The following is a 144,179-nucleotide window of genomic DNA, read 5'->3' on the forward strand; positions in this document are numbered from 1 at the left end:
GGAGGACTCCACCTTTGGGAGACTGTGCCAGTCTGGGGGTAGGGCCATCTCCTACCTCGCCCACCAGACGGCAAACCTGTGGGCAAACCTGGTCCTGAAGTGGAGGGACGCCATTCTCTCTTGCTTCTCCAGGTCTGTAGGACCCGAGTCGGCAATGACCCCGCAGAATGGACCGTTGCTGAGTTCTGCCTCTCTCTTCCCTAGGGAGTTGGTGGACGCCGCGGTGGACAAGCGACGGGCCGATGACAGCGACCGGCTTGTCCACCAGGCAGTGGCCAAGACCTCTGGGTCTTTGCGTTCCACTGCGGCCAGGTTGGTACTTCCTCAGCCCCAGTCTTTGAAGGGGTCCCGTGGAAACACCCAGCCTTCTTCTTCCTCTAGAAAGAGCAGGTCTTCCTGCCCCTTTCAGCCCATTTTCCAATCCGGTAAAGGGGGCAAGGGGAAGAAGAAGAAGAAGAAGGGGAAACGCTAGGGGTGGTGTTCCCCCCCAAAAGCTGCCGAAGGTGGGGCGGTGCCTGTTGAGCCACTGTGCAACATGGCAGCGACACGGAGCCGAGACCTGCATAGTGGATGTCCTTCAAGAGGGATATCTACTACCCTTCAAGCCTCGGCCTCTCCTCACCTACTCTCCGGTCCATCTCCACACGCACGTCCAAGGAACTCCGAAGGACACTGCACTACAGCAAGAAGTGCAAGCCATTCTCGTAGAGAAAGCCTCAGGGGGATGGAGACCAGTCATAGACTTCTCTCCCTTGAACCGATTCGTTCGCCAGACTCGGTTCACGATGGAAACGGTGCAATCCATGCTTGCTTCCATCAGGGAGAACGACTTCATGCTTACGGTGGACTTCAAGGATGCATATTTCCAAATACCCATTCATCCGTCCTCTCGCAAGTACCTCCGCTTTGTCCTCATGGAAATGGTCTTCCAATTCAGGGCACTCCCCAGGTGTTCACAAGAGTCTTCTCGCTCGTGTCAGCTTGGGCCCACTAGCACGGGATATGTCTGCTGAGGTATCTCGACAACTGGCTGGTCCTGGCGAGCTCCCACTCGCAGTTGCTACAGGACAGGGATCGGCTCCTCGAGTTTTGCCGCGATCTTGGGATCCTGGTGAACCTCAAGAAGTCAGATCTCATCCCCAAGCAGAGGATAAAGTACCTGGGCATGCTGATAGACTCGGTGGCAGCAAAAGTCTTTCCCTCAGACTCTCGTATCAGCAGTTCCAGGCAGGCAGCACAGCTGTTCTTGTTATGACAGGAGCAGCCAGCCTGGCAATGGCAAGTCGTCATTGGTCACCTGTCGTTGCTGGAGAAGCTAGTACCTCATAGGCATCTTCACCTGCGGTCTCTACAGTGGAGACTAAAGGAGTATTGGTCCCAGTCCTGAGACCCCCAGTCCTTCCTCATTCCTCTTTCCGAGGAAGTGAGGGAGGACCTTCGTTGGTGGATGGATGACAGGAACCTCTTGATAGGAGCATCCCTGCATACTCCCCCTCTGGACATGCTGCTGTTCTCAGATGCATCAACCAAGGGATGGGGTGCACACCTGGAGGAGTTGCTGACTTCGGGAATGTGGCACTGAGACAACAAGTGCCTTCACATCAACACCCTTCAACTCAAAGCAGCCTTCCTGGCTCTCCAAGAGTTCTGGGATCGGGTGATGGGACACTCTGTGGTACTGATGAGCGACAATACCACAGTAGTGGCATATGCCAACAAGCGGGGGGCCTAGTATCCCTCCCGCTCCACCAGTTGACAATGCAGGTGTACAAGTGGGCCGTGGCTCACCTGGCAGAGCTGTCAGCCAGGTACATTCCAGACAAGAGGAATGTCGTGGCAGACAAGCTCAGCCACCAGAATCAAGTGATAGGAACCAATTGGTCCCTTCACTCGGAAGTGATGGAAAGGCTATTCGACCTGTGGGGGCGTCAAGCCATCGACCTGTTTGCCACCCAGCACAACAGAAAACTCCAGGTCTTCTGCTCGGTCATGCCGGACCCATGGGCTGCTGCGGAGGACACGTTCCAGCACCTTGGGACAACCTCAACGTTTACGCCTTTCCTCCGTTTTGTCTGATTCGCCGAGTGATGATCACTCCGAATCTCAGAATGATTCTGGTGGCACCCGGCCATTTGGTATCCCGACCTGCTAGCTCTCCTCTCCGAGGCGCCGAGAGAGATTCCCCACTGGCCCAACCTGCTGTGTCAACCCCACGTAGAGCGGTACCACCAGGCAGTGCAGTCCCTGTCTCTTCACGGCTGGAGGTTATCCACCATCTCCTGCGAGCGAGAGGCTTTTCGCGTTGCGCAGCAACAGAGATGGCAGGGTACCTCAGACGATCCTCTGCAGCGGTATACCAGGGAAAGTGGTCCATCTTCTGTGGTTGGTGTCGTCGACGGGGTATCTCTCCGGTCGGAACTACTATTCAGTAGGTTGTGGACTTCCTCGTCTTCCTTCGCCGAGAGAAGCTTCTCTCCGTTTCAGCTGTAAAAGGCTACCACGCCGCACTCGGCCTAGTCTTGCGGCTGAAAGGAGTAGACATCTCTTCTTCTTTCAAGATTTCCCTACTAATGAGAAGCTTTGAAAGGTCTTGCCCACCCAGGGATCTCAGGCCCCCTGCGTGGGATGTGACTCTTGTTCTAAGGAGCCTGACTCATACACTGTACGAGCCTTTACGAGAGTTGTCAGACAGGGATCTGACCCTCAAGACCGTCTTCCTGCTGGCCCTGGCATCGGCGAAGAGAGTTGGCGAACTACACAGACTTTCCTTTGATGTTAAACATTCGAGGGGATGGGGACCAGTTACGCTCGATTTCGTAGCAAAGACTCAGAATCCTTCGGTCCCTGATGCACTGTTCAAGTCCTTCACGATCCCCTCCCTAGAGGACTTTGTAGGTAATGAACCAGATGAGATGCTACTGTGTCCTGTTAGAGTGCTGCAGCGCTATCTGAAGAGGACTCGACGTCTCTGGCCTGAGTTTTGACGACTCTTCGTTAGTACTGGCTCAACCAAGAAAGAAGTGTCCAAGAACACCATCTCCTTCTGGCTTTGTGAGACGATAAGGAGAGCGTATTCTGCTGCAGGAGAAGACGACACCAGTATGCTTCGTGTGAGAGCTCACGAAGTCTGCAGCATTGGTCTGTCCCTCGCATTCTGGAAGAACATGTCGGTTGTGCAGGTGCTGAAGGCAGGCGTGTGGTCCCAACAGACTACTTTCACCTCCTTCTACCTCCGGGATGTTGCTCACAAGTCCTTGGACACATTTTCCTTGGGTCCTGTGGTGGCTGCTCAACAAGTTGTGTAGCTTACCCGGCTCCTGTAACAGGATAGGTTGCATCTTGCCTTAAGATGTACGGTTGTGATTGGGAGCATGAATGTAGATGACTGGCCTCTCTTCTTTCTCCCCATCCTGGCTCTCTTCCCAAGGGCAGGGAGTGGATGTGCCGTTACATGCTGGAACTGGCAGTCGATGCAGATAAGCACCCAATGGGAGCTCCCGTTCTATTTTCCGTTCAGGTTGATAGAAGCAACCCCACTTCTTCCCCTTGCAAGGGGGGGAGGGAGACCATGACTATAAGACAAACCCAATGCTTGTGATTGCCTTTATGTCATCCGACTCCAAGTTCTTCCTAGCCTACTTTGCATGAACTGACGTTTCCTCTTTCATGCAAAGGGACCCAGAAGTCTGACAATTGATCCCGCGTTTCTTACAACCCGATCATTTTGTCAGAGGCAGTTTTTCCCTTCCCTTCCTCGACCAGGAAGGGAAGACAAGGTGGTGAACTCCAGTCAGTTCAGGAGACTCAGATTCCTCCCTCCAACCGGTAAGTCTCCTAATGTAAAGGACCGAGGGTTTGTATATTGCGTTGGAACAAATCACAATTTTTTAAAGTAAATTGTATTTTTCCTAACTATACAAACCTGAGGTCCTTTACATTTTGTGCCCACCTCATGCCACCCCTCAATCTGATACCTGGCCCGAAAGGCAAATTGGAATGTTTACATCCGGGCAGGCAGTACTCCCGCCTCCCGGATGTTAGTTAACTGCCTAACCACCTTGTTTGAAGTTTAACGGCCGTTTCCAGCCTACGCCTGAAAGTAATCCCTAATGTAAAGGACCTCGGGTTTGTATAGTTAGGAAAAATACAATTTACTTTTAAAAATTGTGATTTCATTAAGTGTTTCATTATATTTTTCTTCATTACCCTTTCATATACTTTCATAATATGAGATGTTAGACTCAGAGGCCTATAATTACTTGCCTCTAGTCTTGATCCACTTTTGAAAATAGGGGTAATATATGCTAATTTATGTTCATCATAAATCTTGCCTGTATCTACACTTTGTCTTAATAATATTGCAAGCGGCTTTGCGATAGAATGAACTACTTTTTTTAACAAAATGGCAAGGACGCCATCTGCTCCGCCTGCTGATCCATTTTTAATTTCATTAATAGCCTGCACAATATCGGCTTCATTAATATCTTATTTCTGTATCATTATCTTCATTATCAATTCTAGGTGTAAATTCTCTCTTATATCTTTCTGCTAATATGTTGCATATTTCCTTTTTTTCATTTGTTAATTGCCCTTCAATTCTTAGAGGGCCTATTCCTACTCTTCTTGTATTCATCTTTTTTGCATATGAGTAAAATATTTTGGGGTTTTGCTTGATATTTTTTAATGTCTTTTCTTCTAAGTCCCGTTTTTAATTTTCTTTTGACTGTATAATCTTTTGTTCTGCATTTTCTATTTTACTTTTTAGTTCCATCACTTTCCATGCATTCTTTTCTTTTGCAAGACCTTTTTTCCACTTTCTGATTTTCTGGAACAAGATCCTTCTGTCTCTTGGTATGCGTGACTGATGTTTACTTTTCTTCTTCGGTATATATTTTTCCACTATTTTCTTTAATGTTTTATAAAATAATATCTGTATTTACCTGTATATTATCACTTATGAATATGTCTTCCCAGTCTTTGTTTAATTCTTCATTTATTTCTGACCATTTTATACTCTTGCTATAGAAATTGTATTTTCCATATCCTTCCCATTTTTTCATCTCTTGCTTATCTCTGTTTTCATGTGCTTTGGAATGGACTGTTAATTCTATGACATTATGGTCTGAAATACTCGTATTATACACTATTATTTCGTTAACATAGTTCGCCTCGTTCACAAATACTAGGTCTAATCCTTTCTTGTTGGCAGGTGATTTATTTACTGAATGTTATGTTCTAGTAGCATATCTAATAGCTTTTCAAATTGCCTCTTATCTTCTGCACTACTATTACTCTCTTTTTTATATGTATAAATACAGCCACAGTCTCCTATTCGTTCTTTCCATTCTACGAAAGGAAAGTTAAAGTCTCCTTCCTAGGAGTATAGTCCAGTCTTTGTGATTTCTACATATATCATCCAATTTGTCAATTATTATGTCAAACTCTTTAGTATTAGGGGGTCTGTATATTACGATGTTTACAAATTTTTCAGATTCAAATTCTACCGCTATTAATTCACATTCTGTGTTACTATATTTCTCACAGATTTTTCCTTGATTGATGTCTCTCCCATATATCGCGGTTCCCCCTTGATTCCTATTTTTTTTATCTGATCTATAAGTTTGGAAACCCTTTATCTGATCATCATTACCAGTCTCTTGGGAATACCAGGTTTCACTTATATTCATTATTGCTATTTTTTCATTTTGAGTTTGTTCTTCTAAGAACTCTATTTTTTTTTAAGTTACTCGAAACTAAACCCTGCGCATTCATCACTATGATGGTTTGTGTGTTATCTCCATTATCTAATATGGGTAATAATAAGGATTTTCCCATGTCTCTTTCCTGTTCTGATATGTTGTTCTTTTCTTCATTTCCAGAAATTCATACATTAAAAAATCCAACTTTTCCATTATATTTGATCTTCCATCTTCATATTTATTCATTTTGTGCATATACCTGCATTTATCTTCATATCTGCACCATCCCCTAGCATCATAGGTACATTGCTTGTTCCTTGCACTATATCTAGGTGCTGATGCCTCTTATCATGGTGCTGACATTTCGTAACGTGTTGTTGACTTGCTTTTTTCCTTCATCACATGTTCTTTGTTCCTTTCTTTATTTGCTTAATTTTTACCTTGATTTTTTATATGTATTTGATTTTGATTTTTATTCTTCATGGCTACATGATGCATATGCCTACATTTTTTATTAAACCTACATCCATTTCCTTCTCTCCAGTTTTTACATATTTTTGGATGTAGATCGCTGCATTCCTCCTCATAGCCATCTAGATATGCACATTTGCCATAAATCTCGTAATTGTGACATATCTTGGGATGCTTGTAATAACATCTTTCACCAAATCTGCAATTCCCTCTTTTCAAAAGGGTGCATACTGTGTCTTTCTTTTCTTTTTTTTCTTGCTTGCTCTTTCCCATCAGTATGAAGATCTGGGTACAACCTCTTTGGGATCTTATTTTGAGTTATCATGTCATAATTTATTTCATCATATATATGCCGCTGTATTGCCTCATATGTGGAATCTATGAGTTTCTCTGCATCCATACTCTTATCCTGTTCTTTGTTTTCATCATTTTTTTTCTATCTCTTCAATCTTATTTTCTTCTTTTCCATTTTTGGAAGAGCCTTCTTTTCCTCCACAATTTGTACATTAAGTCTTGATTTAATAACCTTGTCGATCCATTGGACATGTTGAGCAAAATACTCATTGTGTCCTTATTTTTATTTTGCTTAACTTCTTCTGCACATGTAGGATGAGTAGGTACAGCTGGCATGCATAGCATTTCCTAATCAGGTTTTGTGGATTTACAATGCTATACCACACTACAGAGTTTGCATGCTTTAGGCATTCGTTTTCCTGTTGCATCAATCAATATATTCACTATGCTCACCTTATTCATTTTCTTTGTTGGAATGTGATGATTGATGTAAATTTTCTTTATAAGTCTTTTGATAACTTGAACTTTCTTTGGTATTCCTTCAGTTATTTTCATTATATTTTCTGCAGACTTGCTCCAGTTTGAAGGATCATATCCTTGATCAATATGTCTGTGAATATTTTAGCATCTTTTTGGTTGGAGTTGTTGTTGATCTCAGTGAAAGTGGAACCTTTCCCTGCCAAAGTCATCATATTGTAAAATATATCTCTAGGCATGCAAGATTCCTCCAGCACTTGCCACTGTTGTTAGACACTTCCATGATGTTCAGTTTTTAATAATTCACTCAAAAAACAACTTAGTCGACGCTTTATCGAAGAAATTCTGATATTAATCTAATCACTGACAGTTAATCAAGGCACTTCTAGCTATAGGTCATTTTACAATCTAATTGCATGTTATATACATGATATCAGGAATTATTCAGACCAAGAACGAATCATCTTGCACCGAGAATGTCGCAAAAAAATACTGCCTGGCCAAGGAGACAGCCATTGAAGCTAAACTACTTGCTGTTAGCATCAGTCGGTGAATTGCTCTTGTGCAGGAAGAAGGCGACTGTTGAAGGTGCAGAAAGCTGAGGCATACGAAGGATGAGCCCTCAGAGCAGGAGGCTGAGGAGGGAAAAATGTGGCATGGCGTTTCTTGTTGCATTTCCCAGAACAAATGTCTGGTGTGTGGGAAAAGGTCGAAATTCGCCCGTTAAGTTTCCCTTCCTTCAACGCCTTCTGTAGTCATCACAAAAAAAAAAAAAAAAAAAACTGTCGTTGATCTCCGCATGGATGTACTTGTAGAAGTATGGGTCAATCTCAGCACAATCCCTCTCAACCTGTAAGGTGTCAAAGAAACGAGCAGGTAAAGGTTACTGCTGATTTATTACAGATCCAGGCGGCTTATATTGCGGCCGACTGACGCCGGGCCGTGAGAGACAATGGAATTGACTGTGACCTGAGGTCGAAACAATAAACAATAATATACAGTGAACGAGTACAATTACAATACAATAAACATACAGAGACACAATATAGATACAGTCTTGATGCCTGTGAATGAAGAAACATGTGATACACAATGTGTGACATTCGTATAAATACCATAAAGTAAAAATGATTAAAATGCGTGACCTGGCACGTTTTAGGCGTGACTAATTTAGCTTGAAGAAAACGGGAAGTCACCAAAGAAAACAAGCTCAGCGGAGACTTAATTAATGGCGCCAGAAACACTATCCTGGCGCCGAATTGGTGACTTTACAAATACTCCCAAGACGAGGGACGCGTCTGATTAATCCCTGTACCTGGTGGGACGCTGAAGGGTGCCGCGGCTCCTTGAGGATAACTGAGGGGCCTCCTGCCTGTGAGGCTGCTGTTTGGGCGGTCCTTCCTGGGCATGCCTGCTGTGGTGAGGGCGTGCTGGAGTGCGTTTGGGCGGAAGGGGTGTTGCGACGCTGCCGGGACTCTCCGACAGGAAGGCGGGCTTTAGCCGGTCTATGGAAACCCAGTCGTTCCTGCCTGGAAGTGCCAGCCGGAACGCCTTGCTGTTCCGTTCCAGCCTCCAGCACGAAGGGTCCCCTGTAGGGCTTAGTTAGTGGTGGACGGACGGCGTCGACTCTGACGAAGACGTGGGTGGCGGATGACAGCTGTGGCGGCACGAAGGTGGTTGCTCTGTCGATGTATGAGCGCCTGCAAGGGGCGAACTTGCCGCCACGTCAAACCTCTGCAGAGATGGGGAGTGGCGATCATCCGTCACGAGCTCTCCCGGCACCACGAGGGGTTCCCCATAGGTTTGTTCAGCTGCGGATGGGGTGCCGTCGGCTCTGGGGCGGTCCTCAACCCGAGGAGGACCCACGGCAGCTGATGTTTCCAGTCCTCGGCGGTGCAGCGGCCATGAGGATGACTTTAGGGACCTGTGGAACCGTTCAACCAGGCCGTTGGCCGCTGGGTTGTACGCTGTGGTGGTGTGGTGCGTGGTTCCCAGCAGTTGAGCCAGGGCAGACCACAGCTCGGAGAGGAAAGCGGGCCCTGTCGGTTGTGATGTGGTCCGGGACGCACCCTAACCCAACTGGAGAGCAGGGCCTCAGCGCACGCCGCTGGCGGTGGCTTCTTGCATGGGCGTGGCTTCGGGCCACCTCGTTGAACGGTCTACCACCGTGAGGAGGTATCTGGATCCGCCTGATGGGGAAGGGGCCCGGCGACGTCGATGTGGATGTGGCGGCGGCGCCCTGGCTGTGGGAACTTTCGCCTACCCCGACTGCGTGTGAGACGACCCACTTTACTGGTCTGGCACTGCAGGCACTGTTTTGCCCAGGCTGTGGCGTCCTTTTTGCACCCGTGCCAGACGAACTTTTTGAAAGCAGTTTTGGCCGTGGTCCTGCCGGAGGGGTGTGAGAGGCCGTGGATGATGTCAAATACCTGGCGGCGTGAGGCTGGAACCAAAGGGCGGGGCTGGCCTGTGCTGATGTCACAGAGCAGGCTGGGACCTCGGGGCGAGGGTCACGTCCCGCCACTTGAGGGATGTGATGGCGGTGCGGTATGCTGGGGTTTCTGGGTCAGCGGCCTGTTCTCTGGCAAGGTCCTGGTAATCTACACCAAGCTGCACTGCGTTCAACTCGACTCTGGAGAGGGCGTCTGCTACGGGATTTTTCTTGCCGGGGAGGTACCTGACGGAACAGGTAAATTCGGCTATGGCTGAGAGGTGGCGCTGCTGTCTGGAAGACCATGCGTCCCCTTGCTTCGTGAAAGCGTGAACCAGTGGCTGGTGGTCTGTGAAGATTGTGAAGGGCGTCCTCCAGGAGGAACTTGAAGTGCCGAACTGCGCTGGTACATCGCGCAGAGTTCCCTGTCGAAGGTGCTGTATCGGGACTCTGCGGGATTGAACTTCTTGCTGAAGAAGGCGATGGGCTGGGGGCGCCGTTGATGATTTGCTCCAGAACAGCACCGCAGGCAACGTTACTGGCGTCTGTCGTCAGCTGGAGGAGCCTTGGGATCCTGGTGTGCCAAGGCGGTTGCCTTGGTGAGGGCGCCTTTGTCAGGGAAAAGGCCTGCTGCTGGCTGGGTCCCCAAGACAGGGACTTGGGTTGACCTCTTAGGACTTCCGTCAGGGGGGCCGTGGTGTCGCGATCCGGGGATGAAGCGCCTGTAGAAGTTTACCATCCCAAGGAACTCCTGGACGGCCTTGATGGAGGTGGGTGTCGGGAACTTTGCTGGCTGCCACCTTCGATGTAAGAGGGCGGACGCCTGTCGGAGATACCTCGTGACCCAGGAACTCTGCTTTCTGGACGCCGAATGTACACTTGTCAAAACGGACGACGAGGCCGTTTTCTTGGAGGCGCTGGAGGACTGCTTTGATGTGCCTCTGGTGTTCGCTGTGAGACCTGGAAAATATGAGAATGTCGTCGACGTAGCAGACGCAGAATTTTAGGTCCCCCAGGATGCTGTCCATGAGCCGCTGGAAGGTGGCCCCGGCGTTCCTCAGCCCGAAGGTGGAGAAGGCGAACACATAGGACCCGAAGGGCGTGATGATGGCTGTCTTTGGTATGTCCTCTGGCGCAACAGGTACCTGAAAATAAGATTTAAGAAGGTCCAATTTAGTGAATATTTTGGCCCCGTGAAAGGAGGCCGTGAGGTCTTGCATATTGGGCAGAGGGTAGTGGTCGGGCTCCGTTGCAATGTTGAGCCGTCTGTAGTCGCCGCCGAGGGTCTCCAGGAGCCGTCCGGTTTCTGCACCATGTGGAGGGGGGGAGGCCCATGGACTGGAGGCTTTCCTGCAGATGCCCATCCGTTCCATCTCCGCGAATGCTTTTTTCGCCTCCTGAAGGCGCTGAGGGGAAGCCTGCGAACTTCGCATGTGTCGGGGCCCTTTTAGTCACTATATGGTGGTATATGCCGTGCTTGGCTGGGGCCCGGGGACTTGGCGAAACGGGCTTAAACACCTCGGGAACTCCGACAGAAGGTGTGCGCTGCTGGTGGGGCGACGGGCGCTGATGGTGGGTCTGGGTCCCGCCGTTAACGGGAGAGACCGGCAGGAGTCGGTATCGAGGAGGCGCTTGCGCCCCACGTCGACTAGCAGGCCGAAGTGCGCCAGAAAATCGGCCCCAGGAGTGGGGTTCCTCGTCCGCGACGATGAAGTCCCAGGAGTAACTCTGGCCAAGGATGGAGATCGACAGGAGCCTGGTGCCGTAGGAGGATGGGGTTCCGTTGGCGGCCGTCAGGAAGGCGGCCGGGTCTGGTGTCTGGTTGCGGTCCTCTCTGGATGCTGGGAAGACCGACTTGAAGGCTCCTGTGTCGACCAGCATCATCCTGCCGGAGACGGTGTCGCGGACGTAAAACCTACTGTTTTTGAGGCCCTGGGTTCTTCGGCTGCCATGGCGGCCTGTCCTGCTGGCCGCCGCCACCCCCGTTTTTTTGAACGGTTGAACGAGCAGGGCGGCAGGCAGTTTCAGGCGTCCTTTCCGAACCACTTGTGATAGCGACAGAAGCCGGGGACCACCGTCTACTGTGGTTAAACGGACGTTTGTTGGCGATGGCGTTGACGGGCTGCTCTACGTCCTCTTCAGGCTGGACGGAGCTGACCGGCTGAGTGGCCGGTTTTAGCCGCTGTAAGCCTTGACGGAGTCTGTGAGGTGTTGTGCCGCCTCTGAGGTCCTCGACAGGCATGGTGTAGGGGTGAGCGATCTGGTTGCGTGCACTTCCGGGAGGAGTTGGCGAAGGAAAATTTCCGTCTGCACAAGCTTATCTCCTGCCGGCTTGTTCGTGCCCAAGACTGGTGTTGACAGGAGATCTACGACCATGCCCTGCCGCGTCTCTTGGATTGAGGTCGTGGCGTGGATTATTGGCAAGGTCGATAGCACGGGCGGCCCGCTCGGCGATGGGCAGGAGCAAGCTTCGAGGAGGAACTTTTTTGTGGTGCTGTATGTGAGGGTGAGTGTTTGGGTACCGCGAGATGAGTTTGTTGTACACGTCCTCGGAAGGGCGTTGAGCACTGTGTCGGCCTGTAAGATTTCGTCCGTGAGGTCCGCGATTCTGAAGTGGCTCTCCACCCTGCGCAGCCACCTCGATGGGTTCCCCTGCGTAAACGGCGGCAGCTTTAGGTGAGGGCGGCCCGCGATTGTGTTGCCCGGCCGTCGTGTGTTCGGGCGCTGGTGTGGAGTTGCGGAGGGCCTCGATCTGCGGGGCGCGGGCGCGGCTGCGATGGGAGGTAGGTAAACCTCGAGTCCGCGGGGTCCGCGTTTAACTGCATGAAGGAGGATATCCGCGTCCATGCTCGCTCCTTTGACCCCCTTACTGGAGTAGGGATACTTCGCGTCAATACGCACTTTACGTGCGCCGTGTGGTTCCGCTTAGTGACGCTGGTGGGGTACGCGCCGAAACCTTTTCAGCACGCTCAAACGCTGGTTACAGCGCCGTGTTTAGGCCGCTAAGAGCGTTTTTTGGAGAAATCCTGGAGCCAAGACTGAGTCGCCGTGTGAGTCCGCTAATGGCTCCGGGATACTCCGGGGGTCACCACTGTAAGGTGTCAAAGAAACGAGCAGGTAAAGGTTACTGCTGATTTATTACAGATCCAGGCGGCTTATATTGCGGCGACGACTGACGCCGGGCCGTGAGAGACAATGGAATTGACTGTGACCTGAGGTCGAAACAATAAACAATAATATGCAGTGAACGAGTACGAATTACAATACGAAACATACAGAGACACAATATAGATACAGTCTTGATGCCTGTGAATGAAGAAACATGTGATACACAATGTGTGACATTCGTATAAATACCATAAAGTAAAAATGATTAAAATGCGTGACCTGGCACGTTTTAGGCGTGACTAATTTAGCTTGAAGAAAACGGGAAGTCACCAAAGAAAACAAGCTCAGCGGAGACTTAATTAATGGCGCCGCCGAAACACTATCCTGGCGCTGAATTGGTGACTTTACAAACCTTCTTGAGGTGGAGATTCCAGTAGGCCTCTCTGGCATTTGGCTGAATGCACTCCAACAGTGCCTTCTTGGCCACTTCGGCGTTTTCAATTGCCAAAAAAAAAATAGAAAGAAATATTAGTCAATACACAAAAGTAATACAGTATATATTTCATTGCAGAAATGAAAAACAGGAAAAAATCAGAGAAAACTTGCTATATAGTTAATGTTATGAAACAAATATTTTATAAATGTTAATCAACATTTGTTCCGACACGATATACAAACCTGGGGTTCTATACATTAGGATTTACTTACGGTGAAGCTGGACACGGCCGTTAAACTCTTGAACAAGGGTTAGGCAGTAACTACCATGACTGATGTAAAGTAAACATTCCAGTTTGCTTTCGGCCGTCATGCGTTGCAGATGTGTTTACGGATCTCCTTGCCTGACTGTCGTTAAGCTCTTTATTATCCCGGTAGGATCTTTCTGTATTTTTGTATATATATTATGTGTGTTTGATATTTTTATTAATATATAAACCCACGATTTGTGATAGCCTTACTTAAGCCTTTGTTCCCTTGCGTCTGTCTTGGGTTTGATGGCCAAGGTCGTATTTAGAGGGACGTAACTGAGTGGTAATGCCTCTCTTCCAGTAGCCCTTTATTTAGATATACTGAAGGTGTTCCCCTGTGCATTCAGAGATGTTAGATTGGGACAATATCTTTGCTGCCCTACATTGATCGGGACGTAATAAGTTCGCTTCCCTTCTTGGGCTTCCGCCCTGTGTGTGCAAGGGCATGACTGCTTTCTCTCTACTTGTGCTGATTGTTGTTTTTGCTGTCTGCGCTATGGAGAGTTGCAGGGGTGGGGAGGAAGGTTGCGGGCGTCGTCGGTAAGTTTTGCTTCCACGGCGCCCTTGGTGGTCACCCTTCCTTCCTTCTCTCTTCCTGTAGGTTCTTCCTTATCTCTCCTTCAGGAGAGATCTCTCTCCTTTGCCATCTTCGCTCACTCGTTGGGTGTTAGACCACGAGGGGGCGTAGGCTGTCGGCTGACCTCTTCTCAGGGGCCTCCTCTCGCTGCATAGGGCAGCTCCCTTCGGAGCGAGAGGAGTCTCCCTCTACTAATCATCTTTGCTTTTTCTTTCAGGTTGACAGTGAGCACCGTAGGCACAACAGTAGTTGGCTGGATATCTCAGTTGGGATATCTTTGCATGAAGGAGTTCCAACGTTCATACAGTGTTGCTTGGGATCGACCACAGTATCTGATTGGAATGGCATAGTTTCACGTCAGGATCGCACCTACTCTGTTCCCGCCAATGTGGATCGATCGATGTCATTGCTGGCCTTCATGTATGCTGTGGCACTGCCTCTGGTGTATGTGTTCTGTCTACTCCTGCTGTTTCCTGTGTTATGCTTCTGTTGACTTGGTGACAGTCTCTGGGCGGCTCTTCCTGGTCTCCTGCTGCAGCCGTCATGATTGTTCCTGTCGCTGCTGGCGACGTTCATGTGACGTTCCTGGCCGTTGCTGTAGCACCTGCCTTCTGAACCCCTTCTGTAGCTCTTGCATCAGCTGTCCTGATCATGCCTGCTGCTTCTTCTGGTGGTCTGTTGTGATCCTGCCTAGCTGCCCTGGAGGTTACGATGTTTCGTGTCCACCATCCTGTAGAAGATGTCGGAGTGAAGTTGAAGGAAGTCGCCCTGTGGAAGTAGCCGCTGCCTTCTTCAACTTATCTTCGATTTCGTCTTCTGCTGCCTCTTCCCTTCCTCTCCTGAGGTTTGAGGGGGCCCGGGAACCGGATAGACCTCCATCGGCTGAAGGAGAGGAAGGTTGCTTCTTTCCCTTTGATGCCCTTGGACGTTTAGGGACTGCCTCCTTCCGAGGAGGCAGTTGGTCTTGTTGGCTCTTCCCGACCTTTGGGTTTCACTTTCACTTTCACTTTGTTTGGTTTTATGTACAGCCCTCCACAGGGATAATTCCCTCTCTGGCGGGCCCTGTACATTTTCAAAATAAGATGCTTATATTTTATAATTGTCTTTCAGTGTTTTCTCGTCAGTATCTTAGCTCCTGCAGGATAGAGTCATTAGTTCCTTTTTTAAATTTGCTTTCTTCTTATTGAATTGCATAGATTATTATTATTCAAAGCCATGATCCGTATTGTTTTTCACCTTTGAGACATATTCTTTATATACTGTGCACTTATTGCCATCATATGTTTTATGTTTATTATCACTATATGACCTTTCTTCACACAATTTTTACACTTGAAGATGTTGCTAGCACATTCATTTGATTTGTGATTTTCACCACATCTGGGGCAAGTTTGGTCATTTCTACAATTTGCTGCGCTGTGACCAAATTCCTGACATTTATAGCATTGATAGGGCATGTAACAGTCGAATACTTTGCAACGGCTATACAGTGTACACAATTTGTCACCTCTATCATAGATAGCCTTTCGTATTTGTGGTGTGCATTTGATGATAGTGTTTATATTTTTCATCTCTGGCTATCATTTCCTTTACAATTTTCAGGTCGTCATTTTTCAGAAATGAGGCTACCCACCCATGGATTTTTCTTTACAATGTTATCAACAATGTCATCATTATCCTTCGGGACATAAACTACTTTTATTTTTGGTTTAAGTATACCCTTCTCATTTACTGATATATTGTTGATATTCTGAATCTGCATTTTTGCCTTTTCTAAGTTTTTCCTGTCTGGAAATCTTACAGATAAGTGTCCATCTCTTGTTGTTTTAACCTGTTCAACTGGTGCTGTAATTTTACTCATAATTTTTGCTTTTCATTAGCTCTCTTCGTTTGTAGATTTGATCAGAAGCACTTTTTTTGTCTTTAATGGTTCAGCATAAGTTTTGTCCATGTTTGTCATGGTCTTTACATCTTTATCAACGTTATCAATTTTGTTTTGGAATGATCATTACGTCGCTAGTTTTCTGAGCCGAATCCTGAATCAACTTTGTTAATATCTCTGTGTTTTCTTTTATTTCTTCAAGTTCATCTTCAATGAGTTTTTTGTGTTCTCTGTTCAGGCCTCTTGCAGTTATTACAGATGTACAATATGTTATCCCTACGAAGTATTGGTGTGTATCTGACCTCGATGCCCAATCATTCATAATGGAACCATACGTCACACATTTCACAGCAGGTTCCTTCCTCATCAACTTCCCCAGAGCAATGTCCACAGGTTGCAGACTCTCTCTCGATTTGGGTTGACTCATCCTTCTCTAGTATTTTATTGAGTGTTCCATCTTTACGTGCTGTTTCGATAATTATGAGATAATGTTCGTATGACAGTTTGATATTCCCTTTACTTGATTTAATTTCTACAGTATTTATTTTCTCTTTTTCCTCCCTCTTCCTCATATTCACTTTGAACATCGTGCAAGCCAGGCACTTTTCACAGAGCACTTCACAGACACGTCCTACCTGCACGAAAGCTACCTGAAAAGCTCCCTTCGGGAACCGATTCGCATACCCCTGGGTTTTGTGTTTCGGGAGCCGTGGGTGTGCAGACCTCACTTTGTGCTCCCATTCCCAGTCCTAGAGGTTTCTCCTCTAAGATGGGTGCTGCTTCAGGCGCTCATTCACAAACCGCTCCGAGTGCTCGAGATTCTGTGGAATTTTGAGTATCCCAATTTGGTTTGGAGAGTACTCTCCCCGGCCCAGTCCAGGTGTCTCAGCTCTTTCTGCCAGCACTACAAGCACTTCCCGAGTGCTTACCAGTGCTCGGTCGGATTCCCAGCCTGGTGTCTCGATCCTATTGGTTCAAACACCAGAAGAAGCAGGGAAGAGATTCCCCTCGGGAGTTCTGCAGGACTTCTAAGGGACTGACTCTCTTCTGGGAGACAAGTTTCTCTCGTTGGCTGTCCCTGCCCGCCCTCGGCCAGGAACCGATTTGCATTCTCCTCTAGGGCCTCGCATTTCAGGGGCCGCGAGAGCGTGGCCTCTCGAGGCCACGCCCTCGTTGCCAGTCTGAGAGGCCACGCCCTCGTTGCTAGTCTTAGAAGTCTGCATCTAAGACTGGTTCTGTGCCTGGCTCTTTTTGATTTTTTAGGAAACCGAAAGCAGCTGCTCCCGATTTTGGGAGTCTCGTAGATCACTCGAATTTTATGAATCATGAGTGCTCTCCTGGCGAGAGGCACAGGATGAGAGAAACTGCTGAGACGCCCAGGTGTCTCGGTGCTGATATGCCCAGGTGTCTTGGTGCCGAGACACCCAGGTGTCTTGGTGCCGAGACACCCAGGTGTCTCGATACTGCCAGTCAACTGCTTCGGTTGCTTGGCCGGGTTTCATCCTGGTGTCTTGAACCCTAGGGTTCAATCATGCAGGATAGCAGACACAGAATTCCCCTTTAAACCTTCTTCCTGAGGGGTCTTGAGCCTCGAAGGAGTTTAGAGTTCGGGAAATTAGCTCTAGCTCACGGCAGACGAGTTCCGCCCTGTCCAGTTCCAATTGCGTTCGCACGATTGGCTCGGCTCGCTTGTCTTGCTCGCCCCATCCAGCCCCTGGTCATATTTGTGAGACTGGCTCTGCTGGGCTTGGCTTGCACCGCTTGCCTCTCAGTCCACCACTTACCACCCAGTCTGGATCGCGTTCGCATGATCGACTCTGTTCGGTGCAGCTTGGCTCGGCCCCGCTCGGTTTTTCCGAATCAGGATCTTGGCACTATTTGAGTGAACTTTCTGCTCTTCCCAGGGAAAGCACTTTGCCACAGCACAAGCATTCTTCTTCCTCCGTGTGGCAGTAATCTCCTTTGGTTGATCATCGCTCATGGTCCACCTCTCCTGCTGGTCTTACTGGCAGGACAGGTAGGGGTACTCTTTCTCCTCACCTGTTCTCCGTTCCTCTCGGTTGTTCCGAGAGGCACGAGACAGACATAGAGCACACCGACAAATTTGTCTTTCTTCGGAGTTCGGCTGCCTGGTGTGCTTTGGGTGTCGGTCCCCCGATTCTCTTGCAGTACAATCAGGTAGCTGAGGAGGGTTTCTTGGGATCTGTCAAGATCTCCCTCCAAGGAGAGAGGTACAGGAGTTTCACACTTTGGAAGCAGCGAGGGTCTTCCTCTTCAAGTTGCGATCGCCCTCGTTTCTTGGAGAACTTCGCGCCAATTCGTCAGCATGAGGATCCCTGGGACAGGACCGCGTCTCCCCCAATGAATAATCTTTATCACTTGCAACCCTTGCAGTTCCTGAAGGGGCCGAGAGTTTTGGGGGCTGCCGCGGTCCTTGCTTGCGAGAGCGTTCTCAACCAAATGAATAATTTTCTTTGGACAAGGAGTTCATTCAGGTCAAGACACCAAGCTCCTCCCCTGCCTCGACAGAGTACAAATTCTTCTTGCCTTGGAGGGTCTTGCCGACTGCTTCACCAGGACTGGGTTCTCTCTCTGCTTCTCCTTGCCGTGAAGGGTATTCTCTTCTGCAACGGGAGGCGGCGATCTTGGAGGACACCTGGTTTCCTGCAGGCAGTCTCCTGATGGATCCACGATCCTTCACTTTTAGGCTTTCTCTCCTTAGATACGACCACTCCTAGAAAGAACCCTGCCTTCTGGAGACTGGTCCTGTCTGGGGGTGGGCCTTCCTATACCAGCCGGCAATTCTGGTGCTAAGAAGAAGGACTTTGTCCTAATTCGGATCTCCGGTTTCATAAGTCCCGAGTTGGCTCGACCCTTAGGAACAAACCTTTACTTGGCTCTGCCTTTCTCTTTCAGAGATTTGCTAGATACTGTGGTAATCAAGGATCGTACCAGGGTACTGCCTTGTCCTTTGGACAATGGCCAAGCCCTTTGGATCTTAGTTGTCTCAGCTCAACCTTGAGTTCAAGCCAGTCCCCCCTCACCTTCTAAGAAGTCCCAGGCTTCGGAAGATCTTGGAACACATAACCCTCTTCTTCCCTTCTGGGAAGTGCGAATAACTGTGTCTCTTTCCACCCTCTTTTCCATAAGGGAGGAGGGCAGAAGGGAAGAGAGAAAGAGGTATCAACCGGGCAGTTCTCCTACTGCAGGTGCCTGGATGAAATGATACTTATCGAGTCTCTGGACCTGGCAGCGACATCCCGAGACCTGGGAATGGATTCCTTCAGAAGTATCTATTTCCCTTGGGTCTTGGCAATTCTTTTCATCAAACTTCCATCCCACTTCCTCTCCCGTGCCCCTGATTCGGGAAATGCCAGCCCAGCTAGAGCTAATCGTCTTGGTATCCTGTCATTTTGCAGAAGCTTCCCCATGGTGGAGAATGGAGGTCTGCTTCCATTCCTCCACCCTTCTTTCCTCTTTGAAGTATGAAGAAAGAGTTATGCTAATGCTTGATCAAAGGAACCTTCAAAATTATGCTTGCATATTCTCCTCACATCGTGTGTTTACTTCTGGATTCACCGATCGAGGAATAGGCGCACACCTGTAAGACTTTGTCTTGAAAATATGTGACTGAGATGATTAGTACCTTCTCATCAACATCCTAAACTCAAGGCAACCTTTTGGCCTTCCTAGAATTCAGGAGGAGTTTAGCGACACTCAGTGGTTTCGTTGAACAACAAAACCACAGTAGTGGCATACATCGACAAACAAGAGGAAATTGTTTTTTCCCCCTGTTTCACCTGTTGACATTTGCAGGTACTCGAGTGTTCTATAGCAACTCAATCTCAGTTAGCCAGATATATTCCCAGTGGGGATTTATGAGCTGGTATGAGCTCGAGGTTTGATTTGGAACAGTGCTCTTCACTCTATTCCTTCTGAGATTGACTAAGAAGAGATCCTACCGTTTTTCTGTTGCCTCCCTGCACAACAAAGTCGGTAGTTTTCTCACTCCTTCGTACCACACCCATGGCCCCCTACGGTGAGGCATGCTGTCTTTTTAGGAAAAATCGATGTCTACGTTTTTCACTTCATATTTGTCCGTTTTCCTAGGGGTCCACAAGCACTGCTCACCCCGGGTTGCAGACAAATGCTGGAAGACTTTGTAAGGGACCGCATGTGATCCTACGGGTACATGTGTGGGTGAATCATCCATCAGACAGAAACAAGACAAAACATCCCGCTTTCTCTCTCTCCCTCCCTGGAGGAAGCTCTGGTCTATTTCTGCTCTAACCAAGTCTTGATTCATTTTCTCACCACTACTTGCATTGCCAGACCAGGGGCATGTACTCATAATGATCCACCAAATCTTCTGTATCAAACTGTCTTTCTGTTTGGACGCCAAACGTCTCGCCATTTTTCACATATATCATGCTACTGCATTGTATTCACTGATCTGTCTCCTCATGCAAATGTTCATTGGAATTTCCTGTCCTTTCCATTGATATATGTTTTATCATTGTTTTTGTCTGTCAACAACATAATCTCTGTTTTGACTTGTCTCTGTGTAGAAACTACTTTCTTGCTCACACCAGCCAATAATAACTTTGAAGATTCTGTACATTATTCAGTAAGGAACCACCAATAAACCAGACAACACCCAGCCAGTATGTCACTCAAATCCTTTCCTTACAACTTCGCCTTTTGCCTGACCTGATAGCTCTGCTTCCAAGGCATTGAGAAGAGTTCTGCTTGACCCAACCTCCTGTAGCAGCTACACAAGAAGCAGTTCTTTAGGCAGTACATCCCTGTGCGTTCAGGACTGGGAGACCTTCCAGCTTTCCTTGTAAGCATAGGCTTTCACGCCGAGCGGCAACAGATATAGCTGGATATCTCTTGAGGTCCTCTGCAACACTGTCCCAGGGACTGGATCCATCTTCGCTGGTTGGTGTCGTTGACGGAACTTCTTCTTGGGTCAGAGTCGCTCTTCAAGTCAGGACTTCCTCGTCTTCGCTGTTGAGGGTTGCTTCTCTCCCTTTCATTTGTGAAGAACATAGGCCCTTGAAATCTACTCTTCTAATGGAAGCAGCCTTTTTCTCCTCAGTCGAGATTTAGCTACGGATGAGAAGCTTCTTCGGTCTTGCTGTCCCAGGAACTGTTCCCTGAGTGGCACGTGAATCTCGTTTAGGGTTCCTGTCCCATGCTCTGCACTCACCCTTACGAGAGTCATTGGACAGAGATGTGCCCTCTTAGGACCATCTCTCTTCTTGCACCAGCCTTGGTGTAGAAGGTGGAAGAACAGGTGAAGGGGGTCAATACCTCGACTCCTTCTCAGATGTCGTAAGTGAACTCTGAATCCATTGGCATCTATTGTCGGGTTCGAGTCCTTCTTATTCCCCTTCTCCTTGGACTTTGCATCGTTGATCCAGATCATTTGTTACCTTGTCCTATTAGGGAGCTGTGGTACTTTCTGAAAAGGCTCGACATTCCTAACCTGGATGTTGTTGATGTTTTCGCTAGTATATCTCTCCCAAGGAAGACGTTCCTAACCTGGATGTTGTTGATGTTTTCGCTAGTATATCTCTCCCAAGGAAGAAGTGTCTAAGGACACATCTTTCTCCTGGCTTCGTGAAGCAGTCGAAGGAGGTACTCAGCAGCTGGTGACGACGATGCTGGTACTTTCCACCCGAGAGCTCACGAAGTCAATGGTTTGGTACATCCCTTGCATTCCAGAAGTTTCTGTCAGTTTGGAAGCAAGATGTGGTCTCATAGACCACACTCTTGTCTTCTTCTTGTGGTCTTGCCCACAGGCCCTTGGAACCTTTTTTCCTTGGCCCTATGGTGGCTGCTTAACAAGTTGTGTTTTCTTACCTGGCTCCTTTAAGAGGACTAGTAGCATCTCACCTAAGGTGTTGGTTCTGGAAGTGAGAAGGATACCGAGAGTGACTGGAATCTCCTCCTCCTTCCCCGTCCTCTTACTTCTCCTCCTTCGGGATGAGAATAGGACTCGAACCAATACTTGCTGGATCTGGCGCCTGATGCGGTAAGACTACACATCGAGCACCCATTCTATTTTTCTTCTAGAATCATAGAAGCAATTCTGCTCCTTTCTCTAGCAAGGGAACCTATCTCAGGTTTTCCTTACTGCCTCCGACTCAGATTCTTCCTAGCCTTTTTCTTACGAGTTACATTTCCGCACTCATGCGAAAAGGTCCAGTATCTGACATTTGATCTTGCAGTTCCTACACTCCGATCAATATGTCAGATGCACGGTACTCCTGGAGTAGCCCAGGTGCGCAGAACTCCAGTCAGTTCAAGAGACTCACCCAGATTCCTCCCTCCAACTAGTGAGTCTTCCCAATGTAAAGGACCGATGGTTTGTATATCATGTCAGAACAAATCACAATTTTTAAAAGTAAATTGTATTTTTCCTAACTATACAAACCTGGGGTCCTTTACATTACATTTTATGCCCGCTTCATGCCACCCCTCAATCTGAACCTGGACCGAAAGGCAAACTGGAATGTTTACATCCAGGCAGGCAGGTATTCCTGCCTACCTGGCAGTAGTTACTGCCTGACCACCTCGTTCGAGAGTTTAACAGCCATGTCCAGCTTCGCCGTAAGTAATTCCTAATGTAAAGGACCTCAGGTTTGTATATTGTGTCGGAACAAACGCCTCCGTTAGCACTCAAGTCACTACTGGAGTCAGATGATAATTGGTGGGCACTCACTGTGAAGCCTTGCCTTTCCAACAGCTGTCAGAATTACGAAGCAATGAGTCAGATGAGGGGGTGACTGCCTGTGGGCAAACCCCACTAACCTCCTTTGGACCTCCAGTATGTCTGCTCCCAGGTTCAGAGGAGTGTGACAGTGACCTTCGTCTGGGAGTGTCACCGGGACGGACAGCCACCCGCTCCACTGGCACTGACACTTGTTTAATACTCTGCACTTCGTCCATAAGGACTTTAAGCCACTCACCCAACTTAGACACAGTATTAACTACGAGATCGAATTTACGATCAAACTTACTCTCGAGGTTGGCTATGGTATCCGGATCGGAAGCATGGGTGCCAGGAATAGGAGTTGATGGAGAATTATTAGGAGGACTAAGGATGGGGGATAAAGCAAGGCAGGAGAAGAATGAATGTTATGGTCACTGAACTGAATGTTAGTGACAGGCTCTACACTCTGAGCTCTACTTGCAACCCTCCCTACAATACCTAATACATGATGAACTGGAATCAGGCATCGTAAAAAAACTAGAAAAACAACTAGGTTAAGCTGAAAAGCTACCAAAATAATGGGTACCTCACCAAATCCTTGGGAAAAGGAAAGAAAAAACTTCAAATTCAACCACCAAACCATTCAGTGTTAATGGTACAGCCGGCAGAAAAGTAGTGACGATTGCTGTTAACGTTGTACCTATTGTTCCCCGATAGAGGGTGGGGTAGTTACCTACACTATCAACACACGAATCGCCACTGCGAACTTCAAATTTTTAACTGCTACGCGAGTGGAAAGTATAGCTATGTAATTACTTGGTAAGTTACATATATGGAATCTACTTTTTCTAAGATTCAATCAAAATTATTTTCAGTCCCTCCCTTTTGTTTGCAGGAAACAGGATGACAACACTGTATGTCAGAGACAATACATGATTCAGAGATTTTAAAAGTGTACATATAAGAAAAATAAATATACATACTGTAAACTGGGCATGAAAGAAAACTACTATAGTACTCAGAAAATATCTATAAAATTTATTCCATAAAAATCAACAATTGTCTTTGAAGTATAAACAACTTATATTTTATCATAAATATTACAGTACCATATTATAGCGAGATTGCATCCAGGACTTTTTATGAAGGAAATGGAATCCCATGTAATTCCAACTGATAATTAAGCTGCTGCAAAATATAACTTATTACATTTATTTATGTAAGACTTTATGTAACTTTAAAAGCATTGGATTTGGTAATAACTGACACACTGGATCAATCTTACCGATAAGAGCTAGTGAAACATTAAAAGACATCCTTAGATATAAAAGACCAAGGGTAACACAAGGTTCACCCAGAAAATTTGCGTCAATCGGTACAAAAATAGCAAGGTGAAAAAGAATGCAATTAAATCATGACCAAAACCAATCAAAGGATTACTCAGTGTAACTGAATATACATCCAATAAAGTATTACGTAATGAGAACCATGACCATTAAGACCAGAGGAACACTATGACCTAAACCAATGGGGAACCAACACACACCTAGAACGATTTGCATTGAAAAGCACTGCATATATTCTGCAATATATGATATACAAAAGTAATACTGAAAACCCCCAAATCATGAATATTAAAAGAAGGAACATTTTGTGCAAAGTCTTACACATGTATACTTATGCATGTTTTTATATTCAGACATTTGTACAATGCACGATAAAACTTTCCAACTCATTATATGCAAACACTGCATGTAGAAAATAAAAAATGGAAGCAGTTTCCCTGAAGTATTAGGAATTACACTGACAAAAAAATCATATGAGCTACCTGCACTTGAAAGTAATTACTAATTATATAATTGAATGAGGTTTCTGTTTTTTTCAGCCCTCTAAAATTCATAAAATCACAAGTGTGACTTCTGCTTAACTTTGTTTCATAATCAGGAGTGAGAATTCAGTGTTCACATTTTTCATTTTCCATGCATGATACCTTGGACTTGGTATGATTATAGAAAGACTCCTTGAAATTTAAAAAATCTAAATAACTTCCTTGTATAAAATCTTTCTCATTCCTTACAGAGAATTTACAGTTTACAGAGAACAATGGCAGTCCCTAATTTAATTTCATTCGCTGAACCTTTTATTTACTAATGTTTCAAGTCCTTGACAGTAATCCTACACAAAATGAGGTGATTAATCAAGTCTTGAGAGCTGTTATTTTATTTGTCATTCCTGTGCCATAACTTTACACTAGGAGAAATTTAATCATAGTTCTTCCATCTTCCAATGCTGTATTTGTGGGGCATTGGTAACATATACACACTGCTGTATGGCAGCATCAAGAATGTGATGAAACTGGGCAAACCATAAAATGCATGATCATCCATGTTTAAAAAAAAAATCACACCAAGGCACTCAAAGTCCCAAAGCAATGATCATCACAGCCTAAAGAAAGCCAGTTTGGAAATGAATATAAATATATAATATATATAGTGTAATATCTTCCTACTGCGATGCCACTATCCAGGTAATTATCCCTATCAGGTATGGACAGGTAAACAAAATAATTGAAGAACTTTAAATCCTATATTTGATAGAAAATATTTAAAAACAAATTTAAAACACTTGTACGTGTAACACCTAGCCGAGCAAATTTCATACAGCTTCTCACTTATATACACATCTTTATAAGGCACCCACTAATAAACTTATACAATACCTGTGCCTCATCATCTAAAGGCAAAGTTTTGCTATAAATATATTACACCATTTTAGATTCCACATACGAATGCTTTATCAAGAATATACCGTATTCAAGGACACAACTGCTCGATATTTCAGGATGCCACAGAATGGGAAAAATTAACAATGAAAAACTCATTATTGGGTATTTTGAACCTACCAGGTAGCTCATAGTTAATAACAATATGATGTTTTATAACTCTATTTCCTTAGGCCTGGCCTTGATGTAAACAAAGAGGGCAATCAATAGGAATATTCCACCCAACACAGGTAGAGCAACAGTAAAAGCCTTGTCTTTGTTCTCCATGAATTCCTTTTTTCGTTCTCGCTTCTCCTTTCCAGATTCCTTTACTTTGCCCTTCAACTGACGCATTGCTGTTGCTTAGGGAGTCTGAAAAGAAGTGAACTTTGATAAAATAATTTCATCATAAACTAGTATTGTCCTTGTATTTTCAGCTCTTCTGTTACTTCTTCATGGTAAAAACTCAAAATTTCAATTACATTATCTACCACTTCAGTTAATTTACCACCAGTTACAGCTGGGCAAGTAAAGTGATTTACAGTAAACCCCCCGTATTTGTGGTCTCATGATTCGCGGACTCAACTATTGCGGATTTCTCTATGGAAAATATATACACATTATTCACTAAAAATCCCCCCATTCACGGTATTTTTTACTGAGAAATATTCACTAATTATATACTGTATTTTCATCTCATTTTCATGACTAAATGCACTTTTTGTGATAAAAGTATTAAAATACTCAGATAGTGCTCAAGTTACGATATTTCACCTTACGATAATTCGATTTTCCAATGGGGTAAGCAATTAATACCGATACGACAATATTTATAAAATATTTTAAAATTTCGCGCAGGCGCAGGCAGCAGCATACAGGCAGCGAGAGAGACCAAATTACAATAGACCAGCTTCTTTTCGTCCAACTCTTTATCCCGTCTTCTAGTTAAAAAAGTAAAAGAGAATGATAAAAGTATTATTAGTAATGTTATACTCTTGTGTATACAGTAAACCCCCCATATTTGCATTCTCATGTGTGGATCATATCTACCCATTGTTCAGGGAAAATTCGCCCATTTGCCGCATTTTTCACTGATAAATATTCACTAATTACTGTATTTTCATATAATTTTCATGACTAAATGCACTTTTTTTGTGATAAAACTATTAAAATACTCAGGTAAAAGCATTTCTAGAGGGTTTTTCTTGTGTTTAAACTATCAAAATAGGCAGTTCTAAGTGTTTTTTGAGGGGTTTTAAGTATTCACAGATTTTAGCTATTCGCAGGGGGTGGGGTGTGGGGGTGGTACGCATCCCCCGCAAATACGGGGGGTTTACTGTATGCGTACAGCCATAAACAACCAACCAAGAAACTGCTGTTTTGTTTATCACCCAATCGGATAACAACAGCCCTTTTGCTTGTATTTCAACCATCGTACGGTAATACACAATTACTGTAGGTTATAGTAGAAATGATGATGTTAATTTGAACAGGGCTGGTACATTTTTACATTATACCCTTATTCGGTGTGGAAAAAAGATCGGCAAGGAAATATACTGCTAAATTTAAGCTGCAAGTTGTGGCTGAAGCTGAGAAAACAATGTTCAAGCTGCTAATGACTATAAATTATTGTGCATCGGCAACATGGATGAAACTCAACTGTAATTAAAATTGGAGAGAAAGTATTTTAATCAAAACTACTGGGGATGAAAGAATACATTACTGCTATTTTTACGCAGATAAATGATAAATACGTAAAGCTTGTATTATGATGAAATCAAGTGAAAATAGCAAACGGAATCTTGATTTTTTTTTACACAAAACGAACAGCCCCAAATGGCCAACGTCATCTCTTAATGAAAAAAATTGCTAAATTAATTTCACGAGATGTATTTAAGCTATATTTCTACTTAAAAACACTTCGTACAGTATAACGAAAAATAACCTTGCCCCATATAAATAAAGTATCTAGAGATTCATTTACGCTAACTAAAAGCAAGAAAAGTGCTCTGAACTGAGTTAAATGGTGAAATAAACATTGCGTAAACGATTTCCAAACCAAACATTGATTGCTATGATTGCAATTCATAATACAAAAGCAATATAAGAATATATACAGTATTATTGGACACAGTGAATTAAGAAACATTCTAAAAGATCCAGGGAAAAGATGCATATTCGTTATGTTGATGTTTGTATAATACAATATGTGAATATAGAGTACTGTACAGTATAATGTAGACTATGCTGCCGTATGTGTATATGATATACCATAGTGTAGACTAAGCTAATTCTTGTTTGTTATTAAATTTCTCTTTTTATTGAATTATCATAAGTCACTCTGCATGAACCTCCAGAATTAGCTGATATTAATAATCACTATACTGTGCCATGTATGTATAGAGTATACTTTATAGTGTAGGCTAGGCTATATTTGAGATACGTTTTTTCCAACAAACGATGGGTTTTTTTGGAAAAAATAAGTATACCTTAGTTTAACCAGACCACTGAGCTGATTAACAGCTCTCCTAGGGCTGGCCTGAAAGATTAGACTTATTTTACGTGGCTAAGAACCAATTAGTTACCTAGCAATGGGACCTACAGCTTATTGTGGATTCTGAACCACATTATACCAAGGAATGAATGTCTATCACCAGAAATAAATTCCTCTAATTCTTCATTGGCAGGCTGGAGACTCGAACTCGGGCCTAGCAGAGTGCTAGCTGAGAACTCTACTGACTCTACAACAAGGAACTGGGTTTATTTGGAACCTAACCCCATCGTAAGTAACATAATACCTGTGTAAGCATTTTTAGTTTTCTTTGTGTGTCTGAACTATCAAAATAGGCAGTTCTAAGTATTTTTAGAAGGGTTCTAAGTATTTGCTGGTTCTAGCTATTCGCAGGGGGGGTGTGATACACATCCCCTGCGAATACAGGGGGTTTACTGTATACATATGCTGTAACCAGTTAGTTGATAAGCAAAAGGAAACTGAAGAAATATTAAGAACTGTAACAAGAGGCTCAAAGATGGCCCATGGAAGGTCTCTTCAATTTAAGTTAGGCTTTTAGCTGCTTGCCTCTTTAACATTCAATTGAAGATTTATACCTGAAAAGGTTGTACATTTGCAAAAATGAAAAATATTGATAATGAAATCCCATTTCCCCGTGGTTATGTTGCAGGGGCATAACAAACAACTACAATACAATTACTATATACCCATGCCATTAATAAATATGTAAGCTGACAATTGGAAAGCAAATAAACAAAACTCGTGGCTGATCAATCATTTTCTTCTTGGTTTTGCCTGGACTTCAGCTATGGTGGTCTGGCTTCAAGCCCTATGGCTTGATAAGATTTCACTACCAATTCGACCTTACTGTCTCTGTGAGTTGGGGATGGGAATGAGTTTTTGGGGTAGCCAACATCTTTACCTACTGAGTCATCAGCAACCACTGCCTTGTCCTCTTTGGTCCTTACTTGGATGGCGAGGGGGATTTGGGCTCTAATCATGTGTGTACTTTTTGTCTCTACTCTAGGATGTTGTGAGATTGCATAATAGCCTGTTCTTTAATGAGAGACCTTTAAACCCACAGGAAATATATAGGGGGCAGGTTAATAATATATCTGGTATTTACTAATAGAAATATCACAATTTTTGGAAGTAAATTGTATTTTTCCTAAATATACAAAACCTGAGGTCCTTTACATTAGGAATTATTTTCAGCGTAGGCTGGAAACGGCCGTTAAACTCTTGAGCAAGGTGGTTAGGCAGTAACTACAGCCAGTTTGCCTTTCAGTCCAGGTTCAGATTGAGGGCTGGCATGAGGTGGGCATAATATGTAATGTAAAGGACCCCAGGTTTGTATAATTAGGAAAAATACAATTTACTTTCAAAAATTGTGATTTGTTCTGACATGATATACAAACCGTCGGTCCTTTACATTAGGAAGACTCACTGGTTGGAGGGAGAAATCTGAGTGAGAGTCCTGAACTGACTGGAGTTCTGCACACCTGGGCTACTCCTGGTCGAAAGAGCGAGGAGGAGTACCCGAGCCTCTGACATATTGATCGGAGCGTAGGAACTGCAAGATCAAATGTCAGATACTGGACCTTTTCGCATGAGTGAGGAAACATGACTCATACGAAATAGGCCGGAAGAATCGAGTCGGAGGCAGTAAGGAAAAGCTGAGATAGGGTTTCCCTTATTGCCAGACTCTCCTTCCTCCCCTTGCTAGAGGAAGGAGCAGAATTGCTTCTAAGATTCTAGAAGAAAAATAGAACGGGTGCTCGATGTGTAGTCTTACCACATCAGTGCCAGGTCCAGCACATGTTGGTTTGAGTCCTATTCTCATCCCGATGGAGGAGAAGTAGAAGGACGGGGAAGGAGGAGGAAGAGAGGCCAGTCACTCTTGGTATCCTTCTCACTTCCAGAACCAACACTTTAGGCGAGATGCTACTCGTCCTCTTGAAGGAGCCGGGTAAGAAAAAACAACTTGTTGAGCAGCCACCACAGGGCCAAGGAAAAAAGGTTCCAAGGGCCTGTGAGCAAGACCATAGGAAGACAAGTGTGGTCTGTGAGACCACATCTTGTTTCAGCCCGACAGAAACTTCCGAATGCGAGGATGGACCAAGCCATCGGCTTCGTGAGCTCTCGGGTGGAAGGTACCAGTATCGTCGTTGTCAGCTGCCGAGTACCTCCTTTGATCGCTTCATAAAGCCAGGAGGAAGATGTGTCCTTAGACACTTCTTCCTTGGGAGAGAGAGCACTAGCAAAAATGTTGACAACATCCAGGTTAGGAGTGTTGAGCCTTTTAGGAAAGTACCACAGCTCCCTAATAGGACAAAGTAACGAATGATCTGGATCATCGATACAAAGTACAAGGAGGAGGGGAACAAGGACAACTCGAACCTGTCAATAGATGACGAAGGATTTGGAGTCCACTTACGACATCCGAGGAGTCGAGGTATTGTTCCCCTTCACCTATTCTTTCATCTTCTACGCCAAGGCCGGAGCAAGATGAGATGGTTCTACAAGGGCACATCTCTATCCAATGACTCTCGTAAGGGCGCATGCAGCATGGGACAGGAACCCTAAATGAGAGTCACATGCCACCCAGGGAACAGTTCCCTGGGACAGCAAGACTGAAGAAGCTTCTCATCCATAGCTAAATCTTGACTGAGGAGAAGAGGGCTACTTCAGATAGAAGACTAAGTCGCAAGGGCCTACGTTCTTCACAAATGAAAGGGAAAGAAGCAACCCTCAGCAGAGAAAACGAGGAGATCCAGACTTGAAGAGCGACTCTGACCCAAGAAGGAGTTCTGCAACGACACCCACCAGTGAAGACAGCTCCAATCCCTAGGAGTGTTGCAGAGGACTTCAAGAGATATCCAGCTATAGCTGCTGCCGCTCGGCGAGAAAGCCTATGCTTGCAAGGGAAGCTGGAAGGTCTCCCAGTCCCGAACACACCGGGATGTACTGCCCGAAGAACAGCTTTGTGTAGCTGCTACAGGAGGTCGGGTCAAGCAGAATTCTTCTTGATGCCTCAGCTATCAGGTCGGGAGAGAAGCAAAGTCTTCTGGCATTTGTCTGTAACTCGGGGTGAGCAATGCTTGAGAACCCCTAGCGAAACAGACAAATACAAAGGGAAAAATATTGATATCAAGTTTCCCAAAAAGACAGCATGCCTCGCTGTAGTGGCCCCTGGGTCTGGTATGAAGGAGTGAGAAAAAACTATCGACTTGTGCAGAGAGGCAACAGAAAGACGGTAGAGATTTCTCAGTCAAGCAATCTCTTTGTGAATCTCCGAGTCAGCAGCCTGTTCCGTCCTGATCACACAAACCCGAGGCCAAGCTTGCCTGCCAATACACCCCCACCAGGGATGCATCTGGCTAATTGAGATGTCAAGTGTGCTATAGAACACTTTACCTGCAAATGTCGACAGGTGAAACAGGAGGAAAAAACGATTCCCTCTTGCTTGTCAACAATTGCCACTACTGTGGTTTGTTGTTCAACGAACCACTGTGTTGCAAAACTCATCCTGAATTCTCGGAGCCAAAAGGCTGCCTTAACCCAGGATGGAGATGAGAAGGTACTAATCGTCTCGGTCCCACACCTTCAAAATAAAGTCTTACAGGTGTGCGCCTCTTCCTTGATCGGTGAATCCGTAAGTAGACACACGATGTGAGGGGAATATGCAAGCATATTCAAAGGTTCCTTCACTCAAGCATTAGCCTAACTCCTTCCTCATACTTCGAAGAGGAAAGAAGGATGGAGGAATGGAAGCATACTTCCATTCTCCGCCATGGGGAAGCTTCTGCAAGATGACAGGATACTGAGACAATTAGCTCTACCCAGGCTGGCATTTCCTGAATCAGGGAGCACGGGATGAAAAGAATTGCCAAGACCTAAGGGAAATAGATACTTCTCCTGAAGGAATCCATTCCCAGGTCTCGGCAATGTCGCTGCCAGCTCCAGAGACTTGATAAGTATCATCTCATCCAGGAATCTGCAGTAGGAGAACTTCTTCCCAGTCGATACTTCTTTATCTCTTCCCTTCTTCCCTCCTCCCTTATGGGAAAGAGGGTGGAAAGAGAGACAGTTATGCGCACTTTCCTAGAAGGGTAGGAGAGGCTATGCTCTGCAATCTTCTGTCGAAGCCTGGGACTTCTTAGGAGTTAAGGGGGGGGCTGGCTTGAGGTCGAGTCGAGATGACTAAGACCCTAAGGTCTTGGCCATTGTCCAAAGGACAAGGCAGTACCCTAGTATATGAACCTTGATTACCGAGGTATCTAGCAAATCTCTGCAAGAGAAAGGCAGAACCAAGTAAGGCTTGTTCCTAAGGGCCGAGCCAACTCGGGACTTACGAAACTGGAGATCCGAATTTGGACAAAGTCCTTCTTCTTAGCACCAGAATTGCCCACAGAACTGCAATCGGCCAGACCCTTCGAGGCAAGGGGAGAAGCTTGGTGTCTCGACCTGAATGAGCTCCTCCTCCGAAGAAAAGAGTTCATCTGGTCGAGAATGCTCTCGGAAGCAAGGACCATGGCGGCTCCCGACACTCTTGGCCCCTCGGGAACTGCAAGGGTTGTGAGCGGTGAAGATTATTCATTGGGGGAGTCGTGGTCCTGTCCCGGGGATCCTCGCGCTGACGAATCGTAGCGAAGTTCTCTGAAAAAACGAGGGCGATCACAACTTGAAGAGGAAGACCCTCGCTGCTTCCGAAGCATGGAACTCCTGTACCTCTCCCCTTGGAGGGAGCCTTGACAGATCCCATCAAACTCTCCTCGTCGGCTATCTGGTTGTACTACGAGACAATCGGGGGACCGACACCCAAAGCATGCCAGGAAGCTGAACTCCGAAGAGCGCTCTCTGTCCGTCTCGCGCCTCTTGGAACAACCGAAAGGAAAAGAGAACAGGTGAGGAGAAAGAGTATCCCTACCTGTCCTGCCAGTAAGACCAGCAGGAGAGGTGACCGCGAGTGATAATCAACCGAAGGAGATTACTGCTACACGAGGGAAGAAGAGCGCTTGTGCTGTTGCAAAGCACTTTCCTGGGAAGAGCAAAAAAAGTTCACTCAAACAGAGCCGAGAACCGGTTTCGGAAAGAACCGAGTGGGGCCGAGCCGAGCAGATCACGCGAACGCGATCCAGACTGGGAGGTATGCGATGGACGGGAGGCAGGCGGGGCAAGCCGAGCCAAGCCAGTCTCGCAAGCGCAACCAAGGGCTGGGTGGGGTGAGCAAGCCATGCTGAGCCAATCGCGCGAACACAATCGGAACTAGACAGGGCAGAAATCGTCTGCCGTGAACTATTGCTAGTTTCCCGAACTCTAAACTTCGAGGCTGAGGCCCCTCGAGAAGAAGATTCAAAGGGGAATTCTGTGTCTGCTATCCTGCATGCTCAAACCATAAGGTTCAAGACACAAGTATGAAAACCGGCTGAGCAACCGAAGCAGCTGGCAGGGCAGCATCGAGACACCTGGCATCTCGGCACCCAGACACCTGGGTGTCTCAGCACTTTCTCTCATCCTGTGCCTCTCATCAGGAGAGCGCTCATGATTCACAGAATTCGAGCTATCCACGAGACTTCCAAAAATCGGGAGCGGCTGCTTTCAGTTTCCTAAGAGATCGAAAGAACCAGGCACAGAGCCAGTCTTAGACGCAGACTTCCAAGACTGGCAACGAGGACGCGGCCTCGAGAGAGTCAGTCCCTTAGAAGTCCCGCGGGACTCCCGAAGGGAATCTCTTCCCTGCTTCTTCTGGTGTTCGAACTGCCAGGATCGAGATACCAGGCTGGGAACCCGACCGAGCACTGGCAAGCACTCGGAGTGCTTGTGGTGCGGGTGGGAAGAGCTGAGACACCTGGGTGCCTAGGCCCTTTCTTTCGCACTGCTCCCAAACTGGGCTGAGGAAATACTCTCCAGACCAGATCAGGATACTCGATATTCCATAGAATCTTGAGCACTCGGAGCGGTTCGCGAATGAGCGCCCAAAGCAGCCCCCCGTCTTAGAGGCGGAACCTCTAGGACTGGGAACGGGATCGCAAACCAAGGTCTGTGTGCCCGCGGCTCCCGAAACACAAAACTCAGGGGTATGCGAATCTGTTTCCTAACCTGAAGGTCGGGAAGAGTCAACGAGAGACCCACTGCCTCCTCGGAAGGATGCAGTCCAAGGGCATCAAGGGGAAGCAGCAGCCTTCCTCTCCTTCGGCTGACGGAGGTCTGTCCGATTCCCGGGACCCCCTTGGACCTTGGGAGAGGAAGGGAAGAGGCAGCAGAAGACGAAATCGAAGATAAGATGAAGACGGCGGCTACTTCCACAGGGCGACTTCCTCCACCTCCACTCCGACGTCTTCTACAGGATGGTGGACATGAAACATGGTAACCTCCGGGGCAGCTGGCAGGAACACAACGTAAGTGGCCCCGGGCACAACCGCCAGGAGAAGTGGCAGGCATGATCAGGACAGCCGATGCAGGAGCTACGGCAGCAGTTCGGAAGGCAAGAGCTACTGCAACGGCCAGGAACGTCACATGAAAGTCACCAGCAGCAACAGGAACGATCAGGATGGCTGCAGCAGGAGACCAGGAAGAGCCGCCCAGAGACTGTCGTTGAGTTAACAGGAGCGTAACACAGGGAACAGCAGGAGCAGATGGACCACAGATACTGTATGCCAGGGGCATTGCCACAGCATATATGAAGGCCAGCAATGACAGCGATCGATCCACATCGGCGGGAACAGAGTCGGAACGATCCCGACGTGGAACTTTGTCATCCAGCCAGGTATTGTGGTTGATCCCGAAGCAACACTAATGAACGTCGGGACTCCTTCATGCAAGATATCTCCTGAGTTATCCAGCCAACTACTGCTGTGTCTGCAATGCTCACTGTCAACCTGAAAGAAAAAGCAAAAATGATTAGAGAGGGAAACTTCTCTCACTACGAGGGGAACTGCCCTACGCAGCGAGAGGAGGTACCCAAGAAGAGGTTGCCCGACTGCCTGCCCCCTTCCCCCTTCGTGGTCTTCACCCGACGAGCGAGCAAAGAGGGCGAAGGAGAGAGATCTCTCCCAAAGGAGAGATAAGGAAGAACGTACGGGGAGAGAAAAGGATGGAGGGGAGACCACAAGGGCACCATGGAAGCATAACTTACAGACGACGCCCGCAACCTCCCACCCGCCTGCAACTCTCTAAGCGCATGCGGCGAAAACAACACTCGGCACAAGTAGGAAGGTAGTAGTCATGCCCTTGTACACGGAGGGCGGGAGCCCAAGAAGGGAAGCGAACTCTTATGTCCCAATCAATGTAGGGGAGTGAATATATTACATCCCAAACTAATATTTCTGATTGTACAGGGTAACGCCTTCAGTATCTAAATAAAGGGCTACTGGAGAGAAGCATTACCACTTAGTTACGCTCCTTTACATATGCCCTTGGCCATCAACCCAAGACAAAGCGCAGGGGAACGACGGCCATGCAAGGTTATTACAAATCGTGGGTTTGTATTAATAAGTATCAAACATGTAATATATACACAAAATACATTAAGATCCCACCGGGATAATAAAGAGCTTAACAACAGTCAGGCAGAGAGACCTGAAACCACGTCCACAACGCATGACAGCCGAACGCAAACTGGAATGTTTACATCCAGGCAGGTGGGTATTCCCACCTAACTGGTGGTAGTTACTGCCTAACCACCTTGCTCAAGAGTTTAACGGCCGTTTCCAGCCTGCGCTGAAAGTAATTCCTAATGTAAAGGACCGACGGTTCGTATATCGTGTCGGAACAAATGAGGGCTTTTTATATGGGGCAAGTTAATATCAAGTCTGATATTTACTAATAGAAATATGAGGGGCTTTTTATTTTATAAGTTTGCAGTTTTTGTTTTGAAGGTGTTGAGTTCCCAAGTTCTCTGACATGGTGGGGGGGGGGTTGCTGAATGCATGTGGTATTCATGAGATCTCATGGAAGCTTTTGTGTTTTTTTTTTATATAACAACAACCCGAGTTTTCAAATAATCAAAACATCCTAAATTCTTATGCTTAAGTACCTGGATATTAATGAGTTTCTTCAGTTTGCTATTTGCTGCCATGTGTGTATGAGGTGTTGATAATGATCTTAAGCAATTCATCTTAACTTGCAGAAGCTGAACGGTTCTTTATTCATCTGGAAGTAAGGTAACCTATTCCACTGATACATGGCACTCATCCACATAAGCCATGGCTGAAGGAGTCACTGAGACTGGGAATAAAACAGATGTGTGCCTTTTATCCGAGTACTTCTTAGCCTTGGTAAGGAACATACTGCATGTATAGAATACTAAGGGGAAGACTGGGGGGTGTTGGCCCCTTTACCAGTTAAGACCCAGTATATAAGGTTAGGTTGTGATATATATTTGAATTTCCTTTCAATAATTTATGGTGCCCAGGGTTAGGTTAGGATGGGGAGGGGTAGTCCTTTGCTACTGGCCAGACAAGGGCCTGCTGCCTTAGGCTGGGTTAGTTTAAGATGCATTTCTGTAGTTCTAACCAGGGATGGACCCAGGTTGCTAGGTTAGGTTAAGTTATGGAAACTTTGATTAGGATGCATTCCAGTAACTCATCTTCCCACATTATCATACTCTGAAAAATATCAGTTCCTACTTTTGATACACAAACTACATACTTTTCGACCAATTACATTATGATTTAAATATTTCCTACCTCCCTTACTGGTACTTTTCTATCGCATTTGTTCCCCCACCCAAAATCCCATTAACCAATGGGTGTCCCCAATAACTTTTGTATATAAGGGGGTGGGGAATACAAAAACAGGTGGATTCCGCTATTAACGGGCAGAAATGCATAAACATTTATCAGTCAGAAAAATACGGTAAAATTTTACAAGTTGCCAATAAGACCCCAGCCAGCCATTTTTGCACGAAAAACCATTTTGAGTTTTTCATGCAAAAATGACTATGAAATAATAGGGCACTAAAAGAACCTTACAATACCAATATAACTTCACCAACTGGTGTTGACTGGTTACAATTTTGCCGTATTAGCTATGGAGGGGAGGGGTATTCTTACCTTATAAGTCGTAAATTTTCTAATTTTTTTATTTGTCATTTGCGAATAGTGTTTATGGGGTTCAAATTAATGAGAATGAAGAGCTCTTTTCAAAAATGTAAGTTACAATTTCATAGTGTGTATTGGCAACTTATAAAATAATACAAAAAATACATATGTATTCCTTATATTAATTAAAGTTATAAGAAATGCAACATCAAATTTTCTCCCCCAATAGGCCTAATTATACAAATCGGACAACCTGAAACCAGTGATGGGATCAGTCGAAAGCTATATTGCCTACAATTCTACAGCCTACTTTCACCGAAGAAATATAAAAGCCAAACCTTACCGAATATGGCTAACCTACAATAAGTTAACTGCAGTTTCACCGGCGAGCTAATATCCAGTCGCTAAATTAAACTAAGACTAATTTTAAATCAGTGCATATTATACCTGATTAAGATGACAAGTAAAAGGTTAGAGTTCAGCGAACTGCGACAATAGAAAGGCCACGTAGCCACAACCTTCAGTGACAACTGTTCGTCAGCGGATAGACAAAAATAAGATATTGGTGTTTACATACAAATGTCACCGTGTTGAGAATGAAGGGTGCGGACTTCAACAGCGAACACTGAATAGAGCACATTAACTTGTGAAGAATGAAAACTTGCACCATAAAAGTTACCATATAATATTATATAACTAAGGGAGGAATTTAAAAATAAACAAAAGAAATAAGTTCAGTAGAAAACTATAAGCTGTCACTGATATGGAAGGCTTTCGAAAATAAACCTGGAATCTTAAGATAAGATACAAGTTATTGTATACCGGTTAGTATATTAAAATAAAAACGGGTCATGCAGGTGTTCCTCGAAACCCTTTTTACAGCCTCTCTTACATACATTCATTTCCGGTGTCGCCGTTTCTTTACACGAACACGTCAGTGTGACAAATGTGCAAAAAGAATTTAGAAAATCAAAAAACTTGAGCTGCATTTAGGGAGTATTCAGTATGATACTGAAACGACCTCTAATTTATGGTGGCACTGGCCCACTCAACTTAGTTATAGTAGATGCACTTGACTTCATCTTCTCTCATAGGCCCTATCAAGGTGGGTACTCTCGGAATGACCAGGTACTGGTAACATCTGTAAACAAGCAAGAAATGCGCCGAAGTTTCCTCGGCGCAATCGAGTTTTCTGTACAGCCGCTAAGGCGTATAATCAAGGCGACCGAAAATAGATCCATCTTTCGATGGTCTCGGTATAATGCTGTATGAGCCTCGGCCAATGAAACTTCAACCACGCCCAGGTAGTGGCCTATTCTATATCGTTGCCAGAAGCACGAGTATGGCTAACTTTTAACCTTAAATAAAATTAAAACTGCTAGAGCTAGCGGGCTGCATTTTAGTAGGTTTGATAGTTAGAGGATGGATGATCAACATACCAATTTACAACCCTCTAGCCTTAGTAGTTTTTAAGATCTGAGGGCGGACAGAATAAAGTGCGGACGGACACACAGCCGGCACAATAGTTGTCCTTTACAGAAAACTAAAATCCATGAACCCCATATTTTCTCCTATAAAAACTTTTCACGTAGTTAAGTATATGTAATAAATAAAACTTATTAGAATTTTACGGAAACCTGGAAATCTCTCTGTCGATACAGTTGCTAAAAAAACAGTGAAGGGTTGCTAGATTATTAAACCTTTATGTAGGTTACTTTGTGTATTTAAGTTTACTAATATAATTGTACTGTATACGCATATTTTCTATTTGGTGGTTACTGAAGAAAAAAACAGACACATTGCTGTTATTCAGGGCTTGCAATCATTCATAGGTATGGGAACAGCAGTTGTATGTATATCTATCTACAAAGTAGTGGCTGCTAGCTTCGAGACTTCCTGAAACGTCACCAAATCCCACATCTTTAATCCACATTCAAAGATAATTTGTAATTTGTTCCCTTATTAATCTAGTTAGCCATTTCTTGTCCTTACAACATTTTGAGACTAATAACAAACTTATCGCAACTGTGATGTAATAAGTCTCAGCAGTTTAAACGGTACAGTCACATTTTCTAAGTGAAAGTGAGTGTAGTTTTCAGCTCTTTATTCTAAATTAAAATGAGATCATGTCAAGATTAGTGAACCCACTCGCAGCAGGTTTGCTATTCTTTACAAGAAGATTATTGGTTTCGTTATTCTTTACATGGGAATAATCGGGTTCGCTGTTCTAGACATGAACACTTCGGTACCAGACAATTGATCCTCCAGGGGCCAGTACTAAACAAGGCGAAATACATTTGAACACACCCCCCTCCCCGGGGCTAGTGCTAAACACGGCGAAACAGTATAGATGAATCACCGTTTCGCCTTGTTTGGTACTAGCCCTCATGTGGAATTGGAGTTCGGACCGGAAAGGGTTGGCCATTCTTTACATGGGGGATCATTGGGTTCGCTGTTTTTGACTTGGAGATGTTGCGTTCGCTAATCTTGACATGATCCTTAAAATGTAACTTTCATTCTCGGATACTTTAAATCAGAAGAAATCCAGAAAAGCACAGCTTGGCTTCAATCAAGTTGTACGGATATGTTCAATTACACAATAGCTTATCTTCAGTATTTTCCCATGATTAGGTGTGACATAAAATCTCCAATATTTCTCCAATGAAAAGGCACTTAACACAAGTAATGATCAAACTCGAGTTCTCATTGGCCAGATTTTTTATTATGGCTGACCAACGAAAGTGATTCATGTAAACAACATCCGCTGTTAATGTTCAGCCTCGCACAATCATTTACTTAAATTGTAATGTAACTCTACAGCTGACTAGTATGAAGGAAGATTGTGTTGAGAAATGGCACAGTAAATATTCATCACATAAGAATAGTAATAATGATTAACATAAATATATAGGAATAAATGCAATAGAATTTGAAACTGTGTGTAAAAGATTATCACATTATTTTGTCCACGAAAGCACAAATGCACACCGAATTTTTTTACAAATATATGATAATGGAACGAAGATGCAACAAAGCCACTGCGAAATGTACCAATTAAGAAACATACGCGGGCCATTCGCTAGTTACAGGCTGTTCGGGGAGCAAGAACAACAAAAATAATATTCAGTATAAAGACAACACAAATGACATTAATAAACTAATCCAAGAGCTAAAAAGATGTTGAAAACATAAGAACACTGGATGACTAATTAATGACATATTTTTAAAAAGTTTTTTTTTCACGAAAGGAAGTTATTCAGTGACATACAATTGACAATAAATGGTTCAGGGCTGGTTGTTGTTATTAAAGTGACAATTTCAGCACAGTTATTGTGCAAGCTACTGCCGAAATATATAGTTTTCCAATTTTAATTTTGATTTCGCGGGCACATGGATGTATTTCATGCTATATATTAGATTGCGGAATATATATAATTTCCATTTAAGTAAATGACATTATTTACATAGAATATCTTGTTATTTAGACTGAATCACTCTATACAATTTAACTCTTCAGGTATCCGAAGAGAAAAGGAAGTATAGACTGATTCAAAGTCTAAATGAGAAGATAGTATCTGAATAATGCCACTGACTTCAATAGAAATAGCACAAGGGAGTAAATATTCTCCAAGTACATTATATATATTTTTATATGAGAAGCAGCATTAGAAATCATCGTCTAACTCCAAGCCGTGGAAGTCACCAGCGCACTCTATTTTTGGGAGGAACGACGCCCATCTGTATTTCTTCGGGTGAATATAACAAGAGGTCCATCAATTTCGAGAATTCTCATCCAGGAATTAGGGAGTAAGTAAACGAACTACCATTTTGTGATAGAAATATTGTTATTTGTGACTGAAAACTCCTAAATAACGGAAGATACGCGAGTGAGAGTGAGTGGGTGGCGAAGGACTTCGCCCCCTCATTTAGCCCAATTATAATCGAATTAGAAAGGTGGGTGTGTGTTGCAGATGCTAGCAAAGCTAGTTTTAGCCATATATTTGCATATTTTTGGTTTAGATTTTGGCTATGTTTTATAATAAGCTCTTGTGGAATGTTTATTATTTGTTAGTAATCTAACTAAGGTCTCCGCAAATTAGGATAGGTTAGGATAACGGATCGGCCCAGTCCAAGCATGACCTTGCTAGTCAAAGAGGGTCACTAGGCTTTATTAGAGAGGGCCCTTTGATACGTTTTCAAGGACTTCCCATGCATAAATCTTAGGAGAATACTGAGGGCATAGACTAGACAATTGTAAGCATTTAGGTTACTTCTGCAGGCTTGGGCTATAGACTGGGTAATTACAAGGAAAAGCTCTCATGGAGATGTTCTTTATAAATGGAATTAATACAGAAAAGGGCATAGGCTATATGATGCAGCACAGGTGAGATAACTTGAAAAATCTACCAAAATAATTAAATAATTTACTACTTGTGTCTACGTTTTTATCTTAATTCCCAAGGGGCTGATACTAAACATGGCGCCTGTGGAGCTTTTCATCATGAAAAGTTAAACAAAAGAAGGTAAAAGTCTCAAATTATTTTGGTTAATAATGTTTCAAGTTCTTTCACATGCACTGGTTCAAGCCTACAGTATATATATAAACCCCACATTTGCATCCTCACGATCCGTGGACTCGTCTATTTGCGGATTTCTCTTTGGAACATACATACACATTATTCACGGAAAATTTGCCCATTCGCGGTATTTTTCACTTGACAAATATTTACTAATTACTATATTTTCATATTTTCATGACTAAATGCACTGTTTTGATAAAACTATTGAAATACTTAGGTATAAACATTTTTAGAGTGGGTAAATCTAAATAAGTGCTCCGGCCGATTTTTAGTATAAATGTGTTTATACATTGAAAGAAGATACTAAATATGTTCTAACGAAGAAGGAAATTAGTGGCGGTAAGTCCTATCGGTCTAGAAAACACAACTTGAATATTTGCACCTACAGAAAAAAACCAAGTCCTTCATGTTGTTGTCTTTGTCGTATCACCTATTTTACTGAGCTCCTGTTCGTTCGTTTGTGTGCTGCGCAGTCTCAGATTGTCATGGGGAAACCACACCTTCCGAATGACATCACGAAAAAAACTCCAGCCAAAAAGTGACATTAGACAATATCCGATCGTAAATAAGCACGTTTCAGTTTTCTCTGAAACAAAAGAAAGCAGCGTTTTCAGCCAATGACAAATATTTTATGTTACCAAGTCGTTCATTTTTTCGGCAAATAAACCTATTTTCTCCAATTTAAGCGTTAATTGCACTAGTGCCATGAGTGAGTTAACAGGACCGTCTACAAGCTCCGATTTTGTTCCCCAGGAAAGTTTCCCCACAGTGTGTGAAAATTGTTACGTGAATTATAGAGATTTCACAAACTATTATTATGGGCATATGGAAAGGCTCGTAACATTTGCCCAAAATCACGGTTTAATCAAGAGTGAACACATTTGCCCGACATGTAAGGAAAAGTGCCGTCTTGACTTGAACAAAAAAGCCTTTCGATGCAAAGTGTGCAGGGAAGGTAGTGCCCATAAGGGGGGGTCGCAGGGGGCGAAGCCCCCCACTAGGCCTAGGTAGGGGTACGGCACCCTAGGTTAGGTTAGGTGGTTGTTTGGTTAGGTAGTACCCTGGAAATCACTTTTCTCCTGCTCCCCCCAACCCCAAAAAGCCCGGTTCCCACTGTGGTCCCCCAAGATTGTTAGATGGGAAAAAGGGTGTAATTGCTTGATGCCACCAATATTAATGATCAGTTTCAGCATAATCAATAAAAAATACATCGGGAAAATATATATTCTTCTGCAAACAAGAGACGGAGCTCTCCTTTAGATTTACCTCAGAGTGTTTTTTTTGTGTTTGAACTATCAAAATAGGCAGTTATAAGTGTTTTCAGAGGGGTTTTAAGTATTTGCGGATTTTAGCTATTCATGAGGGTTGTGGTACACATCCCCTGCGAATACGGGCATTTACTGTACATCCTTTTCTGTATTGTTCAGTCATAAAATTTAAGTAATGAACAATGTTGCTGTGTGGAAATCTTCCTAAGCATTAATATTATTTATGTAGGAGTAGGCCATAGGTTTTAGGAGTAGACTTGCATCCTGACTTAATGACCTTTTGCATAGTCCAGGAGTGGTTGGACTCATTATTTGGGGATCCAAGGGATCCAGGCTAACTTAGGCCATGACCTTATTTTACCATGGGCCTATACAGGGAACTGATAGCTAGGCTAGTAGCTTAACCTTTCACAATCTAATCAGTAGAGTTCAGAAGCTAACTGTGCACAGTGTGGAGCGTTGCTGCTGAGTATACCTCCTTGTAGTCACTTACAAAAGCCGGGTATTTACGATCAGGTTTACCTGTCAGTTCTGCTGCGGCTGTTCGACGGATGAGTGTCTGCATGAAAAGAGTTGAACTGTCAGGCAGACCATCAACTAGAGGTAATCGTCTTCAGTTCTCACCTCACCGTTGTCGTGGCAACAGTACATGGCACCGATAGAAATTCTGCTAGCTCTTGAGGAGGTGGAGCTATATAGACTACCTGTTGTGGCAATTCACGTAATACAGTACAGGCAGTCCCTGGGTTACGATGAGTCCGGCTTACGATGTTCCGAGGTTACAACGCTTTTCAAATATATTCATCAGAAATTATTTCCTGGTTTACGTTCCATGTTCCGGGGTTACAATGCCAATCCGACAGAAGAAATATGGCCACAAAATGGCAGAATAATCAAAATTTGTAGTTTTTTTTATGAAAAACAATAAAAATGCTGTTTACATCGTTTTCAATACACCCAGAGCATGAAAAGTAAGGTTTTCTTATGATTTTTTATTATTTTCGACAATTTTTGGCTTACGAAGATTTTTGGCTTACAACGCAGCGTAGGAACGGAACCCTTGTCGTAAACTGGGGACTGCCTTTAATAGGAAAGAGTAAAAAGGTGTAAAAAAGTATGGTCTAAACATTATCTATGAGAGAGTGATGTCTGTTCTTATACTATTAATGAACAATTGTTCTGACACGATATACAAACCATCGGTCCTTTACATTAAAAATTACTTATGGATGAAGCTGGACACGGTCGCTAAGCTCTTGAATAAGGTGGTTAGGCAGTAACTACTGTCAGGTAGGTGGGAATACCCGCCTGCCTGGACGTAAACATTCCAGTTTGTTTTTGGCCGTCATGCATTGCAGACGTGTTTTCAGATCTCATTGCCTGGCTGTCGTTAAGCTCTTTGTTATCCCAGTGGGATCTTTCTGTACTGTTGTGTATATGTTATGTGTGTTTGATATTTATTAATACAAATCCACAATTTGTGATAGCTTCATAAGCAGTCATTCTCCTGCGTCTGTGTCTTGGGTTTGACGGCCAAGGGCCTATTTAGAGGGACGTAACCGATTGGTAATGCTTCTCTTCTAGTAGCCCTTTCTTTAGATATTAAGGCATTCCCCTGTACTTTCAGAGATATTAGATTGAAATGTAATATCTTCGCTCCCCTACATTGACCTGGACATAAGAATTCACTCCCCTTCTTGGGCTGCCGAGTGTTGTTTTTGCCGCCTGCGCTATAGAGTTGCAGGGGGGAGAGATTACAGGCGTCGTCAGTAAGTTTTGCTTCCACAGCGTCCTTGGTGGCCTCCCCTGCTTCCCTCTCTCTCCCTGTAGGTTCTTCCTTATCTCTCCTCTGGTACAGATCTCTCTCCTTTGCCCTCTTCACTCGCTCATCAGGCGAAGACCGTGAGGGGGCCTTGGGTGGTCGGGCAACCTCTTCTAAGGGGCCTCCTCTTGCTGCGTAGGGCAGTTACCCTTGGAGTGAGAGGAGTCTCCCTCTACTAGCCATCTTTGCTTTTTCTTTCAGTTTGACAGTGAGCATCGCAGGCACAGCAGTACTTGGCTGGATCTCAGTTGGGATATCTTTGCATGAAGGAGTCCCGGCGTTCATTCAGTGTTGCTTCAGGATCAACCACAGTGCCTGGTTGGAATGCGCATAGTTCCACGTCGGGATCATTCCTTCCGACTGTTCCTGCCGATGTGGATTGATCGCTGTCATTGCTGGCCTTTGTGTATGCTGTGGCACTGCCTCTGGCTTATCTGTGGTCCATCTGCTCCTGCTGTTTCCTGTGTTATGCTCCTGTTGACTTGGCAACAGTCTCGGCAGCCCGTCCTGGTCTCCTGCTGCAGCTGTCCTGATCGTTCCTGTTGCTGCTGGTGATGTTCATCTGACATGCCTGGACATTGCTGTAGCTCGTGCCTTCCAAACCACTTCCGTAGCTCCTGCATCAGCTGTCCTGATCGGCCTGCTGCTTCTGGTGGTCGTGTCCTGAGCCACTTCCGTTGTGATTCTGCCTAGCTGCCCTGGAGGTTACGATGTTTCATGTCCAGCGTTCTGTAGAAGATGTCGGGGTGAAGGTGAAGGAAGTCGCCCTGTGGAAGTAGCCACTGCCTTCTTCAACTTTTCTTTGATTTCTTCTTCTGCTGCCTCTTCCCTTCCTCTCCCGAGGTTCGAAGGTTGGGGGGTGAGTCCCAGGAACCAGATAGACCTTTGTTGACCAAAGGAAAAGAAGGCTGCTTCTTTCCCCTTGATGCCCTTGGATGTCTAGGGACTGCCTCCTTCTGAGGAGGCAGCGGGTCTCTTGTTGGCTCTTCCCAACCTTCGGGTTAGGGAACCGATTCACATACCCCTGGGTATTGTGTTTTGGGAGCTGCGGGCGCACAGACCTCGGTTTGCGATCCCATTCCCAGTCCTAGAGGTTCCGCCTCTTAAGACGGGTGCTGCTTCGGGCGCTTGTCTGTGAGGTGCTTCGAGTGCTTGAGATTCTATGGAATATCGAGTATCCTGATCTGGTCTGGAGAGTACTCTCCCCGCCCCAGTTCAGGAGCAGTGCAAGAGAAAGGGCCGAGGCACCTGGGTTTCTCAGCTCTTGCTGCCAGCACTACAAGCACTCCCTGTTTGCTTACCAATGCTCCGTTGGGTTCCCAGCCTGGTGTCTCGATCCTATCAGTTCGAACACCAGAAGAAGCAGGGAAGAGATTCCCTTCAGGAGTCATGTGGGACTTCGTAGGGACTGACACTCTTCTGGGAGACAGTTTCTTGTTGGCTCTTCCCGCCCTTGGGCAGGAACCGATTTGCATTCTCTTGTGGGGTCTGGCGTTTCGTGGGCCATGAGGCTGCACCCTCATTGCCAGTCTTAGAAGCCTGCGTCTAAGACTGGTTCTCTGCCTGTCTCTTCTCGATTTCTTAGGAAACCGAAAGCAGCCGCTCCCGATTTTTGGGAGTCTTGTATGTCGCTCGAATTCTATGAATCATGAGTGCTCTCCTGACAAGAGGCACAGGATGAGAGAAAGTACTGAGATTCAGTGCCAAGATGCCAGGTGCCTCGATGCCCCACCAGCTGCTTCGCTTCCTTGGCCCGGTTTGCATCCTTGTGTCTTCAACCTTAGGGTTCAAGCATGCAGGATAGCAGACAGAATTCCCCTTAAACCTTCTTCTTGAGGGGCCTCAGAGGAGTTTAGAGTTCAGAAAACTAGCACTAGTTCATGGCAGACAAGTTCCGCCCTGTCCAGTTCCAATTGTGTTCGCACGATTGGTTCGGCTTGCTTGGCTTGCCCACCCCGTCCAGCCCCTGGTTGCGCTTGCGAGACTGGCTTGGTTCGGTTCGGCTCCCAGTCCACTGCATACCACCCAGTCTGGATCACATTCACGTGATCAGCTCAGTTCGGTGTGGCTTGGCTCGGCCCCGCTCAGGCTTTCCAAATCGGGTTCGCGGCTTTGTTCGAGTTAACTTTCTGCTCTTCCCAGGAAAGCTCTTTGCCATGGCACAAGCACTCTTCTTCACCCGTGTGGCAGTAATCTCCTTCAGTTGATTATCTCTCGCGGTCCACTTCTCCTGCTGGTCTTACTGGCAGGACAGGTAGGGGTACTCTTTCTCCTCACTTGTTCTCTTTCCCTCTCGGTTGTTCCGAGAGGTGTGAGAATGGACAGAGAGAGCTCTGACGAATTTGTCTTTCTTCGGAGATCGGCTGCCTGGCATGCTTTGGGTGTCGGTCCCTGATTGTCTCGTAGTACAACCAGGTAGCCGAGAAGGGTTTCGTGGGATCTGTCAAGGTCTCCCTCCAAGGAGAGAGGTACAGGAGTTTTGCGCTTTGGAAGCAGCGAGGGTCTTCCTCTTGAAGTTGCGATCGCTCTCGTTTTTCAGAGAACTTCATGCCAATTTGTTAGCACGAGGATCCTCGGGACAGGACCGTGGCTCCCCCAATGAATAATCCTCATCACTCGCAACCCTTGCAGTTCCCGAGGGGCCGAGAGTTCAGGGGCTGCCGTGGCCCTTGCTTGCAAGAGCTTTCTCGACCAGATGAATACTTTTCTTCAGACAAGGAGTTCATTCAGGTCGACACACCAAGCTTCTCCCCCACCTTGGCAGAGTACAAATTCTTCTTACCTCGGAGGGTCTTGCCGACTGCAGGTTGTTCTGACTGTCTCACCTGGACTGGGTTCTCTCTCTGCTTCTCCTTGCTGTGAAGGGTATTCTCTTCTGCAACGAGAGGTGGCGATCTTGGAGGGAACCTGCTGGTTTCCCCCAGGCAGTCTCCTGATGGATCCACAATCCTTCATTTTTAGGCATTCTCTCCTCGGATATGACCATTCCTGGAAAGAAAACTGCCTTCTGGAGATTCCTCCTGTCCAGGGGTGGGTCTTCCTATACCAGACGGCAATTTGTGTGCAGTTCTAGTGCTAAGAAGAACGACTTTGTCCTAATTCGGATCTCCGGTTTCGTAAGTCCTGAGTTGGCTCAACCCTTAGGAACAAACTTTTTCTTGGTTCTGCCTTTCTCTTTCAGAGATTTGCCAGATACTGCGGTAATCAAGGATCGTACCAGAGCACTGCCTTGTCCTTTGAACAATGGCCAATACCTTTGGGTATTAGTCATCTTGGCTCGACCTTGAGTTCTAGCCAGTCCCCCTTCAACTCCTAAGAAGTCCCAGGCTTCGGAAGAAGATCGCCCTCTTCTTCCCTTCTGGGAAAGTGCGCATAACTGTGTTTCTTTCCACCCACTCTTCCATAAGGGAGGAGGGCAGAAGGGAAGAGAGAAAGAAGTATTGACTGGGAAGAAGTTCTCCTACTGCAGATGCCTAGATGAAATGATACTTATTGAGTCTCTGGAGCTGGCAGCGACATTGCTGAGACCTGGGAATGGATTCCTTCAGAAGTATCTATTTCCCTTAGGTCTTGGTAATTCTTTTCATCAAACATCCATCCCATTTCCTCTCCCGTGCTCCCGATAGGGGAAATGCCAACCCGGCTAGAGCTAATCATCTTGGTATCCTGTCATCTTGCAGAAGCTTCCCCATGGTGGAAAGTGGAGGTCTGCTTCCATCCCTCTATCCCTCTTTCCTCTTTGAAATATGAGGAAAGAGTTAGACTAATGCTTGATTGAAGGAACCTTCGAATATGCTTGCATATTCCCCTCACATTGTGTATCTGCTTGCGGATTCACCGATCGAGGAATAGACGCACACCTGTAAGACTTTGTCTTGAAGGTGTATGACTGAGATGATTAATACCTTCTCATCAACATCTTGGACTCAAGGCAACCTTTTGGCCTTCCGAGAATTCAGGATGAGTTTTGCGACGCTCAGTGGTTTTGTTGAACAACAAAACCACAGTAGTGGCATTTGTTGACAAACAAGAGGGAATTGTTTTTTCCTCCTGTTTCATCTGTGTACATTTGCAGGTACTCAGGTGTTATATAGTGCACTCGATAGCTCAATTAGCCAGATGCATTCCCGGTGAGACCACCTTGACGTGGTGAGGGGGCTCTTGAACCCCAGGAATTTGTTTCCGGGTTTGAGTCTAAGAGTCTCATATACTATTACACATCTCTTTGGACTAAATTTGTGGAATTTTCCACTTTTGCTAAAATTTATTGGGCCTGTTAAATAGGAAAAGATATCATAGCTGGGATTGGGTTTGTATCCGAAGCTAAATAGTGAGAACTGTGGTAGGATCATCAGCCACTTTATAATGTTCGGACCTGAGAGATATCAGATTGATATTTCAAGGACAAAACTATTCAGCAGGGCTGGGCCATGGATTCCAGGGGGGTCTGGTTCTGGGAATAGGACTCTCGGCATTCTTTCTGGTTTTGTTGATTAGGGTGGGGATGATTGTATTCTTGTAATACTCTTGGTCCTAGCAAGCAGGTTTGGCTTACACTAGGGCCACTCAAATCGTATTGTGCCATCCCCTGTGGGGTAGGGTAGAGGGGTGGACATTTGGGAGTCGGCTCTCACTTGTGCCATTATTGGAAGAATAAACCCCATGAAAGGCTAATGATATCTTTTTAAAGTTTTCAGGTTTATTATTATTTTTTTCCTATTCGATCTTCATGAATAGTAATAATAAAGAGTCAAGTACCCCTAGGCCCTCTGATGATACTGTTTTGGCACAGATGACGGCCTCTGCACCCACCTTGGAGATTGAAAATTCTCCAAATGTTGACGACCCATGCGAGAAAAAGGATAGGAACCATTCTCCTTTGAGCCAGATGTTTCTGTGCCTGTGTCCCTATCAAAAAAAGGAGCAAAAAATAGTTCAAACCTTTTCAACTATGGGCCCTTTGGAGCCTAAAAGAATAAGCAAAAGAAAATATAGACCTGACTCAACCTTGGTTCACTTTGTCAAACTGGTCAAGGTTTTTGAATAAACAAGCTGACCAAGATATATTCCTTATTAAAATTGGAAAATTACTTGTTGAACTGATGCCCATCACAAGAGATGAGCTTAAGACAAAATAAAAAAAGGGAATGGTTGGTTGAAACAACAACCAGAATCCAGTCAGAAAGTTATCAAAACATTAAAAACATAGAGAACATAAATATAAGCGTTACAAGGCATGATACCATGAACAGTGTACAAGTCACAGTGATATTACCAAATCTAGAAGAAATACAAAATAAATCGATGTTTGTAGATTCATTACAGAAAAGATACAACAGTGTTGGAGACTGCAAACTATATGAGGTCCCAAGCAGGAAAGACAAAAATAAATCTATCAAAATGGCAAAAATAAAGTTCAGTGGCCAAACCTTCCCCTGGAAAATTAAAATACTGGGATTAAACAGGGAAGTAAGACCTTATGTTCCCAAACCCATGCAATGCAAGAACTGTTGCAAATATGGCCATACAGCCATTAAATGCAGAATTTTCCCAGATGTGCCTATTGCAGTTCGCAAGAACATAAAACACGCTGGGACTGTGGTCAACCAAAATTGCATAAATTGTGGCCTAGAACATCATGCCTGATCTAAAACGTGCATTCTATATTTACAATACCGAATTTAAACTATTACAAGAATGAACTGGAATGTCAATCAGGGAAGCAAAGCTAGAACTAAAAATGAGAGCATTGAATGACCCAGCTAAGAAATTTAGGTATGCAGATACTTCAAAATCAAACAATACCCAAACTTAAGTGAATGACAATAAAAATTGTTAAAAATCACTAAAAAAAATACTTGATCAAAAGAACTCTTCTATGGAGATTTCTTACAACAATGACATTATCACAGTTGGCAATAGATTTACCTCCTTACCAGAAATAGATACGAATATTGACATAGAGAAAGGGGAAAAAGAATTAAAATCTGAAGCCTGGGCCGGAAGGAAAATTGGATTGTTTATATCCAGGCAGTGCCTACCGGACAGTGGTTACTGCCTAACTGCCTTGTTCAAGAGTTTAACAGTTTTTTCCAGCTTCACTGTAAATAATTCCTAAATGTAAAGGACCTCAGGTTTGTATAGGTAGGAAAAATACAATTTACATTTAAAAATTTATGATATTCCATTCCATTCCATTCCATACATTGTTCAGAAGCAAAAATCTTTCAAGTTGCATGCAGTGCAAATATGATGGCTGAACAAGTTGAGCTCTTGAGTAAAAATGTCAGAACCCAGATTGTTCTTGAATTTCTTTTATATTGTAAGATGAGTAAATATTGTATCTCATTATCAAATGTAGGTTTTATAGATCTTTCCTTAATTCAGATTTTCAGATATTGAACGTAATTTAAAATATACTGTATGTATCATTAGATTGAAAAGGGTATTGTCTTGCATGGTGATGAGAATGGATTTCTGAAATGTTGGATTTGTATACAAATAAACAAGAGATAATTTCTGATCTTGCCATCCTATTTAATGTTACAATTAACTAGCCAGCAGCAAAAATCTTACTTGTTTTACATATCTCTTAGACATGAGTGAATACTGTATACTCATTGCATATATATAAGCACAGTAAACACATTTAGAGTAAACACCAGATCAGATGGCTTCAAGAGTTAGTTCATGTTACTCTATTTGAAACCAGCTTAATAGAAACTTCAGTTACTTTCCATTACTGTAACCTTAATTTGTATAACCAACATCCGATCGTTCCCCATTACAATAGCCTGAAAACTTGCCTATCACAGATCTACTCAGAAGATAAATACTGTAGCTACTCAACATTAGTAAAGAAAAGTTATTAGTAGATTTTAGAAGAAATTTTGCGTAGATGCAAACTTTAGTTAACAGTTGGCAAGATACATCTTGCTTTCCAGATACAAGTGAATAGGGGAGATTTAAGCAGGAATTGGTTGCAGAGGCTTCACACTACTGTAGTTATATTTAAAAGGAAAAACTGAAGACAGATTGCTTGAGAAATTAGTGTAATTTAACAAGGCCAGTGAAGAAAGGTATCTGAAAAGCTGTGGTTTGTATTAATGGAACAAAAGTAGTCTTTTTTTATATACGTAACTTACCAAGTACTGTAATTACATAGCCTATGTTTCTAATTCGTGCAGCAGCTAAAAATTTTTCATTTACGGTAGCGTTCTATTGTTTTAGTGTGGGTGACAAGGCCCCGCCCACTTTTGGGGAAGGATAGGTACAATACAGCTGAAGGGCTCAATTTGTTTCTGCTAGTTAATGACTGAACTTCAGTTGTCTCATGCAGCTTTGGTTTGAGTTTGGTTGCCAGATGGTTGTTCTTAGTCTCCATTTGTTGACATATTCTTTGATTTTGGTAGCATTCACACTATTTTCAGATAGCTTAGTTTATTTTAGACCTATTTTTTCACAATTTACGACTTTTCTCGACGATGTGTGACACCAGTGCTTCTAGTATCCGGTTTTGCAGCAAAGGCTGCAAAACTAGGTTGACGAAGGCGTCTTATGATTCCCACACACTCTGTAGCAATTGTAGGGGACAGACTTGTTCGATTGACTTGACTTGTATTGAATGCAGGGACTGGGATCAGGGAAAGTGGAAAACATTAAAATCTCATTTAGATAAGTTAGAGAGAGACAGAAAAAGGAAGGCAACTGTAAGAGCTGAAGCTAGGAACGTAGCTGGCAAAGAGCATACTCCTAAATCGGGAGTAACCGATTTACCTGTTCTGCCTTTACTCCTACTGCTGTTTCCCCCTTAACCAGCCCCTAGACAAAGGTCACTGTCAAACTCCCATGCACCAGGGAGGAGGCATACTGGTAGCCCAAGGGAGGTCCGTGGGGTTTGCCCATGGGTAGGTGCCCCCTCAACCAAGCCTGTTGAGCGGTCCCAGGACTCGGTGGACAGCCGCTGGAAAGGTGTCCAAAAGGAAGTGCATGGACTTTCATCTAGTTTGTCAGATTCCGGCTTGGATAAGAGGCGCCGAGGGCACTTTTACAAGGTATCTCGTCCTTTGAAGAGGTACGTATCGGTTACAGACGCTCTTCTCCGCCTCCCTGCAAGCATGTGAAGGAACCAGAGCATAGTCCTCAGCCGACCTTTAGTTTCTGGGCCAGCCCAGAATGAGTATCTCCTGAACACCAGTGTTTGTCGCGCAAGCGCCTGTCTAGCTCATGCAAGTACCCAGCGGATTCAGAGTACCCAGTGCCTGTGCCCGAGCACCCAACACCACCTGTCAAGCGCCCGGCGCCATCTCTACAATTGACTTCCACGTTCACTCTTGGTCCCCATGCAGCATGATTTTTCGATGGATCCCATTCAGTGCTGTGATGGCTGGTTTTGCCACCACTCAGTACTCAATACTCAAAATGTACTAATAGTGTTCAAACACAGATACTAAGTCCACGATAGGTGGAATAGCACTAATAAAAAAGATGTGCAAAAATCAGTTCAGGGGGTTAAACAAAACGCCAAGAATAAAAACTTACTAAAACACCAAGAATAAAAACTTAATTTAATACATAAATAACCAGATAGAAGTTACACCTGAACCTCACAATTACATCAAATTAATGAATAACTAACACCCTTAACTAATTAATGACAATAACAAACACACTCCTACTACTAAAGATAGCCTGCAACACAATTATCCACAAAAGAAGGGGGTTCAGACAGGAGGAGGCAAACAAAAAGGAGGAATAACCTGACCAATACACTCTAATAAGTCCTAAGGTGGTGTTTCTCCGTTTCTCAATAATTGGCCGTGATCTCTTCAAAAATAAAATCTCTGCGTCCAGAGATTAACATAGGAAAATGTCAGGTCACGGCTCCCAGCAATGGGGAATGAATATGGCGTGTTCTGCCAATCAGCACAGATAGCAGGGACAGTCCAAAGATCCGTTTAAGGTCCCTACACCGTGATCAATAATATATAATATTAACCCTTAAACGCTGACTGGACGTATTGTAAGTCGACTAAAATTGTCTGTCGGGTGATGAGTGGACGTACCATACGTCGACTACAAAAAATTTCAACCTTTGGTCAACTTTGACTCGACCGAAATGGTCGAAAAACGCAATTGTAAGCTAAAACTCTTACATTCTGGTAATATTCAATCATTTACCTTCATTTTGCAACAAATTGGAAGTCTCTAGCACAATATTTCGATTTATGGTGAATTTTTGAAAAAACTTTTTCCTTACGTCTGCTCGGTAACGCTGCCAAAAATTTCAGAAATTCTTTCGTCATTTTGTCGTAAATTTTGCACCATTTTATATTAGCTGTTACATAAAGTTTTATGTATGAAAATGTGTGCAATTTCATTTAAAATACAACAAAAAATAACCCATGGTTGTAGCTTTTATCAGTTTGGAAATATTTTCATATAAATCACAATGAGTGCCAAAATTTCAATCTTCGGTCAACTTTGACTCAACCGAAATGGTAGAAAAACGCAATTGTAAGCTAAAACTCTTACATTCTAGTAATGTTCAATCATGTACCTTCATTTTGCAACAAATTGGAAGTCTCTAGCACAATATTTCGATTTATGGTGAATTTTTGAAAAAACTTTTTTTTCCCCTTTGTCGTAATGTTTGCACCATTTTATATTAGTCGTTACATAAAGTTTTATATATGAAAATGTGTGCAGTTTCATGTAGAATACAACAAAAAATAACTCATGGTTGTAGCTTTTATCAGTTTTGAAATATTTTCTTATAAATCACGATAAGTGCCAAAATTTCAACCTTCGGTCAACTTTGACCCAACCGAAATGGTCAAAAAACGCAATTGTAAGCTAAAACTCTTACATTCTAGTAATATTCAATCATGTACCTTCATTTTGCAACAAATTGGAAGTCTCTGGCACAATATTTCGATTTATGGTGAATTTTTGAAAAAAAAACTTTTTCCTTACGTCCACATACGGTAACTTCGGCGAACATCTCAGAAATTCTTTCGTCACTTTGTCGTAATGTTTGCACTGTTTTATATTAGTCGTTACATAAAGTTTTATATATGAAAATGTGTTCAATTTCATGTAGAATACAACAAAAAATAACTCATGGTTGTAGCTTGTATCCGTTTTGAAATATTTTCATATAAATCACGATAAGTGCCAAAATTTCAACCTTCGGTCAACTTTGACTCAACCAAAATGGTAGAAAAATGCAATTGTAAGCTAAAACTCTTACATTGTAGTAATATTCAATCACGTACCTTCATTTTGCAACAAATTGGAAGTCTCTAGCACAGTATTTCGATTTATGGTGAATTTAAAAAAAAAAACTTTTTCCATACGTCCACGCGTGGTAACTCGGCCGAACATCTCAGAAATTCTTTCGTCACTTTGTCGTAATGTTTGCACCGTTTTATATTAGTCGTTACATAAAATTTTATATATGAAAATGTGCACAATTTCATGTAGAATACAACAAAAAATAACTCATGGTTGTAGCTTTTACCAGTTTTGAAATATTTTCATATAAATCACGATAAATAGAAAAAATTCTACCTTCGGTCAACTTTAACGCGACCAAAATGGTAAAAAACTGCAGTTGTAAGCTAAAACACTTACAGTCTAGTAGTATTCAATCAATTACCTTCATTTTGCAACAAACAGGAAGTCTCTAGCACAATATATCGATTTATGGTGAATTTTAAAAAAAAAATTTTTTTTACGTCCGCGCGTTACGAATTCATGCATCATTTTGTGATATTTTCTCTGTGTTGCTTTGATCGTTTTACAATTTGTTATATACCAAAATCATCGCAATTTAGTGTACAATACAAAGAAAAAAAATAACTCGTTAGCTTTAACCGTTTTCTCACAGCGCGATTTATATACAATTATATATGAAATTTTTTTTCGCTATGTCATATATTTCAATATTTATATATGATAATGATATTTTTTTTCATTTCTGATGGTTGCATACTAAACTTCAGGCAATGACAAAAAAGGAGCCAAAAATGAACTCTTAATCTTAAAAACTAAGCTTGCTGTGATTTTTTGAAAGAAACCTTTTTTCTGCTTCGGCGCTAACTCCCGAACGCCGCTGGCATACATCAGACACTTTGTAAATAGAGGCTCGGTGTTTAAGGGTTAATATCACCATACCTTGGCTCAGAGAGGCCCCCTCGGCTGTATAACTAAGCAAGGAGGAGCTGGAAATATGTGGCAGAAAAATTCTGGTGCTTCAAGTAAATCCAAATATATCGGATGATTCAAGCAGCTGGCCAATATCATTCCACTCTATAAGATTGCTCAGAAACGATTCCCGTTTGGCCAAAAGCACCACCAGGAAAAACACAGAGCCACCTCCACTCACACACCATATATGAAAAAAAACAAAACAGCCATTAGCAAAAAGTTTGAAACACACAAACCACCGGAGAGAAGGAGAACGAGCTAACAGACTAATACAGTATTTAACACTCAGGTTTAATCAATAATAATGTAAATCAAACAAATGACAACAAGATGACAGCGCCGACTGGGCGAGATCATGCGTCTGCTTCAGAAGAACTTGCAATAACAGTAACCCTCATGACTTGTCTCCTTCGCCGATTTCTTCGGATGAGGAGGATTTAGACCAGGCTCCTTCTCCAGTGCCTTTCAGTAACTTTCTTAGATAGACCATTTGCTGGTTGCTTTTCCATCCTTTTTCTCACCAGCTGCCCCCAGCTTCTCCTGCCTCCACTTTTTATATGAGGAATCAGCCTGGAGAGGTCTCCAGGATCCCTAAAATGGTTTTTTCTTCCTTATCCAGGAAAGCCTTGAGAGAGATGGAATTTTGGCTCTCGGACAGGAGAGAGCAGGGCAAGTTGGCCTTCTGCACCCTTCCCCACTTGTCTTTTGGCTAAGAGATATCAGGCATACACTGCAGGAGAAGCTCTTTCCTTGGGAGTTGCTGCCCCCTCCCAGGGGGACTTCTGCTTGATCAACTTGAATAGACGGTCAGCTTTTGCTTTGGCCAAGATCATGTTTTCAGCCAACGAACTTTACCACCTTGTAAAGAGTATGTTTAAAGTATTTGAAGTCCTCAGCTTTCTGGAATGGACTGTGGGTGCACTGGCGAAGAAAATTGAAGACTCTGAAGGTATGGCAGAGGATTTGTGTGCAGACTGGTTAGGAGTTCTATCCTGCACCCATAAAGCCATTAGGGACGGCTCCATGAAAGTGGCTTCATTATTTACTATGGGGGTCCTGAAGAAGCAGGAACTTTGGTGTTTTTACACCACCAAAGGAGTAACTTTGTCCCAGAAGTCTGTGCTTCTTTTTTCATCTTTGGACCGTATGCACCTTTTCCCTCAAGCCACAGTCCAAGAGATAACATCAGATCTGCAGAAGAAACGAACACAGGATCTGGTAGCCCAGTCAGCCAAGCGGTCCAAGGATCAACCATCATTTAATGTTAAGTTGGCCTCTCCTTTGCAACAGCACCCCTTTCGGGGCAGTAGGACAAGGTTTCAGTCCAGACCTCGCTCCAATTTGCGTGCAACCCATCCAGTCGAGAAGGCTTCCTCAAGACCTTCCTCTCGTAAGTGAAAGTCCTGTTGGAGCCTCAATCAGTAGAATAAAGTAAAGAAAGGGGCAGATGGTGTCGAGTGGGAATATGTTAGGTTACTCAAACAAAAATTCTTAACACTAATTTATTCTTAAAACTAACTTAAAAACTAATAAAGTTTGGTGTCCTTTACCTTTAGGAGGTCAAAACTAAAAAAAAAAAACAATATGTAACAGTACAAACAAACACACAGAACTTCGGTTTACTTAGAAAAAAAAAAGTCATGTATAAGAAGTTCCAAAAACTTAACAACTAACTTTCACTCGTCAGTCCCACTCATACACACAACAACTCTAACTCTAGAAAAAAACCAAATTTACAAAAAACAACAATGGATATACTGTATATATATATATATATATATATATATATATTTGTGTGTGTGTGTATGTACGTATTTATGTATATGTATATAGTATTCATGAGAGACTCTTCTATTCACGGATTTCTCTGTGGAACATATATACACATTATTCAAGGAAAATTCACCCATTCATGGTATTTTTCACTAAGAAATATTCACTAATTACTATATTTTCATATAATTTTCATGACTAAATGCACTTTTTGTGGTGATAAAACTATTAAAATACTCAGGTATAAGCATTTTTAGAGGGTTTTTTTCTTGTGTTTGAACTATCAAAATGGCAGTTCTAAGTGTTTTTAGAGGGGTTTTAAGTATTCGCGGATTTTAGCTATTTGCGAGGGTTGTGGTACACATCCCCCGCGAATATCGGGGCGTTTACTGTACACCCTTTTCTGTATTGTTCAGTCATAAAATTTAAGTAATAAACAATGTTGCTGTGTGGAAATCTTCCTAAGAATTAATATTATTTATGTAGGAGTAGGCTATAGGTTGTAGGAGTAGACTTGCATCCCTTGTTAAACCAAACCCATTTGATTAAAAAATGTAACTAAAAAAAAAAAACTACCACAGTCCAGTCCTCCGTGTACCAGTGGGAGCCAGGCCCCCACACTTTTGGGAGAAATGGGATGCCAGAGGTGTAGATCAGTCCTGAAAGAGAGATACTCCATCCCATTCAGGGAGAATCGTCCCTTAGTGTCAACGCTCTTTGCATTGACAGCCTACTCAGTAGGCTCCGAGAGGTTTTTGACCCTTGCAGAAGAGGTATCGTCTCTTCTCGTGAAAAGAGCTGTAGAGGTGGTCGAAGATGTCAACACTCCAAGTTTTTATAACCGCACTAAGGTACTACATACATAGAACCAAAAGGATCAGAGGTCCCTCTAGTAAGCTCTGGTGTTCTGTGAAGAACTTTTCCAGACCCCTTTCCAAGAACGCAATGTCATTCTTTTTAAGAGATGCCATCTTTGAGTCGCACTCCAGAATTCGGAAGGACCTTTTTCCAGTTTTGAGAGTCAAAGCCCTCGAAATTAGAGCTGTTGCCACCTCGTTGGCTTTTAAACACAATATGTCTTTATCTGTGGTTCTCCAATCAACTTTTTGGAAGTGTAAGTCTGTAGCTGGCATGGTGTTGTGGGAGGAAGCATAGGAGTCTTGCTCCTATTCTATCTCTTTTGCCTTGATGTAGGCTGTTGAGTTCTTTGGGGAGCCTGGGGGTACTGTGTACTTGGAGTACCCACCAGTCTTTTTAATAGATGGGTAATGGTTTTAACTGTGTGTAGGTGACGGCATTGTCTGGTTGTCTTTTATTATGGTACTACATCCAAGGCAAAGGCACTCTTTTAAGGTTATGCTAGCTGTTGGATTACTCTTTGAGCTGCATAACCTCCACTTAAACTTTGTAGCAGTCAGAATACTCCTACGCTACGAGGCTCACACTGATGTAGGGGCGCTCCACGGCTACACTGCTGTGCCACTACTGTATAGTTAAGATGAGTGCCAACCAGAAGCTGTATCTGTCTGCAGCAGCTCTCTTAACTGGTAAGGGTACAACAAGTATTTTAACCAATTCTAGCTAGCTTTTTTGTTTTCAAATTCCTTTCTTCGCTAAAATTTGGGGATTGAAGTATGTCCATGCATCCCACCTCCTGTCAATATGGGATTCAGCTATGTAATTACTTGGAAAGTTATATATAAAAAAATTACATTTTTATAATAAAGTAAAGTTTTATATATACTTACCAAATAATTACAAATTAGAGCCACCCCTCCTCCCTTTCATAACATTGAGGGCATAAACAAATTGATCTCCTCAGCTGTGTTGTACCTATCCTTCCCCAAAAGTGGGTGGCGCCTTGTCACCTACACTAAAACAATAGAATGCTACCACAAATTTCAGATTTTTGCCTGCTGCGCAAATTAGAAACATAGGCTATGTAATTATTTGGTAATTATATATAAAACTTTATTTTATTGTAAAAATGTCATTTTTAGTATTTCTTACTTATTGATAAATAAGCCATTGTTAACAATAGTATTTTGGCAGAAAGTAAAATAGTATTAGTATGTATTTTATAAGAATTCACAATCTATCTGGGGAAAACTGTGACCACTTTTTGTGTCTACCCATAATTCCAATTACCTCATGATTTATATGGAAAACTGAAGGCTCTGTTTCTTCAGTAAAAAATACATTTTTAAAGATTTTGATAATTCATGTAATATTTTTCCATCTTTAACTTCAAGTTCATTAATTTCAAGTCACATATTTCACCTTAATTTTGAATATAGCACTGTGGGCATCAAATATCCTTTTACAAAGAATGATAGATAAATATTAGATATTTTTATTTCAGGCCTAAAATGTTACTTTATAATTTCAGCAACTTACTTGCTGTTGAATCGCATTTGTTTGCATAGCCAGTACGTTATAAGATCATTGCACACTTTAGATATGTTACCCTGTTTACACTATAGAATACAATAATTTTTTAATTGTGTTTGTTTTTTACTAAAGTTGATTTTGTTTTAACTGATTTTTGGTTTCAGGTGGTCATTGTATGCTGTTAGTGGTAAACATTCTTTCCACTACAATTAATGTGTGGTTCATACTCGTAGCCCAATGTGCTAAATTTCTTTGATGTTAGGATAAAATTATTCATGAAAATTGATTGAAAGCATCCTGTCATTTTCGTGCTAATGAGATTAAATTTCAGTGTGTCTCCTTTCTTTGATTTGCCTAATTGTTGGTGGCACTTTTGTTGCAGGGAGTGATTGTAGGTTACCTTGGAAAGATGCCGGGGTAAGTCGGCTACACCTGAATTTTAATGTTTATGGTTTATATACTAATTTTGCAGTGTGGGTGTATTCTCTGACTGTTATGTGACCCTTGTTTTTATGTACCTCTTTCATGTGGGCCCCTAGTTACATCAAGTCATACCGGACTACCACTTACTACTTGCAATTGCTAAAGTAGACATTTTGACATGGTTTCACATTGTAGGTGGAAGCCCAAATTTGCTTCCGTTTTTTATATGCACTTGTTTATGTCATTATCATAAGGAGACTGTCAGAAAAAATTCCATTATGCTAGTGCTACACTCTGCACGGTTTCACTTGCAGTAGGTATTAGGAACACATTGACTTTTAAGTATTTATTTTACTTATGCTTACGTAGAACAGGGTATGGTATGTCTGTTACTATACAGTATATTATTCCTGTAAAGAGCATGTTTTATACACCGTCCTCACTGTGTGGTTTGTCTCTTGATTTGATGAATATGTAGAATCAAGTTGTTATCATTGACTTTATTTTGTTTGTTAGGGACAACTGTTTTCATGTACTGTGCAGCTGCCAGGGATTGCAGATACTGTCTTAATGTATAAGTATTGCTAGGAAGAATGTTAATTCAGACTTTTTTAAAATAATTATGTAGTTTTATTTATATTAAGTAGTATTCTTTGAGAACAAGGGCCTATTTCAGTGGTTTAAGTACAGTTGTATGTAACTGAAGGAAATAATCCTGGGTTTTACAGGTGGAGACTATTATTAGAAGTTCATGTAGCTTTACCTTACAGCAGATATTTTAGGTGGCCTCTTTTTTTAGTGTAGTAATTAAATTCTGTACATCAAAGTATAAACAAGTTGTTTGTTGTATGACAATACAACTATTGGTGGACTAGTGTAGATTATAAAGTATGTAATTGTATACAGTACTTTAAACAAACAATGACCTTAGATGCAGTAGAACAATCCTATCAACGAAGGGCCCACAGATGAAATTTCTTGTTGCTTCTTTTTATTTCTAGTTTATCTAATATAGCTATAATTGGTTTAGGTCTATATTATAAAGATTTAAGCCTTTAGAAATTAAATAAGTAACTATAACATATCAAAACTTAAAAAAACAAACATTGAATTATTGATGGTCTCCATCAAAGTCTTAAAGTACTCTTTTAATTTTACTAATCCCATAACTGATGTTTAAAAGATCAATAATCTAACTTGGGATTTAGCCATAAGATTTTAGTTTATTCTGCTAGAAATAAAGGATGAAAATAATGTCTCTCTTAATCATAATAGACAATGGCTGCACTTCTGTTTAACCCTAGGTTTAGATGGCCACTATAATTATTTCTGCATTTGATAAAACAGTAGTTTAGAGAACTAGAAGAGCTTCTTTATCACGTAGCTTTCAAGTCTGTGACTTGTATATTTATTTTATTTTTTAACGGAAGTTGCATCATAATGCTATAAGTTGTTTATGCTGAATATTTTTTATTGTTAAGGAGTAAGGTTGTGGCTTTGTTGTGAGTTATTAAGTGTGAACCCCTTAGCATGTAACACAGTAATCCTTGCAGTTGTTCATTGTTTGGAAAGAATGTACAGCATATTCATATAGGAAGATGCCAGTGAGCATGGAAGATTGGCACCCATTTGAATGGTGTTGCTTTGAGCAAGACTATTGTTCTGATTATCATCAGCATTTTCTGATGATCCAGCTTTGCTGAAGTCTTGTATGCCATAAATGTCAGAGTAAATGTTACCAAAGGACATTTTCAGCTTGGTAAAGTCAGATAAAAAGAGCTTGAATTCCCTTTGGTATGTTGATCATAGGTACTATACATACACACCATAGTTTTACAAAGGCATTTAAGCCAGTGCTAATTGCGAAGGAGCATGAGGAAAGAAGGAATACCTTTTCAAGATTTGAGGGGGTAGTAACCTGCTGGTGTAAGCTGTCTGCAGCATGTGCATGTGCAGTATGCAGCAAATGAATGCAGATTTATGTTTTATGTGATACAGTAATGTAAGCAGTTCAGAAACTACTCAGTTGCATTCAACTCAAAATATATTTGGGATAAGGTCATATAAAGATTAGGATCAGAAGAGTAAGGAAAGAGCATGACAGAGAAATGTTTGTACAGAGGAAAGGGGATGCAATGCTGTGTGGAAATTATAAAGAGATAAGATTGCTTGAATATGCCATGAAAACATTGGAGGGGTCGCTAGAGGGAAGAATCCCAAATTGATAAGTGTCAGTTTGGCTTCTTGCCAGATAGGTCAATAACAGGAATAGTCTTTATAAGTTGACTGCAAAAAAGTACCAGATAAAGAAAGAGGGGTTATATCACATATGTATTTTGTTGATGTTGACAAGGCATTTAACAAGAGTATCAGGACAAAGTACCATATTAGATGGACATTCAGAAGGCAGTGGTTATTGTACCATAACAGTGCCTGCTTGAAGGTTTTGGCAGGTTTAACAGAGGAACATGTTATAAATACTATTGGTGCCCCTCAAGGATCAGACCTGGGTCCTTTGCTGTTTGTTTCGATAGTAAAGAGGGAAGCCACAAAGGAGTGTAGAAAGGGAGTCCCTTGGAAGCAATAAATGCAGATGATCTGTTAACAGAATTGCTGGAAGAAGGTAAAGGCAGTCCCTGGTTATCAACGGCCTCAGTTATCGGCAATCTGGTTTTACGGCGCTTGTCTAGCGATGATGATAACCGGATTTTCAACACCGATTCCCGGTTATCAGCTCCAATCTCCAGTTATCGGCGGCGCTGATCCTCGGTTATCGGCACTGATAACTGGATACTGGCGCTGGTAAGTGAGGATTGGTGCTATTATCGCCAATTTTTGATTGTCGGCAATTTTCGGTTATCATCGCGCTGTCGGGAATGGAACCCCGCTGATAACCGGGGACTGCCTGTATAGAAAGTTTAAAAGATGGAAGAAAGGACTCGAAAAGGGTGAATATCAAAGTACAACAAAAAGCTTATTCAGACATGAGAGAAAGTAAAGTAAAGTAAAAGGTAGTCAAGAGATTGGCCATATGAGTGTTTAGATGATCAGGATTGCAAAATGTACTTGAAGTAAGAGATTTAAGTGTTTAAAATATGTAAAAAGCAAAAGAGGAAGAGAGGGAAAGGAAAAGGCATGTTGAAGTAAGAGGAGATTTGAAAAGCAGAACCTTTATGTTGCCTCACAGACACACTAGACTGTGAAGCAGTTGTTAAGGGGCACTAAGAAAAAAATATCAACAGTCTGGGTGAAATGAAAAGATACTGATAGGCTACTAAATAGAAGTATCTCGGTAGTAGAAAGAGCAAAGACTTAAGATGTTTGCATAATGATTGTACAATTCTGTGCTGCAGAAGCATGAGCACTGAAATAGAAAGGGTGTGTTTATAGAAGGCTCAGATTCTTCAGCCATTTTATGGATAAGGAATTAGTAGAAAGGTGTTAGCAACTGGAAATGAATCAGTTTCCAAATTGGAGAGGATTTGTCCATGGAATGGGAAGGGAAATCATGAAGACTTAGTTCGATGTGGGTTCAGGTGAAAAATACAGAAGACAGAAGAGTGGAAAGTTATCATTACACATTTAATAAAAAAAAAATGTAATATCATTAATGGTGATAGAGTTGCATTGCAAGAAATTTCTGGACTTAAGTAGTCATCACAGTAATTTATGATGATTTAGAAGTCAGTGAACATATCAGTAATTCATGGATAAACATTACAAAGTGCATATGTACTAACTTCTGTGTGATATTGTCAGAAAAGGTAGGCAGAATAAGTGTAGCTTAAACTTTATGGCCATGCAATCAGTAAAAGCTTTACAAGTGTTTCAGACAGCACTTGAATCAAGGCTGGTGTACACTTTTATTTCTCCAGCACTTAGCATGAGAGGAAAAGATACGTTACTTACGAAAGAAGGTTGTAAGTTGCAAAATAGATCTGCATTCTAAATTGGTGATTAATGAAAAGGAAAGACCTACAATTTGCCATCATTTGAGATGCACTCATGGAGGATAATACCAACAACTCATAAGAGTAAAGTTTGCTGGCTTAAAGTGGCTTAGAGGGAAGGAGGAGGCTGTGGTAGACATTAAATACTAGGACAAAGTTAGTAAGCTAGAATTTTGGATAAGTTTATACTGCACTAAACTACAGTTACTGAGATGCATGGAGTGTCTTACCCATATTTGCAGTTTGAACTTCATGCAGGGCACTTATAAACTGTGATTTCATTTGAATTCTTATTCTGCTAGGTGTAAAGCTGTTCCTTAAGGTTTTTCTAGCAGTTATACAATAGCCAGCATTTTCATGCTTTTTTCTGTCCATGTATGCTGAGTCAGATTTCAATTTGTTCTTGAGGATTTTTGAAATTTCTACATTGTACAGTATTCTTTGTGTTAGTAAAACTTACAAGGCAAAATGTTTTTGTGGTTAGTAAGTGCTAAATAAGGATATATTATTAATAATCATGGATACTTCACTCATATTCTGTAACAGTGACAGACCAGAGCCCTATGCTTTATAGCCCTATTTACTGGGTATTTACTGTACTGCATACATACAAAATGGAAAAGAATGTGAACACAGTAAAATATGGTATATGAAATATGAAAACATATGTTTGGAACAAACCTCTGAGGGCATAAAGTTACCAAAGCAAGAGAAAGTTTTAAGAAAAATGAAGATAAAATTTAGTAGGCTGAAGCTAAATAATGCATATAAGAAGTATGAGAAAGTGGTTCTTACCCTCAATTGTTAACAGGATCTGTTTTCTTGGAAAAAATATTTATCCATTGCTGGAGCACATAGGGGTTTGTATAATTAGGAAACAAGAATTGTAAGATTTCAGATTCCGTGGCATTGTTGTCAAATAATGTTATGCATAAGTTGAGTGATCCAAACTTTTGTATGATGGAAGTATGTATATGTATTTGAAGAATCATTTTACAGTAATTATCATTTTGCTTTAATTATCCCAGTTAACTTTGTTCTTGGTTGTTATTGTCATCCAATTTTGATTATTTTTTGTTTTGAAAGTATCCCAAAATTGGATGTGTTCACAAAATTGCAAACCTCTCAGTTTTTCCTGTGCATTGATACCCAGTAAAACTGATAGACTAGAAGAGTGTTGAATTATTGCTTAATCTAGAGAAACTATGGTTATGGTAGCTCTTAAGTGAATCCTCATTCCTTTCAAGGGAAGTCCTTTCATCTTACATGTTGAATGCCGTCACTCTCTTTACTTTTCTACACAACACAGTATAAAGGTGGTAAATACTCTTTTGGCGCCTTTATCTCTTATCCATTTTTTTTATAAACTTGAAATTGCTTTAGTAACTGTTATTCAGGACATGATCAGAATTAGGTATTTTTCTCTGTTTTTATAGTAGCCACTAGTGTGTGTTTGAGAATGATGATGTAGCATATTTCCAAATTTATTGGTTAGATCATTTATGTTTTTATACTGTACTACTGCGTATACCTTTTGTATCTCTGGTATAAGTACTTTTCATATCCTGAAATGTATTGCATATTTGCTTTTTAATTTTAATGCTTTATTTTTATTGAGTTAATCATGTAACTGTACTGCTTAACCCTCTGGTGATCCAATAAATTTTTTGCCGTAAGTGCTCCGATGACGTGATTTCCGTGTCATCCGTAAGTTATTTTCAGGGGAAATTCACAAAAAAAAAAAAAAAAAGTCATCTGAAGAACACAAGGACTGCATCATTGCTTGGGCAGATCTTGGACCTACAAGAAAATGCAGTTTTCACTTTTTTTTCTAGCATTATTTATTACCGAGTAATTACGAAAAATGTCAGTACACATATACACACACACATACATGTGTTGAACGCCGTAGTTCGGCAGGAATTTATGCATGCGTAGATAATTTTTTTTATGCCTGTTTGTGCATCTGTAAATAACTTCATTGTGCATGTGTTATATATCATTCGAACATTCATTCCTTGTACTTTATTGTGCTGAACAGCAAAATGTAAAAATATCAACGTTTCTATATAATAATCATTGCCATATATTCTCTTAGAAAAAAAAGATTGTCCGTAATCTAATGACAATTGCTCAATTTTATTTTAACAATACATATATCTTTCTTTTGTGCATTGTATAAGAAATTTATTCAGCTTTCTATTGCCACCTTTATTTTTTTTCTATCTTTGTTCTTTACTTAGGTATGATATGAAACGTCACCATAAGTAGGTTGGAAAATCTGAAAACTGCAATCCATAAAAAATTAGCATTTTTTGATTGGTAACAGCTAATTAGCAAACACATTTATAGCAAAATGATTGCTTCCACGTGAAATTTCAAACATTTCCACACCATTTACGTATAAAATAAACTTCCCAAACCTAATCATTATATTTTTCATGGTTATTAAAAAAATATCTACGATTTTCGCTTAAAAATTTCACATTCATCACATCTTTTTTTTATTATTTCTAAGCCTTACAAAGATTTTCTGATTGCTTAGGAAGAAATTCAGTCATTTGCCGACATCATAAAACAAACCAGAAGCATATATCAGTTATAGTTCGGACGTATTGATTTTTGCAAAGAAACTCTTCTGCGCAAGCCCCACTTTTCCCTCCATGGTATAAGTGGCGTACCGGGTAGCGCTATAGGAACCCCCGTAAGCGCGAGAGGGTTGAGTGAAAGTGAGGCAGTTTAGTCACTTTTTTTTTTATAAATCAGATATATACAGGCAGTCCTCGGTTAACGGAGATCCGGTTTAATGGGGCTTGTCTAGTAACGAAAATTGGCAATTCTCGGCTCCGAAACTTGCCGATTTCCACTTATTGGCGCCAATAAGCCCCAAAAATCGCAGAAAAAGCCCTGAAAATCGCCGATTTTCAGTTAGCGGCCATTTTCGGTTAGCAGCGATTTTCGGTTATCATCACACCCTCAGAATGCAACTCCCCTTGATAACCGGGAACTGCCTGTATTATAGCCTATATTATTAATAATTTTTATCCTTATTCATTTTGCTCTGTTGCTGAGCATTATCAGGGGAGACAGAGTTGCTAGGTATAGTTGGTAGGTATAGGTTGTTGTGCAGTTTATATGTTAAGTCCATAGAGAAGGTGGGTTATAAGTTAGGTCTATGGCTTCTCTTAAAAATGACCCTTGTTCTCTGTAATTTCTCGAGGAGTTATGTATTTCTCTTATCAGAACTCCTTAAGGTGAGAACTAGACTCTGGGAATAATATGATTTGACAATGAGGTATAGAAGTACAGTACAGAGAAGGCCATGCATTGTTTTTGGACTTAAACTTGAAAAGTTCACTGTCCAGCTCTCTCTGACCAGTTTACGTTTCATCTTTGCGTGGAAAGGGCATCAATTCTTGGAGAGTACAGCACCATGATGATGAGGGTCAGGCTGTGCTTTTTGAGTCAGCAGTTTCCATTGCTTAAAATGCTAAAAATAATGGTAGATAGGAGGGAATGATGATGTTAACTCTTGGATGAATGGTTGTGACCATTTATCAGGACATTAGCCTAACACATAATGATCCCAGTTACAGAATTCATAGTGGAATGAAGATCTGCTGTCAGTGATTTTAGTCTGGACTGTTTGTAAAAAATGTTGAACTAGAAATTTACTTGAATAATTTGGGAAAGGAAAAGTGTTCATAGAAGGGAGCAGAGTCAGAGAAGAGCCAGGACATGAGTAGAGAGTGAAGAAGTTCTGGAGATGTCACTTCTAATACTGTACCTGTCCAAGAGAAAAGCAGCTGCAAGAGACCTGGCTGCTGTTGCATAGGGAGAATGTCTGCTACTCTCACAGTAGTTGTGATAATTGTGGTGTTGTTAGAAGAACTATGGTCTGAGTAAAACATAAAAGCTCAGACAAAATGTGGCCAGAATAATACGTATAAGATCAAATATTTCCTTAGAAACACCCCTCATTATTAGTTGTAATTTTGACAAAAGATAGCAAGACGGAAGCTGTTTAAGCAGTTGAAAGGGAACTAGATCATAGTGGTACTTAAGTTTTTGAAATGAGAGAACTTATCCATAGTGACAGTCATTGAGCTTGTCAGCTGGGATAATTTTTTTGTTCTGGTCTGAGGAAAGGTAGATATAAGTATGGGCACAAGGAACTGGGGCATGAAGACTCATCACCCAGTACAAAGTTGGTTGTGAGACACAAAGTGTTGGTAGTGTGAGATTCAAGAGAAATGTCAAAAGAGAGACTGATTCTTTATTATTCTTGACAGGTATTTATGAAACAAAAAGCGGACGGAAAGGTAGTGGCTGACCCGAGTCCCCCCGCTGTGTCCATACAGAATTTGTGTTTTCTGACAAGCATAAAAATACGTACAATATTCGTTACATGGCATATAAAAGGTAGACATACCTATCGGCGGAAAGGCTGTATAATGATGCATAAGATGAGGTACATAAAGAATCTGAAATAAAGACAGGTAATATACATGACATGATTAATGAACCTCTGAAGGGAGAAACACAAGAAAAGAGAGGCGATTTGTCACCCTTACAAATACTCCCCCTCTCCAAGACAATAATTAGAGGAGCAGTTATTGGATGAAATAACCTTAATCACGGAGGTGCTGGGCCAGTTGGAGCGGGCCCCTGCTTCTGGAGAACTGTGGGCGCAAGGTGGAGCTGACACCTGGGGTTGGCTGGGTGACTTTTCTGGGCTGCCCCAGGCCCCGCCTGGGTGGGGAAGCGGGTGTGTCTGCAGGCAGGTATTGAGGGGGGACTCTGGGATGCCTGCTTTCTTCTTAGCATACTTCGCTGTCCAACAGGAATGCGGGTTTCAGCCTGTCAATGGTGATCCAGTCCTCCCGCCCGTGGATGTCGAGGAGGAATGCTTTGTTGGCTCGCTTGATGACTCAGTGGGGCCCCCCTGTAGGGCCTGGTTAAGGGCGGCCAGCGGGTGTCCACCCTGACGAAGACGTAGGCGCAGGAGTGTAAGGCGGTGGGCTGTAGATGATGGTTCTGCCAGTGAAGGTCTTGTGACAGGGTGCGAACTTTTGTGCGAATTCCCTCAACCTCAGGAGCGGGGTGTCGGCGCCATCGGCTGATGGCGGGAAGAATTCTCTGGGGACAGCCAGTGTTTCCCTGTAGACTTTCTCAGTAGGGGAGGCGTCGCCATTTGCTTTCGGTGCAGTGCGGAGACCCAGCAGGACCCAGGGCAGCTGTTCCTTCCACCCCTCTTCGGTGCAGCGTGCCATGAGAGCTACTTTAAGAGAGCGGTGTGCCCTCTCGACCATGCCGTTTGCTGCGGGGTTTTATGCCATTGTGCTGTGTAGAGTTGGAGACCCAGAGCTCTGACAGGAAGGCAGGACCCCTGTCCGTAGTGATGCTGTCTGGCACTCTGAAGCGGCTTATCCAACTGGAGAGAAGGGCCTCTGCGCATGATGTTGTTGATGCTTCATCCACTGGGGTTGCTTTGGGCCAGCGAGTGGAGCAGTCTGTGACTGTCAGGAGGAATCTGGCTCCCCCGACTGTGGAAGGGGCCCGACAACATCGATGTGGATGTGGCTGAACTGCCAACGAGGCTGGGGAAAATCACTGATCCGGACTTTGTGTGCCAGGATGTTTGCTCGTCTGACACGGGATGCAGCTCCTTGCCCACTGGCGGACGTCCTTGTTGATGCTGTGCCAGACGAACTTGTCAGTTATGAGGTGCGCCGTTGTGCGCCCCAATAGATTGGAGAGACCGTGGACTACGTCGAACACTTGCTTTCTCCTCGAGGCGGGCAGTAGGGGGCGTGGGCAGCCTGTGCTGGCGTCGCAGAGGAGAGTTGTGTCCGAGTTTGCTAAGGGCACGTCTTTCTATTTGAAAGCCGTCGCTGCCGTCCTGTAGTCTGCCGTCTCTGGGTCCGCTGCTTGTTCTCTCGTGGGATCTTCGCAGTCAATGCCGAGGTGAAGGGAATTGATTTCTACTCTTGACAGAGCGTCGGCCACTGGTTTTTTCTTGCCAGGAACGTAGTTGATGGTGCAACCGAATTCGGAGATGGCGGTCAGGTACCGCTGTTGCCTTGCAGACCATGCGTCCCCCTGCTTTGCAAATGCATGAACCAAGGGTTTGTGGTCAGTTAGGATTGTGAATTCGGTTCTCTCCAGCAGATACTTGAAGTGCCTCACAGCCTGGTAGATAGCTAGCAGCTCTGTCGAAGGCGCTGCAGCAGGTCTCAGCTGGTGAAAACTTGCGGCTGAAGAAGGCCAAGGGCTGGGGCATGCCGTTCACCAGCTGCTTGAGTACCGCACCGCAGGCAATGTTGCTGGCATCCGTTGTCAACCTGAGGGCAGCCGCGGGGTTGTGGCGAGTTAAGGTGGTGGCACTGGAGAGGGAACTTTTCGTTTGAATGAATGCCTGCTGTTGCGGAGCTTCCCATGTTAGTGCTTTTGGTTTTCTCTTCAGGATTGATGTCAGGGGTACATGATATGGGCGATATCTGGGATGGAGCGCTGGTAGTAGTTTATCATCCCGAGAAACTCCTGAAGGGCCTTGATGATTTGTGGTTCCGGGAAATTTTCTATAGCTTTTACTTTAGCGGCCGTGGGACGCACTCCTGCTGGGGAAATCTCGTGGCCTAGGAAGTCTACTTTTTCTTTCCCGAAAATGCACTTGTCGAACCTGACAACTAATCCGCTGTCCTGCAGATGTTTCATGATGGTGCGGACGTGGCAAAGGTGTTCCTCTGGGGACCTGGGGAAAATGAGTATGTTGTCGACGTAGCAGATGCAGAAAGGCAGATCTCCCAAGATGGTGTCCATCGGGCGCTGGAATGTGGCACCTGCATTCCTGAGACCGAAAGTGAGATAGGAAAATGTGTAGCTCCTGAAAGGCGTGATGAAGGCGGTTTTTGGGACGTCATTGGGATGTACAGGGACTTGGAAGTATGACTTCAGTAGGTCTATCTTGGAGAAAATTTTGTCTCCGTGGAAGATGCCTGTCAGGTCCTGCATGTTAGGGAGGGGGTAGGGGTCTGGTGTTGTTACCAAATTCAGGCGCCGATAGTCCCCACAGGGCCTCCATGAACCATCGGATTTGTTTACCATGTGGAGGGGAGATGGCCGCGGACTTGATGCCTTTTTACAGACGCCCATGCGTTCCATTTCTGTGAAGGCCCTTTTGGCATCTTGTAACTTCTGGGGGGACAGTTGTCGGAACTTGGCATGGGTTGGTGGGCCCATCATGATGTGGTGGAAGATGTTGTGCTTTGCTGAAGCCCCAGGTGACTGGAGCAGTTCTGGTTTGAATACGTCCGGGAACTCCTGTAGGAGGGACTTGTAGCTGTTGGGGGCCGTGGAGCAGATGGTGGGCATTCCAGTTCTGGTGGAGAGCTGACAGGAGTGGCATGTTCCTGTGTCGAGGAGGCGTTGTCTGGTGACGTCGACTAGAAGTCCGTGGTGCCCTAGGAAGTCCGCGCCCAGCAGGGATAACTTAACATCCGCTATGACGAAAGGCCAGTGGTATCTGCGCCCCAAGATTGAGATAGCCTGGGTCGTTGTGCCATAAGTGCGGATGGGAGTTCCGTTTGCTGCTATGAGGGCGGGTATTGAGTCAAGTATTTTTTATAAACCTTCCCTAGATGGCGGGAAGACCAACTGCATTGCCCCCCGTAACTACCAGCAGGCTTCGTTTGGAAATTTCTTCCATGATGAAAAAACCTGCTGGGCAGAGGGAGTTGGGTTTCGCAGCCACAGCTGTTACTTGTGGCTGCCTTTGTCGTTTTTTGTGAAAGAACAGGGAGACCTGCAGGTTCTGGTGTTGGTCCCGAACTTTCTATGGTAGAAGCACCGCACCGGGTTTGACCATGCCTTGTGCTCTCTGAGTGGCGGTCTTTTCTTATAAGCACTGTCGATGTCTCTGTCGTCGTCGCCGTCTTGCTCCAACAGTTTGCAGGCTCCCAGGACAGCGGCTGCGATGGCGGTGGCGTGTGTCGAGGCTTTGGTGGCCTCGCACAGTTTCTGGGCATTGTCGACTAAGGGATCCATGTCTAGGTTCTCTGCATCCCTTATCTGGCTCCGAACTTCCCATGGGAGGCGCCTAAGGAAAATTGCTTTTGTTAGGTCTATCGTCCTTTTCCTCCCATTCTCGTCGTGGCCTGGGAGTGTTATCAACCCCTGCAGCTGGCCCCAGGCTTCCCTGGGTGATGCATCTCTGAGGTGCTGGGATAACAGGTCGAATGTGCGCTGCGCTCTCTCGGACACAGGCATGGAGTAAGGATTCAGCGGTTGTTTTTTAAGTCCGTGTATGTGACTTTGTCCGGTTGTGTGTCCAGCCAGGGGGCGATTCTGTTGAATACTTCTTCCGGGAGTGCCTTCATGACTATTTCTGATTTGGTAGCATCGTCTGAAATGTGCAGCATGCAAAAGTACGTGTCTGCGCGCCGGAACCATGATGCTGTGTTTTGGTGCGAGAACTGGGGAAGTTTGACGGTGTCTGGCTTTGTTGGCAAGAGAGGCGTACAGACGATGCTTGCGAGTTCGCATTGAGTTCTGCTTCTGACATCTTTACTTCTCACACACCAAAACGCGGGAAAATGCACCGTATTGAGTCCGTTAATGGTGCTGATTTGTTCGAGAGGTTGAATGAAGTGCCAAAACGTGCCCTTGTGGGTAGGCCGTATTTAGTCCGTTAATGGCACGGTTTCTGCCAGGGAGGGTGCTATCAGAAGCCTAATTTTTATGCTGTATGGTAGGGTGCAGCCGTCGTTAGTCCGTTAATGGCTGGGTCAAAACCGCACTACCTGTCCCTGACCCGGGGTTACCAGTGTGAGATTCAAGAGAAATGTCAAAAGAGAGACTGATTCTTTATTATTCTCGACAGGTGTTTATAAAACAAAAAGCGGATGGAAAGATAGCCAGTGACCCGAGGCCCCCTGCTGCATCCATACAGAAATTGTGTTTTCTGACAAGCATAAAAATACATACAATATTCGTTGCATGTCATATAAAAGGTAGATATACATATCAGCGGAAAGGCTGTACAATGATGCATAAGATGAGGTACATAAAGAATCTGAAATAAAGACAGGTAATATACATGTCTTGATTAATGTACATCTGAAGGGAGAAAAACGAGAAAGGAGAGGCAATTTGTCACCCTTACAGTAGTGACTTGCCTATCGAGAGGGATAACATCTTCATCACTGACTATTGGCAATCAATTTGGACCACAAATACGGAATAAAGTAGGATGTAGGTTCTGGCCCTATTCTCTTACATTTATGACTGTAACAGGAGTAGTCAAAATAAGGAAACAGTTGTGCTTTTCATCTGAGAAAGGCAGTATGAATTAAAACAAAAAGCTTTTTCCACTGCCATTTTGAAGTCTGCATCCTAGTACTGTAGTAAATATAAATTTAAGTTTTACAGATAACTATTTCTCACTTCTGGATTGTTATTTGGCAGATGAATCAGATTTCAGAGCTCGGGGACCAATCATCGGTTCGTTCATTGAATGGTTATTCAGCACAAATGAGTTTTATGATTCCTTTTTGACTTACAAAATATTAAAACAAACCTTAAAGTTCCAAAGAAAAAACTTCCTATTTATCCTGGGAGTCCCCTCCTGCAGAGAGATTTCATTGGTGAAAACATATGATAGGTGAGCTGGGACTACTCTTGAGTTGGGAATAATCAGGTGATACCAAGTTTAGCCAGGTAAAGCATTTATTCAGTACTGGTTTTGATTGTCAGTAGCTTGGTATTGAGATGTAAGTAAAAGTAGAAGATTTGTATACTTATATGACAAGTGAAAATTTATTTCAAATTTTATATAATTATGGTATTCCTTATTCATGTCTTATATTATACTGCATGTTGATACTTGAGGACTGTAATGATCTGCAAGTTTTGCATAACAGTACTTTTTTTATATGTTCATAGTTACACAGTATTTTGGTTTGTAATTATACACTGTCCTGTGGCTGTTATGGTATTCTTGAGGTGTACATGTATCTTGTCAAATTCTGCTTTGCACGTTTTGTATGAACAGAATGGAGAGAATTCTCTTTTGATCCTTTATGGAGTTTTGCTACTTGTAAATAAAGCTTTCTGACATATATAGGAAGCCTCTTATTTTACATGCCTGTATCCATATTCTTGTGTGGATAGGGTAATCAGTTTTCTTGAAGGTCCTAACCCAGCTCCTGAAAATAGTCTCCTTGTGCATATTAATACACAGAGTAAACATACTGTGTTTTTATATTATAATTTTGATCTCACTTCATTGCAGCATCGGTGAGTATCTAATATACTGTACATATAGTTTTATAATAGTATCTAGAATTTCTCAATTGTGTAAACATGTGCCATTTTATTGTGTGATGACAGTGGTTATTTCCTCGTATTTTTTGAAATGCAGTACCTAAAGCATAAAGGAAAGAAGCTTAAAGGTCTGTGTCTCTTGTTGTAAGTTGTTATCTTCATATTCACATAGTAAGCAGTTTCTTAATGTTTTTATGCTGATACCTGTATATATATAATTCAATATTGACCAGGACAACTTGACCATTTTTATTTTGGAATTTTTCTTAGGCCTCTCACTTTACAGTGCAGTGTAGTTGTAGACTACTGGTGTTCATCATCACTGGGCTGGACTCATGAAAATTATCGGTCCATCAACCTGATGCCAAAAAATATGGATGAAATTTGATGTCACCTGAACATGATCCTGATTTCCCATGGCATTGTTGTAATGTGCTTGTTCTTGAACTTAGGTTTTTGTTTGAATAAGTAATTGCTTCACATCAGTCTTCATTATTAAGATTCCATCTCTACCACATGGTTCAAAGTCAATAAGGTGGCTGCATCCATGATTACACATTAGTCTGTGACCATGATGTTGACTGAGTATGGTTGTCTAGTAATCCTTTTTGTGGGTATTATTTTCAACTCTTGGAAGGTGTGGCATATTCATGAGTTAATGTCATCAGCTGATAAATGTGATTATCATAGTTTGCACAAAGGGTTTCTTTTCTTACCACAGGATTTAGTATTTACAAAAATGCTTACTCAGTCAGTGGTAGTGACAGGTTTTCCAGCCATAAGACTTTCTCACCTAACGGTAGCTTACAAAATTAGACAACAATATTGTTACATTTAACAGGGTTACAGACAAGGGGGTATGATGTAAGTCTGATGACTTTGCTGCCTCTTCAGACCCTATTCTTCACAAAAATCTTTAACCAGTGCTCAACTCATATGAGGTGTTACTTGATATTAAACCCTAGGTACCCTTTTCTGTTTGTACTAGTCAGTATAACCAATGTAAGACTGAGAATACCTTTGAATACTCCCTTGTATTACATGACTTTACACTTAATCAATCACATGAAGTAACACCTAGGACATTTGATGGTTGACACATGACTTTCTTATAAATAACTTACCAAATAATTACATAGCTATAGTTCCAACTTGTGTGGCAGCCTTTTTTTAAAAAATCGTTGGGGCACTTCGATAGTTTAGTGAAGGTGACAGGCCCCGCCCACTAATGGGAGTACTGGAAACGACTTGGCAGAAACCTAATTCTGTTTCGTCCAGCTCTCAGGTGACACGGGGGTTTGCTGCAGCTTTTGTTTACTGATTTTCGGTTGTATGGCTGGATTTCGGTGAAGTATTATCGCGTATTTTGAGTAGCCTTCAAGCTTTGATAGCTTTCAGGATCAGTTTTCCAGTTTTTGTTGTTACAGTCATACTCCAAACTTACGCGAGGTTAGGTTCCAGAGCCCCTCAGGCAAGGTGAATTTTTGCGTAAGTTTGACATGGTCTTTAAAAATGCTAATAAATGTTTATTTCTAGAGTTTAAGTACTAAATATGACCCTAATCATGCTCCTAAATTATTAAGCTAACTTTTAAATGAAACTAAAGTTAGTGTAATTTTATTTAAAATTTAGCTTATTACCCTTAAAAAAGAAATAAATGGTTGACATAAAAATTGAGTACTGCATAGTTTTATAATAGCGCGTTTACAGTAGGTGTGTACATATACTAATGTTACCCCTAATTCATGGGATGCCATTTTCTTTTTCACTTAGAGTAAAAGCTGTTTTCTTTGCGTCACTAGGTAAACTTCATGCATGACAGTCATAACAAAGGTACAATTCAATAAAACATGTACATAATGTTCGTAGAAGGTAGTACAGTACAGGTAATATTCATTCAATTTAAAATTATATACTGTACAGGTAATGACGTACAGGGAAATAATTTGTAAAAATATGTTTGAGTGCTAACTACGAGAGAGAGAGAGAGATACTCATACTGTAATACAGTAACTGTACTGCTTTTGTATCGTATTTATGTGCAAATATATAAATGCAAATTTTCCATTCTGATTTTACACCTAAAAACACGAAAACTTATAAAATAGTACTTCAAAAGTTAAACACTTTCTGCAGGGGTATCATCTTTGAAAAGTGCAGTAACTTTGTGAATGGGTATCACATCTCGTAAAAGTACACCAACTGAACGTGCTGTAATTACATGCACATACAGATTGTGCCAGCACTTTTCTCTGAGGTTAACAAAGTAGTTTTCAAAGAATGACACTTATACAACTCTTAGTTACATCTCCGATATTACATTAACGAATTCATTTTATCGAACAAGCGTGACTGAACAACCTCATTTTGAGGTCATGTAAAGTCCTAGTGACAAAGACTTTGCGAATGGACATAATACTTGTATGATATTTATGTACAAAAATATAAACATAAGTTTTCCGTATCGATTTTACAGTTAAAAGCATGAAAACTTATAAATGTACTTCAAACATTAAACAAGCATTTTCTGCAAGGGTAGTATCTTTGAAAAGTGCAGTAACTTTGCAAATGGATATCACATCTTGTAAAAGTACACATGTACAAAAATAAAAATAATACATTTTTCATACAGATTTTACACTTAAAAGCATGAAAAGGGATTTTGACGAAGGAAAAATCTATTTCTGGGGAGGGGCCCGTGTCACCCGGTGAAAAAGTCCATTCAGCACTTATTTCTAGGTAATTCCGTTGCTAGATACCAGAGAAAAGCTAAATGAAACGCTGGAGTTACTACCCCCAGAGCGAGCTCCATTAGATGGAGTCGTGTATGGTAAAGGGTGAACGATACAATCACGGAACCCTGCCCTACAGAAATTCCCAAAGTCAAAAGTCCCACCGAGAGGTGCCGCTACAAACCCATGCACCACTCATGGATTGTACACAAAGCATCGCTAGTCGCATTCCATGAAAGCACCACCCCACTAGAATGATGTTTACTATGGGAGGAGACAACAGAAAACAGGGTGGGTCACCGGGTGACACGGGCCCTCCCCAGAAATAGATTTTTCCTTCGTCAAAATCCCTTTTCTGGATCGGGTCCCGTGTTAGCCGAAAAAAATAACAGAGCAATAAATATCATTCTTATGCTGTAAGAGACAAGGAAATGTTAGGGGAACATGAAGACCATAAGTCCACCAAACAGGTTTAATTACTAGCAATAATTACAAGTAATGTACAAATGGAACTGGTGGGAGATTAAAATTTAACATGACAATGTATAAAACATACTTAAACATAACTATTATACAAATAACACGGTCAGGGGACAAATGCAAGGTATGCCTGACTGGGGTGAATGTAAGGGGGTAACTGAGGCAGTGGAGGAGAAATATGACTAGGAATCAGAAAGGGTTCTAGAGGGAGGGACAACGTTCCCTGCCGCTACTGTTGAGAATTTAAGAGCTTCTAAAGATTTCAAATAGTGACGTTTGAAAAGTAAGGGAGACTTCCAACCAGTGTACTTGGTAAGATCCATGAAATTCATATAATGGAAGTAGTTAATGGAGGTGGCCACAGCTCTAATATCATGAACCCTTGGGACTGAATCAGTATTAGCTTGTTTGATGAAGTACAAGATCTGTTGTCTAACAGCAGGCATAGAGATATTACCCCCCCCTTCTCTGATAGAGAGAGGCCCAGATGAGATTTGAGAGGACCTGTTTAAATAAGCTTTCAATGTATGAAATGGGCATAGGGACAGGTCTTGAGGAGGGGAGAATTTTCCAAGCGACCACCTATTTTGCGGATCTTCATTTTTGCTAGGAACTTAGGGTGAGAATCAGCAAAACCTCCCTGATGGTAGGAAGTCAACATGGTTGGTTTCCTAGAGAGTGCAGACAGCTCTGAAATTCTAGCACCAAGCTAGGCTGACTAAAAACAATGTTTTTCTCAATAAGGAAAGGTAGGAACAAGACTGATTATCGATTTCTGATGCTAATTTTAACACGTCATTCAAAAACCAGGAAACCGTATGTGGACGGATTACTGGTCTCAGTCGAAACACAGGCCTTAGGAATGGAAGAAAAGTAAGGATCTGTGAGGTCAATTTTGAAACCGCACAAAAATACTTTTTAAAAAAGCCGATTTGACTGTAGTAACAGTACTTGAGGCTAGACCTTTCTCAAACAGTGACCTAAAAAAGGAGATTGCCAAATTTGTGGTCATTACTGTAGCTTTAGATTCCTTCAAAAAGAGTGCTAGCTTTTTAACTGCTGAGTCATACTGCCGAAGAGTAGAGACCCGCTTATCTGATTCCAAGAACATGGTATTAACAGGATCAACATTAGCATCCCTCTGAGCTGCAAATTTCATAAAGTCCATAAAGCCAGGGCACCTTGAATTCTTGAGGAAGCTGACACAGTCCGAGTTTGTACTACCTGTGTCAGTTTTGGACTGGGGATTTGGACGCAGCGAAGTTTCAGTTCCAGCAGAAGTGGAAACCAGCTGCTCTTCGGCCAGTAGGGAGCCACTAGAGCTACTTGACCCTTGAATGTCCTGAGCTTGTGAAGGACCTTTAACAACAAGTTTACCGGAGGGAACAGATAAATCTTCTTCCACCTGTTCCAATCCAATGACATTGCGTCCGTGGAGAGAGCTTGAGGGTCCAGGTTGGGAGCCACATAACAAGGGAGTTTGTTGTTGAACTTGGTTGCAAACAAATCTACCTCCAGGCCCGGAACTTGGTCACAGATCCAACTGAAAGAGTCCCTGTTTAGGGACCACTCCGACTCCAGTGGAGTCGTCCTTGATAAGGAATCCGCCACGACATTCCGGACCCCTGCAAGATGAGTGGCAGACAGGTGCCACTTGTGCTTGCTTGCCAGGGAGAAAATTGCAATCATTACCTGGTTGATCCGGCTGGATTTCGAACCTCCCCTGTTTATGCAGTGGACTACTGTGGCGCTGTCCAGAACCAGTCTTATATGAATCTTCCTGGGAGGAAGAAGCTTCTTCAAGGTAAGGAAGACCGCCATGGCCTCCAGAACATTGATATGGAACTGGCGGAACATGGTCGACCAAGTTCCTTGCACTTCTTGGTGTTGAGAATAACCTCCCCACCCGCTCAGGGAGGCGTCTGTGTGGATAACCAACGCCGGAGGAGGAAACTGGAGAGGAACTGACTTGGATAAGCTCTTGACTGTTGACCAAGGCCGGAGTCTCTTCTTCAAGATGGGAGGAATCAGAGACACCTTGTCTCTGAGCCTGGTATTTGCTCGACTCCGCCATACTCTGTTTATATCCTTCAGTTTTGTCTTCAGCAACAGATCTGTCACTGAAGCGAACTGAAGAGAGCCTAAGACTCTTTCTTGGGCTCGTCGAGAGGCTCGTTTGCTCTTGAGAAACTGTCTGGTTGCTCTGGCTATCTCTTTCCTCTTGGTTGGTGGAAGAGAGAGCCTGTGAGAATTCAGGTCCCACTGGATTCCCAGCCACTGAAAACGACTGCTCGGAACCAGGCGGGACTTCTCCCTGTTTACACGGAAGCCCAGAGATTCCAGAAAGTTGATCACAATAGTTGTAACCCTCCGGCACTCGTTGACGTTGGATGCCCAAATGATCCAGTCGTCTAGATACGCGGCCAGCGCAATCCCTTGAGACCGGAGTTGCTGCACGACCGTGTCTGTCAACTTGGTGAAAATCCTTGGGGCTACGTTGAGGCCGAAGGGCATGACCTTGAATGAGTATGCCTGCCTCCCGAGCCTGAACCCCAGAAAGGGGGAGAACCTTCTTGCAACCGGGATGTGATAATAAGCGTCGGAAAGATCTATAGAGGTGGTTACGGCTCCACGGGGCAGTAGGGTCCGAACTTGGGAGACTGTAAGCATCCGAAACTTGTTGCAACGAATGTAGGAATTCAGACGGAACAAGTCCAGAATTACTCTCCGCTTGTCGGAACCCTTCTTGGGAACACTGAAGAGCCTGCCTTGGAACTTCAGATTCCTCACTTTCCTTATGGCCTGCTTCTGTAACAGATCCTTCACGAAGTCCTCGAGATCCTTGGTCGGTGACTGGTAAAACCTGACTGGTGGAGGGGGACCGTCGATCCAACTCCACCCCAGGCCCTTGGAAACTATACTCTGAGCCCAGGGACAGAAGGCCCACCAGGCCCGAAAATGGTACAGCCTCCCGCCCACTGGAGATGTCATTGGTCTGATGTTTGTTTTCTTCCTCTGGAGCCTCGACTTCCTCTGTTCCTGGGAGAGGAGCGGGGGGCTCCCCTACCTCTGTAATAGCCGCGGGGCTTGTTGCCTCTGGTTGACTGCCCAGTGCAAAATTTCCCCTGGCTTTCATATGAAGCATTGAAAGCCAGGGAGGAGACATAGGAGGGTGCAGCAAGGGACTGATGTGCCGGCTGAACCAGGACATACTGAGGCGGAGGCTGGGAAGAGGAGGTTGATGGTTGCCCAGGCAAGGGTACCTGGACAGCCTGAACAACTGTCTGAGCCGGGAGGCGTTTGAACTTCTTAAATTTCTTGCCGGACTTTGGAGATGGCCCGGCAAGTTCTGACTGCTTCCGTTTATAGGGCAAACCCTAACGAGAACGGAGACTCTGATTGACCCTAGCAGCCTCAGATAAGACTGCGTCAACTTCTTCTTGAGGGAAAAGATTAGCTCCCCGGATGGAACTTTTCAAAAGCCTATTTGGTTCCTGGCGGACTGTGGCTGCCGAAAAGATGTGCTTCCGGCAGTTCATCCGAGCTGTTATAAAGTCAAACAGGTCTTGTTGAAAACTCGCCAAGAGAGATTTCGTCAAGACCTGGAACAGAAAATCTTCACTATACACCAAAGAAGTTGCTTCTGCCAAAGTCAGGGAGTTCAAGGACCTGGTGAGCCTGTCCTTACTTTCAGCTTCCGCCTTCAGGAGCGACTCCGGGATCTTAGGGAGCTGCTCACTGAACAGGTCAGAAGCGCAGTCTGGGTCGAGACGAGACACAGTAAACGTATTTGGGGCTCCCTTCCAGAACTCGGTGCCCCCGGGCAAGACAAAAGATGTTGGGTCCATCTCCCGGAGATGAGGTAGAGGTTTACCTTCCAAGCAAGCTTGGCTGGTCAGAGAGGCCACTTTCGAAGTACAAGGAGGAAGGAGAATGTCACTTAGAGTGAACATAGTGAACACTCCTTTAGCCGGCGTGAGCCTAGTATTCTCCGCTTGCCACTCCGTAAGCGTCTTCATCAAAGACGTTTGGGCTTGATCCCTAGGATAGATGACGGTTTCTTTAGGGACCTTATCAGACCTATTCCAAATCTCCTCCTTCAACCTGGCAAAACCTGTGAAAGATTTCAAATCCGGAGGATAGAATTCTAATTCCTCCAGCCTCCTTGTGCCCAAACCCTCTATGGTAAGGGTACCCTCGTGTTCGGGAGCATAAAGGGTAAGACGCCAAGGATTCCCCAGGTCGAAGGGGGGGAGAGTGGAGGGGTCAGGAACAGAATGGGATTTGGCGCGAGGCCCACTGTCGACAAGTCCTTTGATTAATTCTTGTTGAGAGTCCACCTTTTCCGTGAGAGATTGCATCGATTCAGAAATTCCAGATAGCCTGTTATCGACTCTCGCGTCGATCTTCTCCAGAAGAAGCTCGACGAAAGAGTCTGTACCAAAGGTAGGAGGAGGGGGAACCACTTTCCCTGACTTGGACCATGCTCTCTTCCTGGAAGGGGAGGCCGTACTCGTTGACGGCACGGGGCTTGCAGCCCGTGACGCCGTCGAGGGAACCTCGGACCGGACTGTCTGAGATTTCAAGGTCTTTTTCCTAACAGATTTAACCTTAGGGACGGTAGACCTAGAACCGTCCACAAGGTAAGGGGATTTAGCGAAACCTTTAAAGGAGGAAACGGTAGAAGAAGGAGAGCTAAACAGGGAAGAACCTGCCTCACTTACCCCCTTACCTGCTTGATGCTCCGGGACAATGTTCATTGATTCAAGACCGAGATTGAGGTCCGCAACGCCTTCGGAAACTCCTTCGCTTAAGGTCAAATTGTCTGGAGAGGGCTGGGTCATCTCCTGGATCCCGGCAATCAAAGGAGCAGCAACATCGTCAGCAACCGATGCTGTGATCCATGCGCCGGGGAAAAGAACATTACAGATGTCCTTTGAGAGTATGTAGGGGTTCCCTGCCCCTACATTACATCCGAAGCCACTGACCCAGACTTTAAGGGCCTGGAGCGAAGCATCACGAGACTTGTGGTCAGCCTGCCGGAAGAATAACATTATTGCAGTCTACCGAAGGGGAGAAAATTGGTAAATCATACAAGATACAGTTTGGCTGAAAATCGAAAGATGCATGACAAACCTACCGAATCATCGATAGATTGCTCATAGAGAGCGTAGCAAACATCACAACCGTCAGGGTGCCAAACTACCAGATCTCCCACGTGGACCGCACACCCGGAGTGGGACCTACAGACTTCGTGGCCGCTGGCCTGATGCAGGGCTGCGGAGCACCCCTGTTCTTGGCAGCGCACCACCTGTAAGAGTATGAGATTATGAGTACACCGTGAAAGGCGCCGGAGTAGTGTGCCAAAGCAGCACGTTAGTATAATAAAACCGTGAAACCTGCCGGAATGAACCAGAAGGAAACCGGACTAACACATAAAATCTCATTACATAAATCAATTAATATATATAATCAATATATATATAACAAACACACCGGAACTAGCCGGAGTAACATGCCTTAAAAGTATGTGACGGATACAAAACATAATGGGAAGGTTAAAAACTGTCCGGAGTGGGCGCATTCCTGGCAATGAGAGAATAAAATTCTGGGACTAGCGATAACGGTGGGTATGTGACCGGTAAACACTAGAGCCGCCGGAGCGGGAAGCAAGGAATACGCCCCTCGATAACAGCATAGCGGACAGTTAGTTAGCTAAATAGAAGGGAAACGTCAAAGGCCAGGAAACAAAGACAGTCAGGTGGTAAACACTAACCGGCCTCGAATGTACATCCAAACCGGAGTGTCGTCTGTTAAGAAGACACACTGGAGGAAAACAGCCCTGACGCAAGGAAGGGAGGGAATAACAGACCAGGAGGATGAACCAGGGAATAACAGACCAGGAGGATGAACCGTAAAGAAGCGACCAGAGAGTGGGATCGCACTCCCCGGGCGCTCACGGGCCCCCACGTCCACTCGCTGGCTGAGATGGTTACCCAGCCAACGCGAGAGAAACAGGAGAGGGGGAGGAGGGGGACAACCTCCATGGTTGGGGGGGGCAAAGAAGGCCAAAATATGGTGAACGGGAGAGGGGGTAGCACCCCTGGACACCAACAGCCCCTGGAGGGGTGATGCCTGGTAAGGTCAGAGACCGAAACACGGGCAGGCCAAACAATGCAGAGGAAGGGGACACAGGCTATAGGCTCAAAAGGATATGAAATGCTCCCAAGCCTTGATAAGGTAACTAAATTGAAAACTAATCAAGGGGAGGAAGGAAAAACGGGGGGATGGGTGTGGCGATATAAAATAACCAGAAGCTGGAAGCCGACCTTAAGGCATGACAGAACTAGGGTAGGCTACGCGACATCCCTCGCTATTCCAGCAACCCAAGAGGCTTATTAGCCTCGCGGTGCGAAACAGGGAGAGGGAAAACGTGGCTGAAAACCCCAGCCAAAACCCAAGGAGAGCGCCAGACAGGCAAATAACACACTCTTAAACACACTGATGGCGTGCGTGCGTGGTAAAACGTCGACATACCCCTATTACATAAAAGCATGAAAACTTATAAATTACTTCAAAAATTAAACATAACCACTTCTGCAGGGTTTCTTGAGAATGTCGTGTGTCGGTGAAAAAATCGTGTATGCCAGTTAGGTTCCGGTGAAAAGTTCGTGTGTGTGTGAATTCGTGCAACTCAAATCGTGTAAGATCAAGGTATTACTGTACTGTATTCTGTCTGGTTCAAGTTCATCTAGTTTTCACTACTGTAGTGAAGGTTGCAAAACAGATTGATCAAATCTTCATATGACCCTTGTAGTAAGGAAACATATAATTTGCAGTAAGTGTAGGGTGCAGTAATGTAATGAGGAACTGGTGCCGAATGTAATAATTGCCCAAGTGCACGGCGCCAGCTCCTGAGCGCCTGGTGCCCACTCTCAAGCACCCGACACCAAGTTAGCTGAAGTGGAAAGTAACTAAATCTCACCTAGAGAAGTTAGTGATAGGAAGAAGAATGCGGCCTTATAGGGGCTTTTTATTTGACACAATTGGTGCAGGATGATGGGAACAGATTCAGAGGTTAAAGAAAACTCTTTTCACCTATCCTAATTTATTAACCTTAATATTACAATTTATCAATTACCATCTTTGAATACTTAACCTTAAAGTTTGTCAAAACAATCTTCCTATTCTTAACTTAGCCTAATTTAATGCTCCCAATAGTCAAAATATTATCAACAAATCTCTCACATTCTGGCATATGCCCCAAAATAGTTCCTTATCTTTCTCAGCACTTCATCTCAGAATAATCCAAGATAATCCTGAAAGTGAACACACAATTTGGGGATCACTACAGAGTTTATTTTAGCTATGACATCCATACTGAGGGCAGAAATTACTTTGGAATTTCTTCATGCAGTCTTTTTCTACACAGAAGCCCTTCACTCCTTCCAAACGAGAACCTGAGATCTCATTCACAACAAAATCAGCCTACAGATATTAAAGCACTTTCTCTAACCCCGATCCCATTTATGACAGTCACTGTTGTAAGTAACTGACATATAGTAACTTTACACTATGGAACTTGAAAATGGTTCGGTCACACCAACTGTTCAACTGCTTTGGTAGTTGCCAGTGTCAATTTCCTATTCCAGGTAAAGCCTCTTCCAGTTCAGGTGAAGGGAAGCCAGTTACTCTACCCTATCACACTCAAGCACACTGCAAATAAAAAGAAAAAACAACATGAAAACATACATCAGATATTCATAACAAAAACACAAAATAAAAATAATGAAAAAACATCACAACAACAAAAACAAAACAAGCAATTCACACAAACTATCTTTCATCATATAAACCCAAACTTAGCGTACCACAGCCTCTAGTGCCAAGAAACTTGCTTCTCTTAGCTAAGCCTAGGTTAGAAGGTAACCTTGCTATTACTACTTCCCCTTCCCCTCCTTTTCTCCTGCTAATATCCCTCCTACTTTTAATCCACCTACTCCCACGCCTGACTCCCTTGCTTCCAACCCTTGCCATTGCCAGTCTCGAGTCTAGGTTTAACAAGATTTTAACTTGGTAGTGATCCAGTAAAGTGGAGGGGGTGGCTACTCATCCCTTCGGTTCTTCTAGACCAAGGTCACTGTCATACTCCCCTAAACCTGGGAGAAGACATACTGAAAGTCCAATGGAGGCTGATGGGGTTGATCCATGGGTAGCTAATTCCTCAGTTGAACCTGTTGCACCTTCCCAGGTATCGGCAGACAGCACTGGAAAGGCTTCTTGACAGGAGAGTGGTATGCAAGTGGAGGAGGTGGATTCTCGTCCTGCTGGTTCTCCTTGATGAAGGTCTCTTGCCCTGCTTCCCTGAACCTGGGAGAAGACATGCCGGAAGTCCAAGGGAGGCCGATGGGGTTTGCCCATGGGTTGCTACCCCCTCAGTCGAACCTGTTGCATGTATATCCCAGGTTTTGACAGACAGCCGCTGGAAAGGCGTCTTGGATGTGTGCCAGTTGTCGTCCAACTCTAGACTCCAGCCTGAACTTGGAAGTGCCGCAAGGGCTTTCTAGATTCGTCTTGTCCATTGAAGAGGCACAGGCGATGCTGGCTGCTCTTCTCCACTGCCCAGTTAGCAGTTTGAGGAGCCGGGCCCAGTCCTCAACCTTGCTGCAGTGCATAGGACAGCCGGAGTTTTTCTCTCCTGAGCGTACTTCTGTTGGACACCAGTATTTGGCTCCCAAGCACCCAACAATCCCTCTCAGGCGCCTGTTGTCTTTGTTTAAGCACTCGTCTCACAAGCACCTGCCTGCCACCAGTTTCTGAGTGCCTGGTGCCAGCTCCCGAGCACTCAGCGCCAGCTCCCAAACTCGGAACGCCAAGCGCCCGTTTCCAACTGTGGGTCTCTTAGTCTATGCAGCTCTCCTTCAGTATTTGCGGGCAAGCTCTCCTGCCCTTTTTTGGCTCTAGCTAGCCCCGGTTGTGCCTACCTCAACCTTCCTGATGAGGAGCCATCCAGATAACAGACTTAGGCTGCCCAGTATGGTGCTTTCGTCTTCTGGGAAGGCACTCAAGGAGATGGAAGTTTGGTTTTCTGGTAAGAGAGAGTAAGGTAAGGCTTCATTTGTCTTTCCTCCCTCACCCTTAATCCATAGGAGTTTTCTTTCCTACGCCACTGGGGAAACTTCTTACCAACGCTCGGCATTTTTGGCGGCGAAAATGATGTTTTTAGTCAGCAGAACTTGACCTCCTTGTCAAAGGCCTCTTTGAGTTACTTGAAGCTTTTGGTTTCTTGTACTGGATGGTGTGAGTGCTAGCCAAGAAGAGTAAAGATGGCAATGATTTAGTTGGAGACTTCACCTCGGACTGGCTAGGAGTCCTATCTTGTGCGGGCAAAACCATCAGGGATGGCTCTCATGAACTTGCAGCTCTTTTCTCTTTGGGGGTTTTGAAGAAAGATTTATGGTGCTCCCTTTCCACTAGGGGTCACTCAAGCCCAGAAGTTGGGCATTCTTCCAAACGCCCCAAGGATTCATCTGCGTTCATTCCTAAGACGGTCTCTCCTCTCCAGCTACATTTCTTTCGTGGGAGTTAGCCCAAGTCCAGTCTAGGACCCACTCCAATGTCCGCTTCTCAGCCAGAACTATCAAGAGGAGTTCAAACCTTACCCAAGAAATGAGGAAGAAGTCCTCCGTGCACAAGTGGGAGCCAGTCTTCTCAAGTTTTGGGAGAAGTGGAGTATCAGAGTGACAGAACAGTGGATTGTCAAAGTTCTGAGGGAGGACTACTCCATTCTGTTCAAGGAAAGCACCCCCTTTATTCCCTGTTCCCATCGTTTTGACGGTGTACTCAAGAGGCTCGGAAAAACATTCGGCCCTTTTTGAGGTCTCCTCTCGTCTCCTCTCCCCTTCGAAAGAGAGCCATAGAAGAAGTCGAGGACATCAACTCAGAGGGCTTCTACTTCCATATGTACGTGGTCCCCAAATCGGGGTTTGGAGACCAGTCCTCAACATAAGTGCCCTCAATCTCTTTGTCCAGAAGACGAAGTTCAAGATGGAGACGAACCAGTCAGTCCTTTCATCCATTCACCAGGGTGATTGGATGATATCCTTGGATATGCAAGATGCATACTTCCACCTCCCCATCCATCTGGAGTACAGGAAGTATCTAAGGTTCGTCTTCCAGGATGCTCTCTCAGGCACCCCATGTCAGCATCTAAACGCCTGTCTCTTCTTGGAGTGCCTGGCACCAGCTAAAATCTTCCAGTTTCGGGCTCTTTTCTTTGGCCTCTCTATGGCACCTCAAGTGTCCACTCGAGGCCTTGCTCCGCTTAACAGATGACTTCATTTTATAGGCAAAAATGTCAGTCTATATCTGGACAACTTGCCTCTTCGATCCCCTTCAAGGGAAAAGTGCATGGAGGACTTGAACATTTCTCTCAGGAACTGGGGGTTATCATCTACCTTCAGAAGTCCCAGTTGAGCATGCCGCAAGAGTTCCTCTATGTGGGGATGATTCTCAACTCTCGGACTTTTCATGCTTTTCTGTCTGCCAAGAGAATCGCCAGCTGCCTTCAGATGGTTCACAAGTTTCTAACCCTTTTGTCTTGCTCAGCCCACCAGTGGATGAGCCTACTGGGGACGCTGTCGTCCATCAAGACATTCGTCAGGTTAGGGAAACTTCATATGAGAGTTTGGCAATTCTACCTCAAGGCCAACTTCAGCAGAGAAACAGCCGGACACCTACACGTTTCCCATAAACCTGGAGATCAAGTCGTGGTGGTCCGAACATAGACCTTCGGAAGGAAAGCCCTTCATCCTCTGAGCCCAAACCTAGCCTTCTGTTCAGACTCCTCGGTTCTAGGTTGGGGAGTCTTCTTTGGGAACTGGAAGTTTCCAGGACATGGTCGCCAGAAGGACAGAACCTTCACATTAATGTCAGAGAGCTGAAAGCAATTCATTTAGGGCTTCAGTGCTTCTTGACCCTAGTTCACAAGACACTGGTAGTCCATTCAGACAATACCACAGCCCTAAAGTACATAGGAAAGCAAGGTGGCACTCGCTCATTTTCTCTCTGCCAGACAGCAAGAGTCATTCTACTGTGGACAGATCAAATCGAGCGAGTTTAGTCACTTGATTTATTCAGGGCAAACTAAATATTCTGGCAGACGAACTGACCCATCAAAAAGTAGGTCCTTCCCACCTTGGATCCCCTGGTCTATCAGAATCTGCATTACTATGGAGCAGGCTGACATTGGACCAGTTTGCCACCTCAAGGAACTATCACCTTCCTCTCTTTTGTTCTCAGGCCCCACTACACCTTTCTGCCCTTCAACAAGGTCAGGGAAGTGTTGAACAAGTCTTGGGCTCATCGCAACATTACGAACTCTCATAGCCTTGTTCTGGCCCATGAGAGAATGGTTCCAGGACCTGCTACAGTTGTGGGTGGACTTTCCGAGACTCCTTCCCCTATAAACTGTGTCTACTCAGGTAACCTGACTTTAAGAGATATCAAAGGATTGTCCGCTCTTGCTCTGACAGGCTTCAGACTGTCCGGAAGCTTGTCAGAGCGTAAGGTTTTTCAAGACACGCTGCAGAGGCTCTTGCAAGATGTAGGCGTTGATATCCTAGCTGCATCTTCCAGGCTAAGTGGGCGATTTTTCGAAGCTGGTGTCTCAGACTCAATGTCTCTTCTTCTGAGACATCTGTGACCCAAATTGCGGATTTCCTTCTTTATTCGAGGAGATCTAGGAATGTCTTGTCCTCCACCATTAAGGGGTATCTAACCGTGTTTAGCTAGGTGTTTAAACACAGGGTTCTTGAATCTTGCTTCAACCACAGATCTTAACAACCTCGTCAAGTCCTTTGTTACATCTAAGCAATGAAAGGAAGATCTGGCCTCCTGAAACCTGGACGTAGTGTTGAAGTGGCTGACAGGTCCCTCTGTTAAACCCCCTTTCATTCCTCTTCTGGGAGAAACCTTACTCAGAAGACACTCTTCTTCATGGCCTTGGCTTCTACTAACACATTAGCGAGATCCAAGCCATCGATAAAGGGTAATTTTTTTCACAAGGAGATGCAGTTTGCTTCCTTAACCTTGGATTTTTAGCCAAGAATGAGGACTCTTCCAAGGCCTGGCCTCATTTTTTCTCCATTAAGACCTTAATGGATACCTTGGGTTTGAGGAAGAAGAGAGAGCTCTTTGCCCTGCTAGGGCTTTAAGGTATTACCTGAACAAGACCGAGAAGATCAGAGGACTATCCAGTAACCTCTGGTGCTCTGTCAAGAACCTGTCTTGCCCTATGACTAAAAATGCAATGTCCATCTTCGTCAAAGACTTAATTTTTGAGGCCCCCTCTCAGATTCAGGAGGACATTTTGCCTACTTTTAAAATGAAAGCTCATGATGTCAGGGCAGTCTCTACTTTATTAGCTTTCAGGCACAATATGTCCCTCACTCCCATTCTGCAGTCAGCCTACTGGAAGTGCGAACCGATTGAAAGAAGTTGTAACAATGTTTGAAAATTGCAGTACCTTGGGGCCATTTTCAGTGGCTGGCATGATATTGAGGGATGAAGCATAGGAATCTCTCTTGTTCTCCTACTATCTCTTCACTTTGAAGTAGGTTGTCGAATTTTGGGGAGCTATGGGGGTACAGTGTACCTGGAGTACCTACCAGTCTCAGTGGATGGGTTGTGGTGTTTTCAGTGTAGGTGACAGTGTTGTCTGGTTGTTTTTTACTTTGGTACTGCGCCCAGGGCATGGGCACTTACATATGCTTTGCTAGCCATCGGTCCTATCCTTTGCTGCAAAGCTCCCATTTGAGTAGAGGCTCCCCATGGCTTTACTGCCATGCCACTACAGGTTAAGATGAGCACCAACCAGAAGCAGCATTCACCTGCAATAGCTCTCTTACCACGTAAGGAAACGACAAGCATTGTTTCAATGCTAGCAATTTCAAGTCATTACCATGCCTTAATGTTTTGGAATAGAATAGGTCCATGTGTTCAATGTGGGATTCAGCTATGTAATTACTTGGTAGGTTACTTATATGAAAATGATATTTTCTTCATTAAATTTTCATATATACTTACCAAGTAGTTACAGAATTGGAGCCCGCCCTCTTCCTGCCTCATGGACATAAGGGCGCAGAAAGAATGAGGTTTTCTGCTAAGTCATTTCCCATACTCTCGTTAGTGGGCAGGGCATGTCACCTACACTAAACTATTGAAGTGCCACCACAATTTTTTAAATAATGGCTGCCACAGGAGTTGAAACTATAGATATGTAATTACTTGGTTAAGTATATATGAAACTTAATTTTATTATGAAAATATCATTTTAACCATGTATGCTGCTTGAAATTCTGTCTTAGTCTTGGACTGACAGCAAGAGACTACAGACTGTAATCAGCTTACACTTTTTGTCAGACATCTTACTACCCATGAACATGTCCAAAACCATTGAAGGATGGAAGGGTTTCATCTCTCATGAGTGTAGACAGTACTGGGATAGGTGGCTTGCTGGTTGTGGTCTGTTCATTAATATGAATGACAATAGCTTGCTTTCAGTTCTTTATACTTAGTTGGGTATAATCAGCAAATGAATTAGTGACATATCTCTTTACTCATTTTGGCACTTGACTTGAGAAATCACTTTCCCTACTTTGGGAAGAAATCTTTTGAGAATTTGATTTGAATTTTAATATCATCTATCTGGGCTCCCTATTGCAGTTACTTCGTCTTCTTATAAACTTTGATTCCCCATTATCAAGCCCATTGTGAAAAAACAACCCATAACCAAGAGAATACTCATATATCTGCGAGAGAGATGAGTGATACACATATGAACATTAAAAATGACTAAAAAATGCTTCATTTAACTTTGCAAGAACCAAAATATATACAAAAGCAAAAAGAAACTTTAGGATTTAAACCTCTGTTGAGGAATACAGTGCTATGGGGAGGCATGGAGATACACAAAAAATAATGTAAGGTAGTAAGATTATAGTACATTCTAGTTTTAACTGATTGGAAACCTCTCGACCTATAATTACCGTTCATTCTGTAATATAAGTTACACCACCAAGTCAGGATAAGGGAAAGAAGTATAGGATAAAATAACAGCTAATTTGCCTGCCTGAATTATAGTTTAAACCTTAATAAAACTTTGGAGTACCTACACAATCAAAGAACAAGTACATCGTACTACACTTTGGAAGTAAGGGCTTTTAATGTGTAGTACAGTAATGTCTTTCCTGTCTTTGATGGAACCTGCCATGGTATGAGATTTTGGCATCTGAAGGAACTTTTGTCATGGCAAAATGGCACCGTAAACCCCTCGTATTTGCGTTCTCATGATTCGCAGACTCGCCTATTTGCAGATTTCTCTTTGGAACATGTTTACACATTATTTGCGGAAAATTCACCCATTCGCGGTATTTTTCACAGAAATATTCACTAATTATTGTATTTTCATATCATTTTCATGAATAAATGCACTTTTTGTGATAAAATTATTAAAATACTCAGGTATAATAATTTTCAGAGGTTTTTTTTTGTGTTTGAACTATCAAAGTAGGCAGTTCTAAGTGTTTTTAGAGGGATTTTAAGTATTCGCAGATTTTAGCTATTCTCGGGGAGGGTTTTGGTATACATCCCCCGTGAATACGGGGGGTTTACTGTATATTCTTTACCTCTTTGGGCACTGTGTAATATTGTTTATAGAAAACTACAAAACATAAAATGGCAGTACAGTGTACTTCTTATCCTCTAAGCTAAAGCCATTTATACTTTCCTAGACAGGTTAGTACAATTTGAGTGAAATCCTCCCACTTTTCTTGTTTAGAAAAAGAAAAAAAGCCCTGATTTGAAGCTCTTATCTTCTGAATTCAAGTAACTGACCACCATGAGTGTTATAAATGGATTACTGGATTGTGGGTGTAAAGGGATTTGAATATGGTACTGATGATGTAGATTTGGAGTACTGTATTATGGGAACTAAGGTACAGTACAGACAGTTCTTGGTTAACAACCGTGCTTCTGTTCCTGACTGAGTGCCAGTAATCAAAAACCGTTGTTAACCGGAACATCACAATAACTATGGTAAAAATGGTGTTTACAATGGCGTAAGTGCTGATCGGCGCTGATGAACTGCTTACTGATGCCAATAAACCGCTTACCAGTGCCAGAAATTGCTTACTTATGGTGACAAACCACCTACCGATGCTGGTAAACAGCCTAGTGACGTTGATAAACTGTTTACTGGTGCTGAAAATAGCTTATGGGCGCTGAAAATCTGGTTAATGATGTTGTTAGCCAAGCACTGTAAACTGAAATGCCATTAACCGATGCCTCTGATAAGCGGGGACTTCCTGTAATCGATTTATCTACTCCTATTATGTATGTCATGGAGCCAGCCATGAGGTTGGAGCTCAAAATGGATCAAAGGTTGCTCCATGTCAGTTCAGCTTGCAGTAGGAACATGGCATATCACAATTGTTTATTCACTACTTTCAGTTTTCTCCACTTTGTAGAAATTAAACTATGCACAATTTATTTAAAACATGAGATCTCCGATGTCAAGCATCCAAGATAATTTCAATAGTTTTGTCGATATGAACTATTTCATAAAACGGAAAGTTTGTAACAGCCGTATGGAATTAGTGTATTCTTAATCTGATGATGATTATTATAACATTTGTTCAGATTTTACCATGAGAAGTGACTTTCAGGGTAATGCTAAGGTATCACCAAATGAACGTTTTCTTATGGAAAGCTTACTGTATTGCATGCAGTTCAAGCTTCTCATGGCAAAAATCCTATACATGAACTAATTAAAGTGGAGGACTGAAGGTGGTAGAAGTCCTTGCCATATCAGTTTAACAAGTAGCTTTTCCAAGCGCATTACTCGTTTAACATAAGTGCGTTTCGTACTGAGGGATCCCTTACTCACTTTAAAAGTAGTGGAAATAAAAATGGAGAATGGGCTTAAAGGTAAAGGATTATACTTATGGTGTTACAAAAATCACACTGAAAACATTTGTAGCAAAGCTGGTATTACCCGTCCACCTTCTAAGATACTTTTGTAACTCCAGAGGGTAAAAAAATTTGTGTGTAAATCTTGACTGTCAAGTTCTAAGACAAAACATTTAAGGGTACCAGACACAAATTTCAAGTCCAGCTATGAGATGAATAATTTCTGTTACAGTAGTGTGATTCCCATATATTTTAGAAGGCACCATTGTGTGCATTTGGGGGAAGTGTTACTACTAGGTGCAGTTCTCATAAAATATTTTACCATAGGTCCTGGACAGTCGATCCATTGTTATCTTCATTACACATTTTAGGAAAATATATGGAGAATACAAGTTTAATTTTTCCCTAATTGATATATGATGTAGAGTAAAATTAGGAAATTGAAACCTGCGGACCAAATAATTCTCGGAACTATATCGGATTAGATATGAAACATACAGGTGGCTCACTCCTAGGCTGACAGGTGTGTAGTCAACTGGAAAAAATAAGAAAAACATTATAAACAGAGATGTAGCAGTAGTACTCAGGAATAAAAGACCTTTTTTAAATATAAAACAATAAGTCTAATTAGTTCACTAGGGTGTTTTAGTGCCACATTTCTGGTGGGTATGTTTTATGTTGGAAAAGAGAACTTCTCTAGACACTGTTTTTGAGTACAGTAGTGGCTGATAACTCTTGTGCTGATATGCAAATTGAGGTAGCTATACAGGTATAGCCTGTTATATAGTAAAGAATTGCTGTACAGTATACATTAATAAGTTGCACCTGTGGAAGCAGCAGTAATATTTTACTCTGTGGACCATTGCTAAGATCAGAACTTAATTATTTAAAAGGATAAGCATGAGGGTTAAAGGATTTTATCAGAAACATAATAAGCATTCTTTAAATATCTTTTGTATTCTGGTTTATGGAGGCTCTAATCCTCTGTACTGCCTCTGGCCATTTGGTATACCTTATCAGGTATTAGTCAGTGGTTAAAGGGAAAGAAATTCTTGATTTATTGTCATATATAAGAGTACATTATTAATTAGGTGTTTACAATTAATTTTTCGAGACTATTGTATGGATATTTGGCTTACAAATACCTGTTAAACACAAAGTCTGGAATACTAGAATTTCTTTTTTTCTTTTACCTTTGGAAACTGTTATAATGTGATTAGTCCACATATGTTATCAGCACTTTAAGGTCTGCTGGGGTAGGAGTTGATAATGTTTTGAGATAAGCTTGTGTCCAGTACTCATGGTTTAAGTATTCTGAGAGCAGTCAAGTTTTTGATAAGTTTATCAGTTGTAGTTTGGTAACAGACTTGTGAAGTTGAATTGATGTAAAGAGGTTTTGTTTATTTCAACTTTTGACGATATACAGAAGTTTGTGTAATTTTCAAAGTTACTGTGGAGAGTGTTTAGTCTAATTTACATAAATATTTTCTACATAAAGTAATGTAGATTATGTAGATTACTGGTGAATACTCTTTCAACAATCAGAACTCATACCCTCTGGTAGCAGGACAGTGGAACTAACAGGAAATTGCTCTCCTATTTGTCACTTAGGACAGTTGTAGCTAAAGGATAACCATTTAAAAAATGTTCAAGAAAAAGGAAAAAATAAATCTAAATTTAGAGGACAGTCCTCTTTATAATCGTCGAAAGAATATGGAAGCTTTTGATGAGCAGCAATGGACACCCCAAGAAAGTGTGAATAGTATCGAGAAGCAGGCATTAGGAAAACCCCACCTACAACAAAATGAGAAAGTGAAGCCCTCCAGGAAAGAGAGTCCAGTATATGATATACCGTACATTCCAAGGCGTAGCTTGCCTCAAGTGCCTGCAGCTCAAGGAAAACCAATGGGTAATGAGTCCCATATTTATGAATCAATTAACGATCCTACAGATTACAAAATTTCAAAGCTGTCAAATACAACAGACACTCCTACATTAGAAAAACAGTTTAGAAATCTTTGCTTACAAAATCTTGACATGGATGAAGCTCTTCAACAACAGCCTCCAAGTTTTCCACCACCTCAGAGGTAAGGGCGGGGAAAAAAAGTGTTTCAATTTGAATATAGTACGCTGCCTTCCATCAGTGAAGAAGGCTTTGGTAGATTTGCTTTCATAAAGTTGAGTTGCTGTTTTAAGGAATCATAATTAGGTGTTAGGCTAGGCATACAGTGAAATCAGATAGAGAAAATAGAGCAAAGGAATTAAAGCTTGAGTCCATTGTAAAAAGAATGTTTCTCTCAGATTTTAGTAATGTACATTTTTAACTGATAAAAAATAAAGATGAAATTTAATGTGTAAGGTTCATGATGTTTGGTTCTGTGTAGGATGTATCTTGCATAAAGTACATTGATTAATGCTACAAGCATTTTGAAGCTATTGTTGAGAGTACAATAACATTAAGGGCAGAAAAATCCTGGATGAAGTTGTTGAAGGTGACTAGATTGCTAGCAGATAAATGTACTGTGTCCCAAAAGTAAATGGAAAAAATTTAAGATGCTTGATAGAATACATTTTAGCAATTTATGAAAATAAAAGATTCAAGGGTATAGGGTATGGGGAAGTTAATTTTGCAGATGAGATAGCAGCCAAGATTGGGATAGTAAGGACGTGTGATGAGAAGGGAGAAAAAGTTTAAATCAGAAAGCTTATAGACATGGAAGTAACAAGGCTAACCCTGTAAGTGGGTAGAGCTGTCAGTGCATTTCATGCGGTGCACTGTAGGCGTTGCTTAAGGATCTTTGCAGTGCCCCCTCAGCCCCTAGCTGCAACCTCTTTCATTCCTTTTACTGTACCTCTGTTCATATTCTCTTTCTTCCATCTTCCTCCCCTAAAAATTGTTTTATAGTGCAACTGCGAGGTTTTCCTCCTGTTACACCTTTAAAACCTTTCGACTGTTTCCATTTCAGTGCTGAATGACCTTATAGGTCCCAGCGCTTGGCCTTGGAGCAAAATGCTATATTCCATAACAAGGCTAAGACCTATAAGAAAGGCCAGAGGTCTTTGAAAAATGGCATTAATGAACGCTGGACTGAAGAAGATAAAAGATAATTGCATACAGAGGAAATATTATAGAAAAAATGATTGATGTTGATGATGGTGGTGATTGATATCAGCAGCAAGTTATTTTGTATTATGTTCACTAATTTGCTTGAATTGCTGTTAGATGAAAATCACTTAACATGAAGATAGGTAGGCCTTTGGATTATTGAAGATGGGGAGGGCCACTGGGAGGCTTTTTAGATCAGTTGTGATATACTGTGAGCATTACCTTTTCTTGGAGGAAAGAAGATGGTCTTTTGATTCCCCACTGGGCCTGGAGCACCAGGAGAAGCTGTTGGTTAATTCATGAGTGTCAAAGGAAGACTCGGTATCATCCCATCCTTGATATGCTGGCCAACGGCTTGTTTGATCTTGTTCATCCCCTGGGGAAAGTTAGGAAAGGGTTTTGAAGGAAGGGCTGAAGGAATGCAAGTGCTTCATCTTCCCTCTCTTCAATTTCCTTCTCCAGTCATTAGTGTGGTTTTGCTCCAGTCATCACCTTGGTCTTGAAAATTGTCACTCTTGTGACGTACCCGATATTAGTCATTGCTTGGGAGGCATGCAGAGTAGTGGAGTCTCAGCGTATTGCTTGACAACAGATGGTGATTGTGAATGTCCTGGTTGTCCAGGTCTTGTAGCAGCATATAATTCTGTTCTACATTTTCTGGTGGTTGCTGGAATTTTCTGTGGCTAGCCCTAGAGTGGACCAAGAACTCTTCTTCAATAGGGTCTTTTGGCTTTGGCCAAAAGCCCTTCTTGCATGGGATTCACCTAGTATTTGGTTAATTGGCAGACAGCAACGTGAGAAAAGGGAAGTATGGTCCATGTTTTTTTGCTTTCCTTCTGGCTTGAATTTTTTGCCCTTTGTCCTAAATGCCAACAAAATGAAAATGGTAAGGAATTTGTCGTCTGGGTGATCATGTGAGATTTCTCAGGAGTGTTCCTTTTCATGTAGGAAGATTACAAGTCTTGCTCTGCTTCAGGACCAATCTCTGGGTGTGTATACTCACAAATGTGTGTGATTATCCATCCACATGGCTTTGTACAGGGAAATGTTTCTTCAGGACAAATATCATCAGGGTTTATCTTACAGGACAGTTCTTTCATCTTTTCTTTCTGTCTTAGTCTAAAGGTCATGAAGATGGAAATTATCAGGAGTCCCTCCTTGGGTTATCTTCCTGTAATTCTGCAGACTGTTTCTTCAGTAGGAGGAATACCAGATTAGCTCTGCTAGGGACAAAGATCCGGGAGAAGTGGTTGCTATATTTACAAGTGTGTTGTCGCTCTGTACACAAGCTCTTTTCAGTAGGGTCTTTGCTTGCAATGAGTATTGTCAGTTATTTCCATAACAGGATAGTTCCTGGTCATGGTATTGATCTTACTGCTGATCGCTTACAGACACTCCCCTTCTGCATATTTGCTGTTGTTATAACTTTAGTTGCTGCTACATTTTGCTGGTTCATGGGTTTTATGTGATGAGTAATGTTCTTTGGATGAGATCCCATTCATTACAGTGTTTGCATAATGCTTGTCTCATCCCATTCATTACAGTGTTTGCATAATGCTTGTCTCATGAGCTATGTGTATTTGTGCACAGCTTATATCCCTGCACCACCAGCTCTTGTGATAGATTTTGCTTTTCATGGTTTTCAGTCACAGAATTGTTCTCTGCATGGTATCAACCAGTGGTCTCATTTTCAGGTGAGGGAAGTCCTTCTCAAGCTGTATCTTCATGAGTTATTGTTTCATGGATGTGCATTGCCCATAGTTAACTAGGGACTATGAGGAATTGTGTATTATGCTTAGGTTGGCAAAGAGGTGGATCAGCCTCTGGGTCTTTCCCAGTCTTTTGTGCCCTTCCTAACAAAGAACGTTCCAACCATTCTTTGTGCTGGTCAGGGCTCTGTATCACTCATCCCCATATGGCAATATTACTACCTTATGACCTTTAGTTCTAGTTCTCTAAATGGGAACAAGAGGATTTCTGTAAAGCTTTCTGTATGGTTCAGTGTGGTGAATCAAATCTGGTACAATACCTTACCAGAAATCATGCTACATAAAATCATAAGAGTCAACCTTTCCTTTTTTCATATGCTTGACTGGGAAGCTGGCATATCCAAGTGGTGATTGACTGTCCCCCAAGTCTTTTGCCGTAGGCACAGACTGTAAGGGACTAGGCAAAGATTCATAACTTCAGGTTCCATTTCCTTTGGAATAGTGCCAGAGCTTTTCATTGTGACTTAACTTCCCACCTGAGGACCATCTTCTGATTTCAAAGATTAAGGTTAAATTGTCACAGGAACAAATCACATTTTAAAGAGAATTTTGATTTTTCACAGACATACAAACCATAAGTCTTTTATCATAATCCAACCCCTAACCATCCCTACATTTGTCATTGTTTGCCAAAGGAAAAGTGGAGTCAGGTGAGTGGGAAGTACCGCCAACCACCTGTCAGTGGTTATCTACATTGTTACCAAGCTTAGGTGACCGAAATTGCCTTGCACCAAAGATAAATCCATATAAAAGACTTTGTGTGTATAAATGATTGTGAATAAGCATTAACTCTTAATGCTATACTAATTGTCTTAATGGTAACTGTAAGGACAATTAATTTCTTCCCATGAACATTCAGTGTGAATTTTATGACAGCTTTTTATATTGTTTGCATTTTTCAGTGTCATTATTTGGAAGAACCCCTCTGTATATTTGGATTTTTCACCATTATTATTTGGAAGAACCCCTCTCTCTGTATTGCTTGCATTTTTCACTATCATTATTTAGAAGTCTCTCTCTCTCTCTCTCTCTCTCTCTCTCTCTCTCTCTCTCTCTCTCTCTCTCTCTCTCTCTCTCTCTCTCTCTCTCTGAAGTAGTCAAGAGATATGCTCTGGGTCTGTCATCACTAGAGAAGAAATTCACCTCAAGAGAAGGTTAAAATGTCATCGTAACAGAACTTGATGTAACTTTCATAAATAATACAAAATGTTATTCATGAAGTAGGTTTGAGAATGATATACCCCTTAGCACCCCATAACATTTAGAGTAGGACTTTTAAAAGCTGTATGTTACCCAACTTGAAAAGTTTCTCCTCCTTAGAACGCTTAACTTTCCTTTCAAACCCATACTTTGGGCTTGGGAAGTGGAAGGTCTAGGGGTCCCCATACTCAATTGGGTGATAGTGGTAAAGGGCGTCCCCGAGTTACAGCGGCACCGAAGTACAGTGTTCCGATCTTACAGTGCTTTTTCAAATACATTTATCAAGAATAGGTATCTAGTTACGGTGCCATAAGCGCCATTAAAGCTCCATTAACAGTGCTACAACAAGAATAGATATCTAGTTATGGTGCCGTAATTGCCATTAATGGTGCCTATTAATTAATATGCACCGACTTGCCTATTATTTTGAGACAACCGTTCATACACCTTACCTCTAACAGCTTTTGAGGTATAGATCTTATTGATGATAATTGCAGGAACAGTTTACTCTCATTTGCTTATCGAATACTTAATCAGACAGAATCTTTCATGTACAAATCATGATGTTAAAAGAATGCCTTTGTTAAATCACAGTGTAAAATTGTGTTTATGAGCTTATCTCATATTGAGATAGTTTGGAGAGATGATCATAAGGGGAGTTGAGCAGTTACAGTTACAAAAGTAGAGGATATGGAAGTTGGCAAAGCAAAGACATGCATGAAGTCACTTGGGAAATCATGGAGAAAGGGCAAAGATGAAGACCTAGCCGTGTAGCAAGTAGGGCAAAGTGTTCAAGACTGAAAAAAATGGAGAGTGCTCATTTCGTAAAAATGCTATTCATGGAGTAGATTTGAGGAATAACAATTTAATTCCTCACTAATTGTGTATTTTTGATAGAAATATTGTTCCTAGGGGACATTTTAGACTTTATATTAAGCAACCCCAACAATATTTAGCATTTACTGTATAGCAAAAATCTACCCAGGTTTTAGCAGTTTCCAGTGCAATTGCTGCTTTGTACCTGTAAACTATTAGACAGGTTGAATTTAATAATCTAGTTGAAATTTAACTGAAATCAGTGCACATTGTAAAAAATTTGAATTCTACACAATATGTAATTTTCTGAACCAGTTTTTAATGTTTTTTGGGTGGGACATACAAGTCCCAATAATTCTTATAAATTTAACTCATGTATCGATATAGTGTATATGTTCAAGAATGATTTTTAAATATTTCTTACCATTAACAGTCCTTTAAACTGCTCTCACACAAATTAAGAATCTTGTACAGTAGTTTGTACAGTATTGTACAAACAGTAATCCTGTACAGTAGTTTGTACAGTATTTGCAAACTACTGTACAGGATTCATAATTTGTGTGAGAGCAGTTAAAAAGATTGTTAAAGGTTAGAAATATTTAAAAATCATTCTTGAATATATACACTATTGATACACGAGTTAAATTTTTAAGAATTGTTGAGACTTGTAGGCCTCTCCCAGAGGATCAAGTAATGAAAAAATGGAGGAAAATTTAAGCAAGGTTAAGCTTATAAAGTTGACAGGTAAGTGGAAGTAACCAGAGAGAGAACAGGAGAAAGTTAAAAGGTAACAAGCAAAGAGACTTCAAAAGAATCGTTGACAGTATATCACACAAACTTTGCTGTAAGCAGTACGTGGGTATGTGGCCTTTACCAAAAGTGGCCTACATATGTCATGTATTATTAAAAAGTAGCCTAACTAGACTACCAAGCTAATTTTCAAAACATTCTTGGGGATGCTTTGAAGTACAGTGCAATGTACTAGCATTTGTCCTAAGTGGCCAGGATTATGGAATTGGTGACTCAATACTGTAGTGAAAGGGTTGATCAGTTTAGTGGCTTATTTTCTGCACACCATTTTGACTGCATACCACAGACAACTGAGTGTTTGAACTTCTCAGTTATGTATTACTTCCTATTCTTTGATACCAGTCTCATTTCCAGCTAGCTTCAACAAAAGGATTTTGACAAAGGAAAAATCTATTTCTGGAGAGGGGCCCGTGTCACCCAGTGAAATACTCCATTCAGCACTTATTTCTAGGTAATTCCGTTGCTAGATACCAGAGAAAGCTAAATGAAATGCTGGAGTTACTACCCCCAGAGCGAGCTCCACTAGATGGAGTCGTGTATGGAAAAGGGTGAACTACAAAAACACGGAACCTTATCCTATAGAGATTCCCAATGTCAAAAGTCCCAACGAGAGAGGTGCCGATACAAGCCCATGCACTACTCATGGACTGTATACAAGGCAACACTAGCCGCATTCCATGTTAGCACCCACCTCACTAGAATGAAGTTTATCAAGGGAGGGAGAGAATGAAAAACAGGGTGGGTCACGATGACACGGGCCCCTCTCCAGAAATAGATTTTTCCTTTGTCAAAATCCTTTTTCTGGATCGGGTCCCGTGTCACCCGTGAAATAATAACAGAGAAATAAACATCATTCTTATGCTATAAAAGACTTAAATAGAAACGTTGAAAACTAGGAGAATTCTACCCTGAACATTAGTAAGGTCCTCTAAGTTCATGTTATGAAAATAATGTAAGTGGTCACCGTCTAAGATCATGAGCTTAGAATAGCACCTGAATAGGCTTGTATTAAGAAAATATTTCCTGCCTAATAGCAGACCCAATGACAGTGCCCCCCCCTTTTTTTAAAGGAGAGGACCTGACAAAATTGCGAGACATCATTCTTATGCTATAAAAGACTTAAATAGAAACGTTGAAAACTAGGAGAATTCTACCCTGAACATTAGTAAGGTCCGCTAAGTTCATGTAATGAAAATAATGTAAGTGGTCACCATCTAAGATCATGAGCTTAGAATAGCACCTGAATAGGCTTGTATTAAGAAAATACTTCCTGCCTAATAGCAGACCCAATGACAGTGCCCCCCCCTTTTTTTTAAAGGAGAGGACCTGACAAAATTGCGAGGTCCTGTCTAAAAAAGCCTGCAAGGAGAAAACTGGACACAGAAACAGACCTTGTAAAAGGGGAGTACTTTCCAAGGTGACCACTGAAAATGAGGACCTTCAATTGTAGATAGAAAGTTAGGGTGAGGAATTCACAACACTACCCCTGATGAGGGGAAACCAAAATGATTGGTTCCGCCAGACAGGGCACACAGTACAGGAAAACTAACACTAGAAGCTAAGCTGATTAAAAATTTTTTGGGACTTCCTTAACAAGGAAAGGTAAGAACAAGATGATTGTTGGTTACCGGCTAACTCCGATACATTACTCAAAGACCAGGAAACCGAATGTGGACGGAGTACTGTTCTTAGACGAACACAGACCTTAGGGATGAAAGTTAAGAGCCTGTGAGTCTGGTTCCAACAAAACACTTTCCTCGAGGCCAATGCGGCCGCATCAGTACTGTAGCTTCGAAAACTATGTGAAGAGTGGTAGTTACTTAACTGCAGAACCATACTGCAGTAGAGGAGGATCCCTTAACTGATTTCAGGAAAACAGTAATAACAGGACCAATATCAGTTTCCTCCTAAACTGTAAGATTCACAAAGACCACAAAGCCAGGACATCAGAGTTTGAGGGGGCTGACGCAGGCTGAGTTTATACCAGACGGGACAGCTTGATAGTTTGTGGCTGAATTGGGTTGCAAACAGACCTACTTCCAGGCCCAGGAAAAGGTCACAAGACCACCTGAATGACGCTCCGTCTAAGGACTATTCCGACACCAGGGGGGAGGCCCTGGATAGGGAAAAAGCAGTGACCTTTTGGACCCCTACGAGAAGGGTGGTAGACAGAGGCACCTGCGTCTGTTGGTTATGGAGAAGAATGAACCATAACCTGAAGCAATTCGAGTCCAAAACCACTTGTTTACGCAGCGCACTATTGCTGTTTTGTTCAGAACCAGCCTAAAAGGAAACCTCTTGGGGGGAAGAAGTTTCCCAAGGACAGGAAGACTGTCACCGCCCTCCAAAGCGTTGATATGGAACTGCCAGAACGTGACCGACTAAGTACCATGTACTTCATTGGGCCAAAAAATATCCACCTCACCCGCCCAGAGAGGTGACGGTGTGGAATACTGAGGCCGGAGAGGAAAGCTGGAGAGGAACTGACTTCGGTAAGCACTTGATAGTTGTGCAAGGCCGGAGGCCACTATTCAAGCAGGAGGAATCAGGGAGACACGTCCCTGACTCCGCCATACCCCGGTCATAAACTCCAGCTTTGACTTCAGAAGGAGAACCGTCACTGAAGCAAACTGGAGAAAACCCAAGACCTTTTCTTGGGCACGGCGAGAGGTATGCTTGAGTTGATGAAATGATAGGACGTCCTTGCTATCTCTTTCCACTTCCACTGGATTCATAACTATGGAAGGCTACCCTCCTGAATCAGGTGGGATTCCTTCCTGGTTACTTAGAAGCCCAAAGACTCTAAGAAACCAATTATAATGACCAGCGCCCTCAGGCAATTCCCGACGCTGGGTGCCCAAATGAGCCAGGCAACTAGATATGCAGCTAGCATAGCCTCCTAATACCGGAGCTGTTGAACTACGGTATTGTTCAAACTGGCAAAGACTCTGGAGCCGCATTGAGGAGGGCATGAACCTGAAGGGGTACGCCTGCTCCCCGAGTCTGAATCCCAAGAAGGGATAGGACCTTTCTGCAACCAAGATGTGAAAGGAAGCGTCGGAAAGGTCTATAGAGGTGGTTACGGCTCCACGGCGCAGTAGGATCCGAACCCACAAGACTGTAAGCAACCGAGACTTGCCGCATGAATAAGGAAAACAAACGGGACAGGCCGGAAAAATTTTCCAGTGGAAGGGAACTTCCTTGGCAGACTAAAAAGCCTGACAGGCCATTCACAAAGACCCCAGAACTCTGGCCGGAGGCTGATTGAACCTGATTTGGGGAGACAGTCCAGCCCCACCCCGGGCCCTGATAACTATACTCTGGGCCCAGGAACTGAAGTTCCAGTGGCCCCGAAAATGGTACAGCCTCCCACCCATATGAGAAATACTACAGGGAGGAGGCTTGATTGCCTCCCGTGAAGCGAATGCCTTCCCAATTTCTCGGAGAGGAGTAGGATGCTTCCCTGCTCCTATGATAACCCCGAGGGTCAGAGCCTCTGGCCAAATGTCTAGTGAAAATTCTTTCCTTAGGTTTTCCTATGAAGCAAAGAAAACTCCGGCGGAGGCACGTGGGGGAGGCAGAGACACACGGGGGTGTTACAAGGGGCTGATGTGTTGGCTGAACCTGCACACATCGAGGTGGAGGCTGGGAGTGAGAGCTGACGGCTGTCTAGGGGCAGAGACCTGAAGAGCCTGCACCACCGCCTGAGCAGGGTGGCTCTTGAACTACATGAACTTCTTGCCGGACTTGGGACAGGACCTGGCAAGATCAGACCGTTTCTGCTCGTAGGGTAGACACCCATGAGAACGGAGGCTCTGGGTAACATTAGTAGCCCCAGACGGGCCGTAACAACGCCCACCTGGGGAAAAGATTAATTCTCCAGGTGAAACTGTTGATAAGATTTTTCAGCTCAAGGCTGAACGGGCAAGCCTGACTTACCCCCTGTTTCAGCTTCCGAAAATTGACTTTGGAAGCTTAGGGAGCTGTACGCTGACAAAATTAGAAGCGTAGTCTGGGGTTAGAAGATTCACTGTGAATGTATCTGTGATATCTGTCTCCTGGAAATGCCTCAGCGATACATTTTCAAAACAAGCCTGTTGATAAGAGGGGCTACATTCGGAGCACAAGGGGTAAGAAACGGGGCTCTCAAAGAGAGCACGGTAAGACCCCACAGCTGGCGTGAACTTGGAATTCTCCGCCTGCCACTCCGTTAGAGTTCTCAGGAGACGATGTGTCCAGCCCCTAGCTGAGGGCTCACTTATGGATCCTACCAGACAGATGCCATGCTCGTTCTGACAGTCTGGTAAAACCCGGATAAGAGGATACCAGACTGGAAGGGAAGAAATGCCCTTCCACCAACCTCCGTGTGCCCACACCCCCGACAGGAGGGTGCCTCCATGCTGGGAAGCATAAAGGGAAGGCGCCAAGATTCCCCAGACTGGAGGGGAAAAGAGGTGGAGGTGTCCGGAACGATAGAATTCCAGAACGGAGCAGGACTTAACAGGTGATCCATTGACAATGAGTTTTGAGATTAATCTCTTGGGATTTAAGCTCCTGGGAAAGGGAAGGCACGGACCATGAGGTAGATAGTTAGTTTAATAGGTTGACAATGACCCTCAAATCGAGCTCCTTATAAGGAGACCCGTAAAAGAGTTTTCAACAAAGGAAGGAGGGGTAACCGCCTTGCTTTGCTTGGACCGTGTCCCTTTCAGAAGACGAGGCCAAACTCGTAGATGGCACCGGATTAGAGATCCGAGACGTCCTCGAGGGGCCCCGGAGCGGGTCTTCTTGGTTTAAAAAGGGTCTTCTTTTTGTTTTTTTTTTTTTTTTTTTTTTTTTTTGACTTCACCATAGGGACGGTAGACCAGGAACCGTCGAAAAGGGATGAGAAGCTAACGAATCCCCTAAAGGAAAAGTTTGCCTCACCTAATTCCGAGCTAAGCGGAAAAGGTTTGCCTCAATTATTCCCGCACCTACTTATCGCTCCGGGACGATGTTCACAGGTCCGAGAACGAGACAGAAGGCCGCAACGTCTTCAGAAAACTCTCCGTAAACAATTAACTTGAAGCGAAGAGTTACGAGACTTGCGGCCGGCCTCCAGGAGGGGGAAAAATTAGGACCCCAGACACCGGAGGAACAACTATTAATAAGTTATATAAGACGGAGTTTGGCGAAGGAAAAACCGATAGGTGTATATGAAACCTACCAATTTACCAAGAATCTCGCCCGGAAACGGAGTTTGGCGGAGGAAATCGATAGGCGTATATGAAACCTACCGATCCACCGAGAATCTCGCCGGAGAGAGCCCAAACACCGAAAGATTAACTATTAATAAGCCACAAGAGGCGGAGAACCGATAGGTTTATATGAAACCTACCGAATTAACGAAATCCCGCCGGAGACGGAGTTTGGCGGAGTGAAATCAATAGGCGTATATGTGAAACCTACCGATTTATCGCCGAAAGAGCGACTATTAATAAGCCACATGAGGCGGAGCTTGACGGAGGTAAAACCGACAGGTGTATATGAAACCTACGGATTCATCAGGTAGCCTGCTCGGGAGAGCATAGCGTACAACGCAATCTGCCGGGTGCCAAACGACTAATAATAAGCCAAAGGAGGCGGCGTTTGGCGGAGATAAAACCGACTGGTGTAAATAAAACCTACGGATTCATCAAGTAGCCTGCTCGGAGAGAGCATAGCGTACTTTACAACCTTCCGAGTCAAGAATAAGTCACATGAGGCGGAGTTTGGCGGAGACGAAACCGACAGGTATATATAAAACCTACGGGTTCATCAAGAAGTCTGCTCGGGGAGAGCATAGCGTACTTCATAACCTTCCGTGCCAAACTATAAATCCAAAACAGACTGCGCACCGGAATGGGAGCTATAGACTCCGTGACCGCTGGTTTGTTGCAGGATAGCGGAGCATTCCTGCACTTGACAAAACCAGCCGAAAACGTATGAGAAAAGGGCATGCTGGAACGGATGCCGGAGCAGAGTACTGAAAGTCTTTTTGTAAGATATGTTTTGTCTCTTGGTGGAAAAGAAGAAAATGCTGTAAACTATACATTTCGAGTTTACGACCACAAGATGAGATTGAAATTAAGTTTATATTCTTTGTGTTCGCTCAATAAAAGCAGTAGACACACTATAATTACTAATGGCTTTACTACCAAAAATGATTAAATAAGGTATGGTTTTGTTAATTTAAAAGATGTTAGTTTTTGGAACATATTTCATAGCCTGGTACATATATGGCACATCTTCAGGTATGGAGTTATTTCTGATTCCCACTGTTTTTTTGCAATGTAAACCACTGCACTGTTAATTTCGATCATCAGATTTAGTATCTTTAGGTAATGGTATTTATATGCATGTTTAGCAGTTTCTAGGTCCCCCACATACTATTTCATTCATGTTTTTTTGTGACCATGTGGAGTTTTATTATAAGCTTATTTTGTTTATTGATAGCAAGAATTTGCCAAATCATTTGGAAGACATTCAAGACAATACATTTTGAATTGTATGTTCAAGTTCAGTGATCTGAAAGCAATTTTAGACAGCTAGTGCCAGGATTTACAGCAGGAGTTTATGGAATATGCCTGCCATCCAGTTCACTGCTGACACTTCATTTCTTATCTGTATTCTTTTTAAATGTATTCTACTCCTTGGTGCTGATGTTTTTTTGTTGCCAGTTTATATTTTTTGTCTAATTTGAAGTTTTCATTGTTTTTCCCATACCCTTTCTTAGCCATTTTTCTGTTGGTTGGTTATTTTGTACAATGCATTGTTGCTGTAACTCAGATGTTCCTGTATATAATGCACCAGTCCACTGAGTCAATTTTAGTTGTGTGCCCCCTAATATTACTAGTTGCTTGATTCGTATGTTGTTTAGTGTACAGAATTTTGACAGAATTTTTAGGTCAATTGCTTGCTTTATGGAAGCCTCGCATTAAAGGAAATAATCCACTTTGGGTATATTTCAGTTTACACATCATGTCCCTGAATTCCATGACCTGCACTCGTTGCGGGGAAAGCTTCGAACCCCAGGAAAAGATCGTCAACTCCAATGGTCAGCTGTGGCATACGCAGTGTTTTGTGTAAGTTGCATTTTAACATATTTAGATTTCGTAATTGTAATTCCAGCTTAGTATTTTTGGATTGTTCTAAGAGTTCCTTTTGATTTGAACTGGACTGTTGATGCCACAGACCTTATCCAAAAGCTTGGATAAGGTTTGTGTTCATATTTTTTTTAGTTCACTTCTTTACCTTTCCACTTTGGGCAAAGATAAAACAGTCTGCAGATTACAGCTTAATCCTTTTATGTCTATAATCATTTACAACAAAAATCTCTGATGAAATAATGAATGTTGAGGAGGAAACAATTAAATTTAACTACCTGTAATGAATGTCAGTCATGAAGTTAGGCAATTCAATTGAAATTATTGCATATTTTTGTCAGACTTTTGTATGTGTACTGTATTTAGGGAACAAGAAAAATACATTGTATATTTTACCTGAACTTTATTGCATCTTGGTTCTGAGTGATTGGGAACTATCTGTATATTTTTTTGTGCATTTAGTGATATCAGGTTAAGGTGGTGGTATACCAATCCATGATACAAGTATTGTATGTTAAAATTAGGAAAAAAACAATTACTGTATCTGGGATTTGTTTGCATGAAGTAAACACTACCATATTTAAAATGCTAATAAGTAAAGCCTACATGTGTCTCAGAAACACAACAAATGAAACAAGAAGGTTGGCTGTTGCAGGTAGCAAGTACATGCTCATATAGTTCCATCTTGCCCCAGTAGCTAGCAATCTTACTTGCTGTATGTATGTTTACTAGTTTGCAACTCACAGAGGTCCTCAGACTGTCAGATGTGAAGTTGCCTTGTGTCATTATCAATTATTTTTATCAAGGAACCCATTTTCAAGAACCCCAAGAAAAGTTGTGCTCAACAAATCTAATTGCCATGCCACTACAAAGGATTATCAGCTTTCTTGATAAGCTCTATGCTAATTTCATGTCAAATTTTTCAAGACCCTAATCACCTGTGTAGTGCCTGCCAGGAACAGGTCTTTTACTTCAGATTAACTGTTCTATTTGTCTTTATTGATCCTTTCCACAGATGAGGTTAGTGTTAACTCTGTTCCAGAGTTGTCAGTTGTGTAATGTCCTGCTTGACAAATGGACAATATATTGGTTGTGAAGGCGTGTCCTTTGTTATTCCAGCCACGGTTCCTCTGGCTACTATCTCTTTGGGAGACCTGTATTGTGACCAGCTGAGGGAATTCATGTTCTCTATTCTGCATTAGTAGCTGAAGGAGAGCAGGTATTGCTTTTCAGATGAGATGCCCTTGCCCCCTTTCCTTCCTCCACAGCTGGGTGCTCTCAGTGCAGATGTTGGGTCATTTAATGAGGGCCCTTCTTTTTTTCAAAGTGCAAGCAGAGGTTCAGTGTTGACGCAACTACAGCTAGTAGAACTCCCACTTCCAGTTATGTTCTTGGTGCCAGTCACACAATTGTCAAGTGTCTGTGTCTGCTCTGCTGTCTCCAGTTGTACTCCTGCTGCAGCCTCTTTTAAATCAACACACTACCTCCAGCAGACACCTTTCAGAATGGGGACAGTATCTTCAGCTCATCACTTCATATAGAAAGAGGACTTGGCCACCAGACTGCAGGTCATCAGGTTGCTTCACCCCGTAGGGGGATAGTGCTGTCAGTGCACCTCATGTGGTCCACTGTAGGCATTAACTTAGGGTTTTTGCAGTGTCCTTTTACTGTACCTCCTTCATATTCTCTTTGGGTTTTTGCAGTGTCCTTTTACTGTACCTCCTTCATATTCTCTTTCTTCCGTCTGACTTTCCACCCTCTCTAACAATCATTCATAGTGCAACTTGTAAGGTTTTCCTCCTGTTACACCTTTCAGACCTTCTTACTGTCAATTTCCCTTTCAGCACTGAATGGACTCATAAGTCCTACTGCTTGGCCTTTGGCCTAAATTCTATACAGTATTCTATTTTATTCTATTCTCGGGCTACTTCAGCATGCCGAGACAGAAATTAAAATTTTTAATGCATATTGAGTCTCTCTCTAATGATGGGGATACTCTGGGGAATGGCTTAAGGATTTTTCTCAGAAAAGACAAACTCTAGTCAAACATCACAATCTGTCATTGTAGCATAAGTAAGATAAAGTTTTTACTGTACTTATTGAATGTAAAAATTTATATGGGTATGAAATATGCTGATTTTAGGATATGCCATATTTTATAACTAAATTTTATTTTTATAGGTGTGCTCAGTGTTTTCGACCATTTCCTGATGACATTTTCTATGAATTTGAAGGACGAAAATACTGCGAACATGATTTTCAGGTTTTGTTTGCTCCATGCTGTGGCAAATGCAGTAAGTTGAAGTTTAAAATTATTTTTTTAAGTTTATATTGATTTTTATAATTATTAGCAATTGATATAATTATTGACAGATTTGACAGTTCAGTACCTTCCATTTTGTGGTATTGGAAAATTTCCATATTGTGGGTAGTCAGATTGCTCTTTTCTTCGAGCAACTTGTACTGCTTTACCCTATTCAGGTTCACTATTTTAGCATTCTCTTTTATTAAAGATCTTAGCCATTTCCTTTAGACACTTCAGTCTGAGTGTATTGTTCTTCATAGTGCTTTTCTTGATATTTACTTAGGATTTATTAGTAACCTTCTTGGGTATACACAGTCTTTTTATGTGTTTATTAAACTTGCAGATGAATTCATCATAGGTCGAGTAATTAAGGCTATGAACTTCAACTGGCATCCTCAGTGCTTCACATGTGAGCTTTGTGACAAGGAGTTAGCTGACTTAGGATTCATCCGTAATGCTGGCAGGGCTCTCTGTCACGAGTGTAATGCTCGAGTAAAGGCAGAATCACAAGGAAAGTATATGTGCCACAGATGCCAGTAAGTAAAGGCTATTTTGTTTTGAAATTGGACTGTATTTCTTAATAATTTTTTTTGTTATCCACTCAAATTAAATTTATTGTACTGTTTTTTAAGAGTAGTTTTCTTGTAAAATATGTGTTTACTTCAAGATCAATGATATTAAATTTTTTCCTTGAGATATTATGTCATATTGTTGTGTATGTTTACTTCAAGACCAATGATATTAAATTTTTTCCTGAGATACTATGTCATATGGTTGTGTATCTTATTCAGTAGGACCCAACAACATCAATTTGTACTTTCAGCTCAACAATTGACGGACAACCTTTGCGTTGGCGTGGAGACACTTTCCATCCTTATCACTTCAACTGTGCTGCCTGTGGTATTGAATTGACTGCTGATGCACGAGAGGTGAAGAGTAGGCCTGGCTATACTGCCAATGATATGGTAAGATAAATTCTCATCACAAAGATTTGTATTAATGATTAATTTCAAGACTTGAGGAACTGTTTGGTATGCTTAATCAAACTCATGAAAGCGAATTTGCAGGTCCGTAATATGAGACTACAAGTAACTGACAGTAATACTGAAGTTCTAATTAAAATATTGTTAGGCGTAAGGATTATGGTTAAAACATTGACTATTTTTTTGTCCCTTTTTCAGAAGGGGTTCACAGGAAATTTTACTATCTTCATAATTCAAATCAAGTGAATAATTTTTTTGATGGCTGTTTGCATAAATAGTATGTTTTGAAAGAAGAAAATATTTAATTCAAAAGATTTTACTGTATATGACGACTTAATTGTTGAGGAGTCTTTTGATGTCATTAGTTTCCTTTCAGTCATAAATTTTTGAGTATCATTTTTGTACAGTATACGGGGTTTATGAAAGAAATTCCTGTCAAATCAAAAGTCCTTTATTAACAACATGAGACAAGCAAGTTTAGTAATACAGTGCCTGTTCCAAAGAGTGGCATATCTGTAGAGTGCAGTAACTACAGGCCAATCTCGTCTCCCTGTGCTCTTTAAAATTGCTGAAAAACCTATTTTTAAGCCACAGTATAAGTATGTGGAATCTAAAGGATTGTTAGCTGATAGTCAATATGCATACAAGAAGCAGTTAGGTACCTGCGATGCTCTTTCAGACTTGACATGCCATTTGCAAGGGAACCTTGATAAGGGTTTGGAGTGCAGAGTAATTTAAATAGATTTTTGTGCTCCTTTGATTTAGTAAATCACAAGGCACCTATTTATAAACTTCAGAATCTTGGATAGGTGGATATGTTTTAGGATTAGTTAGTTAGTTATAAATGATTTGTTTAACCAGACCTCTGAACTCTTTTAGGGTTCTTCTCGGGCTGGGAAAAGAATGGGGGAAAGAGTACATAAAAAAATTAAGTAGTTAACTAAATAAATAAATAATAAAAAAGGGGGAGTTAGAAAAAACAATCAAGAAAAAAAAAAAAAAAAAGGGAAGATTATATTTTACTTATCAATTTAATTTTGTTTAGGAAAAGAATGATATTATTAATTGAAAAGTTATTACCTTCTGCTAGAATATCCTTTATTGATTTATTTTGTAAATAAGTCTTTCTTTCATGATGCCATCTGGGACAGTCAATCAAGATGTGTTTGATTGTTACTGGGATGTTACATCTTTCACAAGTTATTGGGTTTCTGTGCGGAGTTGACATCAGATGACCATGTGTGAGTCTGGAGTGTCCTATTCTGAGTCTAGTTAAAATAACCTCATTGATTCTTTGCTTTTGGGTAGAAGAATGCCATTTTTTAACTTCGTTCTTAATTTGTTTTAGTTTGTTTTGTGGGGGTATATTTGTCCAATCATTTTGCCAATCCCTATAAATTAAGGGTTTAACTGATGCTAGCCAGTCTGATATGGGTGCTTTCATAGTAGTTGGGGGGATTGTACAAGCCAATTTTGCAGCTTTATAGGCTTTCTCATTACCCTCAATACCTACATGGGCTGGGATCCAACAAATTTGAAGGCCGTTTGTAATTAACTGATGTATTTCCCGTTGTATATTTTGGACAAGGTGATTATTTGATTTAAATGATCCTATTGCTTCAATTGCACTTCTTGAGTCGCTCAATATGAATGCTGAAGGAATTCCTTTTTTTGTTATAATCTTGAGAGCCAATTGTATGGCTGTAATTCTGCTGTAAATACTGATGATATTAGAGGAAGGCCCATTTGGATAGTTTTATCACTTGAATAGGCTGATGAGCCCACTCCAGCTTCATTTTTGGATCCATCTGTGTAGATTATGAAGGGATTACCCTTCCGTCTTATGTGTTCCATGGCATGTTGATGGTACATTTCTGTGTTGGACATATATTTCTTTGAAAGATATGATAAATATGTGCACATTTTTGCCCTTTTAGTGTCCATGGTGTGACTGGATTTATTTCTTGGGTAAATTTGGGTATCATGTTATGTAAATTCAATAGATGATTAGTTTTTTTAGTAAATGAGTTTTGATTTGGGTTATTATTTGTATTTTGATTGAGAAATTTATTTGATGCAGGAGATGTGCCTGCTTGAAGGGATAAGCCTCTTCTTAAAGTAATTAGATCTCTGTAATATTTTAGAGGCAGCTGGCCTGCCTCTGCTAGGATAGACACAGTTGGAGATGAGCGGAAGGCTCCTGTACATATAGCATCCTCGTGATGTAAAGCATCTAGAGATTTTAAAGTTGTTTCTGAGGCAGTTGAATAAATTGGACAGCTATAATTTATAACATAGTACTGTTGCATTGTATAACATTAACATTGTGTCTCGTCCTGCACCCCATTTGGTGTGTGAGATTTTCTTTAATAAAGTAAGGGCTTTAGATCCTTTGGCTTTGATATATTTGACATGATCTTTCCAATTTAAATGTTGGTCAAAAATTATACCCAAATATTTAACACTATTGCACATGTTTATCTCTTCATTATAAAGATATAACTTAATGGTTTGTTGTTTCAACCATCTTTTGTCTTTGTAGAAGACAATGCCATTTGTTTTATTTACCGACAACTTGAAGCCTACGGAATTGGTCCAAGTGGTTATATTTTTTTGTTGCTATATTAAGTATTCTTTGAGCATGTCTCAAAGAATAACTTTGAATTACAAAATCATCCACATACAAACTATTTTGTACACCCTCAGGCAGGTTCATAGTAATGTCATCTATTGCCAGGGCAAATAAGATGCAGCTCAAAACACTGCCTTGGGGGATACCCTCCTCTTGTACGTAGCTACCTCATGATTTCCTGACAGGTAGGCAGGGGTTGCTGTGGATGGGATCTTTAGTGATTTCCCACCCCATCCTCCCCTGCAGGTGGATGGAATGTTGCCGAATGAGTCTGAAGCTTTAACTATTCTAGGTGTGACTTTTGACTCTTATATAACTTTTGTGAAACATCTAATGAAAGTTTCAGCAAATGCCGCACAAAAGTTAGGTATTGTTCATAAGGCCTTATATACTGTATATATAACAAAGATGAAATTAATGCAACCTGTTTCGGTTGTGGGTGCCTGCTTCTGCCAGAGATTTATCTATCTAAAGAGTGGTTCCTGGTGGTAGGTTTCTGTTTCCTATTAGTAGCAGTTATGACTTGGACCATCGATGGATGGTCTCTTGTTTTTCACTTTTTCATAAGTTGTATTTCAACAGAGATCTTTCATAATTGATCCCTGATCCCATTTATCTGCCAAGAGCAACCAGATTTGCTGAGCAGCAACACCAATATGCAGTAAATGTGCCTTGCTGTCAAACTTCTAAGTTCCAGAGGACCTTTAATTCTCACACCGTTGGACTGTGGCAGCCTTCCAGAGGATGTCGTGCAATTGGAACTTCTGAATTTCAAGCGAAAATGCAGTGCATTACTACCCTAATACTATTTTGCATTTAAAGTTCATCTATTTATTAGTTATTTTTTTTTTGATAAATGGGATCTCCTCTTTCTTTATTTCACTTTACTTCCTCTTACTTCTTCCTAATGAACACCATATTCTTTGGAAGCTTGAATTTCAAGTCAATGGCCCCTTTAGGCTTGTTCCATATGAATAGGTTTCATCTTCAGAATAGTAGTGTTTACATATGTAGAGTAACTCCTTGTTTACAAAATGGTAGAGAAATTTGTCCTCTTGCTGTATTTCACTTTACTTCTCTTACTTCTTCCTAATGAACACCGTATTCTTTGGAAGCTTGAAATTCTAGTCAGTGGCCCCTGTAAGCTTGATCCATATGAACAGGTTTCATCTACTGAATAATAATGTTTACATATGTAGAGTAACTCCTTGTTTACAAAATGGCAGAGAAATTTGTACTACCTCTGAGTGCATGGGTCAAATCTACTTTGGAAAAGCTTTTTCAGGCAATCCCTGGTCTGGTGTCTGATGGCATCTTACATTTAATCTGTAGCAGAACCACCTTTTAAGGTTTCCCTCAATTGATTGAAAATGTGTCTGAGAATACCAGATCTTAAGGCAGATGTAGCACCACTGACCATTTGATTTTTGCAATAGCCTGTGATGATGTCAATTAAGATGGTGGAATTGGATTGCATTGAGCTGTTTCTGTGGTCTCGGGGATGGCTTCTCAAAGCTTCCAGAGCGATGCAATGTAGAGATTGCTGTTTGTCCTTGTCCCACACTGAAGGAAATCTGGCAAAATCAGCCCCTTGTCACCAACAAGGTGAAAACATTCACTATATGTTTTCCTCGGTGATTGCTATCATTTGCCTTGCTGTATCTCAACTTTTTCACTCATTATCTCACACAGAATATAATATCCTTCTTTTGTCAGGATGTCAGTGATGGCCTTTTGTTCCTGCTTCATATCAGTGGCTATACAGCACCTGAAAATACAGAAATTATGTTAGTAATGCATATGAAACTGATGATGTAAAGGCACCACATTCTGTTGACTAGTTTTGGCAAGCAGGTAATTACTGCTACTAGTACAACCTGTAATTACTTCTACTAGTACAACCCAAGTTTAAATCCTAACTTAGCTTAATTTACCTCTGATAGAGAAGGGATCCCGTATTAATGTGGAAAAGAAATTAAAGTTACCCCACCAGTTCTTGTTATCAAGTTAGGAGAGGTTTTTGTTCCAAGTGAGTCATTATTCTGTCGGAGTCACATTAAGAATAAAGCTGTGCTGTACCTGTTAGGTTAACCCAATTATTATACTGCCTACTTCATAGCCTAAAATTCTTTGAATTGCTCTTGATTATTGAAACAATTACTTTTTTCTTGTAGAATGAGCTGTATTGCCTACGATGTCATGACAAAATGGGTATACCAATTTGTGGAGCTTGCCGACGCCCCATTGAAGAACGTGTGGTCACTGCATTAGGCAAGCACTGGCATGTGGAGCATTTTGTGTGTGCTAAATGTGAAAAACCGTTCATGGGTAATCGCCATTACGAACGGAAGGGTCTTGCCTACTGTGAAACTCATTACCATGAGTTGTTTGGAAACCTGTGCTTTGTTTGTAATGCAGTCATTTATGGTGATGGTGAGTGTTTAGACTACAGTATTGAAGGTTTTGTAAGGAAATTTTTAAAAAGTACAGGCATCCATCGCTGTGTAATTGGGTTACATTCTTCAGAAATAAATTTAATGGTGTTTGATCGTACTGATATCATAAATTTGGTTTAATGAGGTAATATTCTTAGCCACTCATGAATAAAAAATTATCATTAAAAACCATCAAGCCAGCTATCAGTATTTATGAGTAATGCATGTAGCTGCATTTATTCAAACAATAAATTACTGTACAGAACACTTAATATTGAAATAAAAAGTGAAAAAAATTGAGCAAGTAAAGAAGTGACTGAACACACCTTTTAGTGAAATGCAGTTAGGCAAGGTGGGAGCATGTGTGGGGTAAGTGAACATCGAGGAGGAGGAGTTCTCTGGAGAGTTTTATAATGGCAGTTTATCATTGTTTTTGTCTTTGGACTGTATCTATCTCCCTAAATTGATTTCAGCTTGAACTTAAAGAAATGTTAAGAGGCTGGCAACTGTTAGGCAACACTTTCCACTTTCTAGTGATGAAACTACCATAGTCAACCATCAAATTGTCAGAATTTATTTCCTAGTACAGTGTACAGGCTTAAACTGTATGCTTGGCAGTGCAGAAGTAAGTTATGTAGTACATGGTAGTATCTTGAGCATGGAAAGCAAACTACACTTTAGTTTTACAAATGGTAATAAACAATGGGCAAAAGAACAGGCAGATTGCCTCAGGAATATAAGGGACCTCACAGTTTTTTTGGTAGGAAAGCTTATGATTTATAACTTACCTACTGCACACATGTCGGTTGGGTAGTGATGGATGCCTATACTCATGCCTTTATTTATACATCACCTAAATATAAGTGATGACAGCTAAGCAGTTTTTCTCTTAGTTTTTCTGTTTCATGTTAGTACAGTATCTCAGTTCAGAATATTCTAGAAATAAGTACAGTACAAGATTTTCAGAATATTCTACAAATAAGTACAGTACAAGATTTTCAAAGTTAATTTTTGCCAACTAATGTTTTTTTTTTCAGTGGTGATGGCTCTGAATAAGGCTTGGTGTACTCATCATTTTGCCTGCTCTCTTTGTGACACTAAAATGAACCAGAAAACAAAATTCTTTGAATTTGACCAGAAGCCAGTAAGTGTTTCCCCTTTTATATTTGCTGTTTATTTTAATATCTAGGGACAGTATTAACACTTCAGCCCAATCAGTTAGGTTTGGTGGATATCCTGTGAATATTGTGGTATATACTATTATAGAAATGAACTAATTTTAACGTAATTTTGCTTTAATTGTTTTTTTATGCTTTTCCAGATCTGCAAGAAATGCTATGAAAGGTTCCCTCAAGAGTTGAAGAAGCGTCTGAAACGGCAGCACGAGGTTCAGGCTCGTGGAGGAAGGCCAATACAGAACTAATTTACAAAGGGAGGCAACATCCTAATGGAATTTTGAATGGCAAAAGTTTGTTATGGCTTATTCACATTACCAAGTATGCTATTTTCTTGCTTTAATGGTATTTTATTTAATTTATGCAGATAATCCTTCTGTAATAAAATTTCACATGCTACTTTTTTCAGAGAACAAATCTCTGGCAAAATTGCTGCAGTAGTATATCTGCTAAATTTGTCCATGAAATCTAATTTTAAGGTCATTAATTTACTATCAGTGGCCTTTTTAACACTGAAGGTTTCTGTGTAATGAACAAAATAATCATTACTTACCAAAGTTAACAGTAGTTCTAACAGGACCTACATCTAGTGTGCATGTGAGAATTTGTACAACTATAATAATATTCAGTATTTATACTTTTTATTGTTCATGCTGTTGTAAGTGCAAAAAGTTTTGTGATAAATTTTACAACTATTTGGAGTAGGCTACTGTAATTAAAATGATAAGTGTTAAATGTAATCAAATTTCCTTGTCTAGTTCCTGATAATTACGTATATTTACAGTATGTATGAAGAATCTCAAGTCAGAAAAATGATTGGGACTGTTCTTATATGGATGTATGAAATAAGGTTTTTATGTGGAAAAATAGTTTTACAAAATTTTTAAAATTTTTCTCGGTGTTTTATTTATTACATGGGTGTTGAATATAGATTTAGATATTAATCTGTTCAGAGTTATGTGCCAAAGTATGACTGTTACAGTATACTATAGTTATTTATATCATATTGTTATAAGATAGACTGAAGAATTTATAGGAAACCCAAGGCAAAATGTAAGTCAAGCCAAGTCACTGAAACAAAAGATTTTGCATGTTGAGGACACTAGTTCTTGTTGCAATGTCAGTTGATAATATAGATTGGTGTGATCTTAGAAAGTCGTCACATTAATGCTTTGAAGCTTTAATTATAGAATTCAGGCCTGTATTAAGTTACTAGTTCCAAAAGTTAGGTCAATCACTGGTCATTAATTTGCTAATGTTCTAAAACCAGTAATGCTCCATTGGCAAATTTTGATCAATTGTTAATCCTTGAGACAATTATTTATGCATACTTTTCTGCTTTAATCTGATCTAAGTTAGTGGTAATGATATTTAATACCTCATTGCCAGACTTGCAGACATAGGGTGATCAGTCTGTAAGACATGTCTGTAATGGAGGGGATTTAATGATTTGACACAAACAAAAAATACCAGAGAAAGGATTCTTGATATATTTACATAGATTCATTTATTTGAATGGCATGCTAAATATAATGGCTGCACATTGAGACTGGAATTAAAAACTAGGAAAATAGAGCCAACTGTCTGAACTGTATTGCCTTAAAAACTACTTGCATAACCTTACAAAGCTGGAAAATGTATCATGCATTTTTTCTGTCGTAATGCAATAACTACATGTCAAAAAGCACAATTGTAGCTATTTGTTTGGTATGAAGCACTATCCTTATCCTTGTCTCATAAATACAAATATATAATAACCTTGATCAAGAAAGTTCTTACACTACAACAGATGGAATTAGTTTTATTTTGAAGGCTTAGTGTAAGTCCAAGTACTGTATAGTTTTCACATGAGCTGACATTAAGCTAAAGGTAACAGTATTATAGCATATGAAAAGGACAGAGACGAACTTGCCTGCTTAAGGTCCCACCAACTAATGACTTCCTGAAGTCTGATGCACTCTTTCCCATATATATTGGCATAAGGAAACTAGCGCTTCTTTCACTGTAGTTTGGTAAATCGCAATATTTTCCAGTTTTTCAGGCTCTTAGACTTTTGACTCTCAGAAAGATTGGTGCTGCATAGCTCAATGGTCATTTTAATGTTTCTGTACATAAAAAGGAAAAGATTGATTAGCAAGCCATTTTCTAACTGAAATAAGGATGACAGTTTCCATAACTAATGGATATATTTAGTTAATTTTATTTTTTGTGAAGAAGGTGATTAATGCTTGTATTGTTGACTTTATAGGGGTCCAATTCTCTTAATGAATTCAGGGAAAATCCAAGTTTGCTTTTGGTAGATGTCATAAAGGGATGTGCTAAGTAGAATCTCACTTTTCACTGAAATCTGATCTTGGAGTTCACTGAAACTTGATTTTTTGTATGTGGACTGTTATGCATTAGTGTTTGTTCTTGGCCTTTGCCTGACTGATTTTATAAAATTATTGTGTTTGTGTTACAGTACTGAAAGCACCAAAGTCCTTTAGGTGAAATGTATCTAGGTGCTTTGGTACCACTGTCATTTTTAACTCGTGTTAAATTATATTTGATGATTCAGTCTGCACATCTAAGTATCACTGACTGAATATTTGTTTTGAGGTATTATACATAAATGTTCCTTAACATGGTTTTATGCTAACATGCATTATGCAGGTTATAGAGAATGAAGTTGGATATAGGGTACAATTACATTTTAAAATTGTTAGATGACAATTCAGTAATAAAGAGGGAAATGAACATTCTTATCTTAAATGCAAATGTAAGCAAAGTTTTAAATGCATTAATTATTGTTTTCTTAATGTTGTCTACCAACAATGAAGTGTACCTTATATATAAACATTGTGCCTTAAAATTGCCTTTAGAAATAGATGGGAATTTATTGCAAATTTTATGCATTTTCTTGTGAAAGAAAATTTATTTGTAATATTTTTAATTACAAAAATAAGATTTATGTTCTCTGAGCTATGGTGCTTTCATTGTGTATGTAATCAATGAATTGTTATATGGTGAATTTAATGTTTTATGATCAGTTTATTTTAACTATGTGAGTTAATATCACTAATTAAGTATTGCAATGGAATAATCAAGTCAGTAACTAATTCTTAATCTATATAATTATAATAGGTGCAATAAATTTAGACATAAATCATGTTTTATTTCCTATTTTCACTTTTTGTGAGAAGATTGAAGATGATCTTGGTTGTCATCTCTAGCCATTATTATTTGCTCTTTTTAATGCATATAAAACAGGGTACTCAGAGCCCCAGCATTTGCTGTCACCTTTCGCATATGTTGGCGCATTCCATATTGTAAACCCCCTTGGGTGGGTAGTGCTGTCAGTGCACTTTATGTGGTGCACTGCAGGCATTACTTACAGTTCTTTGCAGCATGCTTACAGATCCTATCTGCAACCCCTTTTGTTCCTTTTGCTGTACCTCCTTTCATTTTACCTTTCTTTCATCTCACTTTTTACTCTCATAACAATTGATTCATAGTGCAACTGCGAGGTTTTCCTACCGTTACACCTTTCAGACCTTTTACTGTCAATTTCCTTTTCAGCGCTGAGTGACCTCATACGTCCCAGTGCTTGGCCTTTGGCCTAAATTCTATACTCAATTCATATTGTATACTAGGATCTTCCAAAATGTACAAAAATTCATATGGAACCATCTTCACATAAATTTTAAAATTAATTTGTATTTTAAAATGAATTTGGATACAAAACCAAAGCCTTTTACATAGAGGTATCCTTCAACATGAGCTGGATTGTCGTTGGAACTTGGTAACATGGACTGGAGGTAGGGAGTACTGTATTCCCTTAAAGAGGTTGCTGTTGTTCAAAGTCCTCCCTTATCTCCTGACTCAGAGGAATGGGCTGAAAAGGAGAATCCCAAGTGGCACTCCAAAACTGCTTCACTTACTACGGAAACAAGCATAGATGACTCAGCCTGTGAGATATAACATTCTCCAAGGATGACAGTTGACCTAAGACAACCTGCCAAAGCCAATCTGTTTTTTCTTGCTAGGACAAGAATTGCACCACTACCTTCACAACAGGCTTACACGAGTCTACTGGGAAGGCTCTCAATGCTGCTGAATCTAAGAGCAAGTCCAGGTATTTTGCCTCTTGCTTGGTAATGAGATAAAATTTCTCCCAATTAAAACCCTCAAATCATGACAAAAGGTGAGAAGGCAATTTCTGTCCTGAAGGAGCCATTCCTCAGAGGATACCAGTACTAAACAGGTTGTCAAAGGTGGCCACAAAAGGACTCCCTAGAATATTCAATGTTAGTCTTGTCTTTCTCATATACTCCAACAACAGGGTGTGGGGAGCTTTTTTAACACTAGTAGTACCCCCCTGGAAGAGGGTAGCACTACTAAGGAGTAGGGTAGGAATGGAAGGTGGGAGAAAGGAGCTAGAAGGACTCAAGGGCATTTCTGGGGGTGTATTATCCCAGTGAAGCCAGTGAACACTTTTGTCGTCCTCCTGCTTGCCACACTTCCCACTGCAGTGAATCCAAACCAAAACATTCCTCACAAGGAAAAGTCCTAGTAAAAGACCTCCCTGTACAACAAAAGTAATAAATATGTAGGTCAACCATTACAGGGGACATGAACTGTCCACAAGGATGCTCAAGCACCTTGCAATGATCCACATGTTTTTTCTTCATGAATAAACAAACAGCAAGACAACATACAACACAATAAGCGCACACTCAATCAAAATGAACTGGCTGCTCACCCAAGTTTCTCAACCAAAGTTAGGACTATAGTATAACTGTCAAAAGAAAGTTAGTGACAGAAAGTTGGCAAAGTGAATGAGGATTACTCAGCCCCCATCTCCACCAGTTAACTACCTTGTTGCCAATTTTCAATGACCAATCCAGCTCACGCTGAGGGATATTCCTATATAACGGTGAAAGTCTGTATTTGTTGAAATAAATACTGTTAATGGTACAGCAAATTACTGCAGAATGGAAGGCCAGTGTGGGAAAAAAAATAAAACACTAGACGATATACCAAGATATGATGAACAAACATTTCCATACAACATACATATTTCAATATAAAAGTAACAAAACAAGGCAGAAAATTAATGCAATAAGTATTCAAGTATTCAAGCCTCTTTATCAGTTTCAGAATCAATGATGGAGAATTAGTAAACTTTTTTTTTTTTTCAATAAAGTAATAAGAGGAAATGTGACACTGTGATACCTTCTAACAGAATGTTACTGCCTGTTTTACAGAGTTTTACTCCTGTGCTTTTTGAAGCATATGCTAAGGCAAGTTCCTTTTAATTCAGCAGAACCTGATAATAACCGTTCATTATATCTTGTGGAAATTGTCAATGTTATAGTAAAATTTTAAGCAAATAATATAGGATTACGCAGTAGAGATGATGTAGGGAACTTAAGCACAACATAAAAATGACATTTTTAAAGTACTGTAATTTGTATTTTTCTTAACACGCTAACCCTCGGTCTTTACATATGGGATTAACTTTCAGAGATTGAAAACCGGCTGGTGGTTATGGTAATAGCTACCGGTGGTAGGGGCGAAAGTACTGCCCACCAAGTCGTTTCGCATTCAATTCTACGCAGTTTACCTTTTGGCCCAGGTAAGAGAAGGAGGGGTGGTAAAAGGTGGGCCCTTTATGTAAAGATCTCAGGCTTGTATGTTAGGAAACATACAAATTACTTTAAAAAATTTAGTCATTTGTTCCTACACAAATACAAACCATTAGTCTTTGCATATGGGAGACTTACTTTTGGAGGGGAGATTCTGAGTGAATCTGAACTGACAGGTAGTTTGGCTTACCTGGGTACTCTCTTCCTGGTCATGAAAGAGCAAAGGAAGGAGACAGTACCTCTGATCTACTGAATAAGAGAGATGTTGAACTGCCTGACTTCTGGTTATTTCGAATTAATGGAATGCAATATCCTTGATTCAAAAAGATGTGGATAAACCCACGGTGTCGGAGACTGTAAGGCTAAGAATAACCAACTGGTCTGTTCATTGTTAGTCCCTCTCTCCCCCTTGCTAGAGAGGAGGATTTGCATCTACTAGTCCAAATGGAGCTAAATTATACAGTACATGGGATACTCCGTCATCTAGATCACCCGCATGCATGCCCGTCCAGCATGTGAAAGCTCGTTCACTGTTCCTCTGCCCACTGGAAGATGAAGGAAGACAGGAGAAAGGGAGGAGGCCAGTCCGACACACACCTTCTTGGAGCTGCACACTTTAGGCAAGATGCAGCTTGTAACCTCAAGAGCTGGGTGAACTACATTACTTGTGGAGCATCCATCATAGGACCCAAGGAAAAGGTGTCCAAGGACCTATGGGCAATGTCCCAAGGTAAAAGGAGATGAATGTGATCTGCATGATTCCACTCTATCCTAGTACTCGACCGACAGGTTCTTCTTGAATGCGATGGACAGACCTATGTCCCTATCCTCGAAAGATATGGTCCACAACGTACTGATGTCCAGCAGGAAGTTGCCGGGTACGTTCGTTTGATCATCTCACTGGTCAGAGAATGATAATTTGGACACGGTTTCTTGGCCAACGCGAAGCTAACAAATGAGCCGTTGGCACTGGAACTTATACCTTCTCCTACTCCACCATCAGCCTCAGGAACGCCGGGGCCACATTCCAATGCCTTATGGACACCATCTTGGGGGACCTACCTTTCTGCGTTTGCTTTGTAGACAACATCCTGATCTTCTCCAGGTCCCCGGAGGAACACCTGCGCCACATCCAGGCCGTGCTGAAACGCCTACAGGAGAACAGACAAAGCCAGCCCTCGCCAAAGCCACCACATTAACACAACATGACCCCGCTGCCTCCCTGAGAATTACCACCGACGCCAGCAACATCGTTTGCGGGGCGGTGCTGGAGCAAGTGTTAGACGGCTCCCCATACCTGCTGGCCTTCTTCAGTCACAAGTTAACACCGCTGGAGACCCGCTACAGCACATTCGACAGGGAGCCGTTGGCAATCTACCAAGCCATGCGGCACTTCAAGTACCTCTTGGACGGCACCCCTTTTACCATCCTCACAGACCACAAGCCTTTAGTACATGCGTTCACGAAGGCGGGAGGCGCATGGTCTGTGAGGCGGCAGTGGCACTTGGCCGCCATCTCTGAGTTTGGCTGTACCATTAGCTACGTCCCCGACAGGAAGAACCCAGTAGCTGACGCCCTATCAAGGGTCGAGACAAATTCTGTCCACCTCGGCATAGAATACGAGGACCTGGCGAAGGAACAGGCCGCAGACCCGGAAACAGCAGCCTACCGCACGGCACTCACCGCACTGAAATGGGAAGACATGCCGATAGGAGGATCCAGTTCAACACTTCTCTGCGACACCAGCAAGGGCCGCCCACGCCCCATGATCCCCGCGTCCAGGAGAAAGCAGACGTTCGATGTCACCCACGGCCTGTCTCATCCATCAGGCCGAACAACGGCGCGCCTGATGACAGAGAAGTTCGTGTGGCACCATATCAGGAAGGATGTTTGGCAGCGGGAGAACAGCATACTGTGCCAAACAAGTAAAGTCATTCCGGGATAACAGTCCGCACTCTGCCATGTATACTTGCGCTCAGGTAATATGATATTTTAATGATAAAATAAAGTTTGTTCATACTTACCTGGCAGATATATATATAGCTGTATTCTCCGAAGACCGACAGAATTTCAAAAACTTACGACACACGCAGTGGGGCCAGGTGGTTAGTACCCATTCCCGCCGCTGGGAGGCGGGTATCAGGAACCATTCCCATTTTCTATTCAGATTTTGCTAGTGCCACTGTCTCCTGAGGGGAGGTGGGTGGGCACTATGATTATATATATCTGCCAGGTAAGTATGAACAAACTTTATTTTATCATTAAAATATCATTTTGTTCATGAGACTTACCTGTCAGATATATATATATAGCTGAATCCCACCACTGGAGGTGGGAAGAGACAATAGGATTTAGGAAACAAATATATGTAGGCGATTGACGCCTTGGTTCCTTACCTGTTAGCATAGCTGACTTCGTGATTACTGTCACCCAAGCCTGCTTCTGCTATACTAGAGTCTCCAGCAAGGTAATGACCTATATAGCTGGTGAGTTCTAGATGATCTGTCAACGGGGGCGAGACCACAATGCGACTAGACCATATGACCATACTATGAGGGCAAATGAATCATAACCAACCACCTGACCAAGCCTAGCTACGTCATGATGCCATAACATAAGCTAAGGACTGGGATGTCCACCCCCGGTGGCCGACCCAACAACCATAAAAAAACACTTCCTAACCATTTTCTACAGGATAGGATGAGTGTCGCTCTCTGCCCCCAAAATCGCATCTGCGGAAACGTAAGGCCCTAGCGCACAGCAATTCTCGTAAGTCGTCTTCACATCAGTTAGGTAGTGCGAAGCGAACACCGAACTGCTTCGCCAAAAGGTGGCCCCCAGAATGTCATTGAGAGACATATTCCTCTGGAAAGCCACTGAGGTAGCAACGGCTCTCACTTTGTGAGCCTTGACTTTCCATAGACTCATGTCACTGTCTTGACCGTCAGAATGCGCGTCTAAAATGGTGCTTCTTAAAAAGAACGCCAGTGCATTCTTAGACAAAGGTAAATCTGGCCTTTTGACAGAGCACCACAGATTGTCCGAAGGACCTTGACATTCCTCAGTTCTCTGCAAATAAAATTTGAGAGCCCTGACAGGACACAGGACTCTTTCTGGTTCTTGTCCAAGAATTTCCGTCATACCCTTAATCTCGAAGGTCCTGGGCCAAGGGGTAGACGGGTTCTCGTTCTTAGCTAGAAACAAAGGGCTTAGAGAACATACTGCATTATGGCCTCTAAAACCTATATGCTTACTGATGGCTTGAACTTCACTAACTCTCTTCGCCGTCGCCAGAGCAGTTAGGAAAACAGTTTTTCTAGTCACATCTTTCAAGGTTGCAGAATCTAGAGGCTCGAACCGACTGGACATAAGGAATTTTAGAACTATGTCCAAATTCCAGGAAGGCAGCCTTGGCTGAGCCACCTTAGTGGTTTCGAAAGACCTTAAAAGATCGTGAAGGTCCTTGTTGTCGGTTAAGTCGAGACCTCTATGCCTAAAGACCGCTGACAGCATACTTCTATAACCTTTGATGGTAGGTACTGCCAGCTTTTGTTCCTTCCTTAAATAAAAAAGGAAGTCGGCTATCTGGGACACAGAGGTCGTAGTTGAGGAAATCCCCTTGATCTTACACCATCTCCTGAAGTTGGCCCACTTCGATTGGTACACCGCATTGGAGGAGGCTCTCCTGGCGCTGGCAATAGCCCTTGCCACTGGTCTTGAAAAACCCCTCGTTCTGGCCAACTTTTCGATAGTCTGAATGCAGTCAGACTCAGAGTGGGGAGGTTTTTGTGGTACCTCTCGAAGTGGGGCTGTCTGAGAAGATCGACTCTCATGGGAAGCATCCTTGGGAAGTCCACCAGGAATGTCATGACCTCTGTGAACCACTCTGTCGACGGCCAAAAGGGGGCGATTAACGTCATCCTTGACCCTTCTGAAGCCGCAAACTTCCTGATGACTTCCCCCAAGATCTTGAAGGGGGGAAAGGCATAAAGGTCCAGATCCTTCCAGTCCCAGAGGGGGGCATATACTGCTACTGCTCCTGGGTCGAGCACGGGAGAGTAGTACAGAGGCAGCCTTTTCGTCCTCGACGTCGCGAACAGGTCTATCAAGGGACGTCCCCAAAGCCTCCACAGCTCCTGACATACCTCTTCGTGCAGGGTCCACTCGGTCGGAAGAAGTTGTCGCTGCCGACTGAGAAGATCCGCGCGTACGTTCTCAACTCCTGCCACGAATCTTGTGAGTAGCGTAATCTGCCGAGCATGGGCCCACAGCAGGATCTCTCTTGCAAGCATGAACAGGGACCGAGAGTGAGTACCTGTTATAAGACTGAAACACTTGGTAGCAAACTACAAGCTTTATTCAACAAAATACCGGCTCTCAGATCTATAACATAAACAGACAAAATATCTAGCGTTAGTCATACAACACATACAACATAAACAACTTATGACAAACATAACAGAACAAAATAAACACACGTAAATTTACATATCAACAGAGGAACTGCAAGAGGGGAACTACACTCGCCTGAGGTGCGACTGTAACTAACCGTACACAGTGATACCAAGCATGAAAACAGTTACGCTAGTGTCGCCAGTGTACAATAATTACCACATTCTCCCCTCCTAGAAAAATTCAACATTAACAAAATGGATACCATGTCAAAAACATCAGATTAGTCCCATCCGTAACGATCGGGGGGCCTTGACACGCGAGTCGACCTCCTTAACTCAGTGGGCTCAGTGAATGAATGAGAGTCATGATTAGTATGGAGGCTGTACATCTTGCGTTGTGGGTGAACCCGGAGTCTCTATATTTCCTGGTGCCTCATCCGGGTGTGCAAGAGTCGTCGGACTCTCAGGACTTGGAGCTAAGTCACGGATAGACACAGTTGACTCACGCCCGTCTGGATATTTGACACTTGCGTACATTGGGTTCACATCAACAAGTTCTACCTGATCAGTTAATGGTTCGTGTTTGCTAGACCTAACATGCCGCCGCAATAACACTTGCCCAGGGTCAAAAGCCATGTTGGTAATTCATTTCCGAAACTAGAACGTCGTTGGAACCTGAAGAAACGCTCATGTGGAGTCTCATTGGTTGCAGTGCATAAGAGTGATCTTATTGAATGCAAAACCTCGGGAAGCACCATCTCCCAGTGTTGGTTCTTCAAACCATGAGATTCAAGTGTTAAACAAACAGCCTTCCAAATAATTCCGTTGTACCTCTCAACCTGACCATTACCTATTGGGTGATAAGGTGTTGTTTTACTTGTTGCAACTCCCTTCTGAGAAAGGTACATCTTCAGTTCTTGAGAAATGAAAGAAGAACCTTGATCTGAATGGATGAAACTTGGCATTCCACAAAGACTGAAGATAGACTCAAGACATTTGATTACTGTTTTTGAATTTATATTTGAACAAGGAAATGCAAAAGGAAAACGCGAGTATTCATCAACAACTGTAAGTATGTACTTATTGTTTGTGGTGGAAGGCAAAGGTCCTTTTGAAATCAATACTGAGGCGTTCCATCGGCTGTGTGGCTTTAATGAGGACCCCTTGTGCTGAACGATGGAATCGTGGTTTTGCTGTGCACAGACTTTACAAGAAGCACACACCTTTTTCACATCATCTGTTGAGAAAGGGAGGTTTTAGATCGCACAAAATGCAAAAGCCGAGTTACCCAGGGTGACAAAGATTCTCATGAATGTCTGTAAGCTTCAACATTGGGAAAACAGAACAGCAGTATGCACGAGACAAGGTATCCGGCACAACATTCTGTTTCCGGACGATATTGTATCGTATAACTGAATGATGCCAGCTCAAGCCTCCACTCTTGTATCTTGTTATTCTTTATCTTGGTTCTTTTTCTGTTATCTAACATGAACATCACAGAGCACTGATCAGTAATCAGAGTAAAATGTCTTCTGGCTAAGAAATGACTCCACTTGCAACCGCTTCAATAATAGCTGTAGCCTCCTTTTCTACAGCAGGATAATGCAACTCACTTCCTGAAGCGTTCTTGACATGAAGGCTACTGGCCTGCCACCCTGGTTCAATACTGCTGAGATAGCGACCTCTGAAGCATCACACTCCACAACAAAAGGAAGGCTCTCATCCACAGACCTTAGAGAAGCACCCGTAAGCTGCTTTTTCAAAGTGTTAAAGGCAGCTAGTGCTGATTCACTCAATGGAAAAGTTTTTGTGTTTATCAAGGGTTGGATTTTATCGGAGAAGCCAGGAATCCATTTAGCATAATATGCAAACAACCCTTGAACTCTTCGCAAAGACCCTATATTTGTGGGAGGTGGTAATTCCTGGAGAGGACGTAATCTGTCAGGGTCAGGCCTTATGACATTATTACCAACACAATACCCAAGAACATTGATTGTAGGCACAGACATAACTGATTTAGATTCATTGAGGGTAAGCTTCCGTTTCTGAATAACCTCCAAAAATTTCTTAACATTGCTATCATGTTCCTCCTGAGTTGATCCAGCTACAGTAATATTATCTAGATATGGGAAAGTGTCTTTAAGACCCTCATCTTCAACTAACTTATCCATAGCTCTCTGAAATACTGCTACTCCATTAGTGACACCAAATGGAACTCTGCAAAACTGATATAATTTCCCTGCACCCTCAAAAGCAGTGTACTTCCTCTCACTCTCTTTAATGCTAATTTGGTGGTATGCACTCTTCAAGTCAAATGTGGAAAACACCTCGTACTTTGCAAGACTGTGCACCATGTCCTCTATCCTTGGAAGGGGATATGCATCTAGTTCTGTGTACTGGTTGATGGTTTGAGAATAATCAATACAAAGTCTCTTTTTGTGCCTGTCAAGTGGATCTTTTACAACTACGACCTGTGCTCTCCATGGGGATATGCTTGGTTCAATGATACCTTCAGATGACAAGCGTGATAACTGGTCACTTATAAACAACAGATCATCTTCACTATAGCGTCTGGATTTGACTGCAATTGGTTTACACTGTTGGGGCAAGTTCGGAAACAGTGAAGGCTCCTCAATATCAGCTGTTGCCAAGGCACAGTTACTAGTTACCCTTAAACTTGGTTTATTTCCCCCATACTGAAAAGTTACACTCTTGTGCTGCTTTTGAAAATCATGACCCAAGATCACATCACAACATAAATCCTTTAAAACCCCTAGCTGAACACATGGATAATTCTGATTGACATGACCCAAGTCTACCGTAACATACCCAGGGGAGCTAGTATTCAAAGATGCTGATGCCATTGAAATCTCCTTGGTTGCAGGAACTACTGTCAGCTTTAGTTTCTGTGCCACTTTCTCACTTATGAAACTATCCGAACTGCAAGAGTCAATTAATGCTTTCAGTGAATGACCATTGACAGTGATGTCTGTAGCTGCATGTGAAAGGTTCTTTGGAAAAGTGGCAGCAAGTGTGAGCAGAGTGGGGTTATACAGTGTAGCAGTAGTGCTGTCAAAAGTCTTAGCCTTGGATCTACAGACTTTGGCAAAATGACCTGTCTTACCACAGTTGTTGCATGTAACAGCACGTGCAGGACAACTACCCCTACCTGTAATGTGGAATGTATTACCACAAAAATAGCATTTCTTCTTTGACGAATGTGCAGCAGCGACAGTCGAGTCCACAGGTGATCTTTCCGCCTCTTCTTTCGTTGACTGCAGTTGTTGGTCATCACAAGGCTGTCCTTGCTGTCCTGGAACTAAAGCAGCTGCATGAGGAACAGGCAAGTAAGACGTGTAGGAATCAGCATTACGCTGGGCAAGATCCAACGTACGGGCCTGACTGTACCCCGCCTCCAGATCCAAGGACTTGTTTTCTAGCAGGCGCTGACGAATAAATGCTGAGGCAATACCGTTAATAAACGCATCACGTACCATCTCCTCCCGGTATTGTTCAGCTGTGACTGCCTTAAAGTTACAATCCTTGCTTAGTTTATGTAACTCTATCAGAAATTCATCAAGGGATTCACCTGACCGCTGTCGTCGGGTTGCCAAAACATGCCTTGCAAAAATCTCGTTCGGTAACTTGACGTAAACACTCTCTAGTTTTGCAACGGCACCTTCATACGTAACACAGTCTTCAATGAGTTCGTACACACTTGGGGATACACAGTTCACTAGAGCCCTCAGCTTGTTGGGTGCGGCCTCTCCACTCTCCTCTATGAAGTTTTGAAAGGTTCGGTGCCAGTGTTTCCACTCCTTGGCCGCCGTAGGAGAGCTGGGATCTGTGTCCAGTCGACATGGCTTAAGCAGCTTAGCCATGACGAGTATTTTGTTGAATAAATTGTTATAAGACTGAAACACTTGGTAGCAAACTACAAGCTTTATTCAACAAAATACCGGCTCTCAGATCTATAACATAAACAGACAAAATATCTAGCGTTAGTCATACAACACATACAACATAAACAACTTATGACAAACATAACAGAACAAAATAAACACACGTAAATTTACATATCAACAGAGGAACTGCAAGAGGGGAACTACACTCGCCTGAGGTGCGACTGTAACTAACCGTACACAGTGATACCAAGCATGAAAACAGTTACGCTAGTGTCGCCAGTGTACAATAATTACCACAGTACCTCCCTGTTTCTTGAGGTACGCCAGGGCTGTGGTGTTGTCCGAGTTGATCTGTACCACTCGGCCTGAAACCTGATCCTCGAAGAATTGGAGGGCCAACTGAATCGCTCCCAATTCTTTTAGATTGATGTGCCAGGACACCTGTTCCCCTCTCCAGGTGCCTGACACTTCCTCCCCCCCTAGTGTTGCTCCCCATCCCGACGTGGACGCGTCGGAAAACAACACTAGGTCGGGGTTCTGAAGGTGGAGAGAAACCCCTTCTGCCAAATTCGTGGGATCGAACCACCACCTTAGGTGGTCCTTGGCAGAGAGAGAGATCTTCAGAGTCTCCTCTAGGTCCTCCTTGTCTTCCCAGTTCTCCGCAAGGAAAAACTGGAGTGGTCTGAGATGCAGTCTCCCCAAGGAAACAAACTTCTCCAGCGATGAAATGGTCCCCAGCAGACTCATCCATTCCCTCACCGAGTATGTTTCTTTCCCCAGGAAGGCTGAAACTTTGTCTAAGCAGTGCTGCTGTCGTTCCTGGGACGGAAAAGCTCGAAAAGCCACTGAATCCATCCGAATCCCCAGATAAACGATGGACTGAGTAGGGATCAGATGTGACTTTTCGAAATTCACCAGAAGTCCCAGGGACTTTGTCAACTCCAAAGTCGTATGCAGGTCCTCCAGACACCTCTCCTCCGACGATGCTCGAATGAGCCAATCGTCCAAATAAAGCGAGATCCTTATGCCCGCTAGGTGAAGCCATCGCGCCACGTTCCTCATCAGCACCGTGAAGACCATCGGTGCTGTACTTAGCCCGAAGCAAAGAGCTCTGAATTGGTAAACTTGTCCCCCCAGGACAAACCTCAAGTACTTCCTTGACTGATGATGAATGGGGACGTGAAAGTAGGCGTCCTGGAGGTCCAGCGAAACCATCCAATCACCTGGTCTTAAAGCTCCTAATACCGACTGAGACGTCTCCATCCTGAACTTCTCCTTCACCACAAAACGGTTCAGTCTGCTGACGTCTAGGACTGGTCTCCACCCTCCTGACTGCTTCGGTACCAGGAAGAGCCAATTGTAGAATCCTGGGGAATCCAACTCCAGGACATGCTCTATGGCTCTCTTCTCGAGCATCTGGTCGAGCAGATCGAAAAGGATCTGTTGCTTCTCTTGGTGGTAGGAGGGCGACAGATCCCTGGGCGTTGAGCACAGCGGTGGAAACTCGAGGAACGGGATCTTGTAGCCTTTCTCGATGACTTTGAGGGACCAGGAGTCCGTCCCTCTCGCTCTCCAGGCCTTCACAAACGAAAGAAGCCTGGCTCCTACTGGTGTCTGGAGGTCCGGTACATCATTTCTTGCCCCTAGGTTTAGAAGAGGCTCCGCCTCTGGAAAGCCCTCTTCCTCGAGGAAACGACCTTGAGGAGGAAGCTCTACCACGAAAGGGCTTCTGCCTCTTAGAAGCTTGTCCCTGAGAGGAAGTGGACGGGACATCTGGACGTCGGGAAGACTGGGCTAGGAGGTCTTGAGTAGCCTTCTCCTTAAGGCTGGCGGCGAGATCCTTGATCAAGGACTGGGGGAAGAGATGGCTAGATAGAGGGGCGAAAAGCAATTCTGCCCTCTGCAAAGGAGAAACTGACTTTGCCGTGTAGTTACAATACAAGGCCCTCTTCTTCAAGAGGCCCATACAGAAATGAGCAGCCAGTTCATCCGCGCCATCCCTGACGGCCTTGTCCATGCATGCCAACATGCTGGACAGCTCCCCCAGACTGATCGAGTCAGGACTTCGAGTCTTCAAGTCCAAGGCCCCCAAGCACCAATCCAAAAAGTTAAAAACTTCCATCGTGCGGAAAAGCCCTTTGAGGTGATGGTCCGTTTCTGAAAGTGTCCAAGCCACCTTCGCGGAAGAAAGGAGGGACCTCCTTGGAGCATCGACCAAACTAGCGAAGTCTCCTTGGGAAGAGGAAGGAACTCTGGAACCGACTTCCTCTCCTGTCTCATACCACATTCCCGCCTTTCCGCTCAACTTAGACGGAGGCAGGGCAAAGGAAGTCTTGCCTTGGGTCTTCCAATTGTCCATCCAAGTGTTGATCTTCTTAAACGCTCTCTTGGTAGCAAGCGATGTCTCCATCTGAAGGAATCCCGGCGATCTCCTCACCTTTGAAGAGGCTAACTGCGAAGGAGGAGAGAGAGGGGCAGAAGGCTGAAACTTATCTGCAAACAAGTCCCTTATCAGGTTGGTCAAAACCTGGTAGTCCGAAGAAGACGACTTAGGAGGCTGCTCCTGCTCTGCAGACTCCGACTCACCTGACACCTCTTCCTCTTCGACGGGAGCAACAGGAGAGACTTCCGGAACCTGGGGAAGTCTAAGGCCTTGTGGTCCGATCTGCAAATGGGACCTCTGCTTCAGCGAATCTATTGCAGAAAGCTCTGAAGCGTCCCGCAAATCTGAGAAAGGAGTGTCCTGCCGAGCGTCCTGTCGAGTGTCCAGTTGAGCATCTTGCCGAGCGTCCTGTTGAGCGTCCTGACGAGCGTGCTGCCGAGCGTCCAGTCGAGCGTCGTGCCGAACGTCCTGCCGCGCGTCCAGCCGAGCGTCTTGCCGAGCTGCGAGAGGGGCGTCCTGACGAGCATGGGAAGCGTCAGGTCCAGCAGCTTGAGGAACGTCAAGTCGATGCAGAGCGTCACAACGGCGATCCAACGAACGATGAGGGCGGCTGGGTGAACTCGCCAGCGAAGAAGACGAACGAGGAGCAGGAGGGGATGACTTCTTAGACCTCTTGACAGGCAGCCTCAAGTCCTTACGGCGTCGACGCTGCTCAGACTCCTCTCAGTAAGGAGCGACGCCAACTGCCGCTGCATATCAAGCAGAATTCGTTTAGAAGGAGAAGACTCCCTCTCAGGAGAAGGGCTGCTCCTGTGAGAAGACGAGGGGCGAGGGGACGCCCTCTTCCTTCTCCCAGGGGTGACGACAGCTCTTTCCCTGGAGCAACTGGGGCGCTCAAAAGCGTTCTCCTCGGAAGATGTCCTGGTCCTCTTCTGCGGCGGGAACTCGCCGAACCATTCAGGTGAAGAAGCAAACACACCCCGAGAAAGAGGATGTGAAGCGTCTTCCTCTCCGAAGCCTCTCTTCCAAGCGCGAGAGTCCCTCCGAGAGCTCGACCCCTTGCGCGGGGAGGGCGCCTCGGAGGATGAGAAGCAATCCTTAAGGATGCGTGCGCGAGCACGATCCTTGGCAGCCTGGGAATCGTCAACAGGTCCTGCCGAAGGGACGCCAGATCGGTGGGGGGGCCCCGTAACCCTCTTGCGGCTTTCGACTTGCCCACTCCCTGAGTCCTGGGAGTCCGACAGAGGTCTAGGCCTAGAGGCATTATAGGGCCGATCTGACGCCCCCTCCACAACACTAGGGGGATCACTGCACTTCACTACACTTTCGATGGCAAGCACTTTCGACTCCAAGGTACGGATGGAGTTCAAAATCTCCATCAGGGCATTACCTTCCGCAGACACAACCTCAGGGCCCGAAGGCAACACTACAGGGTTAGGTGAAACAAAGTCTACAGAAGGGTTAACAGGTGACAAAATATTACCCTGACTCCTACCAGCCGACACACCTCTGGAGGAAGACCTCCTGATCCTGTCACGCTCTAACTTGCGCACATATGAATCATAAATCTTCCAATCGGCATCAGGCAAAGTCTCACACTCCTTACAGCGATCATCAATCAAACAAGCATGCCCTCTACACCTCATGCATACTGTGTGAGGATCTACCGAAGCTTTCGGTAGCCTCACCTTACACTCTTTCACACCACATACCCTGAAACTAGCAGAACTAGATCCAGACATCGTAACCAAAGAAAAGTCAAAGCCAAAATCAAAAACGGTCCACAATAGCGTATGCCTATCCACAAATCCAAAGTCAAAAAACCAAAAGACAATCAGAATACTCAAGTGGCAAAAAGTTTTCGAAATCCAACGACGAAGGTATTGACAACGGGTGTCGACAGTACCGGCGACAGAGAAAATCTGAATAGAAAATGGGAATGGTTCCTGATACCCGCCTCCCAGCGGCGGGAATGGGTACTAACCACCTGGCCCCACTGCGTGTGTCGTAAGTTTTTTGAAATTCTGTCGGTCTTCGGAGAATACAGCTATATATATATATATCTGACAGGTAAGTCTCATGAACAAAAAATAATTTAATACCCAGTTGACCTTTCTTGTCCTCACAAGCTGTAAATTCTGAGGCATTATCTGGTAGAGAGAACTGATTCGTTTTGTCTGGGGATACTGCAACATATCCCACTCTGTATTGTGACTTAGATCCATTGGTGTACATTGCGTAATGTGGACCTTTTCGGATTATATCTTCTACTGTGCGTTGCCTATGGTGTTCTGGGGTATATGAATAACTTTTTGATAAATATTTTAAGTGTACAAATTCTCGTTTTATTCACTGTCCAAGGAGGAGGTAATTTTACTATTAAGGGTAATTGTATATTTATATTTAGTGACTCGGACAATCTTCTATCTCTAATTGGGAAAGGACATGGATGATTGTTTATAAACATATCTCTTAATCCAAATAATTTTTTGGTTGGGAAATCATTTGTCTGAATTCTCAGAGCACTCTTCATTGTTACTAGCTCTCTATGGAAAGAGAAGTAGTTCACCACATTCAACTTGTAAAGATGACTTTGGTGATGATTGAAAAGCTCCTGAACATATTCTAAGGCCTTCATTATGAACTGGGTCTAATGTTTTCAGCGTTGCGTCTGATGCAGAGCCGTATATTTCGTTTCCATAATCAGTGACAGACAGCACTGTTGCTTTATACAGTAAAGTAAGGGTATGTCTATCGGCTCCCCAAGTAGTGTTCAATCGTGTTTTAATTAGGTTTAATGCTCTTTTACATTTTGATTTCATGTATGTTATATGGGCTTTCCAGTTCAAAATACTAATAGCAAAAATTTTGCTGTTTGGCCAATAGGTATGGAATGATTTCTGATTTTTAAATCTATTTCTTCACCTTTTTTCCATTTTTTTATTTTTATAAAACATTACTGCTTGAGTTTTTTGTATAGAAAATTTAAAGCCTACAGATGAGGCATTCATCTATTTTTATTACAGTTTTATTAATGATTCGCTCTGCATGTTTTATGCGAGATGCTGAATAATACATGGTAAAATCATCAATATACAAGTTGCTTTTAGTTCAGATAAGTAGATTATTACTGATATCATCTATTGCTAAAGCAAACAGTGTGCCACTAAGGACGCTTCCTTGTGGAGTACCATTTTCAAGTGGAAATGTACTTGACAATATTTCATCAATTCTCACTTGAAAAGTGTGATTTGTCAGAGAGTTTTGGATAAACCTGGGTAAATGCCCAGGATGCTGTTTTTATGTAACATTTTTAATACGGTACTGCATATCTCCATGTAGTATCATATGCCTTTTCAATGTTAAAAGACGGCTATAGTAATTTGTTTTTGTTCAAATCCTCTTTGTATGTTAGTCGAGCATTTACCATTTTCTCTAGTAATTTGCATAAACAACTTGTTAAAGAAACTGGTCTGTAATTGTTTACATTACAGGGATCTTTACCAGGTTTGGGGATAGGGATAATTATAGCTTTGCACCATTCATCAGGAAATAAATTTCAAAGCCATAAGTGGTTATAAAACTCTAATAAGTATGACTTTGCCAAAGGTGCTAAATGGCAAATCATTTCAAAACAAATATTGTCACCTCCAGGGGTAGACCTGTTGCTGTTAAACAGAGCAAATTCCAACTCTTCCATATTAAATTTTCTATTATAATATATATCTTCTATTGTTTCAAAATTTATTATTATTAATTCTATACTATTTTTCTTTGTGCGGAAATGCTCATCTAAATTTTTGTCACTACTTACTTTTGCTAAATTTTCTCCTATTACATTACTTATTTCTTTTGGATCAAGTATTCTTTTCCCATCTTTTATTATGGCATGTCTAGGTGGTTTAACAAGAGTGCCATTCACTTTCCTGAACTTTTCTCATATTTTTGCATGGGAGTATTATTAGAGAGATCTGATACATATTTCCTCCATGAAACGGATGGATGGGTGTATGATATTTAGGGCAAAAGCCCAGGCACTGGGACCAAGAAGGCCATTCAGCGCTGTAATGAAGAGAAAATAAATTTTGTTAAGGTAAATGAATTTCTGAATTAATGAAGGAAATGATTAATAAAAGGATTTTGACAAAGGAAAAATCTATTTCTGGGGAGAGAGCTGTGTCACCCGGTGAAATAACCTTTCAGCACTTATTTCTAGGTAAAGCTATTGCTAAATATACCAGAGAAAAGCTAAAAAGCTAAGCTGGAGTTACTACCCCCAGTGCGAGCTCCATGAAATGGAGTCGTGTATGAGAAAGGGTGAGATTGTCACAATCACAGGCCTCTGCCCTGTAAACATTCCCAATGTCAAAAGTCCCACCGAGTGAGGTGCCGTTACAAACCCCGCACCACTCGTGGACTGTAAACAAACCGGCAGCGTCACCGACATTCCATGTTAGCACCCCATCCTGGAATGGTATTTTATCAGGGGAAAAAAAGGAATCAGGGGTGGGTCACATTGACACAGGTCTCTCCCCAGAAACAGATTTTCCTTTGTCAAAATCCTTTTTCTGGGTTTTCCACCTGTGTCACCCGGTGAAATAATAACAGAGAAATCAAAATACCATCCTGAAACAAAAAGGGAAACTTGTAGAGGAAAGAAATATAACTATAAATTCACAAGAGTTTTAATTATCCCGGTAGCAAGATATTGGTATTTAGATATATAATAAAGATACTTAAACTTATTTGTAAGATTAAGGTGTACGTAAATATAAAACTATCCATAAGACTAATGAGTACATAAACATGTAATATAGGTACTTAAACATTATACTTAAGACTAAGGTGGGGGAACTATGTCCCACAAGACAAAAGAACACAAAGCGTATTTAAATTTAAACATAGTAGACAATACAAAACTATGACATGGTCAGGAGACAGGCTGTGAAGCATGCCTGACCTGGAGGTGATCGAAAGGGAATAAATGAGGCAGGTAGGAGGGAGGAGAGTGACTGAGTACTAGAAAGCATTAAACAGAGGGAGGAACGATGTTCCCTGCTGCCACTGCAGTGAACTTCAGAGCTTCTAGTGATTTCAGATAGTGGCGTTTGAAAACTACGGGAGACTTCCACCCCGTATATTTTGCAAGATCCTCGAAATTCATATAATGGAAATAGTTAGTGGAGGTGGCCACTGCCCTAATGTCATGTACTTTTGGAACCGAGTCTGGGTTTGCATGTTTAATGAAATACAAGATCTGTTGCCTAATGGCTTTCATAGAAATAGTTCCTCCCCCTTCCCTTACAAACAGAGGCCCCAAAGTTATCTGTGAGGTCCTGTCTAAATAGGCTTTCAAAGTAAAGACTGGGCATAAAGACAGGTCTTGTGTGAGGGGGATGACCTTCCAGGGAGACCACCTATCTCGAGGATCTTCATTCTTAGCTAGGAACTTAGGGTGAGGAGCTAGCAACACTTCCCCTGATGGAAGGAAATCAATATGGTTGGGTTCTCTAGACAGGGCAGACAGCTCGGAAATTCTAGCACCTGAAGCTAAACTAATTAAAAATAAGGTCTTCCTCAATAAATTAATGAAAGAACAATTTTGATTATCCGTTTCTGAAGCTAATTTAAGAACATCATTCAAGAACCAGGAAACCGTATGTGGGCGGGTTACTGGTCTTAAACGAGCACAGGCTTTAGGGATTGACGAAAAATAAGAATCTGTTAAGTTAATCTTAAACCCGTGCAAAAATATCTTTTTCAAAGCTGATTTTGCTGTAGTAATAGTACTTGAGGCCAGACCTTTCTCAAATAATGACCTAAAAAATGAAATTGCTAAATTTGTGGTCATTACAGTTGCTTCAGATTCTTTTAAGAAGAGTGCTAATTTCTTTACTGCTGAGTCATATTGTCTGAGAGTGGATTCCCTTTGTCTGATTCTAGGAACAAAGTGTTAATAGGATCAATATTAGCATCCTTCTGAGCTGCAAACTTCATGAAATCCACAAAGCCAGGGCATTCTGAATTCTTGAGGAAGCTGACACAGTCTGAGTGTGTACTATTTGCGTCAGTTTTGGGTTGGGAATTTGCAAGCACCGAAGCTTCAGCTCTAGAAGAAGTGGAAACCAGTTGCTCTTCGGCCAGTTGGGAGCCACTAGGGCTATCTGACCTTTGAATGTCCTGAGCTTGTGAAGGACTTTCAGTAACAGGTTTACTGGGGGAAACAGATAGATCCTTTTCCACTTGTTCCAATCTATGGACATTGCATCTGTGGAGTGAGCTAGAGGGTCCAGGTTGGGAGCAACATAACAAAGTAGTTTGTGGTTGCATTCTGTTGCAAAGAGATCTACTTCAAGACCCGGAACTTGATTGCAAATCCATCTGAATGAAGTTTTGTCCAAGGACCATTCCGACTCCAGCGGAGTTATCCTGGATAGGGAATCTGCAATGACATTCCGGACCCCTGCAAGATGGGTAGCAGACAGATGCCACCGGTGTTTGTTTGCTAGAGAGAATATTGCTATCATAACCTGGTTGATCCGACTTGATTTGGAACCTCCCCTGTTTATACAATGTACTACTACTACTGCGCTGTCTAGAACCAGTCTTATATGAATCAGATTGTTTGGACGCAGTTTCTTCAGGGTTAGAAAGACTGCCATAGCTTCCAGGACATTGATATGGAACTGGCGGAACATGGTGGATCAAGTCCCCTGTACCTTCTTGTGTTGAGAGTATCCTCCCCACCCGCTTAGGGAAGCGTCGGTGTGAATTACTAATGCCGGAGGAGGAAATTGAAGAGGTATTGACTTCGATAAGCTCTTGACAGTCGTCCAAGGCTGGAGTCTCTTTTTCAAAATCGGCGGAATCAGAGATACCTTGTCTCTGAACCTGACATTGGCTCGGCTCCACCATACCCTGTTTATATCTTTCAGTTTGGATTTCAGAAGTAGATCCGTCACTGAAGGAAACTGAAGAGAACCTAAGACTCTTTCTTGGGTACGACGGGAAGCTTTCTTGTTCTTGAGGAACTGTCTGGTTGCCTTGGCTATTTCTCTCCGCTTGGCCGGCGGAAGGGATAGTTTGTGTGCACACAGGTCCCACTGGATCCCTAACCATTGAAAGCGACTCTCCGGAACTAGGCGGGATTTCTCCCTGTTTATTTGAAAGTCCAGCGATTCCAGAAAGCTGATTACTATGGCTGTTGCTCTCCGGCATTCGTTGACGTTGGATGCCCAAACGATCCAATCATCTAGGTATGCGGCTAGCATGATCCCCTGAGACCGGAGTTGCCAGTTTGGTGAAGATTCTGGGGGCTATATTGAGACCGAATGGCATGACCCTGAACGAGTATGCTTGACTTCCCAGTCTGAACCCCAGATAAGGAGAGAACCTTCTCGCAATCGGGACGTGATAATAGGCGTCTGAAAGATCTATAGAGGTGGTTACGGCTCCACGGGTAGTAGGGTCCGAACCTGCAAGATTGTAAGCATTCGAAACTTGTCGCATTGAATGTAGGAATTTAGACGAGACAAGTCTAGAATTACTCTTCGCTGACTGGAACCTTTCTTTGGAACACTGAACAGTCTGCCTTGAAATTTCAGATGCCTCGCTTTCTTTATTGCCCTCTTTAATAATAGATCTTTCACAAAGTCCTTCAGAGCCTTGGACGGTGATTGATGGAATCTGACTGGGGGAGGACCTTTGCACCAACTCCACCCCAGTCCTTTGGAGACTATGCTCTGGGCCCAGGGACTGAAGCTCCACTGGTCCCGAAAATGATATAACCTCCTGCCTACCTGAGATATCTCACTGGGCGGGGGAGGGTCTGCCTCCTCTGGAGCCTCTGCCTCCCCTTCCTCTGGAGGAGGAGCGAGGTGTTCCCCTACCACGAAAGTATCCTCTGGCTCTCGTTCCCCTTGCATTTTGAATTGACCGAAATGCACCCTGGCTTTCATATGAAGCGTTGAAAGCCGGGGAGGAGACGTATGAAGGAGCAGCGAGAGGTTGATGGGCTGGTTGGACCAGCACATACTGAGGTTGAGGTTGGGACTGGGAGGTTGAAGGATGACCAGGGGCGGAAACCTGGACAGCCTGCAAGACAGTCTGAGTCGGGAGCCGTTTAAATTTCTTGAACTTCTTCCTGGACTTGGGGTGGGTTCCGGTGGGCTCAGACTGTTTTCTCTTGAACGATAAGCCCCATCGGGAGCGGAGACTCTGATTGGCCCTAGTTGCCTCAGCTAGGACCGAATCAACCTCTTCCTGGGGGAAGAGATTAGCTCCCCAGATGGAGCTTTTCATGAGCCTGTTAGGCTCATGACGGATGGTGGCTGCCGAAAAGATGTGTTTTCGGCAGTTCAACCGGGCCTTGATAAAGTCATACAGGTCCTGCTGAAAATTCGCTAAGAGAGATTTCGTCAGCAACTGAAATAAAGCGTCTTCGCTATATACCACTGACGTTGCTTCTGCTAAAGTCAGAGAGTTTAAGGACCTGCTAAGCCTGTCCTTAGTCTCAGCTTCAGCCTTCAGGAGCGACTCCGGGATCTTAGGAAGTTGTTCACTGAAGAGGTTAGAAGCGCAGTCAGGGTCCAGTCGTGTAACCGTGAAGGTGTCCGGGGCCCCTTCCCAAAACTGAGAATCTCCGGGGAAGACAAGAGAGGTGGGATCTGTCTCCCGGAGATGGGGAAGGGGCTTACCCTCCATGCAAGCTCGGTTCGTGAGGGAAGCCACTTTGGAGGTGCAAGGGGTGGGAAGAACCTCTCCCAAAGAGAACATCGTAAACGCACCCTTGGCCGGGGTGAGTTTGGTGTTCTCCGCCTGCCACTCCGACAGAGTCCGTAGTAGAGCCGACTGGGCTTGGTCCCTCGGGAAGATGGCAGTTTCCTTGGGGACCTTATCGGACCGAACCCATGCCTCCTCGGTGAGCCTGGCAAAACCTGCGTAAGGTGATTGCAGGTTAGGAGGGAAGAATTCTAGTTCCTCCAGCCTACGGGTGCCTAGGCCCTCAATAGTAAGGGTACCCTCATGCTGGGGAGCAAAAAGGGTCAGGCGCCAGGGGTTTCCTTTATCAAAGGGAGGAAGGCTGGAGGTGTCCGGAACAGAGAAAGATCTGTTGGCCGCTCCGCCACTCATGAATCCAGAGATTAAAGTCCCTTGAGACTTAACCTCTTGTGATAGGGAAAGCACGGAAGCATTCGAGGAAGATAGCTGACTCGAGAGTTGCGACAGCTTGTCGTCAACTCTTTTGTCGAACTTCTTCATAAGAAGCTCGGCAAATGCTTCTGCATCAAAGGAAGAAGGGGGGGGACCTCTTTACTTTGCTTGGGCCGTGCTCCCTTCCCAGAAGTAGAGGCCTTGCTCGTAGACGGCACGGGGCTAGGGGCCCGTGACGTCTTCGAGGGAACCCCGGAGCGGACTTTCTGGGACTTTAAGGTCTTTTTCTTAACTGATTTGACCTTAGGGACGGTAGACCTTGCACCATCCATAAGGCAAGAGGATTTCACGAATCCTCGGAAAGAAGAAGCAGAAGAAGAAGGAGAGCTAAACAGTAAATCACCTGCCTCACTTACCCCCTTACCTGCTTGAAGATCCAGGTCAACGTTCATGGGTTCAAGGTCCAAATTAAGAGCCGCAACATCCTCGGCGACCTCTCCGCATGCAGCGACGTCTTCTTGGGAGGGCTGAGTCATCTCCCGGATCCCAGCGATCAAAGGGGCAGCTACCTTGTCTGCAACTGAAGCTGAGATCCAGGCGCCGGGGAAGAGAACGCTGCAAATGTCCTTCGAGAGAACGTAGGGTTTCCCTGCCCCGACGTTCCTTCTGAAGCCGCTGACCCAGGTCTTGAGGGTCATCAGCGAAGAGTCCCAAGAG

The 144,179-nt window shown here is 42.8% G+C and overlaps 2 protein-coding genes and 1 long non-coding RNA gene across 6 annotated transcripts; 1 reads left to right on the forward strand and 2 right to left on the reverse strand.

Moving 5' to 3' along the window:
• Nucleotides 1–23,420: 23,420 nt before the first annotated feature.
• Nucleotides 23,421–37,568, reverse strand: LOC136854828 (uncharacterized). Its single transcript, XR_010857821.1, has 2 exons — nucleotides 37,171–37,568; nucleotides 23,421–25,539 (listed from the first exon to the last, which is right to left on the reverse strand). It is a non-coding gene; the product is annotated as an uncharacterized lncRNA (long non-coding RNA).
• A 2,792-nt stretch (nucleotides 37,569–40,360) lies between these two features.
• Nucleotides 40,361–121,145, forward strand: stck (LIM zinc finger domain containing stck). 4 transcript variants are annotated; one of them, XM_067131391.1, is made up of 9 exons: nucleotides 40,381–40,530; nucleotides 60,151–60,185; nucleotides 108,336–108,449; nucleotides 110,652–110,764; nucleotides 111,119–111,311; nucleotides 111,599–111,740; nucleotides 116,565–116,823; nucleotides 117,863–117,969; nucleotides 118,147–121,145. In XM_067131391.1, the coding sequence occupies exons 2-9, from the start codon at nucleotides 60,178–60,180 to the stop codon at nucleotides 118,246–118,248; spliced, it is 1,038 nt and encodes a 345-aa protein (XP_066987492.1). In that variant the 5' UTR covers nucleotides 40,381–40,530; nucleotides 60,151–60,177; the 3' UTR covers nucleotides 118,249–121,145. The 4 variants fall into 4 exon arrangements, with proteins under 4 accessions (XP_066987488.1, XP_066987492.1, XP_066987497.1 ...); XM_067131396.1 differs by having other exon boundaries at nucleotides 40,499–40,677; XM_067131387.1 differs by lacking the exon at nucleotides 60,151–60,185 and having other exon boundaries at nucleotides 40,361–40,530.
• A 4,970-nt stretch (nucleotides 121,146–126,115) lies between these two features.
• On the reverse strand, nucleotides 126,116–136,359 carry LOC136854835 (uncharacterized). The gene is made up of 2 exons (XM_067131374.1): nucleotides 132,229–136,359; nucleotides 126,116–127,942 (listed from the first exon to the last, which is right to left on the reverse strand). Exon 2 carries the CDS (start codon nucleotides 127,768–127,770, stop codon nucleotides 126,316–126,318), a length of 1,455 nt encoding a protein of 484 aa, XP_066987475.1. The 5' UTR covers nucleotides 127,771–127,942; nucleotides 132,229–136,359; the 3' UTR covers nucleotides 126,116–126,315.
• Nucleotides 136,360–144,179: the final 7,820 nt, after the last annotated feature.

This window comes from Macrobrachium rosenbergii, chromosome 3 (genome assembly GCF_040412425.1).
Source record: "Macrobrachium rosenbergii isolate ZJJX-2024 chromosome 3, ASM4041242v1, whole genome shotgun sequence".
Classification (NCBI taxonomy): Eukaryota; Metazoa; Arthropoda; class Malacostraca; order Decapoda; family Palaemonidae; genus Macrobrachium; species Macrobrachium rosenbergii.

What these genes read in the sequence shown, in the direction of transcription:
- stck (XM_067131382.1), top strand. Translation starts at nt 95,290, where the DNA reads ATGTTCAAGAAAAAGGAAAAAATAAATCTAAATTTAGAGGACAGTCCT. An exon ending in AGTTTTCCACCACCTCAGAG is followed by an intron (nt 95,733 to 108,335) that starts GTAAGGGCGGGG and finishes GGTATATTTCAG; the next exon opens with TTTACACATCATGTCCCTGA. An exon ending in TGGCATACGCAGTGTTTTGT is followed by an intron (nt 108,450 to 110,651) that starts GTAAGTTGCATT and finishes TTATTTTTATAG; the next exon opens with GTGTGCTCAGTGTTTTCGAC.
- LOC136854835 (XM_067131374.1), bottom strand. Translation starts at nt 127,770, where the DNA reads ATGTCAGGAGCTGTGGAGGCTTTGGGGACGTCCCTTGATAGACCTGTT.